Source organism: Procambarus clarkii, chromosome 82 (genome assembly GCF_040958095.1).
Source record: "Procambarus clarkii isolate CNS0578487 chromosome 82, FALCON_Pclarkii_2.0, whole genome shotgun sequence".
Taxonomy (NCBI): domain Eukaryota; kingdom Metazoa; phylum Arthropoda; class Malacostraca; order Decapoda; family Cambaridae; genus Procambarus; species Procambarus clarkii.
The window spans coordinates 10,207,909-10,325,342 of record NC_091231.1 but is presented as its reverse complement, the minus strand read 5'-3'; the positions used below and the strand labels follow the sequence as shown (position 1 = coordinate 10,325,342).

General features: G+C 43.1%; 2 protein-coding genes across 2 annotated transcripts; both read right to left on the bottom strand.

Moving 5' to 3' along the window:
- Positions 1-36,441: 36,441 nt before the first annotated feature.
- On the bottom strand, positions 36,442-37,092 carry LOC138358130 (mucin-19-like). Its single transcript, XM_069315633.1, has one exon. It carries the CDS (start codon positions 37,090-37,092, stop codon positions 36,442-36,444), a length of 651 nt encoding a protein of 216 aa, XP_069171734.1.
- A 10,212-nt stretch (positions 37,093-47,304) lies between these two features.
- LOC123764323 (beta-galactosidase-1-like protein 2) lies at positions 47,305-91,851 on the bottom strand. Its single transcript, XM_045751928.2, has 14 exons — positions 91,728-91,851; positions 78,893-79,098; positions 76,920-77,105; positions 72,971-73,112; positions 72,139-72,301; positions 67,955-68,107; positions 58,766-58,912; positions 57,260-57,355; positions 55,804-55,898; positions 54,592-54,743; positions 52,284-52,376; positions 49,974-50,177; positions 49,489-49,711; positions 47,305-48,269 (listed from the first exon to the last, which is right to left on the bottom strand). Exons 1-14 carry the CDS (start codon positions 91,773-91,775, stop codon positions 48,201-48,203), a joined length of 1,977 nt encoding a protein of 658 aa, XP_045607884.2. The 5' UTR covers positions 91,776-91,851; the 3' UTR covers positions 47,305-48,200.
- Positions 91,852-117,434: the final 25,583 nt, after the last annotated feature.

Genomic DNA, 117,434 nt, shown 5'->3' with positions numbered 1-117,434 from the left:
AGCCTTAGATAATCTTACACATTTCTTTATTTAATGCAAGATTGAAAATGGCTTCCATGTATCATGTTCTAGAAAACCAATGAGAGGGGATCCAAGACAGTTTGACTGAGCCATGTCTGGATTCAGAGTTAAGTATGTTACGGTTTGATTGACGAAACACCCGAAGACAGTAGCAAGGATCGCCGCTTGCAATAGAGATCGCATATATGGAGGATCGTTAACAATAATGATCGTATATAGTGACAATCGTGTACAGTGAATTTTGTCTGTTAAGATGTACCCTTATTACCCAATGTGTCACGATGTGACCCACGAAATTTATCTCGTAGGTTTCTCAGCTAGTATATATTTAAATACACCTTGCAAAAAGACTGTAGCATTTCTTCGAATTTACAAACTCGTTTCCCTTCATCCTGGATTTCTCTGATCGCTTCCAGTGACGTCCCAAATTTTGTTAAGGCCATGGAAAGTCCTCAACGAATATCTTTCCCATTACTCGTCCATTGCTGTAACAGATCCCAGACGTTTCCAGGCGATCAGCACCACGGTGCAGGGTTAGGGAGAGAACAAACTGGTGAGAGGGGAACGATCGAGGTAGGGGGGAGGGAAAGGTTAGAGGGGAAAGGGTGGGATGAAGGAGAGAGGACTGGTTGGCAGGGGTAGGGGGGGATGGCAGCGGATAGGAGACATAACCCCTAGAATGGGCTCACTCCTGTCGTGTACAATGCTGTGAAGGCCTCCGTCCCTGGGTTTCTAAATGAATGCTGCGAGTGTGTTGCCAAATGAGTAGAGCTTCATTAAGAGTTGCTTTTATTTTTCGAAAACTGTAATATTATTTATATTTTAGATCCTAATTCTGGCCATTAATAAAACAATATTTCATATTCACACTGATTATCTCACCTAGAGCGCAAATATATAATATAAACTTTGAATGAAACAGATTATTATCTAAACTCAGTGTTAGCAGAAAACTTTAATCACGATGGTGTGTTGATACACCCAATTCCAACTCACTGCTATAAACTGGAGCAGGTCCTAATATTCTCCTGTCATTTGGCAGCATTCAACATGCAATGAACATTCGCATAATTTAACTAAACTCTGACAGTAACAGTGGACTTCTGGGAACGCGAGGCCACCACGTTCCAACCCCTAACAAAATTCATATCACACAATTATCAACTTTAAAGTACATTTCCCAGGACTTCTCAACATTTCCAGGAATGCAGCGGGCACGATAGAGTTATCAGATATTCATATTTCACGGCAACGAAGTCAATGCAATATCACCCGTCCTCCTGAGTTCCATTTTTTTACACTGGACAGACCGGAGTTCCTAGAACGCTACAAGAAAAGGTTCCAAGAGAGCAAGGATATGCTCAGCTGATAGGTCTAGCTGCCTCCTTCACGCGTCTTCGCCAAGACCTGCACCACTTCGCTCTTTTCCCCCGAGGCTCCACTCACACAGTGACTCGGCTGGGATGGTTCCTCTTCCGAGGTTCCAGCTACGCGTTGACTCCAGTGGAATGATTTATCTTTCAGAGGTTACAGCCGCTTGTTGACTGCGCTGAAACGGTTCCTAACCCAATAAAAATGCCTTTCTGAAGTAAAAAGGAAAGCCGATGCACAGGGAAAGAAAAGTAGTAGAGCAGTGCATCATTTAAGAGGCATCAAAATTTTAATTTAGCGAGTGTGTGAAAAACAAGGTAGTGGTAAGAGGTAGTTTATGTCCTCTAGTAGGCGTCAACCAGTGGTTGGGAAGAAGCTTCTCTACCTCCAGCAAGAAAGCCTGACAGTGGTATTGAGATCTTTCTTTCACTGGGTGCTAGACAGTGATACAGTCCGTCCTCCTAAGGTTTCTCAACGTGAAGAAAACGGTCAACTTAAAGTGTCCACTCCTAACCCAAAACAGAAAACGGGACAGTACGTCACATTCGCGAGCCGCTTTCATTTTCTTGTACGACAATTTTTGACCTTATGTAACGCATACGATCGAAATGCGACGTTCTTTGTAGGAGGAAAGTTAAGTGATAAGGGGAGCTTTTTCATCTTCAGTTTGGTGTCAAGCAGTTTTGAGAGGAAGCCTCCTCTCTCCATGCAGCGAGGCTCACCCATCCACCAGTGACACTCCCAGTGCATCAGTTAGGAAGATTGATTGATTGATGAAGATGATGCCACCCACGAGGTGGCATGGGCAAGCCCTTAAACAACTTTTTTAGGAAGAGAAACTTGCTCTCATTTATATTGTATTATTCTGGATGTGAACAAACCTGATATATCTATAGCTTCTGTACTCTGCCTAATATCACATTAAATTTACGAAAAGACTTGGGATGTCTAGCTGTGCCTGGTCGACCACTCTTCCCTCCACTGCCTCGACAAGCGTTCACATACTAGAGCTGGTATAATGTCATAAAATTGAGGACAAGAATAAAATATTTTTAGCGTTTCACCTGCTAAATATATTTAACTAATGTTATTTATAGTGACAGGTTGTGTTGTCGAAGGATACAAAACTTTCCCTTCTTTTTGAATAATGCTCAAATCAGTTTTGAGCGTTGTTTTTAATGCTGAAAGTATTAAGCTTGTTCCAATTAATAGGAGCTGTTCTTTTTTAAAAACATGTCTAAAATCAATAAAATCAATATTGGGATGAAACTTTCATGATGCTGAAGCCAATAAGTTGGAATTTTGTTAAACATTTATTAGTAGTTTTCACAATTTTAATATTTTTTGATTACTGGGCCCCTTAACATGCTAAACATACTCACTCCACACATTCTCATGTGCTATTTACATGTACAAAACATTGTTCCTAAATGCTAATCTTGATCTGAAACGTTTCCTTGGCAGGTGTAATAGAACCCATGAGCACAACACCAGAAATAAATATATCTTTGATATCCCAAAAGTCAAACTAAATCTGTGCAAACACTCCATGGAAATAAAAGGACCCAGTCTTTGGAACTCACCCCCTGATGAATTAAAAAATTGTCCAACCTATTCCCTATTCAAAAGTAAAACCAAAGAGTATCTAATTTCATCCTCATAGTTTCCTACCTCATGCTTCAAACTCAAACTTCATCTTGTACTACAGTACCCACTTCCCCAATATTAGTACTTAATACATATATCCTTACCAGTGTAATCATTGCTGTCAACTTATATTGTACTTATTTGTTGATATATATAACCATGCTACAATGTACCTTTTTTCATCTTGCCTAATAAGGACCTGGATCGAAAAGGACTGATTAAGGATCTGCCCGAAACACTATGCGTGTTAGTGGCTTTGCATGAATGTAAAAATACCAATCTTATGTAATCTCACCAACACATTGTACCTTCTTGCATTTAGATTATTATTATTATTACTGTATTATTATTATGTGCCTCTGTAACCCTTTCCACTACTGCCCACAGGATGGGTATGGGGCATATAATAAATTAACTAAACTCATGATTGTTCATCCTGTCAGTGAATGTGTGTTATGCACACAACACATTTAGATATATGTATATGTTATGTTGACTGTCAGCTTGACAGGTCATTACTGTGGTGATTGTGCATGCCATTATATTGATTCTCTAAGTATTCAGAAGGAACTCTTGTATTTCCCTTGAAACCAGCAGTGTTAGGAAAGCCGTTTGTCATTTACTGTCTAAGAAAGTGTTAATACAGGATTGGCCACAAGTGAACCATGTGATCGGTCAATTAAGGCATCCCGATGTCTCTCTAATGTGATATTAGCTTTTCTAACATCAATCATAGAATAATGTAAGCAACCTATATATTAGTAAGTAAGTTCTGTAAATAAACATTAAGTTTTATGACGGTGTTTGTGTAAAACCTTATTATATAATGCCACCCAACTAAAGTGCCCTCGGCACATACAGCCCCAAGCCCAAACGCCTTCAAACCTTCAGCCATACAAATTTTGGTGAGGACCCATTTCTTGCATTGGAGTGATTCTCACGACCAAAGTAATTTGGAATCAGGTGAAGCCTGTCAATAAGGATTACCCAACAGAAGGGTCAGTTTCTTGGCCTATTCCTAGACAAGAGACTCAACTTCAGCACCCACATACAACACATAACTAAGAAAGTCTCTAAAACAGTTGGTATACTCTCCAAAATCAGATATTATATACCTAACTCTGCTCTCATCTCACTATATTATGCACTAATCTATATCTATCTTAATTATGGTATCTGTGCATGGGGTTCAACCACTGCAAACCACCTCAAATCCATCATCACTCAGCAAAAATCTGCTGTCAGAATAATAACAAACTCTGCTTTCAGACAACACTCAGCCCCCTTGTTTAAATCCCTCAACATGCTAAACAAACTCACTCCACACATTCTCTTGTGTCACTTATATTTACAAAACCCTGTTCTTAAATGCAAACCCTGCTCTGAAACTCTCCCTGGACACATGTAATAGGACCCTTTATCACCACACCAGAAATAAATATCTCTTTGATATCCCCAGAGTCAATCCCCAAAAATAAAGGGACCTGGTCTATGGAACTCACTCCCTAATGAATTGAAAAGCTGTCCAACTTTTGCCTCATTCAAAAAAAAAAAAACTAAAAATTACCTAATTTCATCTTCATAGTTTCCTACCTTGTGCCTTAAAATTGCACTGTATCTAGTGCTACCCAATCTTTATGTACCTAATCCAAACAACTTTACCATTATGATCATTGCTGTCTTCTTATATGTGCTATCAATATGCTGTTTTGTGCCTATTAATCTTTGTTAAATTACTATCAAGCTATCAATACAATCAATCAGAGCTACCGATGTGCTTTAATATACCTACTAATCTCTCTCATCTCATTTTTTTCTTGCAATGTATCTGTTATCATTTTATTAATTCCTCTAGAATTTACCTACTTAAAATTATCTGTTAGATTAAGGACCTGCCCAAAATGCTGCGCGTACTAGTGGCTTTACAAGAATGTAATTACCATGCTATGTATCCTCAAAAACCCAATGTACCTTCTTGTATATAAATATAAATAAAAGGACCCTTACTCGACCAAGTACTCTCTGGGCTTGCACACATTGTTCCTGTATTGCTAAACTCAAACTGATAATTATTAAGCCATCAACATCAAAGTAGTGACATTGCACGTCACCACTTTGACGTGGTAGGAGTCTGGCCCTAGCTTCGGTAAGGGGCGGACGTGTTGCATCGGCGCTCCAGCAGTTTGGTGTTGTTTGCCCGTTTCGGCCGGTTGGGGGCGGGTGTGTCTCTGCTCGCCTGTGCTGACGTGGCGTTACGATGGGGGTCCCTCTACCCCCAGTCGTCCGGGCTCAGTCTGTGGGACTAGAGTTCTCTGTGCGGGCTGGTTACCCGGAGATTGCCCTGGCTTGTGAAATGCTCTCTGTCCCTGTGTTTGCGATTTATGGGGTCGAGTTGGTAACGGCCCGTAGGGCAATTGTGAAGTTTGCAGAGGAGGTGGCGTATCGCGATTTTCTCCGGCGATACGAGGGGCGGACTCTGCCCCTGCCGGATGGTGCGGGCACTGTCACCCTCTCGGATAGAAGTGGTGCACTTACTTACATCAGTGTGCATGGGGCTCCCTTGGAGTTTCCAGAGGCTCTGCTACGGCGGTATTTCGGGCGGTTTGGCGCAGTTGTTAGTGTGAGAGTGAACGTGGTGTCTTCTAGTCCTCTTAAGGGTGTGAGGTCTAACATTCGCACCCTGGGCATGAGACTCCGGGCGGATATTCCGTCCTCTGTGCGCCTTATGGGGTACAACGTTCGGGTGTTTTACGCCCGTCAGCCGCGGACGTGTTATCGTTGTGGTCTTTTGGGCCATCAGGCTGCTGACTGTTCTGCACCTCCTGTTGCACCAGTGAACCTCTTCAGTGAGGAGGATTTTCCGCCCCTTCCTGTGGGGGATGATTCGGTGGGTATGGACGTCTCTTCGGCTGAGGAGGTGCCCTCTGTGGCAGCTGTTGCTCCGCCTGTTGCGCCCCCTGTTGTTGCCGCATCTCCTCCGGAGGTTGGGCCCTCGCCTAGTGCTCCGGCTGGTGTCCCTGAGCCTCTTCCCACTGCCGTTTGCTCGGACCTCTCGTCTTCCAGTTCTTCCTCTGCTGTGTCTGTCCCGGTCCCTGCGCCCTCGCCGTCTGTTCCGGCTGTGCTGGGAGCTGAGGTGGTTCCGGCATTCCCTCCTGTGCCTGGCCTGGTGCCCCGTGTGGTTGAGGAGGCTGCCGTGCTGCGGCGTGCGTCGGTTCGCTCGGTTGGTGCTGCGCGGGTCGCTGAGTCTGCCTCCGGGTCTGATGATGTGCGGCCCGAGCCTAAGCGTTCCCGGCGTTCTTCTGCGTGGGCTGATGTTGGCGAATTCGCCGAGTGTCGTCCTTCCGTTGACGGTGGCGTGGCTCCGGATGTGGTGCACACTACGGTGGTGGCGGAGGTACACTTGCCTGAGGATGCCGGTGCCGGCGTTTCGGCCTCAACCTCTGGTCCGGTGTCCGAGGGTCCTGCTTCAGGTGCGTTGCCTGCGTCGGATGGCTCCGGTTCTTCGTGGGCGGTGGTTCCCCCTGCTGTAGTTGGTGGTGAGCGGGGTGGCCTGGTAGTGATGTTGAGAAAGGATGCTCGCTCTGGATGTTCTGTGGCTCCTTCCTCGTTACCCGTTTCCTCGGCAGCGGTCTTGCCGCCTCTTCCGTTTCCTGCAGTCCCTTCCGTGTCTCCTGCGGTATCCGTGGAAGTGCTATCGTCTCAGCGTCCGACGCCTGCTCCGATGACGAAGGCGTGGCAGGCTCGGCGACCCTCGTCCGCTTCTCCGGTGTCATCTGCTTCCTCGAAGGGCGTGGTTGGCGCTCCCCAGCCTCGTTATGCGACTTGCGTCAGTGACCTTAGGCATTGGCCGATGCCGCCAGATATAGATGTTCCTGAGTTTGATACCCGCTCGAGCGCGGGGGGTCGAAAACCCTACCGACCTTGAAGATCTAGTCTGGGAAGCTTACAAGGCGAAATATCCTCGTGATCTTTTCCCGGAGAAGTACATTTCTCACGAGGTTCCTCGCAAGTGATTTCTATGTATTTTGTGTTGCCTGGTTGTGGGGTGTGTATGTGCGTGGGTGGGGTGGGTATTGTTTCCCGGTTCCTGCGTGCTCCGGTTTGTATTGTGGGTTTTCTTGTATGGCTAGTGGGGGGGTGTGCGGTTCCTGTGCGTTTGTGTGTTCGGTTGTGGATGTCGTGTGCGCTTGCTTGTCATATTGTGTGCCCTTCAGGCTGTTGGGGTGTGCTCTTTGTTATGTGTGCATTATGTGTTTGAGGTGTTAGCAGACTTGTTTTGTCTGTTTCTCGCCTCTATGCTTCCCTTATGTTTGTATTATGCTGTGTTTATATTTGTGTTATGTTTGTATATGCATTTTTTGTTTTGTGGTCAGCCCTTCTGGCTGGTCTTCTTGATTTGTTCCTTTGTCATTGTTCATGTGTGTGCTTTGTTCTTTTGTTCTATGTTATATTTGTTCTGTTTTTATTGTACATTATACGCATGCTTGCATGTAAAAAAAAAATAAAAAAAAAAAAAAAAAAAACTTTGACGTGGTAACTTGCCATTGCACATAATTAAAGTTAAAGTAAAAGTCCACAACTGTACTATGTTTTGTATGTTTTTTTTAATATACGATCAATTATTATTAGTCAATACCCTTAATAGATTTGTTAATGGATATATAGCACTGACAACTGTATAGATAATTATTTAGCTAATGACAAACAAGTACATCAAAGGAGCTTTTAATACAACAAGCAATTGCAATTTTAGTGAAGCTTGCATGTATGGGATCTTGTATGAGATTACTCAGGATCTTGTGCCAACATCAGAAAAGGGCAACAGTAATCAAAGGATCTCTGTAGTACAGTTTGGTTCTTTCTCGACTCAGTCGGGAGTCCGGGGTTCGAATCTCATGCAGGGTAGAAATGACTCGGCATGTTTCCTTTCATCTAATGCTTCTGTATACCTAACAGTAAACAGGTACTTGGGAGTTAGTTAGGATGCAACTGTTGTGAGTTGCATCCTGTGAAATGGTAGAATACTAGAATGGACAAAGCAAAGGTTAAATGGTCGTTCAAAATGGAAATGAATCGGACTGGAGAAATTTGATGAGTGGAGTACCGCAAGCTTCCATCTTGGGGCCAATCCATTTTTGTCATAAACATCAATGACATATATGGGAATATTGCAATCCACACCATCAAATTTGCACAAGACACTAAGATCTCCAGAAATCTGATAAAGATCTCTGATAAAGTAAGAAGCGAAAATTATATCCAGACTTTACAAAGAGATGAACATGAACTTCTCAAATAGTCGGAAGACTGGCAAATGATTTTTGATATGGAAAATGCAGCACCTTACATGTGCTGCATTTTCCGTCTGGCCAGAAAATTTTCGGGGGGTTATGGGCCGCCTCCGTCTGGTCGCCCCCCAGGCCAGACGGGGGCGGCCCCAGTGCTACAAATCGGCATCTATAGCGCCCCTTAACCCCCCCCCCCCTGCAATTTTCATAAAGTCAAATCTGAAATAGAGATTGTGTTTACCGTAGATATATTTAGCAGTGTCAGTGGTTCGAAATATTACATTTTCCGAGAAAGAAAGTGAGGGAGGGGGGAGGCGAAAAATGTTTGAATAGAGGGAAGGGGGAGAAAGGTGGAGAACGGAGATTAGAAAAGAGGGTGGAGAGTTAAGGAGAGGGGGATTTGAAAGTTGAGAGAGAGGAAAAACCTAGGTGCACCCAGGTACCCTATCTTTGCATAATATAAAATCATAATAACATGTAATCATATAATGATTAGTATATGATTATGGACTAATCACATGGATTTTGTTGAAACTTTTGGCAAGGTACCACATGAAAGACTAGGAAGGAAACTACAGGCACTTGCAATAAATGGGAGAATACTGGAATGGATAAAACAATGAAAACCCGAGTCGTGCTAAATTAGAATAAATCTGACTGGAGAAATGTGGTAAGTGGGGTACTTTTGTCATTATACATCAATGACAGAAAATATTACTCACCACATAATCAAATTTGCAGATGACACTAAGACTTATGGTAAAGTGGGAAGTGAAAATGAGATTGAGACTTTACAAAGAGATCTACATGAACTCCACAAATGGTCATAAGAACGGCAAATTCGTTTTAATATCGATAAATGCAAGACCTTGCATGTGTGGGGCATAACAATCCACGTCACAACTAGCAAATTAACGGAATTCATTATTCATCATCAACCTTGCAGCAGATTGTCGGATAAAAGGACCTTACCTTGAGGTTACCTTGAGGTGCTTCCGGGGTTTAGCGTCCCCGCGGCCCGGTCGTCGACAGGTGAGAAGCTTTTTACAGTTGACTGATTTGACCTGGAAAGGGCTTAAAACTTATCAACCAATGGAGAGTTATTAAATACACTACTTTATTTACTTTAGGATCGAACTATATTCATTAAACTCTCCGAATATATACAGAACATATATATTTATAAATTCGGATATACATGGAAAAGAGAAATACACCTCTCGGAATATATATAACCGTTCGAGGTACGTTGAAAAAATATAAAAGACCTTCATAGCAATATTTCTCATAGGTTGAAAACTTGTAATTGGAAACGAGAGGTTTGGGTGGCGGGCTGGCTGGCGGCCGGCGCACTTCAGCACCAGTGTTGCCAGGTTGGGCTACAAATAGCGAATTGGGCTACTTTTGAGAGCCCCGCGCTCCCAAATTTTAATTTCGCTACTTGCTACTTTTTGGGCTAATTTAAAAGCAAGATGTGCTAATTTGGGCTATTAATGTTAAGAAACTCAATTATGATTATTTAGGATCAGATGCAATACAAACAAGCACCCCGCGATAGCAGCCACAGACTGACGATTTAAATGCGAGCATAACACGCAGAGTATATCCTTTCACGACCACAAAGATCACATTCACTCCAAAAAAAATCTTCCACTTACGGGCTATTCATGCCCGTGCCACCTCTTGGGTGGCTTAATCTTCATCAATCAATCACAAATAAGCAGTTATACAGCCCCGCTCTTGTGCCAAGAACGGTTGAGGGCCACAGGGACCAGACATGACAGTCTGCTTTCAGCAAAACTTTTAAATTACTGAACAATTAGGAAGATATTAATCGAGAACACGTCTTCAAAAGGCTAGAAGATGTAAGACGAACAAGGAGCAACGGTTTCGAGCTCAACAAGTCACACTGAAGGATGGAAAACATTTGTTTTCACCCATAGAATTATAAAGTTGTGGAAACGCATACCCGCCGAAGTCGTAAATGGCAAAACATAGCTCGATAAAATCCCCAAAACAAATGAGAGGGGCCTTCGACAAGCCAGACAACCTTCCTGCCCTCGTCGAGACCAGTAAACAACACTGCAAACCAGACATGACAGGGCTGATCTCATCAAAACTATTAAAATACTGAACAATTAGGAGGATATTGATCCACACCACTTCTTCTAATGGTCAGGTGTAACAAACAAGGAGCAACGGCTTCAAGCTCAACAAGCCACAATGTGGGACTGAAAACAGGAGAGGCTTTCTCACTCATGGGGTTACTTCACTAATGGTTCCTCTCCTACCACCCCTATTATTTTTTATATATTATTTGTTTTTCACTTCTGAACACTGTAGGTAAACTTGTAAGATTTAGTTTTACTTAATATTATCTTATTTATTAGGTTTTGTTTCAAATTACATTATTTTGTGGAGCAAAAGTAAACAATAGCAAAAATTGATAACATTAATCCACGCAAATAATCATAAGTTTCGTGATTTAATAATATTAAATCATTCGTAAAATGCAAACTAATTAATTTACTATAATTATTATAATACGTATTAACTTTACCATAGTTACAGGGGATACTAGCCAAGACATATTTTTACCATTTCGGACACAAAACTAGTACGTTTCGTATACATATATAATATATATCATTGTTCAATATTAAAACCCCAATATAATGCTATTAACAAATTAAAATCTTCTACTTAACAGGCATATATAGTTATCAAATGAAGTTGAGTGATGTAATGGACATATTCCGGGCTTCATAAGAACGACGCCCGCCAGTGTTAACACCTTACATCTAAAGGCCCACAAACATGGTCGAACGCACAAAACGCTTAACTGTATTTACGGGCTATTCATGCCTGTGTCACCTTTTAGGTGGCTTAATCTTTAGCAATCAATCAATCGCTTGACTGTTGCCAGTTTTTGAGTAGGCTCCTATTACATTTACTGTGTGATAGTTATACTTATATATAATAATTTGTATTAAGGGTAAACGCCTAACATGTATTATTAATTAATAAAAACACACGCCTATCTCCACATGTCTATTGTGTAAAAGTAAAGTTGACGTAAAAAGTATAAGTAAAGTTAAAGTTGTGTTCTGCCCGAAGCGCTACGCGTGTTAGTGGTTTTACAAGAATGTATAAACATCAATCCTATGTACTCTCATAAACCCATTGTACCTTCTTGTATATATATAAATAAACAAATAAAGTATTTTGGGCGCTCATGTACTTGTGCGCTGGCTGGCGTTCACAACTGATCTAGTCTTCAAGGACTAGATTTAGTCAATCATAATGATAATAATGTTTATTTATTTAGGGGGAATAAATTTCTGGGCACACTGATTAACTTTTATATCTCATATTATTAATTATAACAGCAATCGAAAAAAGTCATAATTTGTATATACAAGAGACGAGACAGCGAGCCATGAGCTAGAGCGATGTGCTGAGTCCATAAGGAGGCCGAGCTTCCAGAAATACCTTCCTGTGATTGGCTGTTGCGGGGAATACCAACACTCTTTTATGAATAAAATTTAAACTAAGAAATAGGTCCTTGTGCACAATAACAAGGTTGTTGTGAAAAAGAACAACAATTTCTGTTTTGCACCTGCCAGAAATCTCCATCTAACTGAATAATTTACTCGAATAAGAGGGCAGAGCAGTGTATCATTATTTGTGTCAAGGCAACCCCCAATAATGATGTCACAAGTTAGGTAGCCAGCCCATTTTTATATAACATTTGTTATATCCTGCAATATTTAATTATCACTTTATTAACACTTTAAATAATTAACACTTCACTTTTTTGGGTAAATTAAAGTTAAAGCAGAATTTCATAAGCAGGACTGGTGGGCTGAACTAAGATGATTTACTAAGTGGATGGCACCTATAGCTGATCCCTTCCTGTGATTGGCTGTTGTGGGGAATGCCAACGCTTATATGAATAAAATGCAAAATAAGAAATACGTCATTTTGCTCAATAACCTTGTTGTTGTACAAAAGAACAACAATTTCTGTTTTATACAAGACAGAAATTTCCATCTAACTGAATAATGTAGACCAATAAGAGGGCGGAGGCATTGTATCGCCGATATTATTTGTGTGAGGCAACACCCACTGATGACGTCACAAGTTAGGTAGCCAGCCCATGTTTCTGTAACACTCGTTACATCCAGCAGTATTTAATTATCACTATATTAATACTTTTAAATACTTAACATTTCACTTTTTAGGTAGATTAAAGTTGAAGCAGAATGTCATAAGCAAGGATGGTGTGCTGAATAAAGATGATTTATTACGTGGATGGAGCCTTTAGCTGATCCCTTCCTGTCATTGGCTGTTGTGTGAATGTCAACAAAGAATATCTACCAATGATATGCCATTTATTATGCACCCCATACCATCTGTGGGCGGAGCTTGGAACCTCCTACCCGAGCACAACAACCCACCTTATGGGTTGCTGTTTGGCTATTTATAGTGCGTTGGAAAAAACAGAGATGGCGTTAGTTGTATTTTGTAGGGTAATTTGTTATAAGTGTAATTTGATGTCAACAGATGGCGTAAGCTGTATCTTATGGCCACTGTTGACCAGCCAGTTGATAGTGTTCTCTTCTGCCGACAGATGGCATCAGCTGTATTATTATTACTTCCGAATTCCCTTTAAACACTGATCTACAAATCCCTTGGCTTATGATAAGGTTTTATACCATTTATGATAAGTATTAGATAACTGGAGTTCCGCAATTACTTTTATTTATCAACTTATCATCATGTAACGTCTGGTTAGGACGTACTGCTCTCGATTGATGAAGATTAAGCCACCCAAGAGGTGGCACGGGCATGACTAGCCCATAAATACTGCTCTCGTAATATTATTCAGGGGGGTGGGGGAACTATCAAGTGAAAGCGCCAAGCTATTACGATTATATAGCACTCGGAAGGGATCAGGATACGGATTTGGGATGGAACGGGGGAAAGGAATGGTGCCCATTCTCTTGGGCGGTCGGTGATTGAACGCGGACCTGTAGGAAACGAGACCATCGCTCTACCGTCCAGCCCAAGTGGTTAAGCGTAATATTATTAAAACAACAATTTATGCATATAATAACAGCATTTCACATTAAAAATACTTGGATATATTGAAATTTGGTAGTGAATTCCAATCTAGGAATCTCCTATGACTAAGCTGTACTTTTTAATCATTTTTATGTACTTACTACTTATTATTAAATACTTACTATAATAATTAAATAAATTATTTTATTTAATGTTTAAATTAAATGATAAAATAATAGGTAATAATAAATCATTGTGTAGGGGGACAGGCAACCAGTGTGTACATATACATGTTAGGCTTATACCAAGGTGCCACAAAGGTGCCAAATTAAAGACTGGGTGCTGCCGGGGCGGGCCCAAGGGCTGCTGGCGGCCCTGGCCAGGCTGAACTTCCGCGCCCTTATAATCACCATTGTTTAATAATCTTCACAGGGAGAAACGACTGTAAATATAGGAATAGTTTATTACAACATACACGGTAAAGAAAACAGCTCGGAAACTAAGGAAATAAAGCTGCCGTAAAAAACATTAAAGTCCACTTCAAGTATGTTTATTGAGACAATAAAAAATACATCTCAAAGGGATAGAGTAGCTTAGGCTATTTCTACCCCCCCTCTACTTCAAGTCCCTCAAGGGGCGCACAAATTCAGTGAGTACAAATACACAAATCACAATACTGCTATGTTAAATGGAATATCTTGGGTTTTGTCTATTATACAAATAGACAAAACTGTATATAAACTATATACTGTATAATAGACAAAACCAAGATGCAAGAAGATTACAAATTCTTGAAGCAATTCACATAAGAATAGAACAACCTACCATGAACACCCAAATCACGGAACTATTTACTCCACCCACCATGTAAATATATATATATATATATATATATATATATATATATATATATATATATATATATATATATATATATATATATATATATATATATATTATTACAAAATATATTACTTTGAAACCCATATCATTCACTAAAAAATTGGGCTACTCTTATTACAAATTCGCTACTTTTAGGCCGTCAGCTCGCTACTTTCCGCAATTTGGATCTGGCAACCCTGATCAGCACTTGTACTCCAGTGTCACTATATACGTCTGCAGGTGTTTAGCGTCGCGAGGAACACGTGTTGGAATTATTTGTGCTCCGATAACATCAGCTGCGTGTCTCGCTGAGTGAGAGATTAGGGGGGGGGGGAAGAGCATGAGGAAGATTAGGGGGGGGGGAAGAGCATGAGGAAGATTAGGGGAAGTGGGAAATGAGGTGACAATGGAGAAATTGAGAAATATTTACTGATACCTGAACAAATGAAAATGAAATATAAAAGCAAAAGTTATTAACCAAGCTCAATGCACAGAATTTCTTCGTTAGCAACAACTGCCCAAAAGTAATGCAGAGTTATGTAGCAACGCTGCAAATTCTCCCTGAAAAGTGACTTTCCATGGTAAGGAAGTGACAGACAGTACACACTCGGGACTCCTGCGTCCGGGCGGCCTCGCGTCTAGACCAGATATTTTACGAACGACTACTGGGAAGGGACCGTGATATACAGTGTGTTCAGCTCTGTGAGGCGCCCAGGAGGAATGTAAAGAATAATTTGGGTGGAAATGGGAGAAAATCGAAGCGAGAAGGAATGGATATTAAGGCGGAGAGAGTAAACGCGTTTGTGTTTGATGTCAGGTTCAAATATACAATAATTATTGAGGTTGGAGTCAGTGTATTTTATATATTCCATCTCACATCAGCCTCCGTGTGCGTGATATAACTGATGAACTAGCCAGAGTAAATTCTCGGAATTATGTCTATATAACGTTGGATTTTTTTGCCTAATAACCCGTGAACATAGGGTTGTAGATTTAAAACTTGTAGATGTGTAGATTTGTAGATGTGCAGATTTAAAAACTTCGTAGACGGAGAACAATGTTATATACACAGACTATCACCAAGCAACAACAATCCAATAGCTGTGGTTTAACTGGCTTTCAACTCAACACCTAGAATAAACATGAAAAGGAATAATAAAATAACTCTTCGATTGGCTGTGTAAGCAGCAAAGGTGAAAAAAATTGAGTGAGTGTGAGAGAGAGAGAGAGAGAGAGTGTGTGTGTGTGTGCTTGCAGGGGTTGCGCTTTGGCTCTTTGGTCCCGTCTCTCAACCGTCAATCTACTGGTGTATAGATTCCTGAGCTTCTCGAGCTCTATCATATCTACATTTGAAACTGTGTATGGAGTCAGCCTCCACCACATCACTTCCTAGTGCATTCCATTTACTAACTACTCTGACACTGAAATAGTTCTTTCTAATGTCTCTGTGGCTCATTTGGCCATTCAGCTTCCATCTGCGTTCCCTTGTGCGGGTACCACCCGTGTTAAATAATCCATCATTGTCCACCCCTGTCAATTCCCCTGAGAATTTTGTATGTGGTGATCATGTCTTCCCGAGTTCTTCTGTCTTCCAGACACCTCCAGGCTTGGCAGTCCCTCCTCAGCCAGAGTTGTTGAGGCCCTCTTGTAGCACACACAACCTAACCGCAACATTGTAACACGATGAAATGTGAACATAACGTCGTGGTCATTACATAATTACTTATATATATATATATATTAGTATATTTTGGTAGCAGTCTTTCCTGTAGACATATATTATTAAATATGACCGAAAAAGTAAGATTAATAATTCTAACACGAATTTTCTCAATCTTTCGTACATTTCTTTTCACTGTTGGAGGTAATTCAAAAATCAATTCTCCAAAATTCATTTTTATTTCTAGTCTGACGCGACACTTGAGCGCGTTTCGTAAAACTTATTACATTTTCAAAGACTTTAGTTAACACTTACACAACTGAATAGAACTTACACATCTCCGATTTTGTTTATATCTACATTTGAGTGAGGTGGATGGGGTGAGGTGGTATTTAATAAGGTATTAATTTCATCAACACAAGCCAGAACATGAAACAATGGGTATTGAATAGAAGTGATTGTAGAAAGCCTATTGGTCCATATTTCTTGATGCTTCTATATTGGAGCAGAGTCTTGAGGTGGGTAGAATATAGTTGTGCATTAATTGGCTGTTGATTGCTGGTGTTGACTTCTTGATGTGTAATGCCTCGCAAACGTCAAGCCGCCTGCTATCGCTGTATCTATCGATGATTTCTGTGTTGTTTACTAGGATTTCTCTGGCGATGGTTTGGTTGTGGGAAGAGATTATATGTTCCTTAATGGAGCCCTGTTGCTTATGCATCGTTAAACGCCTAGAAAGAGATGTTGTTGTCTTGCCTATATACTGTTTTTTTTGGAGCTTACAGTCCCCAAGAGGGCATTTGAAGGCATAGACGACGTTAGTCTCTTTTAAAGCGTTCTGTTTTGTGTCTGGAGAGTTTCTCATGAGTAGGCTGGCCGTTTTTCTGGTTTTATAGTAAATCGTCAGTTGTATCCTCTGATTTTTGTCTGTAGGGATAACGTTTCTATTAACAATATCTTTCAGGACCCTTTCCTCCGTTTTATGAGCTGTGGAAAAGAAGTTCCTGTAAAATAGTCTAATAGGGGGTATAGGTGTTGTGTTGGTTGTCTCTTCAGAGGTTGCATGGCGTTTCACTTTCCTTCTTATGATGTCTTCGACGAAACCATTGGAGAAGCCGTTGTTGACTAGGACCTGCCTTACCCTACAGAGTTCTTCGTCGACTTGCTTCCATTCTGAGCTGTGGCTGAGAGCACGGTCGACATATGCGTTAACAACACTCCTCTTGTACCTATCTGGGCAGTCGCTTTTGGCATTTAGGCACATTCCTATGTTCGTTTCCTTAGTGTAGACTGCAGTGTGGAAACCTCCGCTCTTTTCCATGACTGTTACATCTAGAAAGGGCAGCTTCCCATCCTTTTCCATCTCGTAAGTGAAACGCAGCACGGAACTCCGCTCAAATGCCTCCTTCAACTCCTGCAGATGTCTGACATCAGGTACCTGTGTAAAAATGTTGTCAACATACCTGCAGTATATGGCCGGTTTCATGTTCATGTCGACTAAGACTTTTTGCTCGATGGTGCCCATGTAGAAGTTTGCAAACAGGACACCTAGGGGAGAACCCATGGCGACCCCATCTACTTGCTTATACATGTGCCCATCCGGGCACATGTATAAGCACATGTATTTCTTGTATTTATATAAATAAATATATATATATATATATATATATATATATATATATATATATATATATATATAATCTTTGGACAACACCCACCAGTGGGACTCGAACCCAGAAAGCACAACTGCCTTCCAGTAGCTGGCATAACTAGTATGCTTTAACCCACTACGCCATCAGACCTTACAAAAGAAGTAGATAGTTCGAGATATATATCTCAAACATCTCTACCTCCCGAAGGCACCAGATGAGTGAGGGGTCAGTCTGCATTTTTCGTCAAGCCACTGTCAATGTGAGAGAACTCGTGTCCAGCTTATAAGCCTATACTTGCATAAACCACAAGTGAAGATAAACAATCTTTGGACAACACCCACCAGTGGGACTCGAACCCAGAAAGCACAACTACCTTCCAGTAGCTGGCATAACTAGTATGCTTTAACCCACTACGCCATCAGACCTTACAAAAGAAGTAGATAGTTCGAGATATATATCTCAAACATCTCTACCTCCCGAAGGCACCAGATGAGTGAGGGGTCAGTCTGCATTTTTCGTCAAGCCACTGTCAATGTGAGAGAACTCGTGTCCAGCTTATAAGCCTATACTTGCATAAACCACAAGTGAAGATAAACAATCTTTGGACAACACCCACCAGTGGGACTCGAACCCAGAAAGCACAACTACCTTCCAGTAGCTGGCATAACTAGTATGCTTTAACCCACTACGCCATCAGACCTTACAAAAGAAGTAGATAGTTCGAGATATATATCTCAAACATCTCTACCTCCCGAAGGCACCAGATGAGTGAGGGGTCAGTCTGCATTTTTCGTCAAGCCACTGTCAATGTGAGAGAACTCGTGTCCAGCTTATAAGCCTATACTTGCATAAACCACAAGTGAAGATAAACAATCTTTGGACAACACCCACCAGTGGGACTCGAACCCAGAAAGCACAACTACCTTCCAGTAGCTGGCATAACTAGTATGCTTTAACCCACTACGCCATCAGACCTTACAAAAGAAGTAGATAGTTCGAGATATATATCTCAAACATCTCTACCTCCCGAAGGCACCAGATGAGTGAGGGGTCAGTCTGCATTTTTCGTCAAGCCACTGTCAATGTGAGAGAACTCGTGTCCAGCTTATAAGCCTATACTTGCATAAACCACAAGTGAAGATAAACAATCTTTGGACAACACCCACCAGTGGGACTCGAACCCAGAAAGCACAACTACCTTCCAGTAGCTGGCATAACTAGTATGCTTTAACCCACTACGCCATCAGACCTTACAAAAGAAGTAGATAGTTCGAGATATATATCTCAAACATCTCTACCTCCCGAAGGCACCAGATGAGTGAGGGGTCAGTCTGCATTTTTCGTCAAGCCACTGTCAATGTGAGAGAACTCGTGTCCAGCTTATAAGCCTATACTTGCATAAACCACAAGTGAAGATAAACAATCTTTGGACAACACCCACCAGTGGGACTCGAACCCAGAAAGCACAACTACCTTCCAGTAGCTGGCATAACTAGTATGCTTTAACCCACTACGCCATCAGACCTTACATATATATATATAAGAGCCTTGAACCACAGACCACAAGAACGGTAGCCTGGAGCTCAAACCCATGAGCTACTGAACACACAATACGGGGCTTTAAAAAATAATTGGCATCCAGTTGAAACTTTAGGCTTTCTCTGGGGTGGAATACACTACCTTGGATAGTCTCTTCATGCTCCATATGTCTTATGATGTATACAATTTATATAAATATTTCATGCAGTAGTAAAACCATACATTAAAAGTTGCACCAAAACTTGATGAGATGACTGTGAGAATCGGTCACAGCGCAACCCGTCCTCTCACAGCGTCCTCACTCTACCCGCCAACACCAAGTGTGGTGTGACCGCTCACACAAACATCTCACTACTCTCTACAGAATTTTTACTATTATTATTGATATTAATTATTATTATTATTATTTATTATTATTATTTATTATTATTATTATTTATTATTATTATTTATTATTATTATTAATTATTATTATTATTGTTGTTGTTGTTATTGTTGTCATTATTATTATTTCTTGTAATAAATAATATGGTTGTTCCGGTAATATAGAGGAACAACCTTAAATTTACAGTATAAATTATTGTACAAATATGGACGTCACTTCCACTGATAGATCTATTAATATTTCCTTAATGGGCACAATATGCAGAACCAACGCCAATTCAACGCTGAATCTACATCATCAACGTTGATTCATCGTTTATAATATTCATTCAAGGGCGTACCAATAAAAGACGATCCTTCATAAAAGTCTTTCATTATTTATTTTTAACGTCGTGCCAAGGCCAATCTTGGATAATGTGCTCACTGGGGAGGTCGACCCCTCACAGTGACCGCAATGACCTTGACCCTTCGTCAGTCATACATGGTTTAATGCTGAGGTTAGGGCGGGTGGTCAGCGAGGGACCTTCTGGTATCACGCATCATGCTTGACACGACCTTACCCTGGCACGAATACGGCTCTATAGACCTTGGCACAGTGACCCCACCTCGCTCCTCTTATTCAATTTGTGAAGGACATTAAAGAGTGAATGACTAGCCTAGCATCCTACAGGTAAATCTATGAATCCCTTGATTATTTTTATTCCAACCCCAACTCTGGCTGGTGGCTGGCTTCTACCTGCTAATGGACTTGTTCAACGCCTTCGTCTGACGAAGCTATCCACGTAATGTTCTCATTTACTCTGCTCACCCAATCCAGGGCGCACTCTGCTCACCCAGTCCAGGGCGCACTCACAGGCAGTGGTCACGTGTAGATCACTGTGACTTTGCTGGTTAGTTCCAAGCATATAATTAAACAGTCTAGTAATACATGGTTGATAGTGGCACTAGGACGTATGACTATGTCCTATAATACAATCTTGCTTTAAGGTTCTGTAAGAGCAAGTCCTCAATGGTAGAGAACTCGACACGCTCGTCACTTCATGCTCTTTATTGTAGCTTTAAGTACAAGAGACAAGAGAGGTGAGGCAATAATGAACAATAAAGAGGAGGAAGAACGCACACGAGAGGTAAAAATGGAGTGAAGGTGGAGCAGTGCTTCCAGCGGTGGGCCAACACCATGGCGCCTTGACGGCCGCAGGTCTTGTAGTTACAAGAGAATTAATTAGACGTGTCAAGAAAATGACAAGAACATGGAGGGGGGGGGGGGAATTGTGTGTAAAAATCTGAAGAGAATAAATTCGTGTTGCGTCGCTTAGGACGCCTTTACTACACAAAAGGAAGGTAAGTATGAGGAGAAAGTGCCAAGCTAGTATGACTATTCAGCACGTGGATGGGATACGAGAACAGGATAGAAGCTGACATAAGAGAGTGAAGTGAATTAAGGAACTATGCCAAACCACTTGCACCATCCGGGATCGAACGCCGACTTGCAAGAAGCGAAGCCGTCTGTGTACCGATCAGTCCAGTGGTTGAACTAGATGAAATACCCAATACTTTTTTCCTTCATATTATCACAGTTGTCTCTATGGTGTCAAGTCTCTAGTCTTTTATAAGAATTATAAAATAGCGGAATTTTAGAAATGGTGATAATATTAAATGCCTGTAATTTATATTTTATTGACCAGCCCAAGGAGGCGTCGATTACAAGATTATTTATAAGACTAAACATACCACGAGGGAAGATATATTACACGAGTCTGTTACACGTTTGGGTCGGGTAACCATGTGCCATAATGGCCGCCAGTCAAGCAGTGAGGCATGAGGACTGTACAAGTATACTACACTGAGGAATGAGGTGATTTGGTTTAGAGAGAGGAGTGCTTCTCCGTCGTTACTGTGATTTAATGGTTCATACTCAGCTTCCACGACCCTGCTGTGACTTGAGTGAGAGGTGGTGCTCAAGGCATGAAATGAGCAGCAGTAAATAAAAGTTTGTGTGGGGGCAGGTCAGGGAAGGTGGAGCAGCAGGTCTGCAGGCCAGGATGGTCTGCTTTGTTGTTGCAACTTAAACATGTTGTAGACACCTCCACAATGCTGGCAATATACATCTCTCAGTGGTTACTGTATTCCAGCAGAGGAACCCGCTGTATTATTACGTGGGAGTTGATTCCCCTCCCTCCCTCCTTCCAGTTCCCCAAGAAGCCATCTCCCCTCCTTCAACGCACCACCCCCTCCCCTTCTCCCATGCACTTCCCCCAGCCCCTTCCCTCCTCCCACGCACTCCTCCCCTAGCCCCTACTCTCCTCCCACGCACCCTCCAGTCACTCCCCTCCTCCCACGCCCCCCAGCACCTTCCTCCATCTCCCACGCATTCTTTACCTGTGTCGACTGTACCGAGGCACTACTAAGGTTAACTCTGGAGCCTTTCACTGAACAGTTTAGTTACAGTAGAGACAACCTCCCCTCTCTCTCTCTCATGTTGATCCTTCTGATACGACATAGGCACCAGTGACACCGTTAATACCATGTATTCATGCTAGGGGGATCATTCTAATGGTAGGCCTACCAGGAATATATTATAAATACCATTCAGGACGACATGATTGTTTCTTATTTGTTCTAATGTAATGAGCAGGTTCTCGATGGTGTGTCGCGGACACTTATCATGTTCTCTCTCACACGCAAAATTCACGTTATCTCTCTACAATACGAAAATCGCAGATAAATAGAAACAAAATATTATACTAAATTTGGGAAGAGAAGAGGTAAGTTCAGTTCACATTGTATTGTTTGTTACAGGCTGCCATCCGCCTGCCACAACAGCCCTGGTTTGTACCTGACGAGCACCTCTCACACTGGTCGTTACTGATGCAAGTCGCTGGATTTAACCAGTTTAACAAGTTATTAGGAATTGCTCCGAGACTAATAACTGAAGAGGACTAAGTTACCATAACAGGTTAGGGGCTTTTAGTCCCTCGGTTTTAGTGAAGGGAAGGAACAGAGGGGATATGATCACAACGCAGAAAATACTGATGGAGCAGGAGACATGGTGGACAAGGACACCCTCATTAAACTGAGCGAGAAAGAGGACGAGAAGGCATCAGAGGAAAATGAAAACGAAAATTTTAAGCAAGGAAATATTCGTGCCTCCTACAGGTGGTCAACCAGTGGAATGCTGTGAAAGAAGTCGTAGAAGCCACCTCCATCCACACTCAAAGAACCAGACCTCACATACCCCGTTGTCGCTGATAGGAAAGTACCAGCCATTTGGAAGGCGACTGTTAGTCTAGTAAGATGATGATGATGAAGATTAAGCCACCCAAAAGGTGGCACGGGCATGAATAGCCCGTAAGTGGTGGCCCTTTTGAGCCATTACCAGTATCAAGAGCTAATACTGGAGATCTGTGGAGGTGCCTCTGCACACTGCGTGAGTCTAGTAAGAGACCACTGGAGATGGAGACTCAAGAGGCGGTCATCATCATCTTGTGTTAGGCGGCCGAGAGCTTGGTGTTGACCAGGTTTATATGACAGCAACTGGGGCCGGCGAGGAACACCTTATGGTGACCAGGCCGTAAGCTGCACTCCTCGAGCGGAAAGTAATGATCTGCAGAGCCAGCCAGAATATTTCCTGATCGTTTTCAAAATTTTTACTGAAATATATAAACGATCGTCCGCGCGACACCACTTGCCAAGCTTGAACGTGGTGTTTAACATCGTGTTTGAGAACAGCTAAGCGTTGATAATAATGGCCCGCGCCATACCAATGGTACCAGGTACAAGGGGTTACCTTGGGATGAGTGACCCCAGGAGTACCACAGAGTAGTGTACACATACCACCAGCGTGGTAGCAATGAGTGAAACAGACCACGCAACCCAGCCTCCAAAAATTATAGTACTCAGAGAAACTGTTTGCTCAAACATACAAAAATAGACTGTTGGACACTCTCCCCCCCCCAAAAAAAAAAGAGTTCACGTTTTGTATTATTAAATTCGTCCAAATGGCATGGCAGAAAAATAGAAAACACTAAAACCTAACCTAGCCTGGCCAAGCCTTCCTAAGTCTAATATAATACACAGGTGATATACAAAGCCTTGGAATGTTTTAGTTGGATTGCTAGAGGATTTTCCGTTCCCCTTACAAAATGTATAATACAAAACGTGAACAGTCCATTTGTGTACGTTCGACCAAATAGTTCCTATAAGTAATATTTTAGGAGGATGGGGGTGACCCAGGAGCGCGCACACGCGCAAGAAAGGCACGAACGCATCTCTAAAATCAGAAACTATTTTGGTTGGCGTGAACAACGGCCTCGTGAAGCCTTCACCGCTGACAAGAACGAGTGACGAGGGTGAATGAGGCAGTGACCGTGAACTGTGCGGGAGGAAGGGACAACCTTGACCTCCTATTGTAACCAGCGACAAGGGTCAATAACACAGTGGACCGTGATGTCTGCGGTCACTACTCACGAGTATTGACTGGATTAAAGTGATAACTCCACTGCCCCGGCTTGTTGAATGACGACTGCCACCCGCGCCATCTGTTGCTTTATAAAATAAGCTTTACTATATTTTGGGTTATAATAACAAACTGAGACGCAAGTTCTGGGTATTTTCTGAATATTTAAATAAAATAATTATTTTCGTAGAATGTGCGCGTAACACAGCAACCCGCCCGCACACTAGGCTGGTTAAAACAGCGGCCGTCCTCCCCATACGCTACATAACAATTCTATGTATAGTTAGGCATAGGTTAGGTTAGGAGTTTCTGTATGTTTTGTTGGCGATTATTTGTATTTGAAGTACGTGGGTGAAGCATTTATAGAATTGTGGTTCGAACAGAGAACGTGAGTGAAGCAATTGTTTCAGAAGTGTTCGGACGTCATCAGTTGTGAGTCGTATGTAAACCGCTTTCATTATTAAACCGGGGGTTTGGCTGCTGGATTAACGAGCTTGGATCTTTGTATGCGAGGACGGGGCTGAACACAAATGGCGCTGCCTCCGCACCAATGAGACGTCCCAGCTGGCTACACGAACACAACTTATCAACTCGCCCCTTAACATTCAAACACCAATATGTATTTATCAAAAATCAGATGTGGGTCAAATTGCTTTTCCTAGGAGGCACGGCACAGGCAGGCAGTCAATGGCCGCTAGGCACGGGGCAGGCAGCCAATGGCCGCTAGGCACGGGGCAGGCAACCAATGGCCGCGAGGCACGGGGCAGGCAACCAATGGCCGCGAGGCACGGGGCAGGCAACCAATGGCCGCGAGGCACGGGGCAGGCAACCAATGGCCGCAAGGCACAGAATAGGCAGGCACCCAATGGCCGCGTGGAACAGGGCAGGCAGGCAGCCAATGGTCGCGAGGCACAGGGCAGGCAGACAGCCAGCCAACCAATGGCCGCGAGGCACGGGGCAACCAGCCAATGATGAACACAAAATACAAACGCCCCATATAATAAACAACCAAAATCACATCAGAACAGGATTAACATTTAAGAATACTTAAGTGGAAAGATCAGAGAATTCTAGGCACCCTGAAAATTTTAATAAAATTTGGTCACGTGAAAATGCGGATAGTTACGCAGCAATATTGGATTTGGCTTCGTCTGGTGCAGTGGCCGAGGTGGATTAAGGGTCCTATAAGATTTTATACTTATGGGAAAGACGTTTAATAGGCATTTGTGGAGGGCCGTGGTTGAAGTGTGTCCTCGCACTTCCTTCACAATCGACCTCTACTGGCCAGAGAAAGTTGCACTTATTCTTTGTACTGAATTCAATTTCTGTTTCCCAGGAACTTGTATATTCCTCTAGAAGGCCAGTTTCTGTACTCCTACCTTCCAAACACAGTCATACAAGTATAAGTAGATATAAACAACACCACCCTTGAACCCACATGATATACCCAATGAAACACTGAATATGTGAGCAAGCGTGTTGATAATACAGAGAAAATGTAACTATCGAGGGTATAGCAATTTACTACAAGAAAGCGTAATAAGATACTCAGCTAGCATACGAAGGAAGACTATAGAATGCAATATAGAGAAGTGCAATGTAGTGGTGGTGGTGGAGAGGAATAAGTATAGATTCCACTGGGGTATACAGACGGGGTTGGGGATACTCAAGACATCTTAAGGAGAAAAGGCTCTGATTACGATTATAAATAATCAACACTCCAGTTCACAGAAATTATATCCAGCCTCTATGCAATCTTTGTAGGATTATGAAGATCAATAGCCTAACGCTGCCCTTCCTTAGGTTGTAACCCCCTCAATAGTCGCCCAACTCCCTGATTTCTACCAGGAGACATCTCCCGTCACGCAGGGTGCAGTCGCACCTCCACAGATCTCTCCAGTATCAGCTCTTGATACTGGTAATGGCTCAAAAGGACCACCACTTACGGGCTATTCATGCCCGTGCCACCTTTTGGGTGGCTTAATCTTCATCATCTGATTGCTAGTCATTGCTAGATAACCAGAGGAATCGGATCAAAGGAAACGTGCCCAAAAGTCTCGCGATTTCTGAGACTCGAACATGGGTTTAATCGCTTATGAATCTGCTGCACTAGCCACTGCTGAAACAATTATTCGTAACATTTGTCAGACCAAAGTAAGAATATACAGCGAAGGTGTGGAGCCTCATCAGGAGAAACACATCAGTCTGAGTCGAGAAGTAGCGACCAAGCCGAAAATCATTTAACTAAACAAGTTAGTTTTGTTTCAGCAAGTTACGTTAAACCATCACACTTCACCAGTATGATATAAACTTACCTAATCTAAAACTACACAACACTTTATATAGTGACATTGTTGCTGTGCTAAATGGAAATAATATAAATTTATATATAAACTATACAGTATGCAAAATGAAAAATATATCTAAACGTATGTATATACTTACGTATTACAAGCAACTGCAGCAATGCACGCGTTTTTCCGCAAGAGAACTGCCGTGATCAACACAACGTTGTAGGAACGTAAATTTGCAATGTAAAAATGACGTTGTAGTTACGTAGTGTGTGTTCAGAGTGGCTACCACCAGTCAGTGTAACCACTTAAACCTTTAAGTCAGACTGTCCGTCACAGTGGGACTTAAATCTTAATCTGTCTCTAACTCTCCAGAAAATAAGAAAATTTGACTTAAATTAATTCAGGAAAGAGGCACGGTTTGGGTCCATAAAATGTGTGTTTTATGGAATTCGGGACTAGAAGAAAAGGTGTTTGTTAATTGGGCGTAACGAGCTGTAACGAGCAAGGGAGATTTAGTCTCGCGTCTTCCCCTGGTCGCCCTGACGTAGAGCTGACAGCTTCTGCAGACATGACTTGCCTCTCAGATACAAAGTTTGTCACCTCCAGCTGCTCCTAAATATCCTTGCCGAGTATTTTCAGAGGTGCAGACGTGTTTACCTAACAGCATTTGCCTAACAGTTTGCATGCCCGAGCTTCAGCACCTGGGCCCCCCCCCACATTTTCTCTTGTGGGTCTAATGCAATTGACGTCTATCCTCTTGTCATATTTGCTTCTTTAAACTTTTGATTGGAGACGAAGTTGTTCCCATATTGCTTCTCTTGTTTAATGCACATACTCTTTCCTTATTATCCTGCTTCTCTATTTGTTTTCAAGTACCCCCCCCCCTCTTCCTTCCTCTCCAGTCACTTCCCAGTACACCCCCCCCAAGTACCCCCCTTCTCCGAGCACCTTCTCTTCACCCCCCCCCCTCCCGCCAGTTTCCAAGTAAGGAAATTCCCAGATTTAAAGAACTTGTCTTAATTTAGAGAAATTATAACTTCAGTCATTTGCTCTTCTTGGAACGCTCAGCAAATCAGCTTCACTGGACAAGTTTTGGCGCGCATTTAAGCGACAGTAAATAAATCTGGCGGGAACATGTCTTGCTGTATTTTGGTGATATTCGACAGGTTGAGCTCAACTGGTTGAGAGTGGAGACGTGGCGAGAGTTGACCAATAGGCGAGAGTCACAGAGTTAATGCCATTCATAATGTCAACACTATATCAAGTTAATTTGAGTCATGTTGATGCACAAGACCCGTGACTATCACTATTACAGTTAATCAAGAGATCAGCGGCGTATGATTGATGAAGATTAAGCCACCCAAAAGGTGGCACGTGCATGAATAGCCCGTAAGTGGTGGCCCTTTTGAGCCATTACCAGTATCAAGAGATGATACTGGAGATCTGTGGAGGTGCGACTGCACCCTGCGTGACGGGAGATGTCTCCGGTGAGCGGCGTATGTTACACCCTCGATATAACTAAGACAAACTTAACAGCAAAAGTCCGACTTCCCAGAATTCTCAATTATTTTGCAAAGTCTACAAATCTCTCTCATTCTTAACCCGAGTCGTGGTAATGACCTGACCTTGAGAAGGTCATACTAGAATTCTCAGAAGAGGTAATGGTGTTAAAGCGTTGTGGATCAGTTGCAATTTTCACTTAAGTCTACTTAAAATTAAGGTGATAAATAAAACGGAAGTTCTTTTTCAAGCAAGACTTTACTAGATCACTGGGGGGGGGGGGGGGGGCTGTGAGATGACATCGCTCTACCACAAACTACCTCTACCTTGTTTTCTGTTCATTCTTGCAGTCAAATTCAGCGCCAGTCTCATAAGAACTGCTCGTTCACTGACCGACCTATTCCTAATTGGCAGTTACAAAATTATTCTCATACCTGCTTAGTCCTTATTAAGTTGTCAAGCCTTAAGCTGAAGACAACTGTCACCCTCTCCAGCTGAGCTTAACATCAGGCATTATAACGTTACACAGAATTGTAATATTTGTTGACTAAGACCACTCAAGAGGGCGGGTTGTGATATTTGTGAGCCCCTACTTCCCATAGTACACCCTCATTTTGCACGTTGGGGAACATAGCGTATAAAATTATATTAGTTCAGAGGACGAGTTGCAGCAAGATGTTAATAATGCTTCCGGTCTAGAAATATTATTCACGTTTGTGTTACTTATGAAAATAAGATACACACGAGGCGGTTGTATATCTTTAAGGCAAATGAGACTGGACTAGGCTGTTGTCCTCCATACTGAGTGTGGGACTCTCGCCGCCTCGTGATGCACTCCAGTCCTGTCTGGGTTGACGGGGTTTATCCAAAAACAAACCACAAAAAACTTGATACATTAAAGTTTGTTACAAACTTTAATGCATTAAGAAGTCATCTGTTAAAAAAAAAAAAATACTGCCCGGGAAAGCGTAGCCTTTTTTTTTAGTGTGGTGGATGAGTCAGCTGATGTAGTTACAATTTGATTATATGTATTAACACGATGTACTGAACGGGGTGAGAATAGCTTGAGCTACCTCATCCCTTTGTGTGTATTTTACCTCAATAAACTTATTTCAATTTTAATTTCAATCACCACCAAAAGCAACTTTTAACGAAGAGACAAAAGCAACAACCTCTGCCCTACATAAGTGTACAACTTATCAGGCATATATATTTCATTATGACCATTGAAGTGTTCCCAGTTAGCTAATGACACCAATATCAACAGAACACCAGACACCTTTGTAGGAAGGTCGCACATGACGGGGTCCTCTCCTTACTCCTGACTGTACTAGGCTTCTGTATCACTTTCCTGCTCATAACTATCATTTCCACTGTTTGTAATAAGACAAATAGTGGACAGTGTTCACATTGTTTTCCACAATATTACTTATATTGGAAAATATGTTCTCAATTCATGCTCCAGGAATGCAAATTCGGAACTTATTCCCCCCATTCTCGGCTCAGAAAGGGGCCAAATTCACGAAAGGACTTACGCAAGCACTTACGAACGTGTGCATCTTTCCTCAGTCTTTGACGGCTTTGGTTACATTTATTAAACAGTTTACAAGCATGAAAACTTCCCAATCAACTGTTGTTATTGTTATAAACAGCCTCCTGGTGCTTCGGAGCTCATTAACTGTTAAATAATTGTAAACAAAGCCGCCAAAGATTGAGAAGAGATGTACAGGTTCGTAAGTGCTTGCGTAAGTGCTTTCGTGAATCTGGCCCTGGCCATATAGCATCGACAACCTTCACAATCTTCGACAACCAAGAAGGTATGTAGAAGCCGTAGGTGGGTGGGTGGGTGGTTGTGAACATGGAGAGGGATTTCCGCCACTCGCACCGCCTTAATTACCACGATAAGTTGCAAGTTTGACGACGCTAATTAACGTAGTTGGACGGAACTGATAGTGGTATATGTTGATAATTTTTGCCGCGTGGAGCGGCGGTGCGCGTCATCATCCTTAACAAGTTCTGGCTAAGCGAGGAAATATCTCGAGATTATGAGAGATATTGTGGATTCACTGTTTGTGCCTGCAGAATCGAGCTAATGGCTCTTGGACCCCGCCCTTGTAAGCAATTTATTTTCCTCTTATTATGTCTACCACATATATATCTAATATATATATATATATATATATATATATATATATATATATATATATATATATATATATATATATATATATATATATGTCGTACCTAGTAGCCAGAACGCACTTCTCGGCCTACTATGCAAGGCCCGATTTGCCTAATAAGATAAGTTTTCATGAATTAATTGTTTTTCGACTACCTAACCTACCTAACCTAACCTAACCTAACTTTTTCGGCTACCTAACCCAACCTAACCTATAAAGAAAGGTTAGGTTAGGTTAGGTAGGGTTGGTTAGGTTCAGTCATATATCTACGTTAATTTTAACTCCAATAAAAAAATTGACCTCATACATAATGAAATAGGTAGCTTTATCATTTGATAAGAAAAAAATTAGATAACATATATTAATTCGGGAAAACTTGGCTTATTAGGCAAATCAGGCCTTGCATAGTAGGCCAAAAAGTGCGTTCTGGCTACTAGGTACGACATATATATATATAAATATATATGTCGTACCTAATAGCCAGAACGCACTTCTCAGCCTACTATTCAAGGCCCGATTTGCCTAATAAGCCAAGTTTTCATGAATTAATGTTTTTTCGTCTACCTAACCTACCTAACCTAACCTAACCTAGCTTTTTTTGGCTACCTAACCTAACCTTACCTATAAATATAGGTTAGGTTAGGTTAGGTAGGGTTGGTTAGGTTCGGTCATATATCTACGTTAATTTTAACTCCAATAAAAAAAAATTGACCTCATACATAGAGAAAAGGGTTGCTTTATCATTTCATAAGAAAAAAATTATAGTAAATATATTAATTCAGGAAAACTTGGCTTATTAGGCAAATCGGGCCTTGAATAGTAGGCTGAGAAGTGAGTTCTGGCTACTAGGTACGACATATATATATATATATATGCGAACAAGCCTGAATTCATATATATATATATATATATATATATATATATATATGTCGTACCTAGTAGCCAGAACGCACTTCTCAGCCTAATATGCAAGGCCCGATTTGCCTAATAAGCCAAGTTTTCATGAATTAATATATTTACTATAATTTTTTTCTTATGAAATGATAAAGCAACCCTTTTCTCTATGTATGAGGTAAATTTTTTTTTATTGGAGTTAAAATTAACGTAGATATATGACCGAACCTAACCAACCCTACCTAACCTAACCTAACCTATATTTATAGGTAAGGTTAGGTTAGGTAGCCAAAAAAAGCTAGGTTAGGTTAGGTTAGGTAGGTTAGGTAGACGAAAAAACATTAATTCATGAAAACTTGGCTTATTAGGTAAATCGGGCCTTGAATAGTAGGCTGAGAAGTGCGTTCTGGCTATTAGGTACGACATATATATATATATATATATATATATATATATATATATATATATATATATATATGTCGTACCTAGTAGCCAGAACGCACTTCTCAGCCTACTAAGCAAGGCCCGATTTGCCTAATAAGCCAAGTTTTCATGAAATAATTGTTTTTCGACTACCTAACCTACCTAACCTAACCTAACCTAACTTTTTCGGCTACCTAACCTAACCTAACCTATAAAGATAGGTTAGGTTAGGTTTGGTAGGGTTGGTTAGGTTCAGTCATATATCTACATTAATTTTAACTCCAATAAAAAAAAATTGACCTCATACATAATGAAATGGGTAGCTTTATCATTTGATAAGAAAAATATTAGAGAAAATATATTAATTCAGAAAAACTTGGCTTATTAGGCAAATCGGGCCTTGCATAGTTGGCCAAAAAGTGCGTTCTGGCTACTAGGTACGACATATATATATATATATATATATATATATATATATATATATATATATATATATATGTCGTACCTAGTAGCCAGAACGCACTTCTGGGCCTACTATGCAAGGCCCGATTTGCCTAATAAGCCAAATTTTCCTGAATTAATATATTTTCTCTAATTTTTTTCTTATGAAATGATAAAGCTACCCATTTCATTATGTATGAGGTAATTTTTTTTTATTGGAGTTAAAATTAACGTAGATATATGACCGAACCTAACCAACCCTACCTAACCTAACCTAACCTATCTTTATAGGTTAGGTTGGGTTAGGTAGCCGAAAAAGTTTAGTTAGGTTAGGTTAGGTAGGTTAGGTAGTCGAAAAACAACTAATTCATGAAAACTTGGCTTATTAGGCAAATTGGGCCTTGCATAGTAGGCTGAGAAGTGCGTTCTGGCTACTAGGTACGACATATATATATATATATATATATATATATATATATATATATATATATATATATATATATATATATATATATATATATATATATATATATATATATATATATATATATATATATGTCGTACCTAGTAGCCAGAACGCACTTCTCAGCCTACTATGCAGGGCCCGATTTGCTTAATAAGCCAAGTTTTCATGAATTAATGTTTTTTCGACTACCTAACCTACCTAACCTAACCTAACCTACCTTTTTCGGCTACCTAACCGAACCTAACCTATAGAGATAGGTTAGGTTAGGTTAGGTAGGGTTGGTTGGGTTCGGTCATATATCTACGTTAATTTTAACTCCAATAAAAAAAATTTACGTCATACATAATGAAATGGGTAGCGTTATCATTTCATAAGAAAAAAATTAGAGAAAATATATTAATTCAGGAAAACTTGGCTTATTAGGCAAATCGGGCCTTGCATAGTAGGCTGAGAAGTGCGTTCTGGCTACTAGGTACGACATATATATATATATATATATATATATATATATATATATATATATATATATATATATATATATATATAATATATATATATATATATATATATATATATAATATATATATATATATATATATATATATATATATATATATATATATATATATATATATATATATATATATATATATGTCGTACCTAATAGCCAGAACTCACTTCTCAGCCTACTATTCAAGGCCCGATTTGCCTAATAAGCCAAGTTTTCACGAATTAATATATTTACTATAATTTTTTTCTTATGAAATGATAAAGCAACCCTTTTCTCTATGTATGAGGTCAATTTTTTTTTATTGGAGTAAAAATTAACGTAGATATATGACCGAACCTAACCAACCCTACCTAACCTAACCTAACCTATATTTATAGGTAAGATTAGGTTAGGTAGCCAAAAAAAGCTAGGTTAGGTTAGGTTAGGTAGGTTAGGTAGACGAAAAAACATTAATTCATGAAAACTTGGCTTATTAGGCAAATCGGGCCTTGAATAGTAGGCTGAGAAGTGCGTTCTGGCTATTAGGTACGACATATATATATATATATATATATATATATATATATATATATATATATATATATATATATATATATATATATATATACGACCCCCGAGCGCTGTTCACTTAGCCGCGAGGCCCCCCTCCCCCTGTGTACTCACCTAATTGTGCTTGCAGGTGTTGAGCTTTGGCTCTTTGGTCCCGAGGATTTGGTCCCTTTGTGTTTGCGTGTGCGTGTGCTTACTCACGCACACACGGTGGGGGGGGGGGCATTATCTGTATGCCTGGAGAGGGAGGGGGGGGGACGCCCGTCCCCCCTCTATTTTTACTTGTGTGTTGAACTAGCCTACGCTGCCTGTGTTTGTGGGGAAGGGATGGGAGGTCGGGCTGCAGGTCCTTGGCCTTTAGCTTTCCAGTTGTAAGTGTTTGGTACAGTAATTTCAAAACTTTTTTTGCATCTTAATACTTCTATTTTTAAAATTCTAATTTAGAACCTGAAAGCGGTTGCCTACATCCTCCTACCTCTAGTTCGCCTCGCTAACGAGAGATTAATAGTTGTATAAGAGTGCCTAATTACACAGATGTTATCTTTTTGACCCCTGCAACCTTAATCAGCATTTCTTAATGTATCTCTGGAGATTGATTGATTGATGAAGATTAAGCCACCCAAAAGGTGGCACGGGCATGAATAGCCCGTAAGTGATGGCCCTTTTGAGCCATTACCAGTATCAATAGATGATACTGGAGATCTGTGGAGGTGCGACTGCACCCTGCGTGACGGGAGATGTCTCCCGTGGGACCTCTGGAGAGATTTTGTAGGAAATTTATATTAGATGAAAAATCACAATGATTTATCTATATGCATACGATGAGTCGCAATAACGTGGGCGAAAAAATGATGACCAAACCACAACTCAGAAGATGGAGAAGAGACGAGGTTTCTGTCCGTTCTGGACCATTATCATGACGGGTGATCTACTTGGCACGACTTGGTAATTAATGATTCAGGACGGATCGAAACGTCGTCGCTGTAGAAACCACACTACACTACCATGTGGAGAGTACTGGCGAGCCACACTACACTGCCATGTGGAGAGTACTGGCGGGCCACACTACACTACCATGTGGAGAGTACTGGCGGGCCACACTACACTACCATGTGGGCCACGCCAGTATTCGCCCTTACCTCATGGCTCCGTCCGTGGGGGTCTTTGACGGCATCACGCACTCCAATAAAGCAGGCAACACTGTCTTGCACTGTTGTACGGCCACGTCTATATTACGTCCCAAAAATGTAATCGTCTAGCGTCTTCAATTCGCTCTCTTCCCGATCAACAATATAATGACATAACAGCAAACTAGAGACGAGCTGACAAAACAGATGAGGAAAAACAAGTGAAAGTGAAGACAGTGGAGCTTCAAGTCAAAGCATTTTAAGACAATCAAAAGTCTCAAGGATTCTCAGAAGAGGACTAAACCTATATGAATTAAGAATGTTTAAAAATTACATTTTCTTAAGCTTTATTGACGAGCACATTGGGCTGAAGTTGAATTTGAGAGCTGTCTTGATTTTAATATGTAAACCAATGTATGATTTCAAAAAGGAAATTTATAGATGAATGAAAAGAATAAAGGAATTCTGCCAAGACATGAGCAAACTACGGACCATAGTCTTAAAGCCAGAGTGTGAATGCTCCTAGGATAAAACACTTCGTTCTTGACAAGTCTTCGTAGACCTTAAACAATTTGTTTTCCACCCCCAGAATTTTGTGATGTAAAAATTATATCGACTGTATGTATGCATGTGTACACGCACTTGCATACACACACACACACACACACAACTAGGTGAGCACAAATGCGACACAAATCAGGCAAGAAAGAGAAGGGCAGACAGATTGTATATTTTTGGATTGCCAAAAAGCCTTTGACACAGTACCCCAAAGGAAACTAGTGCACAAACTGGAGATGCAGGCAGGAATGAAAGGGATGGTACTCCATTGGATAAGGGAGTACCTAAGCAACATAAGACAGCGAGTCACTGTGAAGGGTGAAGTCTCAGAGTGGCGAGGTGTCACCAGTGGAGTCTCACAGGGTTCAGTCCTTGAACCTATCCTGTTTCTGATATATGTACATGATCTCCCAGAGGGAATAGACTCGTTCCTTCAATGTTCGGTGATGATGCAAAAATTATGAGGAGGATTAAGACAGAGAAAGATAGCAATAGATGACCCAGACAAACTGAAGAAATGGTCTAACAAATGGCTACTAAAGTTCTACCCAAGTAAATGTAAGGTAAAGAAACTAGGTGGAGGGAACAGGAGGCCAGACACAGGATACCGAACGGGAGATGAAATCCTTCATGAAACGGACAGAGAGAAAGATCTAGGAGTTTATATCACGCCGAACCTGTCTCTTGAAGCCCAAATCAAAAGAATAACATCTGCGGCGTATGCGAGGCTGGCTAACATCAGAACTACCTTCAGGAACGTGTGTAAGAAATCATTCAGAACCTTGTACACCACATATGTAGGATCAATCCTGGAGTATGCGGTCCCAGCATGGAGCCCGTACCTTGTCAATCACAAGACGAAACTGGAGAAAGTTCAGAGGTATGCCACTAGGCTAGTCCCAGAACTATGAGGCATGAGTTACGAGGACAATATGCGTGAATTGGCAGACATGATCACCACATACAACATTCTCAGGGAAATTGACAGAGTAGATAAGGACGGATTATTTAACACGTGTGGTACACGCACAAGGGAACACAAGTGGAAGCTGAGTACCCAAATGAGCCACAGGGACGTTAGAAAGAACTTTTTCAGTGTCAGAGTAGTTAATAAATGAAATGCACTAAAAGGTGATGTGGTGGAGGCTGACTCCATACTCAGTTTCAAATTTAGATATGATAGAGCTCAAGAAGCTCAGGAACCTGTACATCAGTTGATTGACATTTGAGAGGCGGGACCAAAGAGCCGCAGCTCAACCCCCATAAGCACAATTAGGAGAACACACACACACACAGCAGGTTATTTTCGTTTATGCCGCAGTGTGGGACTGGAGTAGGTCAAGGAGTCGCCCCTGGCGGCCGTATGTAGGCCAGTGCTGAGGTAATTCTCTCAGGTTGGTCGCAGCCGGAGGTAAGTCACTCAAGCGGTCACCTTCCATTAGCCTAACGCTGCTGTTTGTCCCGAGCTCCTCCACCGGAAAAACCAAATTAGAGAAACTTGAACATAACTTAGATAAGTGGAAGTTAACCTTTATACTACTGGTGTTGGGACGACCATGGTCTTGTTGAAGTATCCTGGTGCTCCAATGGTTGCTGGGACGACCATGGTCTTGTTGAAGTATCCTGGTGCTCCAGTGGTTGCTGGGACGACCATGGTCTTGTTGAAGTATCCTGGTGCTCCAATGGTTGCTGGGACGACCATGGTCTTGTTGAAGTATCCTGGTGCTCCAATGGTTGCTGGGACGACCATGGTCTTGTTGAAGTATCCTGGTGCTCCAATGGTTGCTGGGACGACCATGGTCTTGTTGAAGTATCCTGGTGCTCCAATGGTTGCTGGGACGACCATGGTCTTGTTGAAGTATCCTGGTGCTCCAATGGTTGTTGGGACGACCATGGTCTTGTTGAAGTATCCTGGTGCTCCAATGGTTGCTGGGACGACCATGGTCTTGTTGAAGTATCCTGGTGCTCCAGTGGTTGTTGGGACGACCATGGTCTTGTTGAAGTATCCTGGTGCTCCAGTGGTTGTTGGGACGACCATGATCTTGTTGAAGTATCCTGGTGCTCCAGTGGTTGTTGGGACGACCATGGTCTTGTTGAAGTATCCTGGTGCTCCAGTTGTTGTTGGGACGACCATGGTCTTGTTGAAGTATCCTGGTGCTCCAGTGGTTGTTGGGACGACCATGGTCTTCTTGAAGTATCCCCTGATTCTAGTTCTGTCACCTCAGCCAAAACATTTGTCCTATCATCTCACCCAAAAATGAATATAAGCATGAAACAGAGTATGTAAAATTGTCTTTGAGAATGTAATAAGTGTCATGCGAAACGCTTCTAGGCGTCAGACCATAAATAAAGTGTGAAAATGAACTTATGAGAGTTAATTTTTCAACTACCCTTGACAGGGAAGAAAAACATGTGAAATATTGAGAAGATTCGTGTTAGAATCATTAATCTTACCCTTTCGGTCATATTCAACAACATATGTTTATAAGAAAGACTGCTACCAATATATATATATATATATATATATATATATATATATATATATATATATATATATATATATATATATATATATATATATATATATATATATATATATATATATATATATATATATATATATATATATATAAAGCAGTTGCCGGTTGGAGTTGTGGACAGCTGTCAAGACTTCGACAAAAATCTGAAATTTGTGATGGAGTGTCGAAGGGACAATCACCGCACACAATGCAATAAATTTAATATACGAATGAATGAGTGTGTATTCGCCTATTTGTGGGTGCAAGATCGATCCGTTAGCTCTTGGACCCGCCTTTGTGCGTGCAAGATCGATCCGTTAGCTCTTGGACCCGCCTTTGTGCGTGCAAGATCGATCCGTTAGCTCTTGGATCCGCCTTTCTAATGTAATGAATCTGGATATTTTTGTTATAATATATACCAGGCCATACAACTGATCTTCCCCAGGTGAACAGAGGCCACAGGTGAAAGAAATATTTGTCCATATGCTTCTCTTACAGCGGGGATCGAACCAGTGAACCTCGATTGTGAGCCGATAACTTAGAACATTGTACCACAGGACTTTGTGTGTATGTATACCTACTATTGCTTCCCTACACATTCTTATGGTACCCCAACCCGGATACACTGGAGCAAGGTACCGCTCACAGGATGAGTATGGGGTGCACAATAAACTACCGCTTACAGGATGAGTATGGGGTGCACAATAAACTACCGCTCCCAGGAAGAGTATGGGGTGCACAATAAACTACTGCTCACAGGATGAGTATGGGGTGCACAATAAACTAACAATACAAAATCACGATGGCTCAATAATATCAACGAATGAAACTGCATTACTGGCGGGAACACACGTAAAGACAGGGGTAATGGAGAAATAAGAGCAAATACTGATCAAGCCACCTTGCGTTTTCCCCACAATTGTCGCCCTAAACTGGTGTCTACATGGCTGTCATCCCAACCCACACGATACTTAAAACATGCACAATGCACCTTCACCTCGGGAGACATCTCCCGTCACGCAGGGTGCGGTCGCACCTCCACAGATCTCCAGTATCATCTATTGATACTGATAATGGGTCAAAAAGGCCTCCACTTACGGGCTATTCATGCCCGTGCCACCTTTTGGGTGGCTTAATCTTCATCAATCATCAATACACATTCACCACTCGTCAACAAAACGTATATTACACTAATGATAACGTCAGTTAGATACAGCTGCACAGTTACTAGGGTAACTAGTGAAACTTTGGAATGGTTCCAAAGATGGTTCTACTAATTCTTATTTTGAATGAACAGCATATTACAATTGATGAATGCGTTTTTGGGGTCGGCCGTTGGATAGAATGGACTTGGTCTGAGAACGGGTTGCTACAATACCTAAACACCTAACTTAATCTAAAAAAAAATATTAACATTGTAATTTATATATGAGAAAATGCCGATTTTGATTACACAGTTTGTTAAAATAAATAATAGCGTCATTGGCGTCGGCCGTCGCTTGGACAAGCCTAACCTGAGCACGAGTTGACAAAATCAATTAACTGCACATAATAATATTAATTTATATTTGAGTTATACCATTTTTTATTGCACAATAAAAATGTTAACATACCCGTATACCATAATTTGTATAATTCAACGGTGGAGGATATATTATAGAACTCCAAACCTTTCAGTGGATGGCGCTTGCTGATCAAATTAATTATATTTAACAAAAAAATCCTGATTGGCCTTTTATATCAAGGGTTTCAGTGTCAAAAAAGCTGTTGTATAGCGGGTGTCCCGCTTCACCTGAATGGGACGAGGAGTTAAAAGGGATAAATGAAAAGATTCAGAATAGTGAACATGTAAATACTGCAGAGATAGTGAAATTGAAGCGGCAGTCACTCAGCATGGAAGGAGTAACAGAATATTGAGAATCATCATCTGAAGGACTTGGAGAACTATCCAAGGCTTGGTGATAACTCCTATGAGTGCACACTTCACAAGCACTGAGCAGAGGGATGGATCACAAGTACTGTGCAGAGGAGCAGAATACATGTACTGAGTAGGGAGGCAGATTACTGGTACTGAGCATAGACACAGGTCACAGGTGCTGAGCAGAGATAGATCACAGGTACTGAGCATAGACACAGGCCTCAGGTGTTGAACAGGGGGACAGATCACAGGTGCTGAGCATATGCACAAAACAGCTATGAACGTATAACACTCAATTCTAAAGGAGAATACATGATCTACAGTATATAAATATATAATAATAATGTATAAACACAAAAAAATTATCTCTATAGGTAGACATGTCACGAAATATAATAATAGCGAGTTAAAAGAAGGTGTGTTCCCAGTTCCCAGCACTGTCATCTATCAATATCTTTTGCCAGCACCAGCACGCCTGAACTTCCATCAACAACAAAAAACTCTAAATAATCCCCTCTCCCCCCAAAAAATACAAATCTGCCAACTAAAAAATGTCAAATCCTCCAACAAAAAATCCCACATGAGTAAACAAATTCCAAATTCGGCAACGAAAAAATCCAACTCCGCCAACAAAAAGTTTCCAGAAAAAAAGAATGTTTCAAATTCTTCCCTGGCCACAAATTTTGACACTTGAATCCAGGACATTCGCAAGTAGGGAAGAAGGGAGTGAACGTTTGATGACGGAAGCATCCACACGTAATATGGATGGAGGATGCTAGGGCGGAACAAAGCAGGTGGAATAATGGAAGGTGGCAATGGAAGGGAGAAATAAATGGGTTCGGAGGGAGTTAATCCTAGCAGAACTCTGGGATAGGGGTCGGGAAAAGTTGGGAAGAATATTATCAACAAAACACTAGTTTACATAAATGATAACATGCACGCCATTTCAACTTTTATGTCCTTGTGTACGTAACCCCTCTTATATTTTTGTTTTCCTAATATAGATTCTATTGGGGGTTGGGCGGGAAGGTCGGCCATCTTGGCGCGCGGATTGAACGCTCCTGGCTGGACTTTCTTTCCACACCTTACCTGGAACTCATCTTTAATTCAGCTGGCTTCTTTGGGCCAGTGTGTGCTCACTGCAGCTACCCAGGGGCTCACAGGACCGGGGGAGGCCGGAGCCTCCCAAATGGACGCCTCCCCGAGCGGGGGCGCCATGGATGTTGACAGCAAGTCCCAGAGAGGAAAACGTCTGCTAGAAGATGAGTCGGCTGATGCTGCCCCAGAGCGAGATGCTAAGAGGATATCCTCCCCTTCAGAAGACCTTAGTCTTGTGGTACCCCGTTCCTCGTTTGTGGTAGTCCTAATCCAGTCAGAATCAGGTCAGTGCGTCTTTGCAAATCCTCGTACCTTAGGTGCAGCAATCGAGGCTTCCGTATTGTGGCCACATTGCCTGCCTGAGACCATACGTATCCTGGGTAGGGGTGCAGCACTCAAGCTACATATCAGAAAGGAGGCTCTATCACACATCTGTGTATCCGACATTAATAAGTTGGGGGACTGGCCTGTCAGGTGCCGACAGGTATTGTCGCAGGAGGAGGAGTCTCGGGCCCGGTATGGGAAGATTGGCCCAATTGACCAGAGTGTAGATGTGGATGACATCCAGGCCGCTCTGCAGGTATTAGGGGGTGCATCAGTGAGATTATTGGAAGTTACCAGGATTCGCGGAGCAGCAGGGCCGACATCCATGGTCCGTGTAAAGTTCGATGGGCACCTCCCTGACCGAGTGGCACTACACAGGACCTCGTATCAGGTTCAGCCCTACAATTTCCCTGTTTTACGATGTTACGCTTGTCATCTATTGGGCCACAGTCGCCTGACCTGCCGTAATACAGCACGGTGTGCAAACTGCGGCAAAACTGGCCATTCAGACAGAGATGACGGTGGGTGCTCTGCTGCACCCCGCTGCTTTTTATGCCATGGCCATCATAAGGTTACGTCTAAGAGTTGCCCTGTATATCTTGAGGCCCTCCAGTTGGACATCGATCACAAAACAGCGGGGACACCTCGACATGAGCTGTTCCAGAAGTTGCGTACCCTCAATCAGCCTATCGCTTCTTCTCGCCTCCAGGTTCCCCCTGGTCGGGCCTCTTCACAAGTAGGAACTAGCAGACGCTCTTGCCTGTCCCAGTCACATGCCACATACGCCCAGGTTGCTAATCGATTTTCCCTCCTGGGTAGCCTTGACACTGACGGAAACTCATCCACGGATACAGACATGGACGCTCAGTCTCGGCCGGAGCCTAGCACTCGTCACCCTCCTGCCTTTCCTCAAAGAAGCCAACACCGGCGTCGTCGACACACCCATCGATCAGGAGGTACTGCTCCAACAGACAGCCCTGATGATCCTCTGGTCCCCCAGGCACTTTCCGAAGGGATTGTGACACCGGGGGAACATGAGGCCCAGAGTGAGGCTCCCACCAGTCGCAGACGCCGTCAAGAGAGTTCGCGAGCCGACCACCGCTTCCGTCAGGCAGAGAGAAACATAGATCAACATCCTCTTGACTGGAAGTCATTGATACCACATATTTTACTTACTTTGTATGAAGGTTTTATGGCTTTTTCTAGTGGTTCCCCCTTTGGAGACGTCTGTGCACTGGTGGTCAAAAAGTTAGCTGTTGTATTTCAGGGATAATGGCGCCCCATCCTGAGAATACTGTGGTGTTTTGGAATGCCCGCTCCCTTTTTAAGAAGACGCAATTTTTACGCAATTTTATCGCCAGCGCACCACCGTTGATCGTGGGACTCTGTGAGACTTGGCTTACAGACGATCTTTCCTTCACAGTGCCGGGGTATTCTGTCTATAGACAAGATCGGCCAGTACGGGGTGGAGGGGGACTTGCCCTCTTGGTCAGGGACTCAGTTCCCAGCTCCTTGCTCCGGATTCACTCCTTCCCGGGTGGACATTTAGAATTCTTGGCAGTGAAGGTCGCCCTCTCCCATGGGTGGGGCACCTTTGGAGTTCTGTATAACCCCTGTCTACCGGTAACGAAGAAGGAACTAGAACACTATTTTGGTCAGATCACAGACACCTGCCTCGTCATGGGTGACTTTAACGCTCGGCACTCATCATGGCAACCCATGCTATCGGGTCGCCACCACAACATGGCTGGCCGAGCCCTATTTCAGTTTCTCCTTGACTCCCCAGACCTCTCCTTACTGACGCCGCCAGGTTTGGGAACTCGGATAGACCCGCTAAATGGCCATACTTCAACACTCGATCTTTGCATTGGAAGAGGCCCCTTCACGATGGCGCAGATATGGACCGGGCCGTACCTGGGTAGTGATCACCTGCCCATCGTCATCTCCTTCGGGGGCACTGTTCGTCCTGCTCTGACCTCCCGTAGATCCAAATGGATCTTCTCGGAAGAGGGGTGGCATGGCTATGAGGCGGATGACTGGTTGACCCTTCCCCCAGTTACTGCAGATCTCCATGGGTCAGCAGATGCTCTCTCCGAGTCCCTCTTCAGTGTAGGCTCTCGGCATTTCAGGAGGACTAGTGGCCAGACAACCAATCCTTCCCGCCGTGGGGCACCGTGGTGGACTCCTGAATGTCGGCAGGCAGTACTGGACCGGCGACGTGCGTGGAATTCGTGGCGGCGCCACCCTACTCCACTGCAGCGGCAGACCTTCCGCAGGGCGGACGCCAGGTGTAGACAAACAGTCCTCCTTGCCAAACGCAAGGCCTTGGCTAATTACTGTGCCTCTCTCCGATTCGACTCCTCCTCTGCGGGAGCCTGGGCCTTTGTTCGTAAGATGACAGGTAGGTACTCCCGGCCTACCATCCCACTCAGAGACCCCAGTGGTAATGGGGGCCTAGGGGAAGTACAAATAGCCGAACTCTTGGCTGACCACTTTGAAGATGTTTACCGTTCCCCGCTCCTCTCTGTGAGTTCCATAGGTTGGGGCTCCCGACAGGGTATAGGACTAGCTCAGGACCTGGATCGCCCATTTACATCTGTTGAGCTGAAGGACGCTCTGTCACTCTCTAAGTCGGGCACTATGCCAGGGATAGACAACGTCCCATATGAATTTGTTCGGAGGGCACCCAAGAGCTTTCAGTCCCACCTCCTTTACTTCTACAACGCCTGCTGGTCCTCTGGTGTCTTCCCTGCCCCTTGGAAACACGCCATTCTTCTACCATTGGCCAAGTCAGGGAAGGATCCGTCTGTCCCGACTTCATATCGGCCCATAAGTTTGCTTCCATGTCTCGGGAAACTGATGGAACGTCTTGTTCACACCCGGCTACAATGGGTGGTGGAAACCTCAGGTCTCCTACCTGAGGGTATCAGTGGATTTCGGCCGGGAAGAAGCACGATGGACTGCCTCCTCTCCTTGGAACATCGAATAATGGACACTTATCGACGGAGAAGAGTGCTCCTTGCAGCATTCTTCGATATCAAGAGTGCATTTGACTCTGCTTCTCATTCTGCTGTCCTTCAGAGTCTGGCTCGACTAGGTCTCTCGGGTCCGGCGTTAAGGTGGTTCCAAAACTATCTACAGGGCCGCTCATTCAAAGTGGCGGTTGGTGGAGTCGTCTCTACGTCCCGCCCTGTCTCGCGTGGTTTCCCTCAGGGAGCGATTCTGAGCCCACTACTATTCTCTATTCTTCTGTCTGATCTCCCTGTATTCCGGGGGGTCCAGGTTTTAGCCTATGCCGATGACGTAACCCTCGTGGCGGATGGTGACACTCTCCTAGAGGCACAAGGCTCCCTGCAAAATGCCGTGACTGTGTTCTCAGCAATTGTGCTGGGGAAGGGGCTCTCCATTAACCCTGTGAAAAGTTGCGTCATGAGCTTCACCTGGACCCGCCTACCAGACCAGCCAGTGGTGACCCTCGGGGGCTGTCGTCTCCCGATCGCTACCGAACACAGGTGGCTGGGGGTCGTTCTAGATGGCCCTCGGCTGACGTGGAGGCACCATGTCGACTACCTTCGGGCCTCATGCCTTCGTCGCGTGAACATCATGAAACGGGTCTCTGGTGCGGCTTGGGGGGCTTCACGGGAGTCGCTCCTAGCTCTCTACAAGGCCTTCATTCGTAGCAAGATCATGTATGCGAGTGAAGTCTATGGCTCAGCAGCAGCATCTGTCTTGGCAAGGCTGGATCCCATTCAAAATGGTGCCCTTCGCTCAGCGTTAGGAGCTATGCCCTCCTCGCCAGTTCTTTCTCTTCATGCTGAGTCGGGGCTATGGCCCCTGAGCTTTCAACGTCTTCTCGCCCACTGCCGCCAACTTCAACGGATAGTGCGTCTCCCTGCTACCCATCCACTTACTCGCCTCCAGCTCGAGGCTAACTGGTGGAATGTGCCGGCTGGACACTCCAGACGCCGTCAATTGCCTTTCGTCGTCCGGGCCTTGGATGCATATTCACAGTTTTCCCTTCCCGTCCCTATACTCACCCCCGGCCCGATCATCTCACCGGTGCCTCCGTGGGCAGAAGAGATCATTCGAGTTTCTGTCGACTTTTCCAAGCCTCCTCGTCGGAAGAGAGATTTAGAGGGTTTGGCCCCTTTAATTTTTGCAGACCTACGAGCCTCCTTATACTCTGGATACTTAGAGGTTTACACGGATGGGTCCCGCAAAGATCAGCCACCATCTACATCTGCGGCAGCATACTTTGCTCCTTTTTCTTTCTGTCAGACGTGGAAACTCTCCCCTGCTCATTCGTGCCTGGCCGGGGAATTGTTTGCAATCTTACTAGCCTTACGACTCCTTCGACAAGTTTCAGGGCCCTCTGCAGTGGTTTTCTACGTGGACTCAATCACAGCCCTACATCTGATATCATCTCGGCGTCCACGAGTCCATCGTCATACTGTGTCACAGATCCGTGGAGAACTGCTGTCATACTCTGTTACTCCAGGTTGGTCCATCTATCTCCAATGGGTTCCGTCACATGTCGGTATTAAAGGCAATGAGGTAGCCGACGCAGCAGCAGGGATGGCGCATGCTCTCCATGACTCTACAAATGTGCCTCTAGACCTTTCCGAAATTCTCCCGCAACTCCGGGCGGCTTGCCTCGTGAGTTGGGAGGCAATGATGGAGCCAGCACTCAGGTCCTCCTCTTTGGCGGGTCTACGGGAGGATTCCTCCCCGCGTCCATGGACCCGTCATCATTCTCGACTCCTCGACACTGCCATCACTCGTCTCCGGATTGGGCACACTTGCCTGGCCGCACATCTCCATCGTCTACGGCTGGTAGATTCCCCATATTGCCAGTGGTGTCCGACCCAGGAGGATACAGTGGAGCACCTTCTACTTCACTGCCCTCGATTTCATAGCGCTCGCGTCAGACTACAGAGTTCCGTTCGTAGGCTGAATATTCCCCGCCTCACAGTTCCCGTTCTCCTTGACGGGGCAGGTGCGAGAGACGAAGACGTCCGTCATGACATCCTTCGCCATACCTTCCGCTTCATCCGTCATGTCCGCGGCCTGAAGAGACTGTAAAATTTGTCGCCTGAGGAGATTGTAGGGTCTATGGCCTGAAGAGACTATAGGGGCCCCATCCCTTCGCTATTTCCCGGTATCGGGCAGCCGGGGCGCATCCGATCCCACGATCGTCGTCGCCCCTAAATCAACACAACAACAACAACATAGATTCTATTTGTTTATTAAATGCAAAAACATCATTATCTATACATTCCTCGACTCTCTTCTGCTTTTGTGATATATATTCATAGTTGTGTTTTCCCGGGTCCACCAGTGATATATTTAGGAGAATAAATCACAGCGCTCTTAAAGCTAAACCGGTTTTAAAATATGGACGCCAATACCCGTAAAATTGGATATTATCAACATACCGGCCAGACCATGTTGTTTTACCTCCGCCCAAGGGGCGATAGTGTGGATTGTGGTTAGGAAGCCTCGCCGCTACTCTGTATGGCAACTGTCCTCACGCTGTGTATGACAACTGTCCCCACGCTGTGTATGGCAACTGTCCCCACGCTGTGTACGGCAACTGTCCCCACGCTGTGTACGGCAACTGCCCCCACGCTGTGTACGGCAACTGTCCCCACACTGTGTACGGCAACTGTCCCCACGCTGTGTACGGCAACTGTCCCCACGCTGTGTACGGCAACTGTCCCCACGCTGTGTACGGCAACTGTCCCCACGCTGTGTACGGCAACTGTCCCCACGCTGTGTACGGCAACTGTCCCCACGCTGTGTACGGCAACTGTCCCCACGCTGTGTACGGCAACTGTCCCCACGCTGTGTACGGCAACTGTCCCCACGCTGTGTACGGCAACTGTCCCCACGCTGTGTACGGCAACTGTCCCCACGCTGTGTACGGCAACTGTCCCCACGCTGTGTACGGCAACTGTCCCCACGCTGTGTACGGCAACTGTCCCCACGCTGTGTACAGCAACTGTCCCCACGCTGTGTACGGCAAATATATATATATATATATATATAACTTTTTTACACATCCAAAATGTACCTGTTCTATGCAGGCAAATATATATATATACATGTTTTGTACAGGCAAGTTTTAACATTAAATTAAAGTTTCTATTAAAATCATTTTCAATAGAAACATTACTGAAACTGCTTTAATACAGATTACAAAATCATGTAATTTGAACATTAGTAGTGGTCTGTATAATTTAGATTCATTTTCGATTGATAAGTTAAAGAGCGATTTGAGTGTGATCACTGATACCCAATTATCTCAATAATACCTTATTAATATCCCATTATCTCATTAAAGACAGTGTTTCTCATCTCAACTCATTCCTGCCTATATATCCACATCACAGAACTGTAAATACATCCTTCTGAAGATGTATTAAAAACGAAAGTACTTAAGGAAATTCCTGTCTTAATCCTTCTTTCCTTCGCAGTGTGAGAAACACATAAACAAACACCTCAACACACGAAACATCTAAGAAATTAAACACCATTGAGTCACTTCAGTTTATTATGGTCGTCGTTCACATAATTTTATGTGATAAGACAAGAGAAATGTTAAAATTTAAGGTAGCCTCTCCTTATAGCTCACACCTCTCAGCTCTGGGACTAGTCTGGTTGCATACCTCTGAACTTTCTCTAACTTTGTCTTGTGCTTGACTTAATATGGACTTCACGCTGGAGCTTAACAAAATGAGTTACATTCAATATTTTAAGTCCTAAATCGAGAAATATTAATTTTAAACTTTCCTAGACTTATATATTAAAAACTGGCATCAATTCACAGTGATATATTAATTTTCATGCAAATGAGACTTTTACTATAGTATTTTTACATTTTATATTCCTCTGATGTCATAAATATTTCTGTATTAGATTTTAATCTAAGTATGTACAGTACTAAGTATTAATCTATGTATGTTCTAAGTATTAGTACAGTACATTAATTTGTGCATTTAGTTACCAAAAAGTTAAAGATAAAGTGGATGGACTAAGGCACTGAAACTGAGATCTCTATTGACAAATTATCAATTATTTGTAGATCAATAATTTAAATTGTTTAATTTCTTGAATTATTTCAATAATAACTGGATTTCTAGTCGATACAAAATATTAATTAACAAAATCTTGAATTATAAAAAGTTGCACTATTAATATGTAAACTTACGTGGGATCACTGGATTCCTTCAATAGTAGGTTCAACATCTATGAATGAATTTGGCTGGATATATATAGGAAATGCCTCATATGGACCAACAGACTTTCTCCAAAGTCCTTTATTCTTATGTTCTTAAAACACGGCCACCATGGACATCCAAGCATTTTCTGACAAGATCTTGCATGTCAGAAGCACTGGTCTGAGGCTCTCAGGGATGCAGCAGGAAGTGTTTAGGAGAGGATGGGAACGTCGGTGAAGACTATCTCAGAGGCTGCTGTGTACTGCTCGAATACCACCACCTGAAATAAGAAGTTATGGAAGCCACCTTCGTCCACAATTTTCATTCCAGATTCGACCAAGATTTCGAACATCAAGTTAGTTAAACTGTAATGCAACAGGTACAGCAAGGCTAGTAAGAGGAACATAAAGAACTAGGCCTCACTTACCCTTGGTCACTTATAAGTACTTATATACTCATCACATACAGCACAACCACAGCGATTTTTAATGCTATCAAGTTGCTACAACGTTGCCTCAAAGTAACAAGAGTACAAATAACGTTGTGGATACGTTATGTGTTTGCTGGGTACTAAGAAAAAAACCTGGTGCACAATTTTAAGGGAACTTGGAATATTTCAACTCGTCTGAATGGACCTCAAACAAATAGTCTTTCAGCCGTACCTACGAATACGAATGTTCTTTAAAGCTTTCTATCAAATCCAATATATATGTTGGTTTATATCTAAAGTAAATAATACTAAAGAGTTAATTACATTAAAAAAATAATATATACTGTATATATACATATATATAACCTATATAATAGGTTATATATAGAACAATTAGAAAAAATAGAACAAACCACCATAAATACCCAAATTAGGGAACTATTCACTCTACCCACCACGAGAGTAAGAACACGACCGGAACGTGAAGATGCCAACATAGAAGACACTGCTCAACATGTTACGTCCACTACGCCTGATTAACCTTTATATGTGCGTCGTACTCTATTTTCAACTTTTTCTTCAAACTTTAATGCCTTTTTTGTGTCTACTTGTCTACACCTGACCCCCCCCCCTTATGGTATAAATCCAATATACCATATATATATATATATATATATATATATATATATATATATATACATATATATATATATATGTATATATATATATATATATATATATATATATATATATATATATATATATATATATATATATATATATATATATATATATATATATATATATCAGTCATGGTACGTAACAGCTTTCGAGCACTTAGTTGTGAGTTCGAGCCCAATAGGGAGCTCCTTGTAGCTGAGGCTGTATACTACATTACCACTGTAAGAGCTTCCGCTCTTCATTAAGCATTGATGCGGATCAAATAAGCTGAAAAATAAGTTAATATCTTAAAATTTTCTCTAAGGTCTCAACTAAACACTTTAAGCATAAACAAACCTTAATGTTATCCGGGCAGCTACTGATTCTAAGAATTTGGAGTTTCACTTACCTCATTGGCGCCCTCTTGAAGCAGAGGTGCAGGGAGGTACAGGGTCTTGGTTGGACCGGCGTTCCAGTAACGGCCCAGGTTAAAGCCATTGACGAAGGCGACGCCCTTGCCCCAGGTACTCATGTCCAGCCAGGTGTCCTGGGGCTCCTCGGAGATGTCCACCGAGGCGCGGTACACAGCGGGGGTATCCAGGGACCCGCTGAAGGAACTCCATCCCGTCAGGCTGTTTCGGGAGAAAGTTGAACTTCAAATGTAACAATTCTGAAGGTTCATAGAACTTAAATGAGCTGTGATTTGTCAATCAGAAAAAATAAAAATGTATTAATTTTTGTTAATCTGATGCACCCAGATTTGCCTGTCAGCTGAATACATACTGGACACGTGCAATTAAGAAGACGTTAATGCCATTTGTTAATACACCATTGAAATGGGGTGCAAAATAAATGAACTAAATCAATGTTGTTGACAAGCAGCGTCTCACGCACCTGTTGACCAGCTCAGCCTTGAACTCGAGCGGGTACATGATCCACTCGTTGATCTGGAGGTCGTCAATCAGCACAGGTCCCTCCCACAGCCCCTTCTTCTGGTGGTACTTGTGCGGCTGGCCGTAGTTGACCCGCGCTAAGTTCTCCACCAGGATAGACACCTCAGCTACAGCGTCGCCGCCAGGTAGGCTCAGCTCCTTGTCACTGGTGAACGAGAGATGTCCAAAGTCATAGCGAACCGCCGCTACTTATACACACTGTGGTTATTCTGCATACTTAAATCAGCATTTTTAATAATTGTTCCATAACACTGTCTTAATGTATGTCAGTATGAAAGCCTTACATTATAATACATTATATTGTAGACGTTAGGCTTCTTTAGGTTGCCTAAAAAATTTTGGCAAAAACATTTTTTTTGAGAAACGAAATAGTTTTGTTCTCAAGTTCACCACTCATAGAAATACACATCAGGAATTAGCAGCAATTCCTGAGAATTATTGATAAAAAGTCACAACAACGTAGTTAAAAATAAATAAGCCAACACACGTATGAAACTAAATGAGTGTGACGACGTTTCGGTTCATCAAGCATCAAATAATGCATCAAACCGAAAAGAAACTGAAACGCTCCCACTTTGTGAGTTAGGAGCCGTAAATGGTACCGCCAGAAAACAGTTTTGGTTATTAAATCATAATGATCTTTCATAGTATGGCAAATTTCCAACTGTAGAACGACGAAGACACAACAGGTAGAGCGGGAAACTCGGGTATGTAACTCATACTCACCCTGAAAACAGGGTGTTCAGGGCCCAGACAGGTAGGTACAAGTTCAAGTATGTTAACTGAGACAAGAAAAAAAATACATCTCAAAAGGATAGAGTAGCTTAGGCTATATCTACCAGCCCCCCCTCCCCCCACCCCCCACGTAGGTACACCAATTCATGTTTTGTCAGACGCACGTTATTACTCTGACACACAACAACAACTGCGTGTTTCATGTTCCTTCTCTTACTTTTATCAATGAAACGTATATCAACAGTGATATATATATATATATATATATATATATATATATATATATATATATATATATATATATATATATATATATATATATATATATATATATATATATATTGGTGTATACTGGCAGCAGGTTTTCTTTCAAACATGTTTCATTGAATATGACCGCATATTCTGTATTTATTATTTTCTGGTTTAGGGCTTCTATCCCTCTAACTATTTTCTTAGCATCAGGGCTTAATTGAAATAGGAGTTCTCCAAAACTCATTTTCGTACTTTTAAGGTGAAGAAAAGAAGTGATTTACTATAGAGTGTATTACACTTATTTGTATAATTTGCACGACGTTTCGAACCTCCATGGTTCATTCTCAAGTGAACAGATCTTACAATACTAGTTGATTTTATACCCGCATTAGGTCAGGTGATAATACAATGAAGGTGAAAACACGGGGGGATACATAAGGGATAAACATAGGGGCTGCAGAAGGCTTATTGGCCCATACGAGGCATCTCCTATCTAAACACAAAGATTAATCCAGTGTAATTGGCCTGTTATGTTGGACATTGTCTTCTGTGTTGGCATCGATATGTTCTTGTCTTGTCCTTACTCTCATGGTGGGTAGAGTAAATAGTTCCGTGATTTGGGTGTTCATGGTAGGTCGCTCTATTCTTATGTGAATTGCCTCAAGAATTTGTAATCTTCTTGAATCTTGGGTTTTGTCTATTATGCAAGTATTCTTGTTCAACATTTCTCTTGTTAGAGTAATGTCATGGGCTTGTCTCATGTGATTCCTAGGGGCACCAGATTGAAGATGGCATGTCAAACGCCTCGTCAGCTTGGTCGACGTCATACCTATGTACTTTACATTGAAGGTTACATCCTTCGTGGGGGCAAGTGTACATGTATACAATGTTTGACTGCTGTAGAGGGTTCTCCGTCGGCTTCGGGCTGTTTTTGATAAGGAGTTCGGAAGTCTTCTTGGTTTTGTAGAATATTATCAGGTTTATGTTTTGGTTAGGAGTAGTGCTTTTTACTCCTTTACGGATTATTTCTTTCATTATTCTTTCCTCTTTTATATGTTCACTGTGCATGGTTGATTTGTAATATAATTTTATTGGGGGTGTTGTGGTTTCTGTTCTAGGTTCTGAACAGTTAGAGGGATAGAATAGTTAGAGGGATAGAAGCCCTAAACCAGAAAATAATAAATACAGAATATGCGGTCATATTCAATGAAACATATATATATATATATATAGATATATAGAGGTTGTGCATTATGGTACTCACAGTCCATTCCAGAAGCCAAAGGCACTGACGTCAAGAGGGTTGGAGTAGGGCTTGGTGATGACCTCTCCATCAACCAGCACTTGGGCCATGTCCCTGGGGGGAGGAGTGTGACGTCAGGTGGCGGGTTCAAGTTCAAGTACGTTTAATGAGACCATAAAATATATCTCAAAGGGATAGCGTAGGTTAGGCTATTTCTACTCTCCTCTACTTGAAGTCCCTCAAGGGGGCAAACAAATCCAGTGAGTACAGCAAATCACATGACAAGTCTTATCACATTTGACATTGCAGACTAAAATAGTAAAAAAAAGTAAAATAGTAAATACAGCATTAAGGTGTTACACTTACGGTGGAGGTTTAGTTATATTTGCCACCAAGGCAAGAGGAAGGAGTATAAAACTTATGAAACTATCAGTGACAGTGGATGTAACTTAATCTATGTTTGCATTTTGAATAATACTCTAAATCTAAATAATATTAGTAATCTAAATAATCTAAATCTAAGTAGATGCTAAAACGTGTGCCTATTTGCTTTCATCTGGATCTACTCATCTAAATGAGGCTTGCAAGACCGAACAATAGCTCCCCAGCCCAATATTTTTAACCCGTGTCAAGTTAATGCAGTGATTATTATTCCATTTGTTTCCCATCGTACGTCCTGCTGAAGTTACTTATTCTTAAGTTACTTATTGATCTTGCTCTGACAATCTCTTATTGTATACGATTACAGCAGTACGGAACTTTTACAGACATTCTTCTGTATCTAGCTTCCACCAGTGACCCTTGATCCTACTGTTTGTCATTGTGAATAATGTCACTTTATCTTTTTTGTTTATTAAGCCTCAATACCGTATATGTTGTGATCATATCTCCTCTGTATATCCTTCCTTTCAGCGTTGTGAGGACGACTTCTCTCAGCTTTTCGGTGTAACAGAGTTTGCTCCGTTCAGGCACCACTCTTGTTGTATACTTTTATACTTGTGAATTGTTTTGGTTCTCTTCTGTCCAGCTCTGTCTGCATCATTGCGTGTGTGTGTGTGTGTGTGTGTGTGTGTGTGTGTGTGTGTGTGTGTGTATGTGTGTGTGTGTGTGTGTGTGTGTGTGTGTGTGTGTGTGTGTGTGTGTGTGTGTGTGTGTGTGTGTGTATGTATGTGTGTGTGTGTGTGTGTGTGTGTGTGTGTGTGTGTGTGTAGTGTGGGCACACACACGCGCGTGTTCGCTTGTGTGAATGCACATGTGTATACATATGTACATGCTTCATTTAAATGATGACAAACGCGAAAAAATCTTGAAACTAAATTATATTCTTAATTATCCGCACCAAATTAATAATTAAAACGCTACGAACATTTTTTTTTTAATTTTGTGTAAATGAAAAAGCACTTACACTTAAACTACAGCCTTAAATAAATAGTTCTGTAATATGATGAATACTGAAGGTGTGATTCCCAAGTTCTTAAACTATACTTTCTTCTAGACACTGTTAAATGAGAGCTTATATTAAAATATTAAAAATATGAAAAGCATTATTAGTAAATTATTAAAAATCGTTTGTGTCATTGGTAGCATTTGTTATGCTGTAAACTGTGTGCTGACTTAGTCAAAATCAGGAGGAAACTGACAGGAATTTTAGTATTAAAGCAAAATTTAGATTTTGAGATTGGAATTTTCCCGTTAAAAATGCAGTAGCAAAAATCCCCAACGATGTTACTTATGATGAGAGAAATGACTTTATATATACTTTTATATGATTTGTATTCAAATAGTGTAATTATGTGTTAAGTTGTCACAATAAACACAAAAAGACATGGCAGCTCTCTAATTAATCGGTATTTGGCGTGCTGGTGTTGGCAAAAGTAACAAAAATATATATATATATATATATATATATATATATATATATATATATATATATATATATACTGTATATTCTTGGGTCGATGTCTTTTAAATAAAGCTCAAAATGTATGTTCCTAAAATGCTACGCTTTTAGTTCTATGCAAAACAAGAATTATAACATGAAAAAACTGTGACTGCCCCAATTTAATTGATGTGGATAACACAACTTTGCAAGAATGTTAATTCCTTGAATTCGGAATTATATTTTTTGTAACACAAATACATATTGTAAACAGTCAAAATATACACAATAACTGTGTAGGGTACAACAACATTAGGAATACGGAGGGAAGCATATCTTGTCAGCTATCGCAGCATATCTCACACTTCATGTTATATATGGTCAAGAACACCCAACTCTCTTCTCACTCTTCCCCATCCCATCTCCTGGCCCCTGTGAGCCTTCACTAACCTGACGTGACCCCGTATCTTGAGGGTAGCGTTTGGGGCGGCGAGGTAGGCGTTGGTAGTGTAAAGGATGTAGCCGTACGACTGGCCACTCTGGTTGTTGATGGGCAGGAGTTCCATGTTGATAGGGCCCTCGCTCGTCTCGAAGCTCGGATGCTAAGACGAGGAGGAGTTAGTTTTGTTTAGTTCATTTATTTTGCACCACAGGTCCAGGCCAATTCTGTGAATTGTAGTGGACCCCATACCCATCCTGTGGCTGTTAGTGAACTCCATACCCAAGAGTTCAAGAAGAGACCACAACAGTTTATAAACTAAGCAATTAACATTTGTGGTGAGGGAGTAACATATAAGAAAGAAAAAAGGCACGGAACGAGAGAATATATCATACATAATTAAACACAAGAATGGTAAATATCGTCCTTTCATCTTTTCGAACGTGAACTTTACGAAGCTTCGAATCCCACCATTATTTATACACAAAAATTTCTAATCAACCAATTTTCAATGAAAACAAATTCAGCATACATACACTACGCATATTGCATGATTGTTTGTTAAAATACGAGTTAATTATTCATCCATTTTGTGTGTAAATAATGCTATCATTGGAAGATCTGAAGCTTTCATGTGGACACCAACCAAGGCCTAACATGTTAGCTCTTAAACTGAAGGCGGTTGAACTGTCTGTCAATCAGAGTCACTATATATATACAGGCCTCTTAAGGTCACCGCACGGGAGACATCTCCCGTTAAGATCTCCAATATCATCTATTGATACTGGTAATGGTTCAAAAGGGCCACCACTTACGGGCTATTCATGCCCGTGCCACCTTTTGGGTGGCTTAATCTTCATCAATCAATCAATCAAAGGTCACCGCCACAACACCGGATGCCCACACTGTAACCAGAGCAGAGCAGGTAGGACCTATGTTAGTTAGGTCTGTGTTCTCAACAATAAACGGACCTAAGAAGACATTTGTATTTATCTACAGTTCCTTGGCAGGCACGACAACCACCCAATACGTATGCGACGGAGAGAGTCGAAATAAGCATCTTACTGAGTGTACTTTGTACATTAAGTCGCACAGCTTTCCTGCTATTGGACGATGCTACGATACTGACTACGTCCTTAATTTGTGCGCACGTTTGATAAGACGTAAGGGTGCGTTACCCACCTCACAGACCGTGACATTTTGAGATATACTCGGGACCTTACTTGTGAGAGGAGGGTGGGAAGGTCGATGACGTCAGTGACCGGAGCTGTAGGGTAGGCCACCTTAGTGCGTTCTGGCGGTGGTTCCGGGTCATCCACTGGAATGAAATCGAAATTGAAATTGAAATTGAAATAAGTTTATTGATGTAAAATACACACAAAGGGATGAGGTAGCTCAAGCTATTCTCACCCCGTTCAGTACATCGTGTTAATACATACATATACACACATCACAAACAATAAACATATTACCAAACATTCTGAGAGATAAACATCTACATTTCCTACTGGAATGAAAGAGCACACTAGATCACTTCTGCTCCCGTGTTCTAGGGTAGAGTAGGTTAATTCTAGCCGCCCAATTTTAGATGGGAGATTAGGTCACTTCTAGCGCCAAGTTAGAGGGGACAATTGGTCAATTCTAGCACTAAGTTAAGGGGACACTAACTCAATTCCAGACCAAGTTAAAGGACAGAATAAGTCATTTCTCAATTTTTTCTTATGACGAGTTTTTTTTAACTTCTGATGAACCTATAGGAAGAAAAAACACAAATTTATTTTTTAGTAATCGATTAATTAATATTAGTAGCTGAGAGAAATGTGAGAGTAAACTACCTGCTGGTAGTTTATTACACATTGTTTTATCTTTATTTAAGAAAATACAATATAAATCACATATACATAAGTTTTACAAGGCAATTACAAGCGTTTGCCGTGCTGACATATTCAAGTTTTCAATTAAATAAATTATAATTTATATTGCATATTCATAAACTATGAGTGATTCAAATTCATATGACAATAAGAAAACTTTCTAGGAAATCATAGTGACTCGAGCCTTACCTCTTAGTGACTCCAGACTTACCTCTTAGTGACTCCAGACTTACCTCTTAGTGACTCCAGCCTTACCTCTTAGTGACTCCAGACTTATCTCTTAGTGACCCCAGTCTTACTTCTTAGTGACTCCAGCCTTACCTCTTAGTGACTCCAGACTTACCTCTTAGTGACCCCAGTCTTACCTCTTAGTGACTCCAGCCTTACCTCTTAGTGACTCCAGCCTTACCTCTTAGTGACTCCAGACTTACCTCTTAGTGACCCCAGCCTTACCTCTTAGTGACTCCAGACTTACCTCTTAGTGACTCGAGCCTTACCTCTTAGTGACTCCAGACTTACCTCTTAGTGACTCCAGACTTACCTCTTAGTGACCCCAGTCTTACTTCTTAGTGACTCCAGCCTTACCTCTTAGTGACTCCAGACTTACCTCTTAGTGACCCCAGTCTTACCTCTTAGTGACTCCAGACTTACCTCTTAGTGACCCCAGCCTTACCTCTTAGTGACTACAGACTTACCTCTTAGTGACTCCAGACTTACCTCTTAGTGACTCCAGACTTACCTCTTAGCGACCCCAGTCTTACCTCTTAGTGACTCCAGACTTACCTCTTAGTGACTCCAGACTTACCTATTCCCCCCAGCGGGTTGAACTTGGCCAAGACCTCTTTGACGAGGGAGTATTTCTCGGTGTAGTCGCCGGCCTCTGTCAGCACTGCGTCGTAGTCTGATGGGAGACAACCAGGATACATTATGTGCGTGCGTGTGCGTGTGTGTGTGTATGTATGTGTGTGTGTGTGTGTGTGTGTGTGTGTGTATGTGTGTGTGTGTGTGTGTGTATTTGTGTGTGTGTGTGTGTGTGTGTGTGTGTGTGTGTGTGTGTGTGTGTGTGTGTGTGTGTGTGTGTGTGTGTGTGTGTGTGTGTGTGTGTGTGTGTGTGTGTGAGCGAGCATATTTTAACAACAAACCCAGAAGAACAGGGATGTTTGTATAAACAATTTAAACAGAGGACCTAAGAGAGGTCTAGAGTAGATACGAGAGTACAGAGAGGCACCTCCGAGGCTCTGGAGCCAGGAGTAACAGAACAGGAGGAGACACAGCCGGTAACTTTCAACCATTTCTGTTGAGGTTCCAGACGCTATGTAGGACGAGGAAGGAAGAACTACGGAGAAGCAGAATACTTTTCTAAGAGAGACAATACAGTACACAAGGTGAAGCACTTGCATAATTACGGAATCTTATACAATAGCTCAAGGGAAAATGTGGAGTGAGACAATGATCTTAGGAATGACAGGGTCGCGACGTCTGTAGTGGAGGTTCATGTAAGCCACAGAGGGTCAGAGGGTCTATCAAACGTTACCAAGATTATCAAAACGGAGAAGGCTTGCATCTGTACCTTGATCTGCAAGTTACTCCAGAGATTATCATAGATGTCTTTGGTTCAACACCAGAAGGAGGAGTAGAGACCTACCATAGGATCAACAGGACCAGGAGGAGCGAGGACCTACCATAGGATCAACAGGACCAGGAGGAGCGAGGACCTACCATAGGATCAACAGGACCAGGAGGAGCGAGGACCTACCATAGGATCAACAGGACCAGGAGGAGCGAGGACCTACCATAGGATCAACAGGACCAGGAGGAGCGAGGACCTACCATAGGATCAACAGGACCAGGAGGAGCGAGGACCTACCATAGGATCAACAGGACCAGGAGGAGCGAGGACCTACCATAGGATCAACAGGACCAGGAGGAGCGAGGACCTATCAGAGGATCAACAGGACCAGGAGGAGCGAGGACCTACCAGAGGATCAACAGGACCAGGAGGAGCGAGGACCTACCAGAGGATCAACAGGACCAGGAGGAGCGAGGACCTACCAGAGGATCAACAGGACCAGGAGGAGCGAGGACCTACCATAGGATCAACAGGACCAGGAGGAGCGAGGACCTACCATAGGATCAACAGGACCAGGAGGAGCAGAGACCTACCATAGGATCAACAGGACCAGGAGGAGCGAGGACCTACCAGAGGATCAACAGGACCAGGAGGAGCGAGGACCTACCAGAGGATCAACAGGACCAGGAGGAGCGAGGACCTACCAGAGGATCAACAGGACCAGGAGGAGCGAGGACCTACCATAGGAGGAGACATCGGGGGCGAAGTGGGGCCAGACGTCGAGGGTGTTGGCGCCCGCCATGAAGCCAAAACTGGTGCCGCCGATGAACATGTACATGTTGACGGAGGCGTTGTGCTGCAGGATGTCCTCCAGCATCTCTGAGAACTCTGTGGGTGACCCCAGGTGGAGGGCAGCGAGGGAGAGAGAGAGGGGGAGAGGGAGGGAGAGAGAGAGAGAGAGAATTACTTTACAATTATGATGGTAGCATATAGGACAGTCTTGTATAATTTATTTTACAATAATGATGACAGCTTAGGACAGTCCTGTATAATTTACAGGACTATATCCTGGTTACAAAGGATTTCTTTAAATATTGCTCAATATATATATATATATATATATATATATATATATATATATATAACTGAAAACTCACACCCCAGAAGTGACTCGAACCCATACTCCCAGAAGCAACGCATCTGGTATGTACAAGACGCCTTAATCCACTTGACCATCACGACCGGACATAATGAGGTGATAGCCGAGGCTATTTGAACCACCCCACCGCCGGCACTCGGATAGTTATCTTGGGCATAGCATTTTACCAAATCACCTCATTCTTTGGGGCAACACGTGAGGAACACAAATGCGAACAAGCCTGAATGGTCCCCAGGACATATGCAACTGAAAACTCACACCCCAGAAGTGACTCGAACCCATACTCCCAGAAGCAACGCATCTGGTATGTACAAGACGCCTTAATCCACTTGACCATCACGACCGGACATAATGAGGTGATAGCCGAGGCTATTTGAACCACCCCACCGCCGGCACTCGGATAGTTATCTTGGGCATAGCATTTTACCAAATCACCTCATTCTTTGGGGCAACACGTGAGGAACACAAATGCGAACAAGCCTGAATGGTCCCCAGGACATATGCAACTGAAAACTCACACCCCAGAAGTGACTCGAACCCATACTCCCAGAAGCAACGCATCTGGTATGTACAAGACGCCTTAATCCACTTGACCATCACGACCGGACATAATGAGGTGATAGCCGAGGCTATTTGAACCACCCCACCCCCGGCACTCGGATAGTTATCTTGGGCATAGCATTTTACCAAATCACCTCATTCTTTGGGGCAACACGTGAGGAACACAAATGCGAACAAGCCTGAATGGTCCCCAGGACATATGCAACTGAAAACTCACACCCCAGAAGTGACTCGAACCCATACTCCCAGAAGCAACGCATCTGGTATGTACAAGACGCCTTAATCCACTTGACCATCACGACCGGACATAATGAGGTGATAGCCGAGGCTATTTGAACCACCCCACCGCCGGCACTCGGATAGTTATCTTGGGCATAGCATTTTACCAAATCACCTCATTCTTTGGGGCAACACGTGAGGAACACAAATGCGAACAAGCCTGAATGGTCCCCAGGACATATGCAACTGAAAACTCACACCCCAGAAGTGACTCGAACCCATACTCCCAGAAGCAACGCATCTGGTATGTACAAGACGCCTTAATCCACTTGACCATCACGACCGGACATAATGAGGTGATAGCCGAGGCTATTTGAACCACCCCACCGCCGGCACTCGGATAGTTATCTTGGGCATAGCATTTTACCAAATCACCTCATTCTTTGGGGCAACACGTGAGGAACACAAATGCGAACAAGCCTGAATGGTCCCCAGGACATATGCAACTGAAAACTCACACCCCAGAAGTGACTCGAACCCATACTCCCAGAAGCAACGCATCTGGTATGTACAAGACGCCTTAATCCACTTGACCATCACGACCGGACATAATGAGGTGATATGGGTTCGAGTCACTTCTGGGGTGTGAGTTTTCAGTTGCATATGTCCTGGGGACCATTCAGGCTTGTTCGCATTTGTGTTCCTCACGTGTTGCCCCAAAGAATGAGGTGATTTGGTAAAATGCTATGCCCAAGATAACTATCCGAGTGCCGGCGGTGGGGTGGTTCAAATAGCCTCGGCTATCACCTCATTATGTCCGGTCGTGATGGTCAAGTGGATTAAGGCGTCTTGTACATACCAGATGCGTTGCTTCTGGGAGTATGGGTTCGAGTCACTTCTGGGGTGTGAGTTTTCAGTTGCATATGTCCTGGGGACCATTCAGGCTTGTTCGCATTTGTGTTCCTCACGTGTTGCCCCAAAGAATGAGGTGATTTGGTAAAATGCTATGCCCAAGATAACTATCCGAGTGCCGGCGGTGGGGTGGTTCAAATAGCCTCGGCTATCACCTCATTATGTCCGGTCGTGATGGTCAAGTGGATTAAGGCGTCTTGTACATACCGGATGCGTTGCTTCTGGGAGTATGGGTTCGAGTCACTTCTGGGGTGTGAGTTTTCAGTTGCATATGTCCTGGGGACCATTCAGGCTTGTTCGCATTTGTGTTCCTCACGTGTTGCCCCAAAGAATGAGGTGATTTGGTAAAATGCTATGCCCAAGATAACTATCCGAGTGCCGGCGGTGGGGTGGTTCAAATAGCCTCGGCTATCACCTCATTATGTCCGGTCGTGATGGTCAAGTGGATTAAGGCGTCTTGTACATACCAGATGCGTTGCTTCTGGGAGTATGGGTTCGAGTCACTTCTGGGGTGTGAGTTTTCAGTTGCATATGTCCTGGGGACCATTCAGGCTTGTTCGCATATATATATATATATATATATATTATGATATTTGATGTTTTTCTGATAATTTTTCCGATATTTGTCCTCGCACAATCTTCTCCATCAGCTTGCATGGTATGCAGGTTAGGGACACTGGCCTGTAGTTCAGTGCCTCCTGTCTATCCCCTTTCTTGTATATCGGGACTACATTAGCTGCTTTCCAAATTTCTGGCAGTTCCCACTGCTGCCAGTGATTTGTTATACACTATGGAGAGTGGCAAGTGTGTGTGTGTGTGTGTCCTCACTTTTTCACTCATAAAATACACCTGAGTTCCCACACATAATAGTCGCCAGCCGTGTATATGTGTCACCCTCAATGTGTCACTCCTAAGCCACAGCTGAGACCCCGACACATGTGTGGTCGGCCGCCCTCGTGTCCTCGTCCCAGGTCCACCATCCATCACCTCTTGAAGCGATCCTACCTATCACCCCACGTGCTGTCTCCTCCACTTTTGTGCCTTTAATTGCACTATTATAAATCTTTCACCTTCCCGCCTAGACTCGTCCGTCATGGCGCCCGGCGGGAGCCTCGCCCGGCCTCAATCTACACCACTCGCTAATGACTTCCTCGGCCCCCGTCTCGTTAAAATCCTTTGTTCACTTCGGTATCTGTCTTCTTAATTTCTCGAGTATTTTTCACTGCCACTCTCACTGCCCGGCGAAAATAGGCACCCGGGGAGTAAGGCAGCTGTTGTGGGGGGTTGTATGCTGTCAAAAGTAGTTTGGCCTTATGGAGGGTATATATATATATATATATATATATATATATATATATATATATATATATATATATATATATATATATATATATATATACATATATTTATATATATACATATATTTATATATATACATATATTTATATATATACATATATATATATATATATATATATATATATATATATATATATATATATATATATATATGTCGTACCTAGTAGCCAGAACGGACTTCTCAGCCTACTATGCAAGGCCCGATTTGCCTAATAAGCCAAGTTTTCATGAAATAATTGTTTTTCGACTACCTAACCTACCTAACCTAACCTAACCTAACTTTTTCGGCCACTTAACCTAACCTAACCTATAGAGATAGTTTAGGTTAGGTTAGGTAGGGTTGGTTAGGTTTGGTCATATATCTACGTTAATTTTATCTTAAATAAAAACAAATTGACCTCATACGTAATGAAATGGGTAGCTTTATCATTTCACAAGAAAAAAATTTGAGACAATATATTAATTCAGGAAAACTTGGCTTATTAGGCAAATCGGGCCTTGCATAGTAGGCCAAAAAGTGCGTTCTGGCTACTAGGTACGACATATATATATATATATATATATATATATATATATATATATATATATATATATATATATATATATATATATATATATATATATATATTCATAGGTTTTCTGCCCCCGACACCTGGAATTATTATTAATTATTATTGTAGGGGGTCGGGAAGCTTGTTAGGTTTATGGACGTTCTTGAGCCAGCGACTGTTCAGCCCAACGTTAGAATTACGACGTGTTATGAGAGAGGTCAGGTGGTCCCCCAGGCCACTGAGTATGACACTGTCTTCTTTATGGTACACCCAACTTATGGAATCATTTAATTTACTTCTTCTTATATGTATTAGTTATTGATTGATATATTATATATATGTATGTATGTATTCATCTTTTGTTGATGTCCACACCTGCACTAGTCCCTGAAGGCAACTCTCCACACCTGCACTAGTCCCACTCGTTCCCGTATGAAGGCAACTCTCCACACCTGCACTCGTCTCTGTACGAAGGCAACTCTCCCACACCTGCACTCGTCCCTGTACGAAGGCAACTCTCCCACACCTGCACTCGTCCAACTACGACTGTAAATTGTCATAAAAAAGTCGGGTGTGTGTGAATATACCTGGCAGCTGGACCTGGTTAACTACCAGCATGTGTTTACAGACTGACTTGGGTGATAGAGAAAGTTGCAATTGTTCCACTTCCAAAGTTCCCCTTTTCAGCCAAACGGCATATCACAGCCTAACCTTCAATGTTGTCCCTAAAACACGATTCACAAATTGATTTACATCCAGAACCAGGGGCCAGATTCACGAAGCAGTTACGCAAATACATACGAACGTGTACATCTTTCCTCAATCTTTGACGGCTTTGGTTACATTTATTAAACAGTTTACAAGCTTTGAAAACTTGCAAACTGTTGTTGTTGTTATAAACAGCCTCCTGGTGCTTCGGAGCGCATTAACTGTTTAATAATTGTAAACAAAGCCGCCAGAGATTGAAAAAAGATGTTCAGGTTCGTAAGTGTTTGCGTAACATCTTCGTGAATCTAGCCCCCAGGACTCAACAAGCACTTACGACATGTGTGTGGCTCTTACGTGCTCACCTACGATAGCCTATATCTCTTACCTCGATCATGTCTGTCTAGTCTGTATTTACTAAACAGTTTACGAGCTGCGAAGTGCTACGAGGTTGTCCCCAACCAAAGATAATTATTATTATGAACGATCTCGTAGCTCAGAGCTCGTACACTATTTCCTAATGCAGACGATTGAGGTAACAGGTAGAGATCTCGTAAGTGAACACGTAAGAAGTAGAGCTCTCGTAAGTGTGCATGTAAGATCTTATAAGTGGACTCGTAAGAGGTAGAGATCTCGTCAATGAACACGTAATTCACGATGAAATGGCAATAACGTGCTATACCTAGGAAAAAATCTTTGGAGCAGGACGACGGGATCGAACCAGCGTCAATCCTGTGAATCCTGGCCCCAGGTCCTTAATTACTACCGATCTACATGGGGGGCGGAAATGGTGAAGTTGCCACAATCATCTCTCGTCACCTGGAGTGGAACCTAAGACCTCTTGCTTGTGGAGTGAGTGGCACTCCTTGGCACACCCCAGTGTGTGGTAACCTGCATCCGTGTCACCCCCACCAACACACTTGCAACACACTCAAACACACACACACACACACACTCGCACTTGTTCAAACACACTCATACACACATAATGAGCCACACTCAACGCGGGCCCTCGTCTTCTCCCGCCTGGAATCAAGCTCAGCTCAATCCTCTGAAGCAGAGCAACGTGTGTGAATATCTGAGGCTACGAGTGCCCCCAAATAACTTCAGAGTCCCTCGGAAATGTGGTTTTAAACAAAATGTAAAAAGTTCCGGCATCCTTTCATAGAGGGCCTCCTTGAGGGGAAGTTGTAGATGATAACCTGTGACCATGCAGCTTGGGTGTTGATAGAGAGCATCGCCGCTCTCAGGAGTCGGAGAGAGAGAGACCAGTGAGCTGTGAAGCGAGGCTTGGAAAATATTGTCATTACTTTTAATTTCATTTCCTCGGGCGAAAATGATTTAAGTTCTACCGTGAGAGTATCAGGTGGGACGCGTGTCACTCCCAGATGGCTCTTTAAGGTTCGCTGTAAATGCCAACGCCAAAACGAGGCCGTCATTAGCGTTGGCAACGCGCGTGCGGGAAAAAATTCAACTTTACGCCAACGAATTTTTATTAATTAGCGTTTGCTGGGGGAACTAACTAACCAGGCTGCTGGAGAAAGGTCAAGGGTGCCAGGTGCCAGGTGGCGGAGAGAGGTCAAGGGTGCCAGGTGCCAGGTGGCGGAGAGAGGTCAAGGGTGCCAGGTGCCGGAGAGAGGTCAAGGGTGCCAGGTGCCAGGTGGCGGAGAGAGGTCAAGGGTGCCAGGTGCTAGGTGCCGGAGAGAGGTCAAGGGTGCCAGGTGCCGGAGAGAGGTCAAGGGTGCCAGGTGCCAGCTGCTACATCTATCTGGACAAGCATCTTGTCCAGATAGATGTAGTTGTGCCCAGACATGCAAGTTATCCTGCAGAGCACCAAACACATTTCATTTCCTCCCTACGATGCAATGATTACAGAGATCAATGTCCCAGCGGCCCCTTTGTGGCTTCCTGGTCGGTGGCCTGGTCAACCAGGCTGTTAGATGCCGCTGCTCGCATTCTGACGTATAAATCACAGTCCGGTTTTTCTTATTCAGGGAACTCTCTTAACAAATTCTTTCAGACTGTTCGTTATTGTAACTGGTTATCATTATTCTTTCAAGTTGCCTTACCAATTTCAGGTTAGGTGTGTGTGTGTTTACTCACCTATTTGTGTCTGCAGGATCGAGCTCTGGCTCTTGGACCCCGCTTTTGTAGCCGTTGGTTATCTAATGCAATGACCCCCTGGCCTATTCCCTTATCATACCGGGTTTTAAAGTTATGAATGGAGTTTGCCTCTAGAACCTGTTCCTTTAGGTTATTCTATTTACTCACTACCCTCATGCTAAAAGAAAACTTTCTAACATCTCTATGACACATGTGAGTCTCAAGCCTCCATAGGTGTCCCCTTGTTATATTGTTATTCATTAATTTAAAAACATTTCCACTGCTTCCATCTTGTCAATCCCTCTTAAGTATTTTATACGTCTGTATCATGTCCTCCCCCTCTCCCTCCTCCTTTCTAACGTCGTCAGGTTTAATTCGCTGAGTCTGTCTTCATACCTCATCCCTTGCAGCTCCTGTCGTCTCTGTCTATCTTCATCTGTCTCGATTCTTCTCATAATTTTTGCATCGTCAGCAAACATTGAGAGGAATGAGTCTATACCCTCTGGAAGGTCGTTTACATATATCAGAAACAGGATGGGTCAGAAAGATAGGAACAGATGTGTGTACTCATCTAGTTGTACTCACCTAGTTGGGTTTGCGGGGGTTGAGCTGTGGTATAACCCGTCCGTTTCATGACAGAGAATCTCCCATTCGGTATCCAGTGTCTGGCCTACTATTTCCTCCGCCTAGTTTCATTACATTACATTTACTTGGGCCGAACTTTAGTAGCCGTGTACTCACCTAGTTGTGTTTGCGGGGGTTGATCTCTGGCTCTTTGGTCCCGCCTCTCAACCGTGTGTGTGTGTGTGTGTGTGTGTGTGTGTGTGTGTGTGTGTGTGTGTGTGTGTGTGTGTGTGTGTGTGTGTGTGTGTGTGTGTGTGTGTGTGTGTGTGTGTGTGTGTGTGAGTGTGTGAGTGTGTGTGCATGCGTGCGTTACTCTTCTTTTTTAACCCTTAAAATTGTGTTTAAATACATTTGTCACCCGCTGGAATATGGCCGGATTTTGTGCTAATTCACCTTTCCTCTTTGAAAAACAAAATATTCTGTATCGTGCCTGTCTGTCGGAGATGGGAACCTGTCACCTGGCTTGACGGGTCTATGTTGCAGCTGGGCCACATGGCGAGAACATTGGCTATGCTGCATGTGGGAGGCCTGCAGGAACAATGGCTATGCTGCAGGTGGGAGGCCTGCAGGAACAATGGCTATGCTGCAGGTGGGAGACCTGCAGGAACAATGGCTATGCTGCAGGTGGGAGGCCTGCAGGAACAATGGCTATGCTGCAGGTGGGAGGCCTGCAGGAACAATGGCTATGCTGCAGGTGGGAGACCTGCAGGAACAATGGCTATGCTGCAGGTGGGAGGCCTGCAGGAACAATGGCTATGCTGCAGGTGGGAGGCCTGCAGGAACAATGGCTATGCTGCAGGTGGGAGGCCTGCAGGAACAATGGCTATGCTGCAGGTGGGAGGCCTGCAGGAACAATGGCTATGCTGCAGGTGGGAGGCCTGGAGGAACAATGGCTATGCTGCAGGTGGGAGGCCTGCAGGAACATTGGCTATGCTGCAGGTGGGAGGCCTGCAGGAACATTGGCTATGCTGCAGGTGGGAGGCCTGCAGGAACAATGGCTATGCTGCAGGTGGGAGACCTGCAGGAACAATGGCTATGCTGCAGGTGGGAGACCTGCAGGAACAATGGCTATGCTGCAGGTGGGAGGCCTGCAGGAACAATGGCTATGCTGCAGGTGGGAGGCCTGGAGGAACAATGGCTATGCTGCAGGTGGGAGGCCTGCAGGAACAATGGCATGCTGGAGGTGGGAGGCCTGCAGGAACAATGGCTATGCTGCAAATGGGAGACCTGCAGGAACAATGGCTATGCTGCAGGTGGGAGACCTGCAGGAACAATGGCTATGCTGCAGGTGGGAGGCCTGCAGGAACAATGGCTATGCTGCAGGTGGGAGGCCTGCAGGAACAATGGCTATGCTGCAGGTGGGAGGCCTGCAGGAACAATGACTATGCTGCAGGTGGGAGGCCTGCAGGAACAATGGCTATGCTGCAGGTGGGAGACCTGCAGGAACAATGGCTATGCTGCAGGTGGGAGGCCTGCAGGAACAATGGCTATGCTGCAGGTGGGAGACCTGCAGGAACAATGGCTATGCTGCAGGTGGGAGGCCTGCAGGAACAATGGCTATGCTGCAGGTGGGAGACCTGCAGGAACAATGGCTATGCTGCAGGTGGGAGGCCTGGAGGAAGAAGGGACATTACACTTGCCACTCCAATCATGTTGTTGTTTAATATCCGCTACCTGGAACAAAAAGTTCCAAGTAGCACGGACTATGGTGAGCCCGTAGTTTACTTCATGACTCACTCGTGGGGCTCCAGGTGGCGTGGACGCCGGAGAGCCAGTGGTCGAACCAGCCAGTCCAGAACTCCGTCACCAGGAGCGGGCGGTCCGGCTGTAGCTCCTTCAGCACCGACAAGTTCTCCTCCAGGTTGGAGTTGAAGTTGGCCGTCATCAGCACTGCGAAGGACAGAATGAGGCAAGTTTTTATTTTAGAAGATTGATTGATTGATGAAGATGAAGCCATCCAAAAGGTGGCACGGGCATGAATAGCCCGTAAGTGGTGGCCTTTTTGAGCTATTACCAGTATCAACAGCTGATACTGGAGATCTGTGGAGGTGCGACTGCACCCTGCGTGACGGGAGATGTCTCCCATGTATTTTAGAAGCATTTGCTCTAGCTTTGTAATGTAACTAACTCCGTACTTTAGTAACCCTTTTCCTTCCCCCCCTCACCTAATTCAATGTACCTGACCTCCCAGTGGTTTAAACCCGATATGTTTTCTCCTGTCTAGACACAGCACCGCTCCTGTGCCAGGTAAGTCTAATACGGGCTCACCATAGCCCGTGCTACTTGGAACTTTTTGTTCCCAGTAGCTGAATCTTAAACAACAACAACAACTCCGTCTACATTCAGCACCGCTCCTGTGCCAGGTAAGTCCACCACGGGCTCACCATAGCCCGTGCTACTTGCCCCGCTCCTGTGCCAGGTAAGCTACGGGCTCACCATAGCCGTTATCTTGAGGTTATCTTGAGATGATTTCGGGGCTTTAGTGTCCCCGCGGCCCGGTCCTCGACCAGGCCTTCACCCCCACGAAGCAGCCCGTGACAGCTGACTAACTCCCAGGTACCTATTTACTGCTAAGTAACAGGGGCATTCAGGGTGAAAGAAACTTTGCTCATTTGTTTCTGCCTCGTGCGGGAATCGAACCCGCGCCACAGAATTACGAGTCCTGCGCGCTATCCACCAGGCTACGAGGCCCCTATTCAGCCGTAGCTGAATCTATAACAACAACAACAATCCACAGACCCAGACACACTTCAAGATGTTACACGACCAAAGACCAGTCACTCCAAACATCTACCACCTACGGGCTACTCATGCCCGTGCCACCTCTTGTGGTGGCTTAATCTTCAACAATCATCCCTGTCTCCTCACTTGAGAATGAACCTTGTAGGTTCGAAACGTTGTGTAAGTTTACAATAAGTGTAATACATTCTACAGTTATTTTATATTCTTTTAGTCAATGTCAATCAAATATGACATTTGGAGAAATCCTCTTCCAATTAAACTAAGATACAAGAGCACTGGTCAGAGGAATAGAAGCCCTAAACAAGAAAATAATCAACACTGAATATGCAGTCATATTCAGTGAAACATGTCTAAACGAAACCCTGCTGCTAATACACATATACATATACAAGCAGGTATGTGAGTACAAGTATATGAGTACAAGGAGGTGAGTACAAGTATGTGAGTACAAGGAGGTGAGTACAAGTATGTGAGTACAAGGAGGTGAGTACAAGGAGGTGAGTGCAAGGAGGTGAGTACAAGTATATGAGTACAAGGAGGTGAGTACAAGTATATGAGTACAAGGAGGTGGGTACAAGGAGGTGAGTACAAGGAGGTGAGTACAAGTATATGAGTACAAGGAGGTGAGTACAAGGAGGTGAGTACAAGTATATGAGTACAAGGAGGTGAGTACAAGGAGGTGAGTACAAGGAGGTGAGTGCAAGGAGGTGAGTACAAGTATATGAGTACAAGTATATGAGTACAAGGAGGTGAGTACAAGGAGGTGAGTACAAGTATATGAGTACAAGTATATGAGTACAAGTATATGAGTACAAGTATATGAGTACAAGTATATGAGTACAAGGAGGTGAGTACAAGGAGGTGAGTGCACACCTACAGCGTGTGGAGTGTGACCATGGCGGCAGCTTCAGTAAGGCGAATATATACAAAGTTGAAACTGCTCTATAGAGACCTTAATTTTTCTAACAGGCAGTTGAAATCACTGGGAAAAACTCGGGGGGTCTTTGGCACAACTTATTAAGTTTCAGGGGCAAGAAAGGCTCGAAAACACGAACTTTGGAGAACACTGTCAGGTAGTTAAGAGAGCAAGAAGTTCTAATGTATTAGACAAATGCAAGAATGTAACAAGGCCCTTGGGGGTCAGAACTGGAGCCAGCGGTCACATCTACACCTTTCTCAACACTAGCAAAACCTTCCTTGAGTCATGGCAGTGTTTTAGGGTCCAGCTGCCTCCCCCTCTCCAATCTTCCACCAATCCGTATAAAAAAACAAAAATGATTTATATCTCATTTTAATGTACCTTAATATTGACGTTTTCTATATGCATCGGCCTCAATAAGTTAGGTGGGTTGCTTGGGTTCGTACGTTTCCGGTGAGGAAAATTAATTGTGTTTTGTTTTCACGGGGTGGCGCATGGAGCTAATGGAGTGTGTAGTGACGGGTGTTTGTGAGTGTACAGGCCATACAACTGACGGGATAGTACATCATACTGGCCTGAGTACCACCCATATATTGCACGAAATTGTAGACCGACTATAAAACCCCACAGATCTGTATACTCCTCAAACACAACATAGGTCTGTATACTGGTCATACAACACGTGGGTATGTATACTAGCAAAACACAACAATGGCTTTTGAACCAGTCATACCCCACATGAACCTGTATATCGACAATGTGCCTACATACCTACAACACCCCACAGAGATGTGTATGTCCACAGCATGTATATATATATATACATGGCACCTCACTGAGGAACCACAGGAAACAAAGCTGTTTTCACCACGTACAAGATTAACTAATACATTCCTCTCACTCGCCACGAATTCAAAGACTTAAAGCAAAGCTGGAGTTCCCGCCAAATGGGTGGGAGACGAATGGGCGGTGGGTCCAGGGGGTGGGTGGTGGGTGGGAGGGAATGTAAGGGGGGTCTTACTGGTGGGGGAGGCCCTGGTGAGGTGAGGCCCTGGTGGAGTGAGACACTGGTGGACGGAGGCACTGGAGGGAGGCACTGGCCGGGGGGCAAAAGGCACTGGTGGGGGGGGAGGCACAGGGATGGGGTATTCACTGGAAGGGGGAGGGGAATCACCGGATCGTTAGGAAGAGGGAGTCCTGAGATCCAAACTTCCGAAACAGTGTCCTGAGTTTTGCTTCAAAGTTTCAGATGTTCCATCAAGACCTGTGAAGGCGGTCCCTCGCCCACACCTATGTTATTCCTGTTTATTTTACCTCTCCTCTCTCTCTCTCTCTCTCTCTCTCTCTCTCTCTCTCTCACTGGTCAATCACCACCCGTCCCCTGGAACTGGTCGGAGGAGCGACGATCATATCCCACAGCCTTGTCCTCGTATCCCATCCAAGTGCTATATAGTCATACTAGTTTAAAATGCAGTCCGTCCTCGTAAACAACGACCAAAAGGTCATTAATCCAGCCGCCAAATCTTTGTTTACGCGCTTTGTCTTATTTTAATAACGCGCCTCATTTTGAACGATATGGTCTCCCAGCCCGTCCACTCACGTTGTCACGTCACAAAAATTCTGTACTAAATTGTCCGGACATGATGTAACCGAGGACCAAGGACTAGCAGTATGGTGGAGATTTATACGTCAAAATGATATGTGGTATTCAAGAGGACAGGTTGCGTCGCCAACGTACAAGAGAGCGAAAAATAACGGCTCACGATTACCTGTTTTCTAAGGGTAGGAAGGTTAACTTAGGTGGGGGGCTTGGGTTCCTGCTGTTTAGTAGCCCTTATTTTGTACAATGAGGTGAATCAAGAGAACGGGTTAGTTTATGAAAAAACCACTTCTCTCACGACAAAACTGATGCAGTGTCTCAATAAACATACTTGAACTTGAACTGATGGCGTTTGAACTTTTCATGAACAATGAAGGTGATATGAACTGTACCTCCTGAAACTGTGTCCAGACCCCCCCCCCCTTGAAAGGTTGCCTGTCAAATCAACTATATCTTTTGAAACTGTCTCCAGATCCCCCTGGAAGGCTGCCTGTGATAGAACTATACCTCCTGGCACTGTGTCCAGCTCCCCTGGAAGGCTGCCTGTGATAGAACTATACCTCCTGGCACTGTGTCCAGCTCCCCTGGAAGGCTGCCTGTGATAGAACTATACCTCCTGGCACTGTGCTGAGACCCCTGATAAGGTTGCTTGTGATCTACCTCCTGGAATGGAGCCGAGGTCTCTGGTTTGAGCAGGGGTGTCTGAGGTGAAGAACAGCGACTCGCCAAAGCCGTTGTCGACCAAGTTGTCTCTCAGGAACTCGAGGTAGAGAGTGTCCCGTGGGTCATCGTCATACCCGAAGTGGCCGTACTCGTTCTCTACCTGTATGGAACGTGCATTATGAGTAATTAGTGACCGGGGTTGTACGCAGTGCAAGAATAATGACGCCCTGGTAGACATCTCCCGTCACGCAGGGTGCAGTCGCACCTCCACAGGTTTCCAGTATCATCTATTGCTACCGGTAATGGCTCAAAAGGGCCTCCACTTACGGGCTATTCATGCCCGTGCCACCTTTCGGGTGGCTTAATCTTCATCAATCAATCAATGACGCCCTCAGCAGCTGATAACGTCCACTGCTAACCCGAGAGAAGTAAAATAATTACCATGGGAGGGATGTGAATTAATATAAATATATTTGTTAAGAAGAGTCTTACACTGGCCTGAGTAAGAACAGTACTGTAAGTATGAAAGATTCATTTACGCCACCGTCCATGTTACTGTATTGGCATCTCTGTGCATACATATGTATATCTAACCGCTCAGTTATTGCTAATGTTTTACAAGTTCATTTCTGCCCCAATAATTACAGTCTTTCTTTAAGTGTATCGTGACAGGACATCTTGATAATTAAGTAATTATTAAAAGAATGCAACCAGCCGGAAAAATTATGTAGCACCAAGGACATCTTGACAGGACACTTTGAGAGGCCACCTTGACAGGACACCTTGACAGGCCACCAGACAACACCAGACAGCACACCTGGCTACACACCTGGACAGCGATGATAGGGCCTCCGTGAACAAACTGGAGATCAACCAGGTGCGGCAGGAGGTGGTCGAAGAACCTGGCCGCTGGTGTCCTGAAGCCCTCGTAGTACGTCCTCACCTGCATGTTGTGGTCACGCAGCAGGTAACTGTCGGAGACACCCACACCCTCAACACCAAGCTGAAGCCACCGCCAACACGGGCTCAAGGCGAAGACGGGATCAAGATGAAGACGGGATCAAGACGAAGACGGGATCAAGACGAAGACGGGATCAAGATGAAGACGGGATCAAGATGAAGACGGGATCAAGACGAAGATGGGATCAAGACGAAGACGGGATCAAGACGAAGACGGGATCAAGACGAAGACGGGATCAAGACGAAGATGGGATCAAGACGAAGACGGGATCAAGATGAAGACGGGATCAAGACGAAGACGGGATCAAGACGAAGACGGGATCAAGAAGAAGATGGGATCAAGACGAAGACGGGTTCAAGACGAAGACGGGATCAAGACAAAGATGGGATCAAGACAAAGACGGGATCAAGATAAAGATGGGATCAAGACGAAGACGGGGTCAAGACGAAGACGGGATCAAGACGAAGACAGGATGAAGATAAAGACGGGATCAAGACGAAGACGGGATCAAGATGAAGACGGGATCAAGACGAAGACGGGATCAAGACGAAGATGGGATCAAGACGAAGACGGGATCAAGATGAAGACGGGATCAAGACGAAGACGGGATCAAGACGAAGACGGGATCAAGACGAAGATGGGATCAAGACGAAGACGGGTTCAAGACGAAGACGGGATCAAGACAAAGATGGGATAAAGACAAAGACGGGATCAAGATAAAGATGGGATCAAGACGAAGACGGGATCAAGACGAAGACGGGATCAAGACGAAGACGGGATCAAGACGAAGATGGGATCAAGACGAAGACGGGATCAAGATGAAGACGGGATCAAGACGAAGACGGGATCAAGACGAAGATGGGATCAAGATAAAGACGGGATCAAGATGAAGACGGGTTCAAGACGAAGACGGGATCAAGACAAATATGGGATCAAGACAAAGACGGGATCAAGATAAAGATGGGATCAAGACGAAGACGGGATCAAGACGAAGACGGGATCAAGATAAAGACGGGTTCAAGACGAAGACGGGATCAAGACGAAGACGGGATCAAGACGAAGATGGGATCAAGACGAAGACGGGATCAAGATAAAGACGGGATCAAGATGAAGACGGGTTCAAGACGAAGACGGGATCAAGACGAAGATGGGATCAAGACGAAGACGGGATCAAGACGAAGATGGGATCAAGACGAAGACGGGATCAAGACGAAGACGGGATCAAGATAAAGATGGGATCAAGACGAAGACGGGATCAAGACGAAGATGGGATCAAGACGAAGACGGGATCAAGACGAAGATGGGATCAAGACGAAGACGGGATCAAGACGAAGACGGGATCAAGACGAAGATGGGATCAAGACGAAGACGGGATCAAGACGAAGACGGGATCAAGACGAAGAAGGGATCAAGACGAAGATGGGATCAAGACGAAGATGGGATCAAGACGAAGACGGGATCAAGACGAAGACGGGATCAAGACGAAGATGGGATCAAGACGAAGACGTGATCAAGACGAAGACGGGATCAAGACGAAGACGGGATCAAGACGAAGATGGGATCAAGACGAAGACGGGATCAAGACGAAGACGGGATCAAGACGAAGCTGAAGCCCCCACGAGCCACACATGGTGTATTAAAACATATTACAACTATATGGTTGACACTAATTTACCATAATAACCCGGTCTGTTGTAAGTTACTCCAGCCATGAGAAATATCTCACTATTTACAGTACATGGAAAAGTTATTTTTTTTGTCAAACAACCATTATATAAACATATTACATTTTAAAACATTAATGTAATAGATTAGAAAATGCAAACAACATATAACACAGAGACTATGATCATAAAATGTAACTTTTATTTATATTAGTTCGTGATTTGTCCCCCTAATGTACACCTTATTTTCCTCCCCCCCCCCCAGTGATTCCCAACCTTTATTAGGCCTTATTTTATAACACTATATGGAAAGAGCCGCAAAAGTGTCCCGACCCACCGGTTGGGAACCGGTTTAGACCAGGATTTCATTTCTTTATTATGCACCCCATACCCCTGAGGGAGGAGGCAACCCATCACGAGGGAGGAGGCGACCCATCCCGAGGGAGGAGGCGACCCATCCCGAGGGAGGAAGCGCCCCATCCCGAGGGAGGCAGCGCCCCATCCCGAGGGAGGAAGCGCCCCATCCCGAGGGAGGAGGCGACCCATCCCGAGGGAGGAAGCGACCCATCCCGAGGGAGGAAGCGCCCCATCCCGAGGGAGGAAGCGCCCCATCCCGAGGGAGGAAGCGCCCCATCCCGAGGGAGGAAGCGACCCATCCCGAGAAAGGGGCGACCATTGACAAGATCCTGGCGGCGAGGAGTGTAATTACAAAAGCCTCCTCCGTGAAACTGAGGAGAAGAGCGCTCGCCCCATCTCGGCAAATCCGTTCACAAACGTCCAACTGGAAGCAGCTCTCACTTGGCCATTAACCTCTCAAGGTTTTCAGAAATTCTGAGTATGTTTCAGTTAGTGAACATGGGTGGTACAAGGAGGAGGTTGAAGGTCAGAGGTCACCGTGTCTGGCAGGTGGAATGGTCAAGGCGACCCCATCAACCATGGTTGACAGCGGAAGGGTCAAGGCGACCCCATCAACCGTGGTTGACAGCGGAAGAGTCAAGGCGACCCCATCAACCGTGGTTGACAGCGGAAGGGTCAAGGCGACCCCATCAACCGTGGTTGACAGCGGAAGGGTCAAGGCGACCCCATCAACCGTGGTTGATAGCGGAAGGGTCAAGGCGACCCCATCAACCGTGGTTGACAGCGGAAGGGTCAAGGCGACCCCATCAACCGTGGTTGACAGCGGAAGGGTCAAGACGACCCCATCAACCGTGGTTGACAGCGGAAGAGTCAAGGCGACCCCATCACCCCGTCACAGGCAGCGTGAGAGGTCAAACTGACCACATCACCCATCACTGGCACCGATGGGAAGGTGGAAGTCATCAGCCCTCACTGTAAGAAACCCTTGCTTATATATGGGGTTGGGCAGCACGCGGATATGTTAACATCGCCGACAATGTCACCCCCATGAAATACGCACTCACAGGTCAATGGCACCCCCATGATTTAGACACTACTGGGTCACCAAGGCAATTCCACTGAAGGAGAACTCGCAAGTCTATGACTGGCACTGGGATTGGCACTCCTGGGCCACTACCCGTTCGTACCGCCTTGAGTACATAAATAGGTTAAATGATATCAGTACCAAGATAGTTCTAAATTTTTCTTATTTACCAAAATTATAAATTCCTAAGAGGAGTCATTTCTTCTAATATTTCATCAGAGTACTGACACTACACTAATTAGACCTTAATATACATAATTAAACCTAACCTGACCTTGCTAATCAAATAAATAAACCGAACCTAAGATTTCTAGAGCTAATTATACCACGTCTAAGCTTAGCTAAGTAAGCGCAACATAAGCTTATTAAAGCCAAGTAACCTAAACTTAATCTAAATTGTCATAATCAAATGTTATAACAAGTTTTCGACCCACAGAAAGTACTCAGAAACGTACAAAATGTATTAAGTACAATTTTAAAACATTTATAAGAAAGTACAAAATTATAGCAAAATATCTTTTAGAAATCATTTTAATATATTATTAAACTTGACCAATACCGCCTCATAAAGCGGGGACTCTCCTATTAGTGTGCGGTAATAAAGCGGGTATTTTCGGGACAATACCTATCCATTAAGGGGGTATTTAGTGTCTGGCACTCACTTCAGCGCCTTGGCTCTCTCACTTTGGCACTCTAGCCCCCCCCCCCTCACCTGGGCATGCCGCCGAAGTCCCACTCGGAGCAAATATAGGGTCCCGGCCTGAGGATAACGAAGAGGTCCTCCTCCTGCGCCATCTGCACGAAGGCGCGCACGTCCAGGAAGGGGGACATGCTCTCTCCAAGGTCCCCGAAGTCGTACACGCCCTCACGCGGCTCGTGCAGGTTCCACGACACATACCTGTGGGAGGGGGCGAAGGAGGAGATGATGACGGGCACAAGCTCAGCTGGGAAGGAAGATAGGTAGTGAGGTGCTGGGGAAGGTGTATGATAAGAAAATGAGTAAATGGGAAATCTTCTTGAGGTTATCTTGAGATGATTTCGGGGCTTTAGTGTCCCCGCGGCCCGGTCCTCGACCAGGCCTCCACCCCCAGGAAGCAGCCCGTGACAGCTGACTAACACCCAGGTACCTATTTACTGCTAGGTAACAGGGGCATAGGGTGAAAGAAACTCTGCCCATTGTTTCTCGCCGGCGCCCGGGATCGAACCCGGGACCACAGGATCATAGTCCAGCGTGCTGTCCGCTCGGCCGACCGGCTCCTGGTAAAGCTATGGTAAAGCTAGAGAATTTCAAGAAACCGTTTTATTGGACAAAGACGATTTATTTTTTAATTAGTATTTCTATAGATAGTTTTGCAACTATCAAGTCAATATGTGACTTTTCAATAGTACAAATACATATAATAATATTAATAAATAAATAAATAAATAAATAAATAAATGTATATTTAGGTAAGGTACATACATACAAGAGATTTTACAAAGTTTGTTGGATTAATAGATAGAGCTAGTACATACAATGCCTAAAGCCACTATTACGCAAAGCGTTTCGGGCATGATTTTAATATTAACAGTAATACAAATTTTAAAATAACAAATTGCGGTGACTTATTATTCACGCAACTCTGGCTCATTGTAAACAATAACAAACATTTCCAGCCCATGAGGCGATGTGGGCGCCAAACATGGCCGGCGCTACACACACACACCCGCCTGTGGCAGTTATCTATGTATATCCCTGCCCACATGTTGGTGTTCCGGCCAGCTGGGACACCCGGGAATATATATACAACACCTTCGCGCTACACAGCATCTGTATAATGTTTCCTGACAACCTGTCCTCACGCTATGGTCGTTCAAGCGGCAGCCGACCCCCCCCCCCCCCCCTGAACCTGGCGGTTACCTTGCGAAGATCTCAGCTCACCGTCCCCGCGGCCCGGTCCTCAACTAGGCCTCCTCCCCAAGGACACATTCATCAAATTTAACATAACTGTGCAATCAAATTCGGTATTTTCTTATATATAAATAAATATTATTATATATTACAATTTAGTGTATAGTTAGGTGTAGGTTAGGTTAGGTGTAGGTTAGGTTAGGTGATTAGCTTCTGGTAAGAATTATTCCTATTTATACTACGTGGCACAATACCATGCTCCAGACGAGGACGTTCGTCTAAAGCACTGTTCGTCAAAGTTCGTTCGTCAAAGCACTGTTCGAAAAGAGTTCGGACGTCTACAGTTTTGAGTCGTATGTAAAGTGCTTTTCATTCATATACATGGAGTTGGGCACTCATACATGTCTACATGGATCATACGCAGCGTGGGATCTGGTAGTTCTGCTACTCCCCAAGCCCGACCCTGCCTTGTGATAACTGGGTCCAACAGATTATTGCTTCTAGCGGCCTGCAAGTTTTCACATATTCACTACAACCCGCTTGAGACAATCCAGCAATCTCACGTCTAGTATATATCCGATCATATGAACAAATCCACAAGGGCCGTGACGAGGATTCGAACCTGCGTCCGGGAGCATCCCAGACACTGCCTTAATCGACTGAGCTACGACAGGGTAAAAGGGTCCGATCATATGTTCACACACACACACATCAACAACCCGATTCCAAGCATGTATTTACCCAGGTCTCTTCTGAACCTAAAGTTATCCAATTTGCCTTGACTTGACACTCACGTCTCGACAGCGTTGAGTCCTGCGGCCCGTAGCTTGCGGAGTGTGTCCCTCCAGTAGGCGGGGTGGACGCGGAAGTAATGGAAGGCGCCGGACAGGATGAGGATCTCCTTGTTGTTGAGAGTGAAGACTTCCCCTTGTGCCACCAGGGGCGCCTCAACCACTCCGCCGGGCGCGTAGTACTCGTACAGCGACACGCCCTCGCTCCCCTGGGGAAGGACGTAGCAAGAACCGTATGTAAAGACAACTGGGAATATAATTAATCACGGGAGACATCTTCCGTCACTCAGGGTGCAGTCGCACCTCCACAGATCTCCAGTATCATCTCTTGATACTGGTAATGGCTCAAAAGGGCCACCACTTACGGGCTATTCATGCCCGTGCCACCTTTTGGGTGGCTTAATCTTTATTAATCAATCAATAACTAATCTTCATCATACAAAGAAATCTCAGTCGATTAAGGCAGTGTCTGTGATGCTCTCGGACGTAGGTTCGAATCCTCGTCACGGCACTTGTGGATTTGTTCATTTGTTTAATCTTCATTAGTATTGACTATGGGGAAACCCATAAGGGTTGTTGATATATGGAACAACTTACCAGGTAACATAATAGACGTGGTGTAATTGTTTCAAGCGTAGGATAGACAAACATATAAGTTAGTTTGGATGAATATAAATAAGAGCTGCCTCGTATGGGCCAATAAGACTTCTACAGCTCCTTAATTTTTAATACTTTACTCTTATTATAGACTTTCGGAGTTGCCATACCTATCTTATTAAATTATGTAAGATTTTTAATGAGACAATAAGCTATCCACAACAGACAACTTGTATATAGGACTAAAATGGAAGCCCACAAAAGATGACAAAGGTGGTAATAGTTTGTGGGTGAAGTGGAGACATGGTCGATTAAAGAGTTTGGTGAGAACTAAAGGGGAGAGGCAGGTCCTGTGGAGACGATATATATATATATATATATATATATATATATATATATATATATATATATATATATATATATATATATATATATATATATATATATATATATATATATATATATATATATATATATATATATATATATATATATGCTAGTGTCAGACTACGAAGGAAGGATTGAAACAGGAATTTCCTTAAGTACTTTTCTATTTAATAATACATCTTCAGAAGGATTCAGGAAAAACGTGATTTACACACACACACACACACACACACACACACACACACACACACACACACACACACACACACACACACACACACACACACACACACACACACTTTAAATTACCGAAGAGGAAAATATGACGAGATGAGGAACTTCCTAATGGGAATACCATGGGAAACAGAACTTAGAGACAAGAATGTGCAGGTCATGATGGATATTGTCACCCAAAAGTGCCAGGAAGCTGCAGACAGGTTTATCCCCGTCCAAAAGGAGAAAAACGAAAAACAACAGAAAAACCCATGGTTCAACCAGGAATGTAAGGTAGCGAAACAACTGAGTAAAAGAACATGGAGAAACTACAGAAATAACAGAACACCAGAGAGCAGGGAGAGGTACCAGAGGGCCAGAAATGAGTACATCAGAGTGAGGAGGGAAGCAGAGAGACAGTTTGAAAATGACATCGCGAGTAAAGCCAAGACCCAACCAAAGCTGCTCCACAGCCATATCAGGAGGAAAACAGCAGTGAAGGAACAAGTGATGAAGCTGCGGAAAGGGGAGAACAGATACACAGAGAATGACAAGGAGGTGTGTGAAGAACTCAACAAGAGATTCCAGGAGGTCTTCACAATAGAACAAGGAGAAGCCCCTGCACTAAATGAGGAGGCGGCAACCTTGGAAACCTTGGAGGAATTTGACCTCACCAGTGATGAGGTCAAAAGGTGTCTGCTGGAGCTAGATGTGACAAAGGCTGTTGGGCCTGATAGAATCTCACCATGGATACTAAAGGAAGGTGCAGAAGCACTAAGTGTGCCACTCTCTATGGTGTATAACAGGTCACTGGAAACAGGAGACTTACCAGAAAGTTGGAAGACAGCTAACGTGGTCCCAATATACAAAAAGGGTGACAGGCAAGAGGCACTGAATTACAGGCCAGTTTCCTTAACTTGTATACCATGCAAGGTGCTGGAGAAGATCGTGAGGAAAAGGCTCGTAGAGCATCTGGAGGGAAATAACTTTGTAACGCACCACCAACATGGGTTCAGAGATGGTAAATCGTGCCTCACAGGGTTAATAGAATTTTATGACCAGGCAACGAAAATTAGGCAGGAAAGAGAAGGGTGGGCCGACTGCATTTTCCTGGATTGCCAAAAAGCCTTCGACACAGTACCCCATAAAAGGCTGTTAAAAAAGTTGGAGCAACAGGCAGGAGTAAAAGGGAAGGTGCTCCAGTGGATAAGGGAGTACTTAAGCAACAGGAAACAGCGAGTAACGGTGAGGGGGAAGACATCAGAGTGGCGAGATGTCACCAGCGGAGTCCCACAGGGCTCAGTACTTGGACCCATCCTGTTTCTAATATATGTGAACGATCTTCCAGAGGGTATAGACTCATTCCTCTCGATGTTTGCTGATGATGCAAAAATTATGAGAAGAATCAAGACGGATGAAGATAGACAGAGACTACAGGATGACCTGGATAAACTGGAGGAATGGTCTAGAAAATGGCTGCTGAAGTTCAACTCTGGAAAGTGTAAGGTGATGAAATTAGGCGAAGGGAGCAGGAGGCTGAACACAAGGTATCATCTGGGAGGGGAAATCCTGCAAGAATCAAATAGAGAGAAGGATCTGGGGGTTGATATCACACAGAACCTGTCCCCAGAGGCCCACATCAAAAGAATATCATCAGCGGCATATGCTAGACTGGCCAACATAAGAACTGCCTTCAGAAACTTGTGTAAGGAATCTTTCAGAACCCTGTATACCACTTATGTAAGACCAATCCTGGATTATGCAGCTCCAGCCTGGAGTCCATACCTAGTTAAACACAAGACAAAGTTAGAGAAGATTCAGCGGTATGCCACCAGGCTCGTCCCGGAACTGAGAGGATTGAGCTACGAGGAAAGGCTAAAGGAGCTGAACCTCACATCCCTGGAAAACAGAAGAGTAAGGGGAGACATGATAACCACCTACAAAATTCTCAGGGGAATTGACAGGGTGGACAAAGACAAACTCTTCAGCACGGGTGGGACACGAACAAGGGGACACAGGTGGAAACTTAGTACCCAGATGAGCCACAGAGACGTTAGAAAGAATTTTTTCAGTGTCAGAGTAGTTAATAAATGGAATGCACTAGGAAGTGATGTGGTGGAGGCTGACTCCATACACAGTTTCAAATGTAGGTATGATAGAGCCCAGTAGGCTCAGGAATCTGTACACCAGTTGATTGACAGTTGAGAGGCGGGACCAAAGAGCCAAAGCTCAACCCCCGCAAGCACAATTAGGTGAGTACAATTAGGTGAGTACACACACACACACACACACACGAAGTTTGCAACGAGACTCGTCCCAGCGTTACAGTTACACCTTACGCCTGAAGGAACTGAACCTTACAACACTAGAAAAAAGAAGGGAGAGGGGGGGATATGATAGGAACGTATACAATACTCAGGGGGATTGACAGAGTGGAAATAGAAGAAATATTCACACGGAATAGTAACAGAACGAGGGGACATGGGTGGAAGCTGGAAACTCAGATGAGTCACAGAGATGTTAGGAAGTTTTCCTTTAGCGTGAGAGTAGTGGAAAAATGGAATGCACTTAAGGAGCAGGTTGTGGAAGCAAATTCTATTCATAATTTTAAAACTAGGTATGATAGGGAAATGGGACAGGAGTCATTGCTGTAATCAACCAATGGCTCAAAAGGCGGGATCCAAGAGTCAATGCTCGATCCTGCAGGCATAAATTGGTGAGTATACACAGTATAGTGACACAGTACTGTAGGAATTGATGAGGTGGGTCTGCCACCACCACACCCACCACCACCACCACACCCACCACCACCACACCCACCACCACCACCACTACCACCACCACACCCACCACCACCACCACCACACCCAACACACCCACCACCACTACCACCACCACACCCAACACACCCACCACCACCACCACACCCACCACCACCACCACACCCACCACCACCACCACACCCACCACCACCACACCCACCACCACCACCACTACCACCACCACACCCACCACCACCACACCCACCACCACCACACCCACCACCACCACCACCACTACCACCACCACACCCAACACACCCACCACCACTACCACCACCACACCCACCACCACACCCACCACCACCACCACCACCACTACTACCACCACACCCACCACCACCACACCCACCACACCCACCACCACCACCACTACCACCACAACACCCACCACCACCACACCCACCACCACCACCACTACCACCACCACACCCACCACCACCACCACCACTACCACCACCACACCCAACACACCCACCACCACTACCACCACCACACCCAACACACCCACCACCACACCCACCACCACCACTACCACCACCACACCCACCACCACCACCACACCCACCATACCCACCACACCCACCACCACACCCACCACCACCACCGGGCCTCATCAGTGCTACATAAGCCCGCCAATAAAGGCCTCGTGTCCTTGACTCTGGTACAAAATCAATATCATTTTCTACGAGCAAGTGAAGCACGTTCATGTATGATCACAGTGCCTGCGTCATGATCACAGCACCTGCGTCATGATCACAGCACCTGCGTCATGATCACAGTGCTTGCGTCATGATCACAGTACCTGCGTCATGATCACAGCACCTGCGTCATGACCACAGTGCCTGCGTCATGATCACAGCACCTGCGTCATGATCACAGTGCCTGCGTCATGATCACAGTGCCTGCGTCATGATCACAGCACCTTCGTCATGATCACAGCACCTGCGTCATGATCACAGTGCCTGCGTCATGATCACAGCACCTGCGTCATGATCACAGTGCCTGCGTCATGATCACAGCACCTGCGTCATGATCACAGCACCTGCGTCATGATCACAGTGCCTGCGTCATGATCACAGCACCTGCGTCATGATCACAGTGCCTGCGTCAAAATCACAGTGCCTGCGTCATGATCACAGCACCTGCGTCATGATCACAGCACCTGCGTCATGATCACAGCACCTGCGTCATGATCACAGCACCTGCGTCATGATCACAGTGCCTGCGTCATGATCACAGTGCCTGCGTCATGATCACAGCATCTGCGTCATGATCACAGTGCCTGCGTCATGATCACAACACCTGCGTCATGATCACAGTGCCTGCGTCATGATCACAGCACCTGCGTCATGATCACAGCACCTGCGTCATGATCACAGCACCTGCGTCATGATCACAGTGCCTGCGTCATGATCACAGCACCTGCGTCATGATCACAGTTCCTGCGTCATGATCACAGCACCTGCGTCATGATTACAGCACCTGCGTCATGATCACAGTGCCTGCGTCATGATCACAGCACCTGCGTCATGATCACAGAGCCTGCGTCATGATCACAGTGCCTGCGTCATGATCACAGCACCTGCGTCATGATCACAGTGCCTGCGTCATGATCACAGTGCCTGCGTCATGATCACAGCACCTGCGTCATGATCACAGTGCCTGCGTCATGATCACAGCACCTGCGTCATGATCACAGTGCCTGCGTCATGATCACAGCACCTGCGTCATGATCACAGCACCTGCGTCATGATCACAGTGGCTGCGTCATGATCACAGCACCTGCGTCATGATCACAGCACCTGCGTCATGATCACAATGCCTGCGTCATGATCACAGCACCTGCGTCATGATCACAGTGCCTGCGTCATGATCACAGCACCTGCGTCATGATCACAGTGCCTGCGTCATGATCACAGCACCTGCGTCATGATCACAGTGCCTGCGTCATGATCACAGCACCTGCGTCATGATCACAGTGCCTGCGTCATGATCACAGCACCTGCGTCATGATCACCGCACCTGCGTCATGATCACAGTGCCTGCGTCATGACCACAGCACCTGCGTCATGATCACAGTGCCTGCGTCATGATCACAGCACCTGCGTCATGATCACAGCACCTGCGTCCTGATCACAGCACCTGCGTCATGATCACAGCACCTGCGTCATGATCACAGCACCTGCGTCATGATCACAGTGCCTGCGTCATGATCACAGCACCTGCGTCATGATCACAGTGCCTGCGTCAAAATCACAGTGCCTGCGTCATGATCACAGCACCTGCGTCATGATCACAGCACCTGCGTCATGATCACAGCACCTGCGTCATGATCACAGCACCTGCGTCATGATCACAGTGCCTGCGTCATGATCACAGTGCCTGCGTCATGATCACAGCATCTGCGTCATGATCACAGTGCCTGCGTCATGATCACAACACCTGCGTCATGATCACAGTGCCTGCGTCATGATCACAGCACCTGCGTCATGATCACAGCACCTGCGTCATGATCACAGCACCTGCGTCATGATCACAGTGCCTGCGTCATGATCACAGCACCTGCGTCATGATCACAGTGCCTGCGTCATGATCACAGCACCTGCGTCATGATTACAGCACCTGCGTCATGATCACAGTGCCTGCGTCATGATCATAGCACCTGCGTCATGATCACAGAGCCTGCGTCATGATCACAGTGCCTGCGTCATGATCACAGCACCTGCGTCATGATCACAGTGCCTGCGTCATGATCACAGTGCCTGCGTCATGATCACAGCACCTGCGTCATGATCACAGTGCCTGCGTCATGATCACAGCACCTGCGTCATGATCACAGTGCCTGCGTCATGATCACAGCACCTGCGTCATGATCACAGCACCTGCGTCATGATCACAGTGGCTGCGTCATGATCACAGCACCTGCGTCATGATCACAGCACCTGCGTCATGATCACAATGCCTGCGTCATGATCACAGCACCTGCGTCATGATCACAGTGCCTGCGTCATGATCACAGCACCTGCGTCATGATCACAGTGCCTGCGTCATGATCACAGCACCTGCGTCATGATCACAGTGCCTGCGTCATGATCACAGCACCTGCGTCATGATCACAGTGCCTGCGTCATGATCACAGCACCTGCGTCATGATCACCGCACCTGCGTCATGATCACAGTGCCTGCGTCATGACCACAGCACCTGCGTCATGATCACAGTGCCTGCGTCATGATCACAGCACCTGCGTCATGATCACAGCACCTGCGTCCTGATCACAGCACCTGCGTCATGATCACAGCACCTGCGTCATGATCACAGCACCTGCGTCATGATCACAGTGCCTGCGTCATGATCACAGCACCTGCGTCATGATCACAGTGCCTGCGTCATGATCACAGTGCCTGCGTCATGATCACAGTGCCTGCGTCATGATCACAGCACCTGCGTCATGATCACAGCACCTGCGTCATGATCACAGCACCTGCGTCTTGATCACAGACCCTGCGTCATGATCACAGCACCTGCGTCATGATCACAGCACCTGCGTCATGATCACAGTGCCTGCGTCATGATCAGTGCCTGCGTCATGATCACAGCACCTGCGTCATGATCACAGCACCTGCGTCATGATCACAGCACCTGCGTCATGATCACAGACCCTGCGTCATGATCACAGCACCTGCGTCATGATCACAGCACCTGCGTCATGATCACAGACCCTGCGTCATGATCACAGCACCTGCGTCATGATCACAGTGCCTGCATCATGATCACAGTGCCTGCGTCATTCACCGTGCTCAGTGGTCCCTGGCGAAGAGATCAATGCACTTTACAGAAGTCAAAGTTGTGAACGACGGGAGGACTGGAGCTTGGATTGGCTCATTTGCATACAAGGTGGGGTGTAGGAGGGGGTGTGGTCGCCTGGTAGGGTGGAGGAGGGGGGGTGTGGTCGCCTGGTGGGGTGTAGGAGGGGGTGTGGTCGCCTGGTGGGGTGTAGGAGGGGGTGTGGTCGCCTGGTGGGGTGTAGGAGGGGGTGTGGTCGCCTGGTGGGGTGTAGGAGGGGGTGTGGTCGCCTGGTGGGGTGTAGGAGGGGGTGTGGTCGCCTGGTGGGGTGTAGGAGGGGGTGTGGTCGCCTGGTGGGGTGTAGGAGGGGGTGTGGTCGCCTGGTGGGGTGTAGGAGGGGGTGTGGTCGCCTGGTGGGGTGTAGGAGGGGGTGTGGTCGCCTGGTGGGGTGTAGGAGGGGGTGTGGTCGCCTGGTGTGAATGAGGAAGGGGGTGTGACTCGAGGTGGTGTGGCTCCCAGGTGTGGCAGAGGGCAATATCCGCATTATAACTATTATTTATTATTCTATTTTCTATTTTTGTTATTCTATTTCATTTTTGTAACCTGACTCCTTCGATTTGACCTCTACACCAGTGCCAGCTGACCCTCCTGACCTCTACACCAGTGCCAGCTGACTCTCCTGACCTCTACACCAGTGCCAGCTGACTCTCCTGACCTCTACACCAGTGCCAGCTGACTCTCCTGACCTCTACACCAGTGCCAGCTGACTCTCCTGACCTCTACACCAGTGCCAGCAATAAAGGCACTCATTATTTTTGCATTAACAAAGTGATATGATGCACTTTGCCCTGACAGCTTTACTACTCTGACTGACAACATAAATATTAGCCACAGCAACAACACACCACTCGCTTACTGACCCCAGCTTATTGACCTCCATATGATTAACGTGTAAGAGAATGTCACACACACAATTTAGGGGTCAAGAGACTGCCAGGTCAAAGGTTTAGCACAGGTCAGTAGGCGCGGCGCCGTCCTAAACATGACTATATTTACAAGTGATGAATACGGGAGGTGGAAATAGTCTGAGGTAATCTAGGCTTTTGGGAAGCATTCTATTATCTCAATAAACTTACTGGAACTTAAGTTGAATGATGAATAAATAAATAAATAAATGTTTATTCAGGTAAGGTACATACATACAAGACATTTTTACAAAAATTGCTAAGTTTATAGAGAGAGCTGGTACATACAATGCTTAGAAGCCACTATTACGCAAAGCGTTTCGGGTAGTTTAAGTAATTGAATAATTATTTAATAATTGAGTAATTATAGTTGTTTATAATTATTGTTTAAGTATCGTATCGTAAGAATAATTGTTTAAGTATCGTATCGTAAGAATAATTGTTTAAGTATCGTATCAGCTTTATGGACTGTTGAATCATGCAGATCGTAGTTCGATAGAAAATAACGTGATTTTATTAGCAAAGTGTTTTATTTAATTCCCCCTGTCGGGGACAGGAAGCCTGTACCTTGTCTTATCGAGTTGACCCTAAGCCTAGGCCTACTACTGACCTTCCACAGGATACAGCCTACAACAATGGCCTAACTCCCGGCTCCCTATTTTACTACTAGGTGAACAGCCGTATCAGATGAAAGGAAACGTGCCCGACCGTTTCTATCCTGCACGGGGATTAAACCAGGGTCCATCGAGTGTGAACCGATGACGTATCTTCTCCTTCTATCTTGAGATGATTTCGGGGCTTAGTGTCCCCGCGGCCCGGTCCTCGACCAGTCCTCCACCCCCACTAAGCACCCCGTGACAGCTGACTAACTCCCAGGTACCAATTTACTGCTAGGTAACAGGGGCATCAGTGAAAGAAACTCTGCCCATTGTTTCTCGCCGGCGCCTGGGATCGAACCCGGGAACACAGGATCACGCGTCCAGTGTTCTGTCCGCTCAGCCACCGGCTCCCTGCTGCGTAGACCACAGAAGCTACATGAATCATTATCAAAGTGGAAAAGTCTATTGACCCCAATCTCAACCGAGATTCCGACCTTGACCTTTGACCGGAGGAAACAAGAATAAGTTATCTGACGCCCATCCCGGTGGTTGGCCAGCAGACAAGCTGACCCCATCCATCACCACAGCTATATTGCTGCCTTCAATCACACGTTCCCCGCTACAACCACAAATTGCTTGCTACAATCAGACAGTGTTTGCAAGTCAGACATTGCTTGCTACAATCGACGTTGCTTGCTAGTCAGACAGTGCTTGCTACAACCACAAATTGCTTGCTACAATCAGACGAGCTGGCGGATCAGATCAAGCGCCATTTTCTCAATAAACATTCACGTAATCATCAAAAGAGAATGTTTTACATAATTCATCATTTTTACAAATTCTTCTTTGGTACCATTCACTCAAGATGAATACGCTTTATGCACAAGATGAATACGCTTTATGCACAAGCAGCCAACACCTGTGCACAAACAGCCAACACCTGTGCACAAGCAGCCAACACCTGTGCACAAGCAGCCAACACCTGTGCACAAACAGCCAACACCTGTGCACAAGCAGCCAACACCTGTGCACAAGCAGCCAACACCTGTGCACAAACAGCCAACACCTGTGCACAAGCCAACACCTGTGCGGGCCTCCCCCACAGCCAAAGCCACCAACGTTGTCAACATCCTCCCCCCCCCCACCAAGAACACAACACCACAAACAGAAAAAATATAATCATATATACATATAACATATAATCATATATACATATAACATATAATCGTGTTGGGAATTAATAGCTGTAAAAGGTGGTCATTTCTCAACCCGTGGACTGAGAGCGCTGCGGCAAGCTAAACTCGCCTCTCTGTCCTCACTCGAGCATCTATAGATTGATAAAGATTAAGCCACCCAAAAGGTGGCACGGGCATGAATAGCCCGTAAGTGGTGGCCCTTTTGAGCCATTACCAGTATCAAGAGCTGATACTGGAGATCTGTGGAGGTGCGACTGCACCCTGCGTGACGGGAGATGTCTCCCGTGTGCATCTGTAGACATCACTGTGTTTATATAGCAGCGTTCAGATTTGAACTACAAGCTCAAGGTTCAAATGTTACAATAGCCATCATGAGATTTTTGGAACACGTACCATCTGTCAGTAGAATTTTTGGGAAGGGGGAATACAATATTTTGTTTTCATGTTTTAAAATGAATATTATTTTAGTCAGCGAAGAAAATCTGATATGTATTAATGAGCCAGCCTGTCCTCTAAGAGTTGTCACGTCAGAAAAATGATGTATTAAATTGCCCGAACCTAACCTAGCCGATCAGAAGGATTTAAGCGGTAAGAATAAAAGATTAAAGAAAAAGCCTCATTGAACCTTAATATATTAATATTTTATCTAGGTTCAATGAGTCTTTTTCTTTAATCTTTTATTCCTACCGCTTAAATCCCTCTGACCATTCTAAGCTAATCTATACCTTTTTCTGGTTAATTCTTTCCCCAGGAGATGGTGGTCAGGATCTAGTGTCTGCCTCCACTCTGCCTTTGTGTTTTCTTTGAGTCCGGTGTTGACAAAGGCCCAGATCGGCCGAAACGTTCATCTCTCTTTCCCATTTCTCTGTGGACTTTCCGCATATATATATAATGTGTTTATAGAATATAAACAGTTTATAGAAAGCCTAACTACTTGGGCTGGACGGTAGAGCGACGGTCTCGCGTCATGAAGGTCGGCGTTCAATCCCTGACTGTCCAAGTAGTTGGGCACCATTCCATCCCCCCCGACCCATTCCCTTATCCTGACCTCTTCCCAGTGTCATATAGTCATTATGGCTTGGTAATTTCTCCTGAGAACTGCCTTCCGTAACTCCCGCTGTGACCCTCTGGTCCACTCACCAGGCAGGTGTCGTGTTCCCACAGTGATACACTCACACTCTCATGGGGAATAGCACCTTATCACCTTGCTCAGTTCTTACTTATCCAAGACACACTCTCTCTCCTTCGTATTGTATATATATATATATATATATATATATATATATATATATATATATATATATATATATATATATATATATATATATATATATATATATATAACCTAACCTATAAAGATAGGTTAGGTTAGGTTAGGTAGGGTTGGTTAGGTTTGGTCATATATCTACGTTAATTTTAACTCCAATAAAAAAAAATTGACCTCATACATAGTGAAATGGGTAGCTTTTTCATTTCATAAGAAAAAAATTTGAGAAAATATAATAATTCAGGAAAACTTGGCTTATTAGGCAAATCGGGCCTTGCATAGTAGGCTGAGAAGTACGTTCTGGCTAGTAGGTACGACATATATATATATATATATATATATATATATATATATATATATATATATATATATATATATATATATTCAACGAAACCCAGAAAACTAATAAGTACAGGAACCTAGAACGTTGTTACAGGTTCGTGCCAATAGGCTCTGAAACTCTGGGCGCCTGGGGTAAATGTTCACTCTAGTTCCTAAAAGAGGTGGGTGAGGAACTCATTAGGCAAACTAGAGACTCAAGAACGGCCAGTGTCCTATTCCATCGCCTCAGTGTTGCGATCCAGAGAGGAATAGGAGGCTGGTAGGAGAAGAAAATATTAAAGTGTTTAGTGAGAAACCACAAGGTCTTCTCTGAATACTCTTTATTTTCTTCTTCCAGTCTATGGCTCTGTTCAATTGCACCCGAAGTGGTACCCTTAAATATATATATATATATATATATATATATATATATATATATATATATATATATATATATATATATATATATATATATATATATATAATATATATATATATATATATATATATATATATATATATATATATATATAACATATATATATAAATATATATATCTCCCCCCCCCCAGAGAGAGTAAACTTGACATGAACATTAGATCGATAAAAAAAATTCCCCTTTATGTGCACTTGAGATATACAAAAACCGACTTGACGTGCACATTAGAAATAAAATGTTTGCCCTAACCTGTAGAAGGAGGAGAGAGGCCAGGAGCACGCTAACGAAGGGACCCATGGTGGTAGTGTGCCAAACACGGCTCAGGCTCCTCGCTCTCTATACCTTATCTCTCTCCCTCCCCTGCAAGAGGGAGGGAACTGTTGGGCACATGAAGAGGGGGGGGGGAGGGCCAGTGAAGTGGCATGGGAGTTTGGGCCATATGGGAGGAATGAGGGAAAAGTTCGAGAGGTAGGGTGCCACTTGGGAGAGTGGCAGAGGTTGGAGAAAGGTATAGAAGAATGAGTACCTCATATATATATATATATATATATATATATATATATATATATATATATATATATATATATATATATATATATATATATATATATATATATATATATATATATATTGTTTCATCTGCTTGAATATAGACTAACTTGACGGAGTGGAGTGATTACTATACAACATGCTTGTATGTGGTTCCTTTACTTTCTCTTATCTGCAAGCAGAGGAGCAGGTGGTGGATGGGGGGGGGAGAGGGGGGGAGAGGGGGGGGAGAGGGGGGGGGAGGTCGACGTAGACTCTACGGTATAAACAAGTGAGAGATACCACCCTATGGGAGTCTGACAGTTGGAGTGAGATAGCACTGTATGGAGTCACACAGTGAGACTGACACTGAAACAAACCAGACGAACGATGCAAAAGGCAATAATGGGATTGATTTTTAGTCACAACCACTTGGGATAAATATATAAAAACAATAACCATGTATCTGGAACCGAGTTTGAGTCCACTCACCTATTATATATCAGTGAGGAGGTTGGGAGACCATCTTCTTCAAGAGGATATATGAATCCTTGGTGATACGAAGAAAAGTTCACTGTATCTCATTATCAATGTTGTATTTCCACACTTTTCTTCACAACAACAAGTGTTGAAAAGCTTACTTGGCCAAGATATTTGGAAGGAAAAGGAAGAAATATGCTTAATTAATATTCATATTTTGCGTGAGATATATGTTCACCACCATTCCAGAGTCCTCATGTTCACTGTAGAACATCAGAGCTCTCAGGTTAAAAACCACTTCTTTAGGCCATTTGTGAAAAGTTTCAAAACTTGTGCACCATTCTCAAGTTAGATGAGACGAGCTGAAGATACTTTTGTTAAGGACGTTGATCTATACTATATAGAGGACTACCCCAATAGGAGTTGTTTAAATTGGCATAGTGAGTACGAGAACAGACAACCTCTGACTCCTGTTAGCAGGCTAAGTTCCTTCCCTTCCCATGGCTCATGGTAAGCCTTGCCCACTAGTTTTCCCTGGAACACGACTCACCAATCAGTTAACAACCAGGTACCCAACTCATACTGGGGGAACAGGAGCGAACAGTTAAGGACTTGCGCCCAGTCAATCCTCCCTGCTCAGGACTCGAACCCAGAACAAATCGCGTAACCCTATTATCGCTGGTTATCATCGTATTACCGTATTATTATCACCGTATTACTGCCTGATGGTGGTGGTAACGAAGCCACCCGCCATGAAATCTGGGTACACGGCCTTTCTGTTAAGGCGAAGCTGGCCAAGGTTCACGTTCCAACATTAGTTCCCCAATTCACGGCAGAATATTGGCGGAGAACTCGAGCGAACGTAAACTCTCAGTGTTATTATTCTCTTCATGCCTTCAGGGCAGTTCAGACTCCGTATATCCGAGTATTACGGCAGTTTCAAGTGACACTTCCGGGTCAACGGCCGGGCCAAGGTGTGGGCAACACCGGCCAACCCGGAAGTTCACTGACTCCCTTGTTGAGACACACTAAACTGTTATTACCTCCGCTACTGTGTTTCTCGTCTGCCCACATGCTCACATAGTCGCAGCTGGCCACATGCTCACATAGTCGCAGCTGGCCACATGCTCACATAGTCGCAGCTGGCCACATGCTCACATAGTCGCAGCTGGCCACATGCTCACATAGTCGCAGCTGGCCACATGGTCTCAGCCGCAGCTGGCCACATGCTCACAGCCGCTGCTGGCCACATGGTCACAGCCGCACATGGCCACATGCTCACAGCCGCACATGGCCACATGCTCACAGCCGCTGCTGGCCACATGGTCACAGCCGCACATGGCCACAGCCGCAGCTGGCCACTTCGCCACAGCTGGCCACATCTCCACAGCCGCAGCTGGCCACATGGCCACAGCCGCAGCTGGCCACGTGGTCAGCGCGACAGCTGGTACAGGAACGCCGCTCCCAGCTGGCCGCAGTACAGGGCTTATCTTCCCAAGTGGCCAAACACCACTTAACATGCGGACTGCACCCAAACGTTTGTATCAGGCACCAGATGTGGTCCAACCTGGTCTTCCTGCAAGGGAGTAAGGAAGCACTCATTGGTCAACTCTTAACATAGCGCTAGACTAAGTCTAATGCATGTACACGCTGAGTATACCTATACAAACACAAAATATACCAATATAAACTCTTGAGTCTAGCGCATGCACACATTTCATACATATCATCGGAGTAATATCTACAATGGATTACATTTTCAGTGTTCAGTAGTTCAAGCCAGGAAGAACAAAAATTATTATTACAGGTACGTTGAACATCTGACGTGTTTTGAACATATTTTTCACATAACTGGCCGACCTCTCACGGTGTTCAAGAGAGAATTTGATAGAAACCTCCAAAGAATTCCTGATCAACTAGGCTGTTATACGTAAGGCTGCGATCAGCCGCATCCTACAGCCTGATTGAGCAGACCACCAACCAGGAGACCTAGTTAGAGACCGGGGCACGGGGACAGTGATCCTCGGAAACAACAACAGGTTGGTAGCGTGGTAGTAAAGGTCGGTACACTGGGTGGTAAATACCAGTAGTCTGGTAGTAATAGCAGGTATGACTCCGAGGCTTGTTAAAAAGTTTGTTGTTCATAGGAAGCGTGTTTACAAAGTCTGGTGGGGTGGAACTCTCTGGAGGGTGGCACTCTCTGGAGGGTGGCACTCTGGGGAGGGTGGCACTCTGGGGAGGGTGGAACTCTCTGGAGGGTGGCACTCTCTGGAGGGTGGCACTCTGGGGAGGGTGGACCTCCCTGGAGTGTGGAACTATCTGGAGGGTGGAACTCTCTGGAGGGTGGCACTCTCTGGAGGGTGGCACTCTCGGGAGGGTGGCACTCTCTGGAGGGTGGAACTCTCTGGAGGGTGGCACTCTCGGGAGGGTGGCACTCTCTGGAGGGTGGCACTCTCGGGAGGGTGGAACTCTCGGGAGGGTGGAACTCTCGGAAGGGTGGCACTCTCGGGAGGGTGGCACTCATGGGAGGGTGGCACTCTCAGTAGAGTGGCACTCGCAGTGAGGGCAGTACAATTGTCCCTGTTCCACAACTTGCTTATACCCTTGCTAAATTTATATTACTTTATTACATTTGTGAAGCATTACTGCGTGAAATTATCGCCGAACACAATAGGTCATTTGAATTACTAGGAGCAGATTATTTTCCCAGCCCGCAGTCTTTGTTTACTTCGAGGTTCGTATTTTGTTTTTTAAACATTTTAAGAGAATGACAAATTTGCATTAATTTATTTTTTATTGCATAGAGAATTTCCCTTTTCCCCTTGAAGTGTCAAAATCAGTCACATTTTATTTGGCCAACTGTAGCCTATTATAATAATCAGTTGAAAAATGTGTAGACGACTTATCTTGGACGACCATTTACGTATTTAAGCAAGTACAGTACTCTCATGTTACCTGGAACCTCCTGCTATCTCTGCAGCTCACGAACGGACCGAGTTATTTCCTCCCGTACGATCAGATAAATTTCCCTTTGGGACCTCTCGCTGGAAACATATTGCATGTGTTCGACTCAATACTAGGTCAAGGGTACCGAAGGTCGTCTAGCTTCTAAATGGTGTTCTGGTGATCAGTTAGAACTAATGACCTGTGTGTGTGTGTCTCCATGTAGTCATGATCATTTCATGCTCGACTTTACCTCAACAGAGAAAAAAAATATCAACGTCATCGTTCACCACTTACACACAAATATATAATACGCATTCACGAAGACGATAAGATCAGAGGATGACTGCAGAATATTGGAGGAAGACTCGGACAAAGTAAGTTAGTTATGAGGAGAAGCAACTGAGCCAGTATCATTATCTACCACTTGGAAGAGATATGAGGACATGTAGCTGACATATGACAGAAGAAAGGAATGGTGCCCAACCAATTGGATCGTTGAGAATCGAACGCTGACCTGCAAGAAACGAAGCCCTCGCTTTACCGACCAATGATGACGAATATTCCAATAAATAGCTACTAGAATTCAGACCAAGATAACACAAGTTAATACGGCTTGAAATAAAAGTTCAGGAGGGCAAAAAATTAGTTCTACAGCCTGAAAATGAACAACTCCCACAATCACTAATTAGCAACGACATCACACCAAACAAGTGGCCATAGCGTACAGACATGATGACATAGGCGGTACAGTATATAAAAGGTTTAGGAAAAATACAAACAGCCTTCAGGAGCCTGGATAAGGAATGAGTGAGAATACTGGTGCCAGAGTGAAAGCTTCCCATCATCACTATCACCCCATAACCACGCCGCCTCCACATACACCCACCACCACCTTTATCACAGTGTATAGTACCAAAAAATATATAAAACATATCTAGCAAAAGCAGACCTCACAGGCATACATCAGTGACACTCTTAAGCTTAGAGAGAGAGAGAGAGAGAGAGAGAGAGAGAGAGAGAGAGAGAGAGAGAGAGAGAGAGAGAGAGAGAGAGAGAGAGAGAGAGAGAGAGAGAGAGAGAGAGAGAGAGAGATAATCATTCAAATATATATATATATACAAAAATATAGGCATTCAAATATATCTACAAATATAATCATCAAATATATATACAGAAATATAAGTATTCAGATATATATACAAAATATAATAATTCAAATGATTATATTTGAATTATTGTTAATATATAATTAATAATATTTAATTAATAAATTAATTATTAATAATATTATTATATTATTCAAATATATATATATATATATATATATATATATATATATATATATATATATATATATATATATATATATATATATATATATATATGCCCCTATCCACACTGTTCACAGGTGTATTTGCGGCGAGGCAGATGCTGACGAATATGGATTGCATGGCCTGCACTGTGGAAAATCGGGTGGTTGGCACACTAGACACGACGAAGTCAACGACATCATTAAAAGAAGCCTTGCCTCTGCTCAGTGTCCAGCGGAGAGAGAGCCCCGCAACCTACTGAACCGTGACTCTGTTAGCTTTGCCGGCCGACCAGACGGAATCACACTGCGTCCGTGGAAGGGTGGCAGGCAGTTAGCATGGGACTATACTTGCGTATCCACCCTGGCAACGACATACATCACCCTCTCTGCCGGCACGGCAGGAGCCGCAGCGACACACAGAGAAAAACAAAAGTCAGTCAAGTACAGGCAATTAGATCAAAGGTACAATTTCGTTCCAATAGGGTCTGAGACCCTAGGCCCATGGGGTGAGAGTGCAAGAAGGTTTCTTAAGGATCTTGGTTCCAAGCTCATTGACACCACAAGAGACCCTAGAGCAGCAAGTTTTCTCTTTCAGCGCCTCAGTGTCGCGATCCAGAGGGGAAATGCCCGCTGCATCCTCGGTTCCTGCCCGGCGTCGGAGGAGTTCGAGGAAATCTACAGCCTCTAGGAAGCGAACTTTTTCTTGTGTCCTCTTAATGTTCATTTTTTGTATAAAATCAGATATGTAACTGTATAACCTTGCATAATAAAGTGTACATCATAATAAAAAAAAAGGGGGTGGTAGGAGAAGTGAACACTCTTTCGTATTCAGAGTTAAATGTCAAGTTTTTCCCTGAGTGCTCTGTGTTCCCTTCTCTGAGGCTGTGGGTCCCTATAATTACACCAGTGGTGGTACCCCCCTATATATATATATATATATATATATATATATATATATATATATATATATATATATATATATATATATATATATATATATATATATATATATATAATCATTTTGTAGTAAATCACGGATTCCATCCCACGAAAGAGATTTGACCCACGACTTGAGGAGTGATTGTCATTGAGGCTTGCATGAAAGGAAACACAGATTGCGACCTTGGACTATCTATTGCAATTATTATAAAACATGTAAATTACAACGATTAATTCGCATTTAGAAAAACAAAAAATTTACAAAATATCTGAAAGCTCCTGCCTTGGAAGCTATTTCAAGTTTTGTAATAATAAGTACAGTATTTGTATAGTGAGAGCAGTAATCGAACTCTGCAATACGATGTCATTGGGCAGATTTGCTTCGGCTGTATGCACATCTAACAAGTTACTGAAACTGAGACATTACCACAATATTCTGCCTACGAGTTCTGTGACGCACATCATATTATTCACAGTGAAACTGTGAAAAATGTAAGTCTTGCTGTCTGACTGTACAATCATATGTATTACATTGAATCTGGCATATTGGAAAATTATCCAGGTAATCTAACCAAAACTGTTTTGACCATATTAGTATTTTTAAAGCCTGCAATTCAGACTACATTTTTTTTACCAATCCCTGTTATGTTGTGAATAATAGAAACAGCATCATTGCCAAAACATCTGGCCGAACATCTCAAGATTACCGTTACCTGTTGCAGGTGGCTACAGGTGACGAATCTTCCAATCCTGTGCATTCCAGGTACAAACTCTGTGAGCAGGAACTGCGGCACGATGTCCCACACTACATCACCGAATGCCCAGTTATTAAACCTTTCGGACCAGTTGACATGAGGTACCTGGAGCTTTGCAATTACTTTATTCACTCTCGTATTCTTGAAGATATCCTCGCAGTGTACCCAAAATTTGCCAGTGTAGGCTACTGACCATATGGCCCTGTATGACTAACCATCCTACGAGATGGGGACTTTTAGTATCACTGCTACCTTATTCACTCTTGTGCTCATGATAGCCTCATAATGAACCCGGAGTCTGTCAGTGCCGACTACTTATCACATCCCTCTGTATGACTAACCATCCTGTGTGTTGGGGATTTTTTAACATCACCTAGCTAGCTTTTTGACACCCTCTACTCCCCTTCATATAGTCTAGGGTAGCTGCACAAATACAGACGTACCTAATGTATTAACAAAAAAAGATTAGGTGAAAATGTATCTAAATTTTGTAAATTAAAATATATACACTAAGAAGCGGAATGCATCTCCTGGTGTATACCCCTGAACTCAGTGTCCCGCGTGGCCTTGACTACGAGCAAACAGTAAATGAATGAAGGAGCTCAGCCAACTTGTGTAACTTATCCGAAGCCGTTAATGAAACTCACCGGAAAGCCAGAGAAATAAAAGGCCGATTATTGGACTTACATTTTTTCACTTGCCTTTATCCTAACTAAGTTCAGTTAAGTGCTCAACAAGCAGTTTGTAACTTAGCAATCACTCGTTTTGTTCTGGTGTAGGACACCTTTCAATGGCAGATTGGCTGATTTTATTATCGATTTCTAATCGGCTGTGACTTACCATGGCAAAAGCCAATCAATTTTGCGATAAGCTATAACTTATTCCAAAATAAACATGACACTATCAAAAATCTTATATAACTGTATGAAATAATAATTATTCATAATCATACCTGCTTAAAATATTGAACATTTATAAATGTAACATTCAACATAACCTCATCTAGTGTAAATCAACATAAAATTGAATTTACAAAAAACCTCATAAACTCTCAATGGCATCTGTGTCCATCAGATTTTTAATTTACAGGAGAAAAAAAATCAAACATCCATGTGTATCTTGGCTGCTTATAGTCAGAGTAAAATCTCTCCAGTTCTGATTTTGGAGGCTATCGGCAGAGGCAATTCTCTCTTCATCTTCTTGTGGCTCTCGCAGGCATTACCAGCTCTACCGCTGAGCTCTGGCTTTGTTGACGTGCTCTGCCCAGTTAACAAAAAATCTGATAAAGTGCGCGCGCCCACACCCGCCCGCCTGCCCACAAACGCGTACACACACACACACACACACACACACACACACACACACACACACACACACACACACACACACACACACACACACACACACACACACACACACACATATATATACACACTGTGTAGGTCAAAATCATCAGTAGTTTTAAAGCATTATGACAATATGACAAAGAGTGCTGGGAAGACGAGACACCACGAGCGTAACTCTCATCTTGTAACTACACAAGGTACTTAGGTAATTACACAGGGCCGAGTGGACAGCGCTCAGTGGGGTCGTAATCCTAAGGGCCCGGGTTCAATACCTCGCCAATACAGAAATAAGTGGGCAGTTTCTTTCATCTGAGGGTCCTGCTCACCTAGAAGTAAATGAAAGGGAAGGTGCGGTGCGGTTTACTGCAAAACTGGTCTTACATAGGTGGTGTACAGAGATCTAAATGCTTCCTTATTTAAGTTCCTGAATAATGTTTCTAAGTTTTGCTAGTGTAGAATATGACAGCTGATGTTATCCTATTTATATGATCCTCCGGAGGTAGGTTAGGTTTTACGTCCATTCCCTGGTCTTTTTCTCTAGTTGTTATCGGGAGGTTGTCTCCGTTTACTGTGTTCTGTCCTTTTGACCTCCGTCACTCATACCCTATCCTATCATCTTGAATTAGCGCTTCCTCTTGATAATTAAATTCTCTTGTTTGTCACTATTGGAGTTTAAATAGACGCGGGTTGATCGAGTCATAACCTATCAGGCAAGGCATCAAATGACTTGTATATAAAAAGCTTCAGTGTGCAAGTATAAGTTATCCTCCAGCAGCCCCTGACTCTTGTGCTCTAGATGAAAGGAATCCAGTTTCGCAAACACTCCTAACGGCCGGTAGGATTAGTCCCGGTTCTAAGTGACTAATAAGCAAAAGTTAAGCAAAGTCAAACTAAGCAAAGGTTAATTTTACATTGTCTGGACGTAATTTTTAACACAGTAAGAGATTAAACGTATTTGTAAAATGGTAAAATCTTTTAAATCTGGAAGCCGCCGTCAAAAATACTTAAAACCATTCAATTTAAAGAAATTTCTTCACTAAAATTATACAATAATTGTTTAGCTCCGTCAACTCGGCGTTCAACGAAGGTTTCTTGAAATATTACTAGCTGGATGATAGCTGTCCAAGAGTCTAACTGTTGCTCTCTACAGTAAGACATGAGCAACTCACCTGAGCAGTAGGAGAGGGCATGAGCGATAGGTAAGGTGCCTGAGCAACCTGCTTGAGTGGTAGTTGAGGAGGCTCTAGCTCACCTGAGCAGCAGGTGAGGTGCTTGAACCGCTCACCTGAGCGTCAGGGAGAGGAGCCTGAGCAGCTCACCTGAACGGTATTGCAGATGTAGATGTTAAGGCGTTACCGTGACAACCACTGACAAGCCTCACGCCACACCCCTCTCTCTTCTATTCACATGGCTTGATGACTCCTCTACCAGGTGCTCCCCAACCACCACCACCACCACATGCTGTTCCTCTACCAACATTACCTGCTGCTGTTCCTCTACCACAACCATTTGCTGGTTCCCTACTACTACCTGCTGCTCCTCTACCCCCACTACCCTTATTTATATATATATATATATATATATATATATATATATATATATATATATATATATATATATATATATATATATATATATATATATATATATATAGGCTGCCTGTCCCCGATAACGAATTAATTGTTATTAATTATATAATTAATTAATATAAATGGCCGGGATAATGGGGTTCAGTTTCAACAACTATTATACACACAAGTCTGGTGGATTTTCGGGTTTCCAATTTTTAGTTCAAATATAAAATAAGTCTAAGTTAGTCTTGTTATGCTGTAAGGTTAAAATTGTCAAACTACCAGGCTATTTCATTATTTTATCCTATGATTGTAAAATTATGAGACACCCTATATATAGTTCCAGACTTATGGGACACCCTGAGGGTGTTCAATAAATCTGGAACCATATACTATATACGGTTCTAGATTTATGGAATACCCTCTATATTAGTTACAGTCGAGGCTCCGTATTCACAATCAAATTAATATATCACGGTGAGTGATTTTTTTGAAGCCTTGCTCTGATCATCTGATGGCAGCTCCTGTCAGATATCTTCTTTTGAACCCATAAATCCTGTGATGTTGCAGTTAGCGCGCTCGCTTGGCAAACAAGAGAGCCTCCATGTGAATCCTGGGCACGACGAGACGACTAGGCAGTAATTGAGGACCTACATGTAAAACAACTACTAGATCGTATTCTATTAAAGCAACCCCCATCATCTCAAGTAATAGGTCGCGTTTTTTACGTTTTTGTAACCAATGTTACAAATGTAACCCATTGAGATGAGTACCGGCTCACAAATCAATTTGTCCTCCTACAAAGAGCGTCGCATTTCGATCGCATGCGTTACATGGCAAACAAATTGTCGTACTAGAAAATGGAAGAGGCTGGCGAAAGTGACGTACTGTCCCATTTTCGGTTTTGGGTCCTCTGGTAGGTTAGGAGAGGACACTTTAAGTTGACCGTTTTCTTGACGTTGGGAAACCTTAGGAAGACGGGCTGCACAAATATTGATGTTTTTGTGCGTCGGATTTGATAGGTTAAGGGGGTTGCTTGGGTTTGTATATTTCTGGTTAGGCTAAAAGGTCATCAACTTGAGATATGGTCCAGGACGGACCAAAACGTCGTCGTCCCTTCACCTTCTAGTGTGTGGTCTGGTCAACATACTTTAGCCACGTTATTGTGGCTCATCGCAACATAATATATTGCGCATAACATCGCAATATATATAATAAAAGGTTGGATTTTTAATGGAGTAGCAAATCAAGAGAACCAGCTGATGAAACATAACTCGAATAGCCTAACTCGTGTTCTAAATGCCCACATAACTAATATATTTAAAGAATAACTGGAAGCAATATTCTCCCCAAAACTCTGCTCGTGATTTGTGGCTTTAAAATAAATATAAATACCTGTACATGCAATTTATACTGTAATCATACCCCCCATTTATTTAAATTATTATTATTATAAATTTTTTGAATAGTCTTGTATATGGTGCTCACAATTGTATATGCCAACATCCAGAAATATTCTGCCAAAAATATATTAAACGGCAACCTTGAATGATGTGAAAGGATGTTATCCTGTTATCCTAAAATGGCCTCCTGTAACGTTATCCTAAATCCTCACCATGATGAGGACTCCAGGAACCTCCTTCAGGAAGGCATTGTTCACGACAGGAAGATGAACGAGGCGACAACTGGACTCCAGGCCTCACGAAGGAGAAAATTTCAATAGATTATATATATATATATATATATATATATATATATATATATATATATATATATATATATATATATATATATATATATATATATATATATATATATATATATATATATATATTCATCGATTATCATCTATAATTATCTATAATAATTCTATAATTACCGTGTATATACTCATATTAATAAAAGTACATAATCACTGACAAATGTCCATAATTTTGACAGCACTGTCAAAACAAATTAATATATTTCAGTTATTTCAGAATAGCTTCTGCCTGTAACCTTCGCACATTTGTTTTATTTTTGAGTTCTCTGATCAAGCAGTGTTCTGTTCTCCATCCAAGTGACATTTTTTCTGTCTTGTAGCCTGAACGATCACAGCCTTCCTTACAGTCATGTGACTCTAGGCAATGCTTTTAAAAATTATATGTATAATAATAAAAGAAACTGCAGAAGTAATAGCCTCGCTTCCTGTAGTTTAAAATTGTATTTGTACTGTATATATATAATTTAGCTAAATGAATTGTGGGGTTCAGTCCCTGAGTCCATTATGTGCCTCTGTAACCCTTTTCCACTACCGCCAACAAGATGGGTATGGGGTACATAATAAATGAACTAAACTTAACTGCTATATATATATATATTTTTAAAGAAATGACGTTGTCTATTATACCAGTCCGTTCTCTTGATTTGCCACTCCGTCAAAAATCAGCTGTTACGTTGGTTAACACAACGTACAAAACGCGAGCTATTGGTTTGAGGACGGGTTGGTTACAAGAAAGAATTAACGCATGCGCCATTGAGAATGACCTGAGGGGTCAACAACCTGAGAGTCAAACAACTGTTTCAGAAGATAAGTCAAGACCTTGGCTACAAAATAAAGGGTACCAAGTGACATTAAGGATGAACATACTCGCTAGACTTCACACGAACATCTCCCAGGGTTTAAGGGAGCGTCGCCACGTTATCTTCCTCAACAGACCACCAGCCTTCAGATTTACCTCCTGTTTCCACACTCTCACTCACTCACTCTCTCTCTCTCTCTCTCTCTCTCTCTCTCTCTCTCTCTCTCTCTCTCTCTCTCTCTCTCTCTCTCTCTCTCTCTCTCTCTCTCTCTCTCTCTCTCCCCTCTCTCTCTCTCCCCTCTCTCTCTCTCTCTCCCCCCTCTCTCTCTCTCTCTCTCTCTCTCTCTCTCTCTCTCTCTCTCTCTCTCTCTCTCTCTCTCTCTCTCTCTCTCTCTCTCTCTCTCTCTCTCTCTCTCTCCCCTCTCTCTCTCTCCCCTCTCTCTCTCTCTCTCCCCCCCCCTCTCTCTCTCTCTCTCTCTCTCTCTCTCTCTCTCTCTCTCTCTCTCTCTCTCTCTCTCTCTCTCTCTCTTCCCTCTCTCTCTTCCCTCTCTCTCTTCCCTCTCTCTCTTCCCTCTCTCTCTTCCCTCTCTCTCTTCCCTCTCTCTCTTCCCTCTCTCTCTCTTCCCTCTCTCTCTCCCCTCCCTCTCTCCCCTCTCTCTCTCCCCTCCCTCTCTCCCCTCCCTCTCTCCCCTCCCTCTCTCCCCTCCCTCTCTCCCCCCTCTCTCTCCCCTCTCTCTCCCCTCTCCCCCCCTCTCTCTCTCCCCCCTCTCTCTCTCTCTCTCTCTTTCTCCGTTCCCCTTACTCTTATTCCCTTCACTCTTTACCGAAATATTTATCACCTTCACCTCTCTCCATTTTCCTTACTCGTACCTTTGTCCCCTCCCCTCTCTCCATCCCCTAACCATTATTCCCTCCCCCACTCTCTTACCCTTATTCTTTCCCCCTCTCCCTATTCCCCTTACCTCTTGTTCCTTCCCCACTATCCCCATTACCCCTACTTGCCGCTCTTGTTCTGGTCCTGGTAACGTTCGCCTTTAGATTCTAACTTACAAATGAAAGGTAAAACCCTTGTGTATTTCGACACACTTTAGAATCCTCCTCAATTATTTAACGTTTTGGTGGATTGTTTGAGCATTACAGCCAGTCCTATGCCTCTTTATATAGACTCTGTATAGTCATATTGGCTGAGCTCTTTCTTCCAATAATTACCTTCCCTCTTAATTAATTTAGACAAAGAATAAACATAAACTTGAGTGGGCGTATCTTTAGTTCATGTTCTCTTGCAACCTGATATTCATACCTCTTCCTTTCCGTCCCACATAGACAGGTATGAATATGGTTAGAAATACTGCTAATTGAAACTAATCATTGTAATGCTATATTGTACTGTGTTGCTAACCATCATCAACATTCAACATCCATGAAATAAATTATATGATTCTCTGGAAAAAATGTGTCGGAATATATCAGTCATTAACACAATTACACAAAAACCCACCAACGAATATCTGAACAGAGAATTTACAAATGCCAGTATTTTCCTGAGTATCATCTGAACACTTCTTTAAGACAAATTACCCGAGGGTGTAAGAGCTGGCAAATACAACGTTCGCATTCCTGTTGGAAATTAGACTTTTCTTAATGGTACAACCTTTGTGCCAGAACGTACATTTAATTTTTGTTTCAAACGCGACTCTCGTGAGCTTAGGTCAGTTCCTTTCATGTATCACTCCGCCTGTGTGAAGGGCTAGGAAGCAAACCTGCAGTGATAGTGAAGTGCGCTGACCCCCTACGGCTCAGCAGCCACCAGGGGAGATGAGAGTGACTCTTTGATGCTGTGTTTGATTCTTGCACATCAAAAATCATGACATAAAATGGTTTGTGTGTCTCTCTCCGTATAGGTGTGTGGAACGTTACGGATTTCTGTGTAAACGGAAAAACGAATAGTGTCAATTCTTTTATACAGATGATTTAAATAAGGTGGAGACGAGAGGGGCTTTGGATATACTATGATGGAAAAGTGCCGAGAAAATGGTGAATTCTTACACAACTGACTGACACAAGTAATCAATGTATATGTCCTAGTGAAGGCTAACAGAATATATGTAGATGGTTAAATGTGGAGTTAGATGGGCAAGAGGATGAGATATGCTGTTTACAAGACAAATATAAAAATTCCAAAGAATAGACCAGATAAATAGAGCAATGACAAGGTAGCACAGACTTAGACACATGGGACAATGTGGTGCATCTTCTAGACAGAATACGAACCATTTGCACCGTAAATAACTAGCAGGCAATAATTCATTTTATACGACATAATATGTTATAAATGTGAAATTTTGTTGATAAAGAAAAGAAAATCGCTCAAATTAAAGTGTGGGAGCCAATGGCAAAAGGTGACATCAAGGATAGGTGTGATTAGCTAGCTTAAATGTTGACCAATGAACAGGACGCTCGATAACCTGATACTGTATGGTTAGCAGGTGAGGGGCTAACTTCTGTTCCAGCTGAGCTATAAAACCTCAGCAACACAACTACCTACTCTACAGGCTCACCATAGCCCGTGCTACATGGACACTTCGTTCTGAGTAGCTAAATCTGAAACACCAACAACTACCTACTGGCTTCTGTGCCAGGTAAGTCCACTACGGGCTCACCATAGCCCGTGCTACTTGGAACTTACGTTTCGAGCAGCTGAATCTAAAACAGCAACAAACTACCTACTTCTTACGGGCTATTCATGCCCGTGCCACCTCTTGGGTGGCTTAATCTTCATCAATCAATCACCATAATACACCATACCACACTCGTACCATAGGATATCAAGATATCAGGCTGAAAAGCAACGGCTGGGTAGCAAAAGGAGGCTGGGTAGCAACAGGAGGCTAGATAGTAACAGGAGTCTGGATAGTAACAGGAGGCTGGATAGTAACAGGAGGCTGGGGTAGCAACAGGAGGCTGGGGTAGCAACAGGAGGCTGGGTAGCAACTAGAGGCTGGGTAGCAACAGGAGACATTAACAAGACGCCCGTGTTTACAAAAGAAACATTTCACTTACTGATCAGACTGTCCTCTGGCTCCTGAAGGAACACCTCCGTCACACCAACTCCTTTATCGCCTCATAAATCCTCGCTAAGCACAGCCATTTGCGCCTTTACAAGCTTATTTATATCACTAAAGTTGTGTCTCGAATTGTTGTTCCAGGTGAATGATATTGTTGATGAATTAACCGGAAAACGTCCGCGAATTGAATCACTTCACTGACCATGTTGACTTCTGCCATCAGCTGACGTTGGCCGGGAGAGGTCACGTGATTCGCACCTTCCACCCCATTGGTGGAGCATCAGCACCCCATCAGCATCATGGGGCAGGTGGCACGTCATTGCAGATATTCTTCCCTATTGGTGGTGCTTTGATGACGTCATAGAGCACATGGCACGTCATTGCCGATATTCTCTCCTATTGGTGGTGCTCTGATGACGTCACGGGGCACGTCATTGCCGATATTCTCCCTACAAAATCAAGTAAATAACTATAGGAAAATTTACATATTAGGACAAATTTAACTGTTGCCAATTCAGATAAAAAAAATAAGATAGTTGAGAAGCCTATTAGGCTTCTCAACTCTGTGCTCTCTATCGAAAAATTCTCGATGATTCGCTCGGCTGCACGTCCACCAACGACAGTTTAGATAAAACAAATAGCACCCTTGGAATTCATTCCTTCCCACATTTCCTGGCTGGCGAAAGAATCTCTAATATTTACTAGGTGTCTTCTTCCTTATGCGAAATTTCAAGATAAAATACATTCCGGATCTTCACGGAAGATCTTTTCTCAAATGAGATGACATACGGACACGGCTGACTCAGCCTAGCATAACATAACTGCAGAAAAGTTGCCTAGTATGCTTCCAAGTGTCGGGAAAACACTTAAAAAGTGTAACTCTTGCCTTAATAAGGAAGGTTTGAGAAGTCTGCTTTTCACAGTATGTTTTATAACAGAGTCTAAGCTATATGAGGAACAAGGCAAATGATGTTTCTCACCTGGCACGCTGTGTTAACATGAGACATGAAGTAGCGAGATTTAACCCGGTATATATTATGTTAATATGTAACATTAAGTGACGATTCATACTGTGCAAACTTGTGCAATTCAGTAATATGATACAGCGTGTAGGGTAAGGAGGCGAAACGTTAAATAATAAGAAAATTGAAAATATCTCTAAATTTAAAATACAATCGAATTCAACTCAGTTAGGAACTACTTTTGAAAAGTCTTGAGGCAAGAAACTTTTAATCGGCATCCACCTCCCGCTGCTCGTAGTAAGTACTCCAGAAAACTTAATTCCAGCAGCTGATTACACTTATAACTGATTCTCCAATAGTATTTTGACGCTAGTTGTAACAAATAGCATAAACAGAATATATTTGTTGACCAGACCACTCACCAGAAGGTGAAGGGACGACGACGTTTCGGTCCGTCCTGGACCATTCTCAAGTCGATTGTCGACTTGACTAGAGAATGGTCCAAGACGGCTGGACCAGTGTGTGTGTGTGTGGTGTGGTCAACATACTTCAGCCACGTTATTGTGACTCACCATCTGCAGAATATATTTGTATTTTATAGAATATTTAAACAAGTAAGACAATAGAACTGTAACCAATTTACCAATGAACGACTGGTAATGTATCCAGCTTCCGTTGTTCAACTCTAACTAGTATAAATAAATGTTTTTACTATATACATTTATAAATCATTTGTTTACCTTCAGTTATTTTCCGATACAAAATTTTTCTTCTGAGACATACTAAATTACAGGAGTTTTCTGACTAAAATTTCAAGCAGAAGTTTAAATTGAGGAAACGCGTCTCCGCAGAGGCTTAGGTAATTACATTTAATTACATTTAAGGTTAGTGTAGCTTAAGTTTCCTTATTTAAACGATAATTTACCAACCGCTTAATTGGACAAAGTTGTTAATACAATTTTTACGCGGTTCAAGTCTCAGCAACACAGATGACAGCATGGCTTGTTTTCTTTATTAAATAATATATAATATAAAAATCATATTTGCATCAATTTACAAGGGAAAATACTACAATTATATATATATTTAATTTGATAATATAGCCTATGAGTGTCTGCATGAAGAATTAGGCTATTTAATCGTTTTTTTTTTTTGTGTGTGTAGCCTATTCCTGCTTCTTAATGCATAAATGAAATTAAAAACTTCGCAATTATCATCACTTTTTTGGTGAAAAGAATATATACATATATATATATTAGTATATTTTGGTAGCAGTCTTTCCTGTAGACATATTTTATTAAATATGACCGAATATTTCGGTCATATTTAATAAAATATATATATATATATATATATATATATATATATATATATATATATATATATATATATATATATATATATATATATATATATATATATATATATATATATATATATATATATATATATATATATATATATATATATATATATAGTTGCAAGAACAACAAATATGATTATCTATAATACTATTTAATATGATTATCTCGTTACATTATCTCGATAGATTAAGATACTCCTTATAGATAATACACCTTATGAGTGTATTAAAGCAGAATCTACAAGTAGATATGGGCGCCTTTCCTAGTGAGAGAGAGAGCAGTCTATCTATCCTCACCCAGGCGCGTCAATCCAGCTGACATTACCAAAGACCTATTTGATAACATTTTGTTATCTAATATAATAAAAAATAAATCAAGTAAATTATTATTGTGATATATTATGATTCTATAAATATTTATTCCCGGGCTTAGTAAGGTGTCTTTACTATATAGGCATTTATTTATTTCATTAATGAATATGTGTGAATGGTTTTGAAGTGTGCTTTGATAAGCTTTGATGAGACTGAGTGATTAGTTGTGTTGTGTAACCTAAATTTCGTTCATAATTTGGCGGACGGCTGATGGATGGAATTAATTTTGGCCATTGAATTGAGGTCGGGTATGAGATGAACAGGTGTTTATGAATTAAAAAAAAAATCTTCATATACATATTTTTTCATTATACATACTTCATGGTGCATTTTTAGAGACAGTTATGTTCATTTGTCATATACTACAAGTTTTTACCCACTATGTATGAGATTGAATAATTTCCACTTCTTCATATTGTCTAATAACGATTACATACATTTAGAAGAACGTTGCTGTAGCAGTAACTAATGTCAACAGGCATAATGAGTTTCCGCCCCGTGACGTCATCAGAGAACCACCAATAAGGGAGAATATCGGCAATGACGTGCCAAGTGCCCCATGGCGTCACTGGTGCTCAACCAATAGGGGAGAATATCGGCAATGACGTGCCACCTGCCCCATGACGTCACTGGTGCACCACCAATGGGGTGGAAGGTGCGAATCACGTGACCTATCCCGCCCAACATCAGCTGATGGCAGAAGTCAACATGGTCAGTGAAGTGATACAATTCGCGGACATTTTCCGGTTAATTCATCAACTATATCATTCGCCTGGAACAACAGTTCGAGACACAACTTTAGTGATATAAATAAGCTTGTAAAGGCGCAAATGGCTGTGCTTAGCGAGGATTTATGAGACGATAAAGGAGTCGGTGTGACGAAGGTGTTCCTTCAGGAGCCAGAGGACAGTCTGATCAGTAAGTGAAATGTTTCTCTTTCTAAATTATATTTTGTGGAATACGCGTTTATCTTAAAAGAGTACTGACAACATCCGAAGAAGGCATCCCTGTTTGCTGAGGTAGAGAAAACATGAGCCATCCGTCATAGTAATTCCATTATCAACGCTGCTTACGTCTTGGAAACTTTCGGAAAAAAGTTCAAATAACATTACGAAGAAGTCGCTTCTACGAAGCCTAATATAATATATATATTGGTTTTCAGGTCTTGTATATCCTGTGAGTTGATTGCGGTTGTAGTGACGCTAAAACAGTTGAATATTATATAATAACCCTGTTCAAATGTGAACAGGGTTATTATCTGTTCACATTTGAGCGTATCTATGTATTAGCGTGGGCGCGCGGGCCAGGGGTTCACACGCTAAGGTATTTACCCTAAATGTGTGTAAACTAACAAGATTATAAGCGTACAAATATTTATGAATGAAATTTTTGAATTAGAAGGGAAGGGAACTATCAAAGGGGAAAGCGCCAAGCCAATACAACTATATAACATTGGGAAGGGGGTCAGGATAAGGATTTTGGGATGGGACGGGGGGGAAGGAATGGTGCCTAACCACTTGGACGGTCGGGAATTGTACACCGACCTGCATGAAGCGAGACCGTCGCTCTACCGTCCAGCCCAAGTGGTTTAGAACGTATCACAGTTGCTTGGTCAGTAATTTCACTCCATGTATTATGTCTGTCTCGTACTGTGTATATCGCTGCTAATCTATTTGATGAAGCTTGATTGCTGTCTTTTTTTGTTAACACCTTCCGTTTAAGAAAAAGAGTTACTAATTGGAAAAACCGTGATTAATACCTTTTTTTTAAACACATTTTTATTTAGACAAAATAAAATTTGATGAAGCTTGACGAGGTATTTTTTTGTATTTTTTTAGTGAAGGTCTTTTTTTTTCTTCAAATATGACCAACTACACCAAAGTCGGATACCTTGGTAACATTTCTGTAGCATTTATTTTGCTTCAATTTACACTGAGTATAAATTCGTACAAACATTATAGACCTACACATATTTATGCCTGTTAATTACTATTTAGTTTTTCATTTTTTGTTTATGAGTGAGTGTATACTGTTTATTGCATGTATTAATAGTATATTACTACTGTACTAGTAGAAGTAGTATATTATTTATTTAATAATAATATATATTAACATATTATTTGCTTAATAATAATATGTATTAATATATTATTTGCTTAATAATAATATATATTAATATATTATTTGTTTAATAATAATATATATTAATATATTATTTGCTTAATAATAATATTTATAATATATTATTTGTTTAATAATAATATATATTGATATATTATTTGTTTATTATTACAGTATATTATTTATTTTGATATTATTTTGGCTAGGCATATTTGTTGTAAATAAAGCTGATTAATAATTACGTTATAATGTTATAACAATATATATTATTTATTGTTCACTTTATCGTATAGCTATTTACAATTCACATTTAGTTATTATTTATTTATTAAATTGACGTATGCAAATGTTTTGTCTTATTTAAAGAATCATTTATACTCTAATCGCCGGTAGAAATGATTCCATGGTTTGCTAACTGTTTACGAGAGAGCGGATCAAACAGGGAATAAATTCTCTCATTTTAATGGGCAATGCAGTAAGCTGTTAAATGATATCAACTTTGTTTATTTACTGCAAAAGCTTGACTTTTATGGTGCCACGAGCGTATGTTAATATAATATCTTTTTTTTTTTAACTTGTAGTTTTATATTTTTAATGGCCCATAATTTTCATGTTATTTGTGATTTTTGTAACTGTTGTTCAAACGCCCACATCAAGTTCAAGTTCAAGTATGTTTATTGAGGCAAGAAAGAAATACATCTCAAAGGGATAGAGTAGCTTAGGCTATTTCTACCCTCCTTCGCCCACATCTTGTCATGCTACTGTGGCGACTTAAAGGTTGATGACCAGACCACACATCAGTAAGTGAAGAGACGACGACGTTTCGGTCCTCAGCTAGACAAGCTGTTAGCAAGCTTGTCTAGCGATTTCATTCTTAAATAATACAAATATATGTTTTTTAAGTATAAGAAAAGTACAATTTCTTTTTTTTATTGTTAAAATGAACTGATTTCTTTAAATGGTGAAATATTTAGGAAAGTCTTTAAAGTAGGCTACTAACGAGCGTCCAACCTTCCCCACATACACACACACAAAAAAAGAGGCCACAAAGCTCCTATTCAATTACTGCTAGGGCGAATAGGATAAAAATTCCACTTTTAACAGTAAGGCGCCACGCAGGCCGTGGAGCCTGGCTGGGGCTGGCCGCCAAGCATTACACCATATTAGGTGTGGCACTAACTCATACTCACAACTTGATTGTTTCTTTTGTGAGTTAGTGTTCAGGGTGCCACACGTGCCTCAGGGGGGTAGGGGGATATAGGGCTAGGGAGCACTGGCAAGCCCATTCCTTTCAGCATATTCATGAAACATATGTAAGGTATTGTAAAAACAAGCAAAAGTTACAAATGTAGTATTTGAATTCGATTGGAATTGAATTTTTCTAGCATTTTTGCGTTCATGCACTTGGACTAGTCAGTACAGCAACGACCTCGTTTATTAGAGGATGATTTTTGATCCCCAATGGTCCAAGCGGTTGGGCAATGTTCCTTCACTCCGTCCCCCCTATCCCATCGCTATCCTGTCTTCGTATCCCTCCCAAGTGTGATATAGCATACTGGCTTAGCGCTTTCTCCTCAGAATTTAATTGATTTTCTTTCCATATTTTTGTATTTGTGATAAACTGTCTAATCAGATGTCATTGTCTTGAGATTGGAAGCGTCTGTTGGTTTGTGAGTCAAAGCGTTATACAAGTGTCAGAGACGATGGATATTTTCAGCCCAAGTAGCTTTCTCATCTTGCAGTCGCGAGACTGTCTCACTTATCACTCTACGTATTTGGCTTGCTTTATCAAATTGAAAACTTTTTACTTGGTCTGCAAGCAGCATTAGCTGTAGTCTATGCCTGAGATTACTTTATTAGTTTGATCTACGCTGAAAGGCGTAAATGTCGGTAAAATGTCATCTACGGTCACCCTACTGGGGCGTATATGTTCGTGTTGCTACAAGATGATGTTTACAACTTCTTAGCAGTTGTGTAATTAATTAACCCCCGAGTTTATCAAGAGGAGTGTCCGTCCTTAGGCAGCTGCATAACCATCTGTTACATACAAGTTTCTCAACACATGTTACTCTCATGGCTACTTTCTTACGTCCACTTACTCCACAGCTAATTTTGTTTCAGATTTCTAGTTTACATACTAGTAATTAGCTGTGGTTCACTTAGATTTGCTATATCCTGTACTTTAAAGTACAGAAACAGTATTAGTTTCGTAGCTCTTTATTTGCTACTTAAATGATTACATTGTTTATTTATTTAATGGGGATTAGTTGTAATAAAATCGACCAGTCGTTATGGAGCAGGAATTGGGCTCCACTGTCAATAACTCAATAACCAAATGCGATATATATGCATTCCTTATGTATTTCCTCTGACCTGTGGTAGTACTCACCTAGTTGTGCTTGCGGGGGATGAGCTTTGGCTCTATGTTCCCGCCTCCCAACTGTCAATCAATAGCTGCTGAGTTAAAAAGTTACAAAGTTACTCACCACTTTGGTGAGATGGCCACGGGTCCGAATTTAATTCAAATGAAATTTGATGTTGCAACAATGCAAAGTTACAAGCCAATACCAACCAGTGAACAATTGAAAACTGGTTATATATATATTTTCATTCACTGTAGAGTTAGAGGCACATACACACAGGCATACAGAATCCTTTTAAGTTCTTTCAAGACTTTTCTACCCGCGCACACCAGGTAACATACATGCATGCAAATGAGCCTAAGAGCAGCTTTTACCAGCGGGGCAAAATATAAAAAAAACTTTATAATTTGTTTAACGATATTTACATTCTGAAAAGCAAGTCTTGAAAGCATTTAACTGTTATACCCCTGTCGTTTTTTTCAGGTTTAGCAGAGTTTTTCTTTCAGATATGATCTGTTAAGCCGACAAAGTTAATTAATAATAGTGTTTTGATGTGGTAATTAAATTCTAGAATGTAGGCTATAGTTTTTATCCTCGTCATCCTCGTCACGGCCCTTGTGGATTTGTTCATAGGCTATAGTTTATCTGTATTATAAATTCTAGAATGTAGACTATAGTTTATCCGTATTATAAATTCTAGAATGTAGGCTATAGTTTTCCTAGAGTGCTAGCCTATGTCGCACTTCCAGTTTATTATTGAAAGTGATAAACAATGGATCGTAAGCAAGGGGACTTCATGTATCATTGTTATATGAATTCGAACCTTTGCGGTAGGTGTTCCCACGCACACGCCCTAGTCAACTGGGCCACGACATGGAATAAGGATTGCAACCTGGAGTTCTACTGAACTCAAAAGGGTTTGCTGAGGCTTCCACTGAAGCCTTCCTGCAGACCTGCTGGAAGCGAGACCGACGCTCTACCGTCCAGCCCAAGTGATTGTTGGCCTTTTGGTCTCCAAGTGACTGCTAGAAATCATTCCTAACAAAGGCAGTTACAGGAGTTAAAAAAAAAGGCGAAAGGGGGGTGAGAATGGGCGCAGCACCAGGCTTTATAACAAAGATGCTCGAGAATATTATATCACCGGCTGTGTGTGCCAAACAGCCCAGCATAAGGAAGGCATTTGGAATCTTAAGGAGGGAATTATTCAGGTCATTGCATACAGAAACATCAAGCCAATTCTGGAGTTTTATAAGTTGTTGCATCGTGTTTTCTTTTTATGTTTTCTCTTTATTCTTTGTCGTTTATCTTTTTACTTTAATATTTTGTGTCACTCTCCTCTTCTATCCCAATTCTTTCACGACTCTTCCCCCCCCCCTCTTCTACCTCATTCCTGTCACTTTTCCCCTCACGTCCTTTCCATCAGTTTCCTTCATCTTTTAATCTTCATTTAATCCTTCTCTCTACTTCTCTCTTATTGCATTTTCACCCGATTCATCCGAACATTCCCATTCTTTTCCCAGCTGTTGATGTCTCTCACGAGCAACATTTTAACTTGGGAGGGGAGAGGCAGTGCTCTCATGATGAGTTAACCCGTCAACACCTGCCCTCAGAACCCCCTCCCCCCATCTCCTGGTACGGGACCACGGGATTACTGGTATATAGCTGAAGAAGGAACGCCTGGTATGTAGGTGACCAGGGGCCAGATTCACGAAGCAGTTACGCAAGCACTTACGAACCTGTACATCTTTTCTCAATCTTTGGCGGCTTTGTTCACAATTATTAAACAGTTAATGAGCTCGGAAGCACCAGGAGGCTGTTTATAACAATAACAACAGTTGATTGGCAAGTTTTCATGCTTGTAAACTGTTTAATAAATGTAACCAAAGCCGTCAAAGATTGAGGAAAGATGTACACGTTACTAAGTGCCTGCGTAACTGCTTCGTGAATCTGGCCCCTGGAGACACAAGTAAGACTATGTATCATGAACACAGCATCTATCAGCTCACAGACAGACCATGTATCATAAGCACAGCATCTATCAGCTCACAGACAGACCATGTATCATAAGCACAGCATCTATCAGCTCACAGACAGACCATGTATCATAAGCACAGGATCTATCAGCTCACAGGCAGACCATATATCATAAGCACAGCATCTATCAGCTCACAAACAATTCATGTATCATAAGCACAGGATCTATCAGCTAATATACAAATCATGTATCATAAACACAGCGCAAAATATAAATAATACGCCCTTCTGGTCACTAATACTTAGCAATTATTTACTCAAATAAAATGGATCACAACAATTCTATAATTACAACACCTGATTCTTTTTTTTAGCGCAAAGTATTGAACATGTAAACATTGCACAGAACACTACAGTGACAGAGCAAGACTTAGGTGCACAGGAATGCTCAACAAAGTACAGTGATGTCGCAAGACTTCGGTGCACAGGAATGCTCAACAAAGTACAGTGATGTCGCAAGACTTCTGTGCACAGGAACGCTCAACTGCACAATGATGCTTCAAGATTTCAGTGCACAGTATTTTTACAGCATGCGTATATTTTGTTGCTGTGAATTAGTCGAGTTGAGTTTTGCAGCATTAATTGGCGTAATTCATCATGCTGTTGGACCCGTGTTGCAGCATTAGTGATGATCCGATCATTCATCATCGTAAAAGCCTGTCATCATCAGCCAGATTCATTGGACTTAATTGGCTAATAAATTTGAAGAACGGCGTCAGGGGTCATTGAACCCCCCCCCCCCTGTGATACTTTTCATCTCTTGAACATTTCTAGTTAACAGCAGAGGGAGAGAGTCGCGTGAGCAACCTGCTATAAAGCGTCAAATTTAAAGTGGGTTAAGCACTATACTCGAGTTTATCCACCTAATTCATCGTCGCCTGAAGGTGGTGGTTCTTATACTTGGGTTGCGTCAGTCCCGCGGTGCCTTTTGTTTCACTAAATCACCGGAATTTTGACGTTGTGCTCCATTGCGTAAAATTTGAGTTGCATTAGGTATGAGGATTTTTTTTTTAATCCTGTCCTTTAAAAGTACAGCAATAAAGTTATGAGAGGTCGCGCGTCACATGTTTAGAGCAGCCATTCTTTTATAATAATAATAATAATAATAATAATAATAATAATAATAATATAGGATAAAAACTCACACTTATGTATTTGTGAATTTTATGTCAAGATTTACACCAAGTCCTTCGCACTCGGCTGAGTGCTTTGTCAAGGTGTGAGTGTGTGACTAGGAT

Bases quoted from the DNA above. Each gene is read 5' to 3' on its own strand.
- LOC138358130 (XM_069315633.1), bottom strand. From the start codon at position 37,092: ATGGTCGTCCCAACAACCACTGGAGCACCAGGATACTTCAACAAGACC.
- LOC123764323 (XM_045751928.2), bottom strand. From the start codon at position 91,775: ATGGGTCCCTTCGTTAGCGTGCTCCTGGCCTCTCTCCTCCTTCTACAG. The intron at 79,099-91,727 runs GTTAGGGCAAAC...GTCCTTCCCCAG, and splicing joins CCTCTCTCCTCCTTCTACAG to GGGAGCGAGGGCGTGTCGCT. The intron at 77,106-78,892 runs GTGAGTGTCAAG...CCCCTCCCACAG, and splicing joins GGACTCAACGCTGTCGAGAC to GTATGTGTCGTGGAACCTGC.